Source organism: Oncorhynchus masou, chromosome 18, assembly GCF_036934945.1.
Source record: "Oncorhynchus masou masou isolate Uvic2021 chromosome 18, UVic_Omas_1.1, whole genome shotgun sequence".
NCBI classification, from domain to species: Eukaryota; Metazoa; Chordata; class Actinopteri; order Salmoniformes; family Salmonidae; genus Oncorhynchus; species Oncorhynchus masou.
Window position 1 is genome coordinate 14,088,616 of NC_088229.1, and position 121,896 is coordinate 14,210,511.

The window sequence follows — 121,896 nt, forward strand, 5'->3', positions numbered from 1 at the left end:
TGAGCATTCTCCTGACATCCACCAAAATCAGATTAGTCCTTCGGACTGCCAGATGTTGAAGCTCGATTCATCACTCCAGCGAAGGCATTTCCACTGCTCCAGAGTCCAATTGCGGCAAGCTTTACACCACTTCAGTCGACGCTTGGCATTGTGCATGGTGATGTTAGACTTGTGTGCGGCAGCTCGGCCATGGAAACAAATTTTATGAAGCTCCCGACGAACTGTTCTTGTGCTGACGAAGCTGACACTAACATCAAATTAGAGTGGGTCCAGGGTGTCTGGGATGATGGTGTTGATGTGAGCAATGATCAGCCTTTCAATTGCATTTCATGGCTATAGATGTGAGTTATATGGGTCGATATTCATTTAGACAGGTTACCTTGGCATTCTTGGGCACAGGGACTATAGTGGTCTGCTTTAAAGATGTACTGTAGTTATTCCATTCAGGGTCAGGGAGAGGTTGAAAATGTCAGTGAAGACACTTGCCAGCTGATCAGCGCATGTTTTAAGGACACGTCCTGGTAGACAATCTGATCCACGGCCTTGTGAATGTTAACCTGTTTAAAGGTCTTACTCACATGGAAAGCGAGATCACACAGTTGTCCGGAACAGCTGGTGCTCTCATGCATGGTTCAGTGTTGCTTGCCTCAAAGCGAGCATAGAAGTCACTTAGCTCTTCTGGTAGGCTCCTGTCACTGGACAGGTCCCGGCTGGGTTTCCCTTTTGTAATCTGTGATAGTTTGTATTTGGGGAGTTGCCCCACATACGAGCGTCAGAGCCGGCATAGTAGGATTCGATCTTAGTCCTGTATTTACGCTTTGTCTGTTTGATGCCTTGTCAGAGGTTTCTTATTTCTTATATGATTCCAGATTAGTGTTCCGCTCCTTGAAAGCGGCAGCTCTAGCCTTTAGTTCAGTGCGGATGTTGCCTGTAATCCATGGCTTCTTGTTGGGATGTGTACAGTATGCACGGTCAATGTGGGGACGATGTCGTCGATGCACGTATTAAGGAAGATTGTAACTGTTGTGGAAAACTCCTCAATGTTATCGAATGAATCCGGGGAAATCTTCCAGTCTGTGCTAGCAAAACAGTCCTGTAGCTTAGCATCCGCTTCATCGAACCACTTCCGTTTTGGGCACATCACTGGTACTTGTTTTTTCTTGTAAGCAGGAATCAGTAGGATAGTGTAATGGTCAGATTTGCCAAAGGGAGGGTGAGGAAGAGCCTTGTATGTGTTTCTGTGTGTGGAGTAAAGGTGATCAAGAGTTTTGTCGCCTCTAGTTGCGCAGGTGATTCGCTGGTAAAACGTTTTTTTTTTTTTTTAAATTGATTTAAGGTTTCCTGCATTAAAATCACTAGTCACGAGAAGCGTCGCCTCTGGATGTGCATTTTATTGTGTGAGTATGGCCCTATAGAGCTCCTTGAGTGTGGTCTTAGTGCCATCATCGGTTTGGGGTGGTAAATAGACAGCTATGAAAAATAAAGATGAAAACTCTCTTGGTAAATAGTATGGTCTGCAGCTTGAGGTATTCAAACTCAGGCGAGCAAAAACTCAAGACCTAGTTAACAGCAGCTGGTGCGCAGTCTCTAATGTTAACAAAGAGACATACTCCTCCCCCTTGAGTTTACCCGAGACTTCAGTCTGTTATAGACAAGAATGGAGAAACCCTCAAGATATATATTATCTATGTTCTTGTTCAGCCAAGACTCAGAGAAACATTGAATATTACAGTTCTTCAGGTCTGAGATCAGAGAGGAGTTGTAAATTGGTTTACCCATGGTAACCTACTTAGGAAGGAGGAAGTGTCATGGTTATGAGGCATGTTTGTTACCAGGCCATGTTGATTATTCTTTCATCAGATCTGTTCATCTTTTTTTTTGTTGGTTTGTTTTGCAAAGCACCAGCCTTCTGTTCATCTCAGTTCAGCTGTGGGAATGAGAGAACCAGGGAATGGAAGTTAGTTAATCGGATACACAGAGCAGTGTAACATTGACAGTGAAGAGAGAGACTGTCACTACCACTATCTATGAGTGACACTAAGGCTCAGGTTAGACCTCAGGGGGATGGAGTACATGATGCAACACAAGATAGGTGGGTATCTTACAGTTATTCCCCTCTCCTGTTTCATGAAATCGCAAGTGCAATATAGCAAAACACAGCTTAGTTTGTTGGTAATCCACCTGGTGTGTCAGATTTCAAAAAAGCTTTACAGTGAAAGCAAACCAAGTGTTTATGTGAGGACATCTCTCTCAGTAGACAAAACATTACAAACAGCTAGCAGCAAAGTAGATCACGAAAGTCAGAAAAGCAATAATATGAATCGCTTACCTTTGATGATCTTCGGATGTTTGCAGTCACGATACTCCCAGTTACACAATAAATGTTCCTTTTGTTCGATAAAATTATTTTTATATCCAAAAACTTCCATTTGGTTGGCGCGTTATGTTTAGTAATCCACAGGCTCATGCAGGTCACGACGGGCAGACGAAAAATTCCAAATAGTATCCGTAAAGTTCATAGAAACATGTAAAACGTTTTTATAATCAATCCTCAGGTTGTTTTTACAATAAATAATCGATAATATTTCAACCGGACTGCAGCTTTTTCAATAGGAGAGAGAGAGAAAATGTCTGCTCCAAGCTGTTGGCGCATGCAAACCTCTGAGGGCACCCAGTCATCCACTGACGCAAAGTGATCGTTCTCGCTAATTTTTCAGAATAAAAGGCTGAAACTATGTCTAACGACTGTTCACACCATGTGGAAGCCATAGGGAAAGTAGTCTGGTTGATATCTATTTAAATGGATTGAAGGCATGCAATGGAACAGGGATATTTCCAAAAAAGAGGCACTTCCTGGTTGGATTTTCCTCAGGTTTTCGCCTGCAATATCAGTTCTGTTATACTCACAGACACTATTTTGACAGTTTTGGAAACTTTGGAGTGTTTTCTATCCTAATCTGACAATTATATGCATATTCTAGATTCTGGGTCTGAGAAATAGGCCGTTTAATTTGGGTATGTTTTTCATCCAAACATCAAAATTCTGCCCCCTACACTCAACAGGTTAAAATTGAAAAAGTTGTTTTCACTCATTATTGTGACAGGACTATTAAATCCAATTTGGGATTTATTGAGGATTTATTCATCAGTTATAATCAGTTTTATCATAATAGACTTTGTCTACTACCACTCACATTGTCTACTATCACTCACATTGTCTAATATCACTCACATTGTCTAATATCACTCACATTGTCTAATATCACTCACATTGTCTAATCCCACTCACATTGTCTAATCCCACTCACATTGTCTAATACCACTCACATTGTCTAATATCACTTACAGGGGCGGCAGGGTAGCCTAGTGGTTAGAGCGTTGGACAAATAACCGAAAGGTTGTGAGTTCGAACCCCCGAGCTGACAAGGTACAAATCTGTCGTTCTGCCCTTGAACAGGCAGTTAACCCACTGTTCCCAGGCCATCATTGAAAATAAGAATTTGTTCTTAACTTACTTGCCTGGTTAAATAAAGGTAAAATTAAAAAAAATAATAATAATTGTCTAATACCACTCACATTGTCTAATATCACTCACATTTGGGTCATTTTCTGTTCTTGTCCTATTACTTGTAAGATCAAAACCCTCCCAAACGGATCCATCCTTATACTCAGACTCCACCATAGTCTTCAAACCCTCATCAGTAGCATTAATAATTCCTTTTACGGAAAGAGAAAAAAAAATCCTCCAAAAGATTTTTATTTTCAAAGGTGTGCATTTGATCAGTAGTCATCAGTTAAATTTACTGAGGTGCAAATTACGGCGCACAGATTAGATGAAAGAGTCTCTCTGTCATTTCTCAACCTGCCTCCTCAAGGCTGTGCTAGGTTCACCGTACACAAACACACCGCGGGTTGATCCCTGGCATGGCGGTGACAGGGGTGACACTTCTCTTTACATTACAGGGGCTGAGCTGTAGACTGTGTCTGAGGGGGCTAACAGACAGTGGCATCAGAGGTGTAGTGTGTGTAGGGCGTACGTTTACAAATACATCTACTGCTCTTCAAGGGAGATACCCTGCTGCAGGTGTAGGAGTTGGAGACTCTGTCTTTGTGTTTAGGATACGATTGTTCTTTGTGCAACTGATTTACATTGGACACATGCCACTGGCACCAATTCTCTACTCTTCAGTCCCCTGGCTGAACAATTTAACAAGATCCCAACACACAACCCAGTCATAGGCAGTCCTGTGTAGAGTATTCCTCCATTCTCCCATTTCATCTTACTGTTCTTACTGTTTCATCTTCATTCATGTGGCCTCGTTGTAGACATGAGTATGCAGCAAGGATACTATCTGTAGCTCAGATACAGTTTGGGGACAGCCTAATATGAGAGAACAGTCAATCCCATAAGAGTACATTAGCTAAGATCAGACACCATTGTCAATGCGACACATGCACACATCTTCTGCTGTCACTCTGACAACACTGTAAGATAAACTGCCAGGGGTCCAAGCTTCAGCACAATACAATGCCCACATTAGCTTGATGCCTGTGAAATCACATTGTCAAGTGTTTGAACTAATTATTTACGTGTGTGTGTGTGTGTGTGTGTGTGTGTGTGTGTGTGTGTGTGTGTGTGTGTGTGTGTGTGTGTGTGTGTGTGTGTGTGTGTGTGTGTGTGTGTGTGTGTGTGTGTGTGTGTGTGTGTGAAGAGCTGCTTCTTGATTGATCAGTTCCATTGTTCCCTAGATGTCTCTATTATTCATATTATTATATTATTCTGTGGTATAATGTGACAATAGACAGCTATTGCATTGTGGGGAATTAGTCATTTTAGGGAGTTTACACCGCAAATCCTATGAATAAAAAGTTGAGTTATTTCACAGTAAATGAGTTATCATACATTTTAAATGTTCTATTGTTGAGATGACTTAACATAAAAGTATGCCTACGGTTCACAGTAAGCCAATAATCCTAGGCCTTGTACAATAGCAGTAGGAATAATCAACATGTTCTTTGTAGCAATTTGAATTGTCACACATTTTTTTCTTCCATACAAAGAGATCATATCTTCTCCCTGAGTGAGCCTATGTATAATGAAATGATAGTGGCATGACAGTGATATTTAGGCAGCTTGGACCTTAGTCATATTTTCGATCGTTCCATGATGTTAATGTGAAGAGAAAATGTGGTCAAAAATCACTAAATAACAGCTATAAAGCAAATCATTTGACTTTGTGCAAAATGACTTTGAAAGGAAAAGACATGTTAACGATTCCTTCAATCCATCTCTCTTATAGTTTCTCCATGCAGCCCCCCATTCCACCTTTCCTAGATCTCTCTCTCTCTCTCTTTACTCCTTCTTTTTCGTATTTCGCTTCTGTGAGTACGGGTGCATGTCAAGCGATTGTTGAATTGAAATATTGATGTGGAGTATCAAAGCACTCCTGTGTTTCCAGAACTAACCGTGAGACGCTTTGATCACACACTCCTGTGTTCTGACTTCTGAAGTTGTTAAGAGTGACAGAAAAACAAAATGCAAACAAACTTCAAGTGCTCCTGATATTGATAAAAATGTTATTTGACAAGTGGAGATATGTGCTGTCTGTTTGCCCAGGTTGCTGGAGAAGCTGTAGTCTGTCTACATGCTAATAGACAGGTGTAGGGCCAAACTGCACATGTGTGGGAATTCAAGATTTCCAGAATATATTATTTCCTCTTTTCTACATCTGGATTCTGGATTTTTTTCCATTCCCCCCCCCCCCCCATATATATATATTTTTTTCTTCTTCTCCCAACTACCTCTACCATCTATCTCTGAAAATCATCCAGTTTTGATTTCTAATTGCCATATATTTTTTAACTGTACTGGGATGTTGGACAAAAGTTCTGAACCTTTCTTTTCTCATAGTTTATACAGACAGTAAATTTAAGATTATTATTATTATTGCTATACCTATTATATTATTGATCGATTGACAGTGACTTTTCAATACCTCTGTTTGTTCCATCAGTATTTGAAGACTTATATTTCACAGTATCTACCTGTACTATATTTATGAAGATCAGGATAACAATCATAACTTATTAAGCACTCGTTTGGACAGTGGTAGTTTAATTTTAATTTGGTACTTTAAGTTTAATTTCCCTACTAAATGTACTGAAATCCCCCCCTACTCTCCTCCTCAACACTCCGTGGAAGTCAGGAACGGATGGAGTTCTGATTGAACTTTAAAATACTCGTACTATAGCCTACTGTAAAGTCCAGATGTTGAGGTTAATCCTCATTTCACTAATGCGATACTGTCACAGTAATTACACACCATATTCTCTTCTTCTCCTTCTGAATGCTTCTAAAGTAAAGCTGCAGGCTTTAAACCTGCTTTCTATCTCCTGTCTTGTCCATTAGCTCACTGTTTATCACATGACTGGTATTTAGTGATTATTACTCAGCTTGGTGTTGTAAAACAGAAGCTGTCTGACATGGGTCTACGTACCAAGTGGCACCCCTATTCCCTATATAGTGCACTACTTTTGACAAGGGCCCATAGGGCTCTGATCAAAAGTAGTGCACTGTGTAGGGAATAGGGTGCCATTTGTGATGTAACCCTTGGCCACCAGTACAAATGCTGTTCCTCGCTCCTCTGCCCGGTGTCTGTGTGGCTGCATGGCCTTTTAGGGTACAGATGGTCATGACAGCTGGGACAATTTAGTGATCTGAGGGCTTTTAAACTGCACCCCCCCCCCAGGCATGATGATAAAATAGAAAAAACAGCTTGACTAGCTACTAGCATATTCTGCAAGCATTGTTTTGGTTGTCTTCAAAGAGGGAGTTAAGGGGGTTTATTGGTAACAAAAACCTGAAGTTTTCTTTAGCTGTAATGGGTGAAAAGTATGACAGTTTGATATACATTAATTCACATATTACATTATTACACTGCAGAAATTTACCCTGAGATAGTTTGTGTTCTGACCTATTTCATACATGTTATATCAATTACCAATCTATTCTCCCTTCAGTTTAAATTCTTTAAATGGCCTCAATGATATATTATGATAACTCTGAAGTCCTCGTGTTTTATATTCCGAAGGCCGGCTATCTGTCCTCAGCACCCATTAGTGTTTACAGTTGTAAGGCTATCACAACAGTTGAACACTGGGATTGCTCTCTCCCTGGAAATGAGGGAATTTTTTATAAGGAAGCCTGCTCGCTGTTTGTTCCAGGTCTATTTAAATGAGCTAACACGGGGAAGGGAAGGGAAGCTGTAAGCAGAGCACCACCACATAAGCATTGTTTTCACAGTTCAAAGTGAGGAGAGAGTACTTTGTACTTCAAAGCACCTCATCTGGGAAGGTGGGAGGGGAGGGAGGCAGTCCTACAGTGGGGGGAGGGGTAGGAGGGGAGATGGGGGGAGGAGGGGAAGAGAATGGACAGGAAATAGGAATCAGGTTAATTAACAAAGCCTAACGAGACACACAGCAGCAGCCTGGGTACCTCTGCCTCTCTCCGAGCCTTGAAGATGGGACAGCACTAATATTTGATGTCTTCCTTCTTGGAAGAGCTCTTGCTCTCTTTCATTTGTTTGCATTCTGTTCTTTTTTTATTTAAATCATTCCTTATACTATTAAATTTTTTTAATCTGCACTGGGAATCTGTATCCAAAGATAGTAGATCAAAGTGCATTCTGTGAAATGTTTTTTTTCTTAGAGAACATAGAGATATAACCGTTTTGAAAGGAATGCATTTCAAAGTGAAAATACTGTTTCAACATACCTATTACAGACGCATTTTAACAGGCTTATTTTTTGTGTGAAGAATTAGTGAGGATTTCCTCACCAAAAAGCCATGTTATCTTTTGTTTTTTGATGCCAAGCTAAGGTTACAGAAGATTGAATGGATATTTGTTCACAAAGGGTGGGTGTAACAACACATTTGTATAAGGAGCTGAATTCTACTGCATAGTAGACAGGATCCTTCAGAGCTGAGAGCCAACCACATACTTTTCTTTGTAGTATTAAGTTAAATGCATAATTTGGGTCATATTTATTGAGATGACATGATGTATGTTCATGCACCACGTAATAGATCCTCTCTCTTGAGCCAATATAAAATGGCCATGAAAGGCCTTTCACTCAAAGTGATTAACATCCTTCATTGCATTAGCATTACATCAAAGCACGAGCTATAAACCTATAATTTATCAATCATTTTAAATATAAAGTAATTATACATTCCCTGTCCCCTTCTGTCACTTTCTTCAGGATGTATGCTTTTTTATTTAAACCATTACCATGTTCTATTACACCAATTGTAACACACACACACACACACACACACACACACACACACACACACACACACACACACACACACACACACATATATATATACACACATATATATATTAGGGGCAACGCTGCCCCACACTTCTGGCTACAAGCCTTTTCTTTACAAATGGCAGAGGAAATCATCTCTGCCTCAAATGGTCATAGGGCAAACTCAATAATGTTATAGTGTTATAATAACGTATAGCAGCTGTTCAATAATGAAAATTCCTGTGGTCAGATTAGGTTGACAGTGACAACATTTGTAAATATTGCCTGGTGTCAATGTTTAATGCTTGCTCATTCTTGTCCACATTCAACTAAACTTTTACAAATAAGGTAGCTGGAAAGTAAAATATACTGGTAGCTTACAGTATGACTGATATACAGTTTGTCCTTAATAAGACTGGTGTTTTGTAAGAACACACAATGTCTGTGAATTATCTGCCAAGTTTTCTGCATTCTCTTGGAATGAAACCCCCAGACCTATGAGGGTAATGTGGTTCATTGTGAAGAGAAGAGGCTCAGGCTTTGTTCCTCCATTTACATGAGAAATGAGGTAAACTCCAGATTTAGATTTAAACTCAACATTGTAATGGTGAACAGGCCTACAGAATGAGATTAACTCTCCCAATCTCTATTCATTGTGCTAGATCTGAAACGACCTTTCTATGACCCTGAAGAGTGAAGGAGTCAAGCACTGGAAGGACCTATTTGATGTGTCACCTAGCAGTGAGAATTATGGAGTCTTTGATTCGATTTTTATCAATTATCTTTGTGAGGGAAAACATTCAATGTTACGGTCGTGAGGGCTATGTGTCCGACACTACAGTCAGATCCCAAGTGAAATGTCTGGGAAGGTGTAACCATGAGAAAGAAAGAATAAAAGAGAGAAATTCAGGGAAGATGATTATAAGCTTTTCAGTTATTTCTGTGATGAAACTTATTTGATTGTGACTTCGAAACGGATTTGATGATGTATTGCCCGCCCTGGTATGATACAGTGTATCGCCAATATACTTGACTCTAAATACTCTGTGATGGCTAATTCATCTCATCTAAAAAAAATAGCTTTACATTATGGTGCATTGAACACAATTTAAGACATGTTTTTGTGAGTTTAACTGCTCATGAACTGTTTATCATGGATATTTTATTGTATAAATGTAGCCTATATTTATTGAATTATCATGCTTATTTTTATTATGATTTGGCATATTAGTATTCATAATAATACCGGTTGCAGGTATACTAAAGCAGTTACGCAGTTTATATGCAAATAAAATCGGGAGCACATCCCTCCTTCAAATTGTAGGATATTGGAGAAGACCTTTATCACGCCTCAAAGTTATGCAGAACAATTGAGGAAGGAGTTGTTTCGCGAGGTCAGGATTTGGTTGAAATTGAGTGAAATTATAAGCAACCCACCCCCTAACCTAATTTATTATCAATGTAACCCCCTCCCCAAATAATAATCCTCACATCCCCCTCTCTCTCTTCGTTCACTGGTTCTCGTGGAGACCCCGTTGAGAGGACCCTCTCGCCCTATAAAGACGAGATGCAGCCCAACTGCCTTTGACATTATACACAGCATTCATATTGCAATAGTTAATTCCTCACTCGCACTTCAAAAGACACGCTCTGCTCTGTGGTTGAATGCGACTGCTTGTGACCGAAAAGGATTCAAATAAAGTGGAATGAGTTTGGGTTTTTCATTCATTCAGACCATTTTATGAGTTGTAACGAGACGGACTGAGGGCAGTACAATTGTCTTGAATGACATTGGATTACTTTGTTTCGGAATAGGACTGCTTTTATTTTCAGGGTCGCAACTGACCTGAGCGCTTGCTTTTGCGCTTCCCTACACAGCCATCGCCGCTGGTCTGCGCAGCTCGTGTTGCAGGAGCGAGACAGAGCCGGTGAACAGATGGCAGCTCTGGCGATACAACGGACTGACAACTTTCTGCACACCTTTTTACAGGTTTGTTAGTATCATTTTGATACAGATCAGTATAGGCAGTTCTACTTATATCGCGTATGGAGTCATAAATGTGTGGCAAGAAGAACTTGCGCAACAACTCATTAATAATTGCAGAGTTCTAAAACTGGATTTCCCAGGGATTTTCAGTAGTCTATTCACTGTCTGATGAGTTATAACTAAGAACACGTAAAGTATTGTAAAATCTTAAAGAATGAAAGAATGTTAGGAAGTTTTATGTTGAACAAATAACATGGGATCATGATCATTTAATTATTGTGATTGATTAGTGATTGATAACGATTTGCGAATATTGTAGTTGACATTAATCTGCAAACGTCTGGTATCTGATATTCAACAGTAAAAAAAGTATGACGTCAGAAATAACATAATTATTTACTCTATTAATTAATAGAATTGCTGAAATGTAAACATACTTATTGTGAAAGCACTTTGTACAACTTATGATGTAAAAAGTGAGTTCTGAATACATTTGATTGATTGACTTTGAAGTTTTAATGAGCTTGGCTCATTAGTGTGAGGTAGTGAACCATATTCTTTATCCATCTTCTACCAGGACCGGACCCCCAGCTCATCCCCAGAGGGAGCCCCCAACGCCCTGTCCTTCTTGGCCACCACCTGTAGCCAGGCCTGGCAGGTGGGGGCGGTTGTGGGAGGAACTGTAGGCTCCATGGTGGGCTCCGATGGTTCCCAGTTTCCCTATGAGGGGTCCATGAGGGTGGGCGCAGCCTCCGGGATGTTCCAATTATGGAGCAACGAGGTGGCGGTGGCCCCTAGTTCTAGTCTCAGTGCCTCCAGCTTCACTGCAGCCGCGGCCGCCCACCAGGCCATGACGTTAACGGTGCCCAAGGTCCAGTTCCCTGTTGGATGTGGACATAGTCTGCAGTCTGGCCTGGGCCCCCACCCCCACCCCCACGCGCTCCACCATCACCACCACCATCACCACCACCACCACGAGCTGCCCCTGACTCCGCCGGCCGAGCCTCCATCTGCCTACTCCTTCGAGCTCTCTCCAGTCAAGGTCCTATCGTCCCAGAGCCAGGGCCCCAATGGGCCGCCCTACTACCCTCAACACAACACAGTCTCTGTGGGACAGAACTTCCCCAGCTTCCTCCAGAACTCTGTCTCTTCTGCCAGGCACCATCTATCCGGAGGAAACCACCACGTGGGGGAGGAGGGTCAGCAGGGGTGGTGGAGCCTCCCCCAGACCACTGGCCACAGCAGCTCCTCCAACCACCCCCACGCCTTCTCCCTGGGCCGGCAGCTGGTCCTGGGTCAACAGCCCCAAATCACAGCCCTCCTCCAGGGCACCTCCAAGGGCCTGCTATCCTCCACACGCCGCTGCCGTCGCTGCAAGTGCCCCAACTGCCAGGCCAACGGCGGAGGACTGGAGTTTGGCAAGAAGAGACTGCACATCTGCCACATCCCAGAGTGTGGCAAGGTGTACAAGAAGACATCTCACCTGAAGGCCCACCTGCGCTGGCATGCCGGGGAGAGGCCGTTCATCTGCAACTGGCTGTTCTGCGGGAAGAGCTTCACGCGCTCCGACGAGCTACAGCGCCACCTCAGAACACACACCGGGGAGAAGAGGTTCGGATGCCAGCAGTGCGGGAAGAGGTTCATGAGGAGCGACCACCTCTCCAAACACGTCAAGACTCACCAGAGTAGGAAGAGCCTGTCTGGTGGGAACACGTCAGACTCTCTATTGGCCAATATCAAGAGAGAGTAAAGCAGACTATGAGGGCTGCATTATAGAGTCAAGAGGTTGCAATGTGTGACTGCACTGTAACTAACTGCCACAGACCCCCTGAGATAGAGTGGAGCGAACCACGAGGACAGACTATACACTCGAGCATATTCTGTTGTCGTGAGAGGTATTTCATAACAAGGGAAGCCAAGTGCGTGGCGAGGTTTAGGATTTATATATGGATACAGAGCATTCACTGTGATGGGCATTTCTAGTTATCATACAAAATGATTAGCAAGATCAAAGGAACTCTTTCCTCTTAATGATGACATGGTTCCAACAGTGATCCTCTATCTAAGTCCAAGGCATTCATTTGATTTAGATTGGATTTGTAATATTAAAATGTAAATAATTCAGCAAATGTGTGTAATATGCAAATAATCAACTTTCTGCATGTTTCACCTTTTAGAATCTGGAAATCTTTTTGTTAATGAACTGTTAATTACCTGAGGAGGAACATGTATCTGAAATAAGTACACCACACATTGGTTGATTTTAGAAATGTCCTGTTTGGCCAAATGTATACATTGATCTGACGGTTGATTGGTGGGATCAGTGTGATAATGTTTTATCAATTATTGTTGAAATTGATTAATGTTATTTCATTATAATGTGAATTGCCATTACTATACTGTAGATACAAACAAACATTCGTAAGACTTTGTAAATAATGTATATATTTATTTCACGCACAAGCTTATTCAAGTTAAGACCGCATGTACATTTTAATAAATGTAAATTCCTTGCTAAAGCAAATCCATGTCATCTGATGTTATTTTCTCATATTTTGTCAGAGTGATAATGTGAGACTCAAATGCTTGCTATGCCTACTTCCACCTAATAATAGTATTGTGTGAATTTCAGTATTCTATCATTGAAGTGTGAAGGAATGTTTGGGGGCAGTTTGGTGGAGGGGATGGGGGCTGTTTGGGTGCAGTTTGGTAGAGGGGACAAGGGGCTGTTTGAGGGCAGTTTAGTGTGTGGGTTGGGGGGGCTGTTCAGGGAGTAGTTTGGTGGGGGAGGTTTCAGGGGAAGTTGTTTCGCCTTCTGCAATCAAGTTCACAATCATGTGGCTTTAATGGCTGTTTACTTTCTCTGAATTGAGGAGATTGAGTCAACAGATGCCCTGGCCCTCCACTCGACAGGACTCCCCCTTTGAATGGGACCCCTTGTTGCTTAGATCACCCCAGTGGTGACAGTAAAGCCCTTTGATTTTTCCTCTTCATCCCCCCTCTCTAGCTCCCAGCTTCACCCTCTCCCCAAGCCTCACCCCCTCTCTCACCTCTCTCTATCTCCCAGCCTCCCCTCTCCCCCAGCCTTACCCTCTCAATTTTAAGGGGCTTTCTCTCCCATTAGCCTCCTCCCAATTGCCCCCAGCCCCTATATTCTACATCACAGCCGTGTTACTGTTACGTCCTGACCTTAGTTCCTTTTTTATGTCTCTATTTTAGTTTGGTCAGGGCGTGAGTTGGGGTGGGCATTCTATGTGTTGTTCTATGTTTTTGTATTTCTGTGTTTGGCCTGGTATGGTTCCCGATCAGAGGCAGCTGTTTATCGTTGTCTCTGATTGAGAACCATACTTAGGCAGCCTGTTTTCCCACTATGATTTGTGGGTAGTTGTTTTCTGTGTCTGTGTTTTGACATACAGGACTGTTTCGGTTTTCATTTTTTTCTCTTGTTCTTCTGGTTCGGTTTTCTTTAATTAAAATATGGAGACTTACCACGCTGTGCATTGGTCCGATCTTTCCTACTCCTCCTCAAAAGAGGAGGAAAACCGTTATAGAACCACCCACTAATAAAGGACCAAGCAGCGTGGTAACCTGGAGCAGAGGGTTCTGGACTTGGGAGGAGATACTGGAATGCAAGGGACCCTGGGCACAAGCTGGGGAATATCGCCGCCCCAAGGAAGAACTGGAGGCAGCGAGAGCTGAGTGGCGGCGATATGAGGTAAGGCAGCACAACAGGCACGAGAGGCAGCCCCAAAACATTGGGGGGAACACTGGGAGATTGGCGGAGTCAGGCGATAGACCTGAGCCAACTCCCCGTGCTTACCGGAAGAAGCGCAGTACTGGTCAGGCACCGTGTTATGCAGTCAAGCACACGGTGTTGCCAGTACGCTCATAGCCCGGTGCGCTATCGGCCAACCCCCGCAAGTGCCATGCGAGAGTGGGCATCCAGCCAGGGCGTATTGTGCCAGCACAGCCTGTTTGGTCTCCGGTACACCGTTTCGGCCCAGGGTATCCTGTGCCGGCACTGCGTGCTGTGTCTTCGCGGCGCTGGGAGGGTACAGTGTGTCCTATGCCTGTTTGCCCGCTTAAGTGGCGCCTTTGGAGCGGTGACCCTCGCCGCCGACTTCGGATTGGGGACCTTTGCAGCGGGCCCCGAATAGATGGGAGACTCCGGCAGTGCCGGACAGGCGGGAGACTCCGGCAGCGCCGTAGTGAAGGGCGACTCAGGCAGCGCCGTAGTGACGGGCGGCTCTGGCAGCTCAGGACAGACTGGTGGCTCTGGCAGCTAAGGACAGACGGGCGACTATGACAGCTCAGGACAGAAGGCGGCTCTGGCCTGGAGAGAGAACCTGGAGGGTGGAGACGAAGAGACAGCCTAGTGCGTGGGGCTGCCACAGGACCCACCAGGCTGGGGAGACCTACAGGAGGCCTGGTGCATGGAGGAGTCACCTGAAGGACCGGGCTGTGGGGGAGCACTGGAGCTCTGGTGCGCAGCCTTGGCACCACTCCCCCAGGCTGGATCACTACTCTAGCCCGGACCCTTCAGAGTGCAGGCACAGGTTGAACCGGGCTGTGGGTAAGCACTGGAGATCTAGTGCCTACTATGTGCACCCCTTCCTTAGGCTCCACTCCCACATTTGCCCGGCACGAGCGGAGCGAAGGCATAGGACGCACTGCACCCTCCCAGCACCCCGGGGACACAGTACGCAGAGCCGGCGCAGGATACCCTGGACCAAAACTGCGTACCGGCGACCAGACACGCTGAGCGGGCACCATACGCCCTGGCTCGATGCCCACACTCGCATGGCACTTTCGGGGGGGCTGCCCTATAGCCCACCGGGCTATGGGCACGTACTGGCGACACCGTGCGCTTAACCGCATAACACGGTGCCTGACCAGTAACGCAATGCTTATAATAAGCACGAGGAGTGAGCTCAGGTCTGCTACCTGGCTTAGCCCCACACCTCGTCTGCCCCCCCCCAAAAAAAAAAAATTGGGGGGGGCTGCCTCTCGTACCTGTCGCGCTGCCGTGCTGCCTCCTCATATCGCCGCCGCTCAGCTTTCGCTACCTCCAGCGCTGCTTTGGGGCGGCGATATTCACCAGAGGGTCCCTCTCCGTTCAATATCTCCTCCCATGTCCAGGAGTCCTGTGATGCTGGCCGCTGTTGTTGCTGCTGCCGCTGCTGTCGTCGCTGTCCTTTACCACGCCGCTTGGTTCCTTGGTTGGTGAGTGATTCTGTCATGGTCGTCCTCCTCTTCATCTGAAGAGGAGAGGCGAGAAGGATCGGAGGACCAAAATGCGGCGTGGTATGTGTTCATCATGAATTTTAATAAAGAAAACACTGAAACACTATACAAAAACAATAAACAAAATAACAACCGTGAAGCTAATGCGAACTCTGCTGAAACAAGCAATCAACATAGACCATCACCCACAAACAAACAGTGCAACCCAGGCTACCTAAGTATGATTCTCAATCAGAGACAACAAATGACACCTGCCTCTGATTGAGAACCATACTAGGCCGAAACATAGAAATCCCCAAATCATAGAAAATCAGACATAGACTGCCCACCCCAACTCACGCCCTGACCATACTAAATAATAAATACAAAATAAAGGAAATAAAGGTCAGAACGTGACAATATACCTTCAGAAAATACATAAAAATAGGCAATTCTTAATTAAAAAGTTCACTTTATTTAATATAATACAACAGATTCTATTCCGTCAAATATGTAATCTTTGTAACCCATATTTCCTCTCTTAAATCTATATTAATTTCAGGACTGGTGTTCCTTCATATTTAAGTCACATGCACAAAATGCTAGATCAAAAATTGCCATTGAAATATGACAGTCTTCACTGTTTAACTTTACAGACGCCACCCCGTAGTCATTGAGTACTCTGGGTTTGTATGAGATGGTGTTCTGAATTGAAACAATCACGGTAGGGCTCTCCTCTGTGCTGATATTTGAAATAGATTTAGCTAGAGGTGCCATTGCAACTTGAAGCCATTGATCTTTGGTGCAGAGGTCTTGTTAGGCTACTATCTGGATGTGGAAGCCTTACTGGTCATAGAGAGGAATTAACCAAAAGCGGACATGCTAGATGTCAGACTCTTCTCTTATCGTCTCTGTTTACAGTTATTTGTTTTGATTAATAGGAGGAAAGGTTGGGCGTTGAAATACACAACATCACAACTACATGTATTTGATGTGTTAAACACAACAGTTGGTAATAATATTGTAGTGGCAATACGAACTGACAACTGACACAATAACCCAAGTAGTTAGCGGTCTCTAAACTGTCCTCCTTTATCTAGAAGAAGAGATGTAAGCCCGAGCCAACAGTATGGTGTGTAGTACTGTACATTAGCAAAAGCCAGATGATTAAATACAGCAGAAAGCTGTGGCACATCAACATTGGACTTAACTGACAGACGACTGTGTGACATCTTATTTCATATTTCAACACAACCCATGAATGTCTCCTAGGACGTACCTAGAGGACGTCAAGAAAATATACATTTGAAAAATCAGTTGATCTCTATCCCCAAGCATTGGTATGGCCATTTCTCTGGCCACCTCTTCATAGTCCTGGCTCGATTCCTTCCTCTCCTCCCATCCTCTCCTCATCTCTTATAATCCTCCCCTTTCTCTCTGATGTTTAGCGAAAGGATGGGAGCAAAGGACACAAGGAGAAGACCTCAATTACATACTCCTTTCGTCCTCTCTCTTCTTCTCCTTCTCAAAACGAATTGGATTTGAAAGCCAGGGGTCCCTTCCCTCTGACCATTTCCTCCAATGGGGTTTGAGAAGGAGACGAGGAGAGAGGATGTGAGGAGTATGTAATTGAGAACTTACCTAGGAATCCATCTGTATCTGAATCTGAGGAAAGACTGAGTCTGGGTGATGCCACTCCTGCATAGTGCCTCCAGGGGGCTCCCTCGCCCCTTTATATTATGGAATATTCAGATCAAACAAGAGCCAGCTTCGGTCAAACAGAAAAAGAGAACATGGGAGTCCTCTCATTCTCGTCTTTTTTGAAACACTGCGGCAGGAGCAGAAAAGCTATTTTCTAAAGCAGATGAATCCAAACTTCTACATATGTACAGATCAAATGTATTAATCTAGCTGGCATCCCCTCTCTCCTCAAGGTCTACTACAGCAACATAGTGTACTGTAGGCCCCGTTGAGTGGAGGAATGATGACATGTTTCAACAATGGCCTGAAAATACAAATAGTTGTCTTTATAAATGAGGGATAGAAGAATCCAGCAGTGAGCTGGAGAAAGAGTCGTTCAGATGTACACTCCTTTTCTCTTCAGGGTGGAGTTCTTTAATCAGCATGTTGGCACAAGAAGAGCAACCGCCTATCCTGTACACACGCACAAACGCATTTTACAGACATGCAGTATGTACACACTTCTCCAGTAACCCCCCAATGGCATTTCCCTGTGAAGAAATCCCCTGGCCTGTAGAAAGACAGTACAATAGATACTGTATAGACATTCTCTAACAATAAAACAAGGAAAGTCATCAGTCCCCATAATACCTGATGTCCATAGAGTTTTCTTCATACAGTCAGCCATCGCATCATCTGTCTGGCTGCTACATGTCTTCAACCTGGCATCACATGATCAATGATCTAATGACTGTTTATCATTTCAGCCCATACTGTATATTCCATTAGAATCCTGGGATATTTTTCTCATGATGCCAGTGAACCATCCTGTAACAGTCTGAAAAAGCAGCCTCCATCTAGTCCTTGCTCCATAAAGAGAGTCATCCATCCATCTTCAAAAGTTCCCTAAAGTTACAATAGCATCAACAGATGTTAGGCCTAGATGAGGTCCCCCTGCTTCTCTCTGCACTAGCTGTGGAGGTCCATGACCTCTCAGTTTTCCTCCTATCGGTCACGGTTCATAGGTCATCTTCATTGAGCTGGGCCAGGTTGCTGGAGCGCCGGCCAGCTGAGGGACCAGGGATGGATACAGGAGGAGGTCCAGCCTCACCAGGCAGCGCTCTGCTACGGCAGCCCTCTCCTGCTCTCTGCTGGGGGAGAGGAGGACACTCAGATTTAAAATACGTTTTACATGAAATGCTGATAGACTGAATGAAGTGTAACCTAAATAACTAGTACGAGGTTAATGTTGTTGTTTTTCTCTTGAACAGATGCATATGCCGTACTATAGCCATTGTGGTAGAAATCTAGATGTCAGAAAATCTGTTCAGGGGAAATGTTAAAGAACTAAGATGCTTAGCAAATGAGTTACCATATCAGCTCCACAGTGGAGATTGGAGTATTTGTCCATAGGACCACTTTAAGCCATACACTCCACAAAGCTGGGCTTTACAGAAGAGTGGCCAGAAAAAAAGCTATTGCTTAAAGAAAAAAATAAGCAAATAAGTTTGGTTTGCCAAAAGGCTTGTGGGAGACTCCCCAAACATATGGAAGAAGGTAGTCTGGTCAGATGAGACTAAAATGTAGCTTTTTGGCCATCAATGAAAATGCTATGTCTGGCGTAAACCCAACACCTCTCATCACCCCGAGAACCCTCTCCCTACAGTGAAGCATGGTGGTGGCAGCATCATGCTGTGGGATGTTTTTCATCGGCAGGGACTGGGAAACTGGTCAGAATTGAAGGAATGATGGATGGCTCTAAATACAGGGAAATTCTTGAGGGAAACCTGTTTCATTCTTCCAGAGATTTGAGACTGGGACGGAGGTTCACCTTCCAGCAGGACAATAACCCTAAGCATACTGCTAAAGCAACACTCGAGTGGTTTAAGGGGAAACATTTAAATATATTGGAATGGCCTGGTCAAAGCCCAGACATCAATCCAATTGAAAAGCAGTGGTATGACTTAAATATTGCAGAACCCATCCAACTTGAAGGAGCTGGAGCAGTTTTGCCTTGAAGAATGGGCAAAGATCCCAGTGGCTAGATGTGCCAAGCTTATAGAGATATACTCCAAGAGGCTTGCAGCTGTAGCTGCTGCAAAAGGTGGCTCTTCAAAGTATTGACTCGCGTTTGGGGGGGGGTGAATAGTTATGATTTCTGTTTTTTTTGTCTTATTTCTTGTTTGTTTTACAAAGAAAAATATTTTGCATCTTCAAAGTGGTAGGCATGTTGTGAAATCTAGTGATAACCCCTCCCCCCAAAAATATATTTTAATTCCAATTTTAATTCGCAATAATAAGTCACTGTAATTTGCTAGTTCCGTTTCACGCCATGCTGGTCATACAAATATTGTTTTATAACTTACATGTTTCCCACAGTTATTTATCATGAGAAAAGGGAGTGATTTTGTCCGGTAAATCCCGGTAACCGGGTTGTACAAACCCTTGTCCGTGCATGTGCACATATATGTGTGTGTGCGAGTGCATCTGTGTGCTTGCATGTGTTTGTGTGTGTATGTACGTGCGTAGACCTGTGTGCTATACAGCCCGTTGGACACAGCTTGGCACTGCAGGGGGGTTTGGGTCCTGGAGTACTGAGACAGGCCAGACTGGTCGGTGAAGGCTAGCTGGATGTGAGACTGAGAGACTGTTGTCTGGGAGTTCCTACTGACCAGAGGAGACTGCAAACACACACACAAGACCACACACAACACAACTAAACATCAGGTACTGAGAGCTGAGAGCAAACAAATTATTGTTAATCTTTATTGTTACATGAAAAAAGTTTGTCATGAGATCTCAGATTATTTCAGATTTTCAGATGAGGTTATTAATTAAAGGATTCCCGATCTAGACATGTAGTGTGGATGCTGTGTAGTCTGTAGTGTGGATGTTGTGGTCTATGTAATGCAGTCTATAGTGTGGATGTTGTGGTCTATGTAATGTAGTCTGTAGTGTGGATGTTGTGTTCTATGTAATGTAGTCTGTAGTGTGGATGTTGTGGTCTATGTAATGTAGTCTGTAGTGTGGATGTTGTGGTCTATGTAATGTAGTCTGTAGTGTGGATGTTGTGGTCTATGTAATGTAGTCTGGAGCGTGGATGTTGTGGTCTATGTAATGTAGTCTGGAGCGTGGATGTTGTGGTTTATGTAATATAGTATGTAGTGTGGATGTTGTGGTCTATGTAATGTAGTCTGGAGCGTGGATGTTGTGGTCTATGTAATATAGTATGTAGTGTGGATGTTGTGGTCTATGTAATGTAGTCTGTAGTGTGGATGTTGTGGTCTATGTAATGTAGTCTGTAGTGTGGATGTTGTGGTCTATGTAATGTAGTCTGGAGCGTGGATGTTGTGGTCTATGTAATATAGTATGTAGTGTGGATGTTGTGGTCTATGTAATGTAGTCTATAGTGTGGATGTTGTGGTCTATGTAATGTAGTCTATAGTGTGGATGTTGTGGTCTATGTAATGTAGTCTATAGTGTGGATGTTGTGGTCTATGTAAAATAGTCTGTAGTGTGGATGTGGCCAGAGCCTATTCCAGTCCAGCGAGCTAAACAGGGACAGCAGCGTCTCTGTTTTTGGTCAAACAGAAGCAATGTGTCTGACAGCTGTAGGTCACTGATGTGTGTGTGTGTGTGTGTGTGTGTGTGTGTGTGTGTGTGTGTGTGTGTGTGTGTGTGTGTGTGTGTGTGTGTGTGTGTGTGACTGGACCCCTTACCGCTGGCAATGTGTGTGACCTTACCTCCCGGTGTGTTTGTCTGTGTGTACAGTTCTAATGTGTGACCTTACCTCCTGGGGTGTGTTTGTTTCGCCAGGTCCCTGGGGGCAGGTTCCCCCCTGGCTGGGCAGGTAGAGGGTGGGGAGGGAGGTGTTGTACGACAGGAGGCAGGGCAGGCACTGGCGGTCGATGGAGGCTGAAGAGTGGGGGCGCAGGGGGCCGCTGGCCGCAGACAGGGGGGCTCTCATGCTCCGGCCCAGGCTGTTGGACTTGCTGTTACTCTCCCTCCGCTGGTACTCAATGGGAGACTGGAGCGCTGGATGAATGAATGGTAGAAGACGGAGAGAGAGGACTTAGACTAGGCACCTTTTTTATTTTTAAAGTGTTTTTTCTATGGTCAAATTATTAGTATTGGAAATTGTAGTTTTATGGTTTGTGTAAGTCGACTTGATACTGAACTGCTTTTGGCTAACATTACTGCTCAGCAGAGGTGTGGACTCAAGTCACATGACTTGGACTCGAGTCAGACTCGAGTCACAAATATGGTGACTTGCAACTCGACTTTGACTTTAATACCAATGACTCGTGACTTAACTTGGACTTGAGCCTTTTGACTCGAACTGACTTGATACCCTCCCCAAGCCCAAAAATAATGTGCTATTAAATAATGGGTGCAGAGCATCAACTCTTCATTTAACGGATTACAGTTGGAATTGGACAGCAGCCAATCAAATTGTGCCAGCTGAGGAAAAGTTCGGCGTGGCAGTGCAGAGGAATGTCGGCGGGTGAATTCAGATGGAGCCCTTAGAAAGATGATACCCTAAATTCTACATTTCAGATTCAAAGATGATGCTGTATCAACAAAAAATGGATTGCATCTTGCAAAACATGCAGGGAGAAATTTACAGATGGAGGCGCAACAATTTCCAACTTTGTTTGACATTTGAAGCTGCACAAAGAACGGTACATTGTGGCTAATATATCCGACAGCTATATATAACTTTGCTAGTGTAGCATGTAGGCTAACGTAACGTTACATCAAGTCAGTCAGTGCGGGAACGTGATCATTGCACCCAAGATTGAGCTAGAACTGGCTAGGCAGTTGGTACACACAGAGAGGGTGTGTGTGCGTGTAAGGTTGGGCGATTCTGTACAAGCCAATTGCAATCACCCGATTGCACCACAATCCTCGATCGCAATGGGAGGGGCGGGTCTTTCTCATGGCTACCCATGTATTTCCATGGAAATATAACGTTTATTTGGAAAGTAATAAAAATATATTTGTAAAAGCATTCATGACTTGCGTAAATGTAATGTACTAACTTTTACTCTTGTTAAAAATATGAAATAGTATTACATTTGGTGAAGAGCACATTATGACTTGTTTAGGACTCAAAACTCAAAGTTTAGGACTTGAAACTTGACTTGAGACTTGTCGGTCTTGACTTGGGACTTGATGGCTAAGACTTGAGACTTGTGACTTGTAAAACAACGACTTGGTCCCACTGCTCAGTGCTCACATTGCATAAGTGGCAAGAAAGCTGAAAGGTCTAAACATCAGACGTGTGACTGGTAAAGGTTTGTTTTGCCATCAGTTTGTCTCCAATCGGACCATTTGAGGAAGTTGAGCTTAAGCCGAAGGGCCAGACGTGAGTAACTTGTACGTGGTTGTTTACTGTTTGGTTTTGTCTATCTGGGTCTGCAGCCCTACCATTGAGCATGTTGGCAGTCTAGATATGAATCCTGAAAGTAAAGCTGTTGTGTTTTTCCATCCCACCGTTGAGGAAGTTCCTCTGGGTCTCCAGGATCTGTCCCACATCATGGCCCCAGGCCCTGCAGACCTCTGGGGAGGCGGCCTGCAGCACATAGCGCACCACGCTCCCATCAGTTCCCCGTGACGTCAGCACCAGGCGGTCCACCTCCCCCTCCACTGGAGCCTCCACACCCAGACAGCTCACCTGGAACACATCGCAGGTGTATGCAGTAGAGTGGCACAATTCTGATTACTTAACCACAATTCCCAGGTTTTCCAGAAATCCTGGATGGAAGATTTTCTGGAATAAGGAAGGAATCCGTGAATCCTCAAACCCAAATTTCTGGAAAACCTGGAAACGTTACTGATGGGATTAATAGAGTTGGCACGATTACTTATTCCAATCATATTTGTTCTACGTGATGCATATCTATCTGAACATTCCTGTAATGTTCCATCCACCTGGAAAAGACCACATCTGACCTCCATCTGGTGGAGGAGAGCAAGTCATTAAATACCTCACCAACACTGAACAAAGACCAGACACAGATGCTTCAGAGACTTCCAAGAACACTCACAACCCTGTCCATGTGTCTCGGACTGCTGGTGGTTATGTAATTGGTACACAACGTTAGATTTGGACAAACATTTAGTTTGTTTACACTGACTGGCTATGCCAGTGTAGCTAATTACAGTCACATTTTATTGTTTTGTTTCTAACTTTAATTGAAGTTTCTGCATTCAAACTAATCTGAAATTAAATAAGAGAATAGAAGAAGAATTAGAAGAAGAGAAGAGACCCACCTTGATGCTGCACTTGAAGGTGTAACCAGGAAGTGAGAACCCTTTCTTCCTGTCGATTGGCTCGCTGAAGATGACCAGCTGTTCAAACAGGAAGACCCGCCTCTCCTTGGCTCGGGACAGAAAGCTGCTGTCCTGTTCCATCACTGTGAAGGTGTCCTGCTGGAGCAGCTTCCCCTGCGCCGTGATCTTACCCTGGGGACAAAAGGAAGGATGGAGGGAGAGATGGAGAGAGGAGACACAGGATGAATAGAGGATAGAGGTTTACTATATGGCTTGTAGCGGACCTCTGCTTGATCCCCCAGCCAGTGACTTGATGTTTTCCAGAACTAGCAGACCTGATTCAAATGATCACCTAATCACCTAACCCCTCATTACTTGAATCAACAGTTCTAGTTCTGGAATACATCAAATAAATTGACTGGCTGGGCCTGGAGTTACTTCAGAAGAGGTTTGGGAAACACTGGCTTACAGTGCAGTACATCAATTGTGAGAACTATTTTAAAGAGAGACCTAGGGCTTGATTCAATTTGTGCCGCGGAAGTTCATCGCTATAGAAATGTGAAGATCATTTCCAATTGAGCTGACATACTCAACGTTTAACGTGTCGGCAGTCTTGGCTAACACGGGAACATTGCCTTTACATTTCAATGGCGCTGAAGTTCCACGATACAGATTAAACTGAGCCCTAAATTCCAATGCCTTACCTCAAAGCCCTGCAGGCGTCCCACGTTCATCATGTCATTGCAGCGTTTGGGCACAAAGCACATCACCTCTACCGCTTTCTGTGTGTGTGTGTGTGTGTGTGTGTGTGTGTGTGAGAGAGAGAGAGAGAGAGAGATCCTTAAAACTAGCAAATCTTGAATACAGGTTGTTTGACTAGAGAGAACAAAATAACACAGAGCCTCACATGCTCTAGTAGTTGCCTGTTCCTAGAGAACTAGTAGATGTAGATGCATGGTAGAAACGGTGTAATAACAGCAGGATCTGCATCAGAACACCCACCTCCAGTTCTTCTGTGTCCATCCCAGCTTTGGTGTAATACTTGAGGAAGTCCTGTTCACATAAATGCAGCATGGAGTCAGGAGAGTTCCAGTCAATGTAATGTAAGGTGAGGACATCTGGAAGATGCTTTCTCAGTTTCTCAGATTCATTTGAATACCAGAGAGAGTACAAGCTTGGCACTAGGTGATAGTTGTATGACCATGTTCATTGCCCCAGTATCCGTGCTTTAGAGATGTTGACAATGAGTATGACGTGTCTCCTCTCTAACGCCCAGGAAGTTACAATTCAAACTCTCATTACTCAGCTCTGCAAGTGTTATAATGTCAAAATACTTTTGTTACGCATCAAATATGAGGTTTCGTTGAGCAACTATCTTCATATACTCCTGTTACCGGCCAGTATTTACTTACAGAAGAGGTCAAAATAAAAATGTACAAGCAAAAATAACTCGCTGTAATTGTGTGTTTGTCTGTGTGTCTTTGTCTGTGTGTCTGTGTGTCTGTGTGTCATTGTGTGTGTGTGTGTCTGTGTGTCTGTGTGTCTGTGTGTCATTGTGTGTGTGCGTCTGTGTCTGTGTGTGTGTGTCATTGTGTGTGTGTCATTGTGTCTGTGTGTCTGTGCATGCATGTACTGTATATCTGTCCGTGTGTGTGTGTGTGTGTCTACATGCGTATGTGTGCATATACTGTACGTGTGTGTGTGTGTCTACATGCGTGCGCGTGCCTGTGTGTGTGCGTATACTGCACGTGTGTGTGTGTGTCTACATGCGTGCGTGCGCGTGCCTGCGTGTGTGCGTGTACTGTACGTGTGTGTCACCTTGAGCAGCAGCTGGTACTTCATGATCCTCTGAACTGGTTTGATCAGCAGGTCATTGAGTTGTAGTCTGTGACCCAGATGTTGTCTCAGCTCCTGATAGGTCCAACACACAAAAGGGTTGATGGGGGTGTTGGGCGGATGGTGCAACTCAATATTAGGATGCTGTTCTTAACGTTTTGTTAATTCAGTGTTTATCAATATGATACACCTCAAAATGTCATTAATACGACCAACCACAACATTGCATTCCTACAAGATCCAATATGGCATAATTACATAGTGTATGATATGGCATCGGGACACACACACAGACATGTCCTCAAGCATGTATTATTAATTTGACCTGCCTTCACTACCACAACCACCCATCAATATGACATGTTATTACCTTCACATGACCACATCTACAAAGCATAGCATTATTCCCACGTGACATACTATGTTACTAAAACCAAACCTGCCATTACCACAAAAGGAAATAACATTCCAGCAAAAGCAGTCTAATAAAACTGAATTGTATTTTTGGAACGAGAGCTTCAGTAAGATAACAGTGATGTATGGTGGACTTAGCTCTATGTCTGCTAAGAGATACTAACCTGGAAGTAGGTCTCGATGTACTCAGAGACAATGTGTTCCGACTTGGGTTTATTCTGACAATAAACCACGTACATGTGGAGACGCCTCTCCTGTAATAAAAACATACGCACCGACAATCAACCGTATGGCAATTTAACATATCAGAAAATAAACAGTACAGCACACAGCACTATCTATAACTGCTTTGAACATATTGAACTAGATTCAAAATATTATCAAAACAGAAGTTTATTGTGTTGCAAGCCTGTGATTTTGACCTGGGTGGTTCAAGCCCTGATTTCTGAATTGCTGAAAGCCATGGTATATCACGGGTATGACAAAGCATGTATTTTTACTGCTCTAAATATGTTGGTAACCAGTTTATAATAGCAATAAGGCTCCTCCGGAGTTTGTGATTAATGGCTGCGTTGTGTCGTGCCTAAGAACAGCCCTTAGCCGTGGTATATTGGCCATATACCACACCCCCTCTGGCCTTATTGCTTCAATATACAACACAGTTAACAATAGCTTTAGATTCTAAATAGGCCCACACAGTAATGGAAAACACTGCTGTAAGAGCTTAAGGATTCATCCCACGAGGAGGTTACAAAACCAAGGGTTTACAAAATGAGGAAGTTACCAAACCAAGGGTTTGTAAAATGAGGAGGTTACAAAACCAAGGGTTTGTAAAATGAGGAGGTTACAAAACCAAGGGTTTGTAAAATGAGGAGGTTACAAAACCAAGGGTTTGTAAAATGAGGAGGTTACAAAACCATGGGTTTGTAAAATGAGGAGGTTACAAAACCAAGGGTTTGTAAAATGAGGAGGTTACAAAACCAAAGGTTTGTAAAATGAGGAGGTTACAAAACCAAGGGTTTACAAAATGAGGAGGTTACAAAACTAAGGGTTTGTAAAATGAGGAGGTTACAAAACCAAGGGTTTACAAAATGAGGAGGTTATAAAACCAAGTGTTTGTAAAATGAGGAGGTTACAAAACCAAGGGTTTGTAAAATGAGGAGGTTACAAAACCAAGGGTTTGTAAAATGAGGAGGTTACAAAACTAAGGGTTTACAAAATGAGGAGGTTATAAAACCAAGTGTTTGTAAAATGAGGTGGTTACAAAACCAAGGGTTTACAAAATGAGGAGGTTATAAAACCAAGTGTTTGTAAAATGAGGTGGTTACAAAACCAAGGGTTTACAAAATGAGGAGGTTATAAAACCAAGTGTTTGTAAAATGAGGAGGTTACAAAACCAAGGGTTTGTAAAATGAGGAGGTTACAAAACCAAGGGTTTGTAAAATGAGGAGGTTACAAAACTAAGGGTTTACAAAATGAGGAGGTTACAAAACCAAGGGTTTGAAAAATGAGGAGGTTACAAAACCAAGGGTTTGTAAAATGAGGAGGTTACAAAACCAAGGGTATGTAAAATGAGGAGGTTACAAAACCAAAGGTTTGTAAAATGAGGAGGTTACAAAACCAAGGGTTTACAAAATGAGGAGGTTACAAAACCAAGGGTTTGTAAAATGAAGAGGTTACAAAACCAAGTGTTTGTAAAATGAGGAGGTTATAAAACCAAGGGTTTGTAAAATGAGGAGGTTACAAAACCAAGGGTTTGTAAAATGAGGAGGTTACAAAACCAAGGGTTTGTAAAATGAGAAGGTTACAAAACCAACGGTTTACAAAATGAGGAGGTTACAAAACCAAGGCTTTGTAAAATGAGGAGGTTACAAAACCAAGGGTTTGTAAAATGAGGAGGTTACAAAACCAAGGGTTTACAAAATGAGGAGGTTACAAAACCAAGGGTTTGTAAAATGAGGAGGTTACAAAACCAAGTGTTTGTAAAATGAGGAGGTTACAAAACCAAGGGTTTGTAAAATGAGGAGGTTACAAAACCAAGGGTTTGTAAAATGAGGAGGTTACAAAACCAAGGGTTTACAAAATGAGGAGGTTACAAAACCAAGGGTTTGTAAAATAAAGAGGTTACAAAATCAAGGGTTTGTAAAATGAGGAGGTTATAAAACTAAGGGTTTGTAAAATGAGGAGGTTACAAAACCAAGGGTTTGTAAAATGAGGAGGTTACAAAACCAAGGGTTTACAAAATGAAGAGGTTACAAAACCAAGGGTTTGTAAAATGAGGAGGTTACAAAACCAAGGGTTTACAAAATGAGGAGGTTACAAAACCAAGGGTTTGTAAAATGAGGAGGTTACTAAAACCAAGGGTTTGTAAAATGAGGAGGTTACAAAACCAAGGGTTTGTAAAATGAGGAGGTTACAAAACCAAGGGTTTGTAAAATGAGGAGGTTACAAAACCAAGGGTTTGTAAAATGAGGAGGTTACAAAACCAAGGGTTTGTAAAATGAGGAGGTTACAAAACCAAGGGTTTACAAAATGAGGAGGTTACAAAACCAAGGGTTTGTAAAATGAGGAGGTTACAAAACCAAGGGTTTGTAAAATGAGGAGGTTACAAAACCAAGGGTTTGTAAAATGAGGAGGTTACAAAACCAAGGGTTTGTAAAATGAGGAGGTTACAAAACCAAAGGTTTGTAAAATGAGGAGGTTACAAAACCAAGGGTTTGTAAAATGAGGAGGTTACAAAACTAAGGGTTTGTAAAATGAGGAGGTTACAAAACCAAGGGTTTACAAAATGAGGAGGTTATAAAACCAAGTGTTTGTAAAATGAGGAGGTTACAAAACCAAGGGTTTGTAAAATGAGGAGGTTACAAAACCAAGGGTTTGTAAAATGAGGAGGTTTGTAAAATACAAAACCAAGGGTTTACAAAACCAAAATGAGGAGGTTATAAAACCAAGTGTTTGTAAAATGAGGTGGTTACAAAACCAAGGGTTTACAAAATGAGGAGGTTATAAAACCAAGTGTTTGTAAAATGAGGAGGTTACAAAACCAAGGGTTTACAAAATGAGGAGGTTACAAAACCAAGGGTTTGTAAAATGAGGAGGTTACAAAACCAAGGGTTTGTAAAATGAGGAGGTTACAAAACCAAGGGTTTGTAAAATGAGGAGGTTACAAAACCAAGGGTTTACAAAATGAGGAGGTTACAAAACCAAGGGTTTGTAAAATGAGGAGGTTACAAAACCAAGGGTTTGTAAAATGAGGAGGTTACAAAACCAAGGGTTTGTAAAATGAGGAGGTTACAAAACCAAGGGTTTGTAAAATGAGGAGGTTACAAAACCAAGGGTTTACAAAATGAGGAGGTTACAAAACCAAGGGTTTGTAAAATAAAGAGGTTACAAAACCAAGGGTTTGTAAAATGAGGAGGTTACAAAACCAAGGGTTTGTAAAATGAGGAGGTTACAAAACCAAGGGTTTGTAAAATGAGGAGGTTACAAAACCAAGGGTTTGGAGGTTACAAAACCAAGGGTTTGTAAAATTTACAAAAAAACCAACCAAGGGTTTGTTTAAAATGAGGAGGTTACAAAACCAAGGGTTTGTAAAATGAGGAGGTTACAAAACCAAGGGTTTGTAAAATGAGGAGGTTACAAAACCAAGGGTTTACAAAATGTTACAAAACCAAGGGTTTGGAGGTTACAAAACCAAGGGTTTGTAAAATGAGGAGGTTACAAAACCAAGGGTTTGTAAAATGAGGAGGTTACAAAACCAAGGGTTTGTAAAATGTTACAAAACCAAGGGTTTGTAAAATGAGAGGTTACAAAACCAAGGGTTTGTACAAAACCAAAAATGAGGAGGTTACAAAACCAAGGGTTTACAAAATGAGGAGTTACAAAACCAAGGGTTTGTAAAATGAGGAGGTTACAAAACCAAGGGTTTGTAAAATGAGGAGGTTACAAAACCAAGGGTTTGTAAAATGAGGAGGTTACAAAACCAAGGGTTTGTAAAATGAGGAGGTTACAAAACCAAGGGTTTGTAAAATGAGGAGGTTACAAAACCAAGGGTTTGTACAAAAAATGAGGTTACAAAACCAAGGGGTAAAATTTACAAAAAAGGGTTTGTAAAATGAGGAGGTTACAAAACCAAGGGTTTTAAAATGAGGTTACAAAACCAAGGGTTTTACAAAAAAGGGTTTACAAAAAATGAGGAGGTTACAAAACCAAGGGTTTGTAAAATGAGGAGGTTACAAAACCAAGGGTTTGTAAAACCAAGTGTTTGTAAAATGAGGTTACAAAACCAAGGGTTTTGTTACAAAACCAAGGGTTTGTAAAATGGAGGTTACAAAACCAAGGGTTTGTAAAATGAGGGGAGGTTACAAAACCAAGGGTTTGTAAAATGATGAGGAGGTTACAAAACCAAGGGTTTGTAAAATGAGGAGGTTACAAAACCAAGGGTTTGTAAAATGAGGAGGTTACAAAACCAAGGGTTTACAAAATGAGGAGATTACAAAAACAAGGGTTTGTAAAATGAGGAGGTTACAAAACTAAGGGTTTGTAAAATGAGGAGGTTACAAAATGGAAGGTAACAAAACTTCAGAAATCGACCTTATTTGACAAAACGTATCTCTCTCTTTTAGCACAAATTAATATGTCTGTTTGACTGGCAAAAATGTATCTGGAATCTATCTCTGAGGCATTACCAATTAAAAGGGAGGAACAGAACAAAGAAACAATTATTTGTCTTTAAGCGAAACTCTTTCTCTCTTCCTCTATTTCTCTCACATACTCTCTCTCCCTTCTCTCTCTTCTCTCTCTACCTCTCTACCTCCAGTGTGACTAATTGTCAGATGAAAGAAGAACAGCTGTGGAAAACCTGGGCGTGTGTGTGTGTGTGTGTGTGTGTGTGTGTGTGTGTGTGTGTGTGTGTGTGTGTGTGTGTGTGTGTGTGTGTGTGTGTGTGTGTGTGTGTGTGTGTGTGTAAGCAGTACTGGAGTTACCTGTGAATGAAGATATGTATAATGTACCCACAATGCTGTCCTGCTATCCTCCACATAACCAGAGCCTTTGACAGCAGAGCAACCTAACTCTACCTTCGACCTAGCAATTCTTCTGAAGCTCATTATCTCTGCATCCTGGAGACCAGGCAGGTGGGGGATTTACAGGATGTCTATGGGCCAGGGGGCTAGGAGGCTGTGAGGATGAAACACTGCAGTCAATGTGTTGTTGAGAGTTGTAACAATTTCTTAAAAATCATGTGATTTTATGGATTTTTGTTTTAGATTCTGTCTCTCACAGTTGAAGTGTACCTATGATAAAAATTACAGACCTCTACATACATTTGTAAGTAGGAAAACCTGCAAAATCGGCAGTGTATCAAATACTTGTTCTCCCCACTGTATGTGGTTGCTTCAAGATGTGTATTTACGGTCTTGTTGGTATGCTGAACAAAATTATGAATGCAATCATTTTACTGAGTTACAGTTTATACAGACAAATCAGTAAATTTAAATAAATTAATTAGGCCCTAATCTATGGATTTCACATGACTGGGAATACAGATATGCATCTGTTACTGTAGTCCCAGATACATTAAATAAAGGGGCGTGGATCAGAAAACCAGTCAGTGTCTGGTGTGACCACCATTTGCCTCATGCAGCGCGACACATCTCCTTCACATAGAGTTGATCAGGCTGTTGATTGTGGCCTGTGAATTTTTTTCCCACTCCTCTTCAAATGGCTTTGCAAAGTTGCTGGATATTGGTGGCAACGGTACACTTCGATTCAGAGCATCCCGAACATGCTCAATGGGTGACATGTCTGGTGAGTATGCAGGTCATGAAAGAACTGGGGCATTTTCAGCTTCCAGCAATTGTATACAGATCCTTGCTAAATGGGGCTGTGCATGATCATGCTGAAACATGAGGTGATGGCAGCGGATGAATGGCCTGACAATGGGCCTCAGGATCTCCTCACGGTATCTCTGTGCATTCGAATAGTCAACAGTTCACATGCAATTGTGTTTGTTGTCCGTAGCTTATGCCTGCTCTGCTCATACCATAACTCCACTGCCACCATGGGACACTCGATTCACAACATTGACATCAGCAACCGCTCGCCTACACAACCCAAACGTGTGGTGTGCGGTTGTGATGCCAGTCGGACGTGCTGCCAAATTCTCTAAAACGACGTTGGAGGTGGTTTATGGTAGATAAATTAACATTCAATTCTCTGGCAACAGCTCTGGTGGACATTCCAGTCAGCATACCAATTGCACAAACTTGAGACGTCTCTGGCATTGTGTTGTGAGACAAAACTGCACATTTTAGAGTGGCCTTTTATTGTCCCCAGCACAAGGTGCACCTGTGTAATGATAATGCTGTTGAATCAGCTTCTTGATATGCCACACCTGTCAGGTGGATGGATTATCTTGGCAAAGGAGAAATGCTCGCCTTCAGGGATGTAAACAAATTTGCATACAAGACTTCACAGAAATATGCTTTTTGTGTGTGAATGGAACATTACTGGGATCTTAAATTTCAGCTCATGAAACTTGGGACCAATACTTTACCTGTTGCGTTTATATTTTTGACCAGTATATTTGGGACCGCTCAGTAAAAAAATCTCTCTTGATCAGCAGTTTATCGACCAGATACAGTACAGATATAGTCATCTTGTAACGGTTCTCGTCTGTCGAAGGAAGCGGACCAAAATGCAGCGTGGTGGTTATTCATGTTCTTTAATAAAAATGAACTAGACATGAAATAACGAACAAAACAAAGAACGAACATGAAAACCTATACAGCCTATCTGGTAAACACAGAGACAGGAACAATCACCCACAAAATACTCAAAGAATATGGCTGCCTAAATATGGTTCCCAATCAGAGACAACGATAAACAACTGCCTCTGATTGAGAACCACTCCAGACAGCCATAGTGTTACGGATACAGTTATCCTGTGTGTGTGTGTATCCTGTGTGTGTGTTTCTTTTCTCTCCTTCTCCCCTCACAGGTGAAAATCATCACTCCCCAATCAATCATCAATCAGAAGACACACCTCCTCATATTTCCTAAACCTATCACAGTTCTTTCCCCATGGTTTAAAAACCCCATTTGTTTGTTCTAGAGCCCAGCTCAGCTCAGCTCAATCTCTCTGTAAATGCCATGTCTGTAGGTCTCTGTGGTTCACTCTCGCTTTGTGTCGTAACCTCTCTTTTGTTTAAGCACCCATAGCACTTTGTCATCACCTGTGAGTATTGTTTTTGGTTATGGTGTTTGTGTTTGATTGCTGGTGGAAAAGGGGAAACCAAGACAAGTCGCCCATGGGCATACACTACCCGTAGGTGAACTTTGTTAAATACACTAGTTAGAACTGGGCGGACCACCCACTGTATTTTTGGTTAGTTAGTTAGCTGTTGTTAAAGTAGGCTAGTCTAGCTTAGGGGTGTTTTTGAATACTTATTGTTTCTTTCCTTGGGTCCAGCTCAGCCCCTTTTCCTGCTCCCCCCATTACCGTGTGTTTATAAATAAACCTAGAGTTTGACGGTAGATTTCAGTTGTCGTGCTTATTTCGTTCACACTTTTCCTTTGTCACAATAATAATTTGCATGAGTTATGTTACGAGTCTCATTACCATCCCCCCTAGACTGTCGGGCCAAAAGGGATTTGTAACACATAGACTATGCTAGATACCCCCACTAAACCACACACCCAATACCTAACAAAACCCCAAGACAAAACACACCACAATAAACCCATGTCACACCCTGGCCTGACCAAATAAAGACAAACACAATATATTTCGACCAGGGCGTGACACATCTTTAGGGCCGGAGGAAAATAGCCACCATATCAAAGAGTCTAGTCAAGTGTTTATTATTACGGATTCTTATTCATGTGGCTTTTTTCTGTTTGCTTCTTCAAACTGCAGCTGTTTTTCTCCACATGCTTCCTGACCGCTCGGTCCAGCCACACACACGTTTCCTGACTGACCGGTTCTGTCTGGGCTGGTCAAGATGCTAGCCAGCCTGTCTGTGGCTAGGAAAACACAGGCAGGTCTGAAATCCTTGGTATCAACAACAAGGAAGTGGAGGGGGAAACGTGTGTGTGTGTGAGGGTGCGAGTGCAAGAGAGGGGTCGAATTCTAGCAGCTGAAATACAGAGATGTGTTGGTGGATAAACAGGAGCTTTTCATGTGTTTCCTTACAGCGTTATACCTCAACAGACTCCAAATGGACACAGGACACACCTGTATCTGTGTGTGTCCATGTGCTTGTGTGTGTGTCCATGTGTGTCCGTGTGTGTGTCTGTGTGTGTCCGTGTGTGTAGACTCACATGCTTTATGAAAAGTTGGGCCAGTCTCTCTGGTTCTGCTATACATTTCTCCAGCTCGCCCATGAAGTAGCTAGAGAGAGAGAGACAGGTTACAAACACCACTCACACACACACACACACACACACACACACACACACACTGTACAGTATCTCCGATACTCACTCTTTATGCCAGTCGAAAATTTGATGAATGTTTCCGAACACGATCTTGTCTTTTCCCTTCATGTCGGCTGGTATACCTTTACTAGTCATAGTGACCATGTAGCCCTGTACAGGAAACATACACCCAACCTCAGATCTCATATCCTGTACTTACTGACTGGGATTCAAGCCCAGGTCTCCTGCACACAACAAGACTGTGTTAACCTTTTGAGCTAAAGTCTATGCAGTTCCGCCACATATACTGTACATACCTAATTACCTGGAAAACAACTATTTCTGACTTGGAAAAGCTTTCCAAACATAGGCAGGTCGGTATTATGTTGCCATAACATCACTGGGCCAAAAATAACTGTCTGAAGACTTCAATTTCTTCACCTAGAATATATCAAACTCTGTCAGATTAATAGTTTTGTAACACGATACTAATATATATATTAATAAAATCAAACCCAATAAAATAAATGTCTGTTTTTGGAGCCAGACAAAGCTGTGTTGAAAGAAATTGAAGGTGTTGCGTTGACAATGATTTCCAGGCCAAATCATTGAATAAATGGGTGCCGGTTCTTCTTCTGCCTTGGTTGATACAAATGTTGACAGATTTCAAACTCCAGCAGTGAAACGGTGGTTTCTGCTGCCGCTGTCGATATCACTGTCCCTGGAAATGGTTCTAATACTGTATTCTCACCTCTACTATGCACCCCAGGTCTTCCACATACACTTTCTCTGTCTCTAGGAGTTCCTTCAGTACGTACCTGGACAGAGAGACAATACTAACTGTTGGTCATCCCCATCAATGAAAAGTCTTTCCAAACAGTCCTGTCTGTTTAAAGGGGCAATCTGCAGATGTTACATACATTTTTCGACTTTTAAAATAAGTCAGAAGTTTACATACACTTATGTTGGAGTCATTAAAACTAGTTTTTTAACCACTCCACAGATTTCTGGTTAACAAACTATAGTTTTGACAAGTTGGTTAGGACATCTACTTTGTGCATGACACAATAAATGTTTACAACAATTGTTTATAGATAGATTTCACTTATAATTCACCGTACCACCAATCCAGTGGGTCAGAAGTTTACATACACTAAGTTGACTGTGCCTTTAAACAGCTTGGAAAATTGCAGAAAATGATGTCACGGCTTTAGAAGCTTCTGATAGGCTAATTGACATCATTAGAGTCAATTGGAGGTGTCCCTGTGGATGTATTTCAAGGCCTACCTTCAAACTCAGTGCCTCTTTGCTTGGCATCATGGGAAAATCAAAAGAAATCAGCCAAGATCTCAGAAAAAATATTGTAGACCTGTCAGGACCCGGTTACGAACCTGGGTCTCCGGAGTGAGAAACAGTCACTTAACCAACTGAGCCACGAATAGTCAGCAGAACCCAGAAGATGAGGCAGACACAGCAGTACTTAAGACGGTGTATTTAATAAAGTAAAAAGGAGAAGTCCTTCAATACAAAAATGGCAAATCCAAAAGGTGGTAGGAATAGCACAAAAAAGCCTCAAGAGATACTCAAAAACAAAAACAGAATTCCACAAGAGCATCCACCGGAATCGACAAGAATACACAGAACACTAGGGCTGGGTGCTAACATACAAACACAGAGCACAGAACTGAGGGAAACTAAGGGTTTAAATACAATCAGGGGAAACGAGGCACAGGTGCAAATAATAATGGGGAACAAGGGAAAAAAACATAAGGTCAAAAAGCACAATGGGGGCATCTAGTGACCAAAACCCTGAACAACCCTGGCCAAATCCTGACAGAATCCCCACCCTAGGAACGGCTCCTGACGTTCCTACCAGCTCTCTCAGGGTGGAGAGCCCTGAACTGACGAATGAGGTCAGGGTCCAGGATGTCTTTGGCAGGAACCCAGGAGCGCTCCTCGGGACCGTAGCCTTCCCAGTCCACCAGATACCGCCAGGACCGCTGCACCCGGCGGGAATCCAGTATCCGATGGACGGTATAAGCCGGCTGGCCTCCAATGACACGAGGCGGAGGGGGAGGTCTGTCTGCCGGGACAAGGGGAGAAAAAACAACAGGTTTTAACAATGAAATGTGAAATGTGGGATTAATCTTAAGGGATCTGGGTAAGTGTAGGCGATAAGACACTGGGTTAACTCTCCTGGCAACCTTGAAGGGACCGATGTATTTTTGGGACAGCTTGCGAGACTCCACCCGTAGAGGTAAGTCTCTTGTGGAGAGCCAGACTCTCTGGCCGGGGCGCAGGGTAGGCCCGGGACGGCGACGTCTGTTGGCTTGTTGTTGGTACCTCTGTGAGGAACGCATAAGATTAAGACGGGTCTTCCTCCACATAAGCCGACAGCGTCTGACGAACTTCAAGGCTGAAGGCACTCTGACTTCTGCCTCCTGGTCCGGGAACAATGGAGGAGCATAGCCAAACTGACACTCGTGCGGGGACATACCAGTGGAGGAGGAGCGCAAGGTGTTGTGCGCGTATTCGGCCCAAACAATAAAGGATGACCATGTGGACGGGTTGTCACGAGTCATACATCGGAGGGTGGTTTCCAGCTCTTGATTCATCCTCTCTGTTTGGCCGTTGGACTCCGGATGGTACCCTGAAGATAGACTGGCAGAAGCCCCCATGAGTTGGCAGAAGGCCTTCCAAAACCTTGAGGCGAACTGGGGACCTCTGTCAGAAACCATATCTTGAGGAATGCCGAAGACTCGGAACACATGATTAATTACCAACTCAGCCGTTTCCTTGGCAGAAGGTAACTTAGTCAGAGGGACGAACCTGGCCGCCTTTGAAAACCTGTCGATTTTGACTAGGATAGTAGTATTGCCATGGGATGGAGGAAGTCCAGTAATAAAGTCCAATGAGATATGGGACCAGGGTCTGTGGGGAACAGGTAAAGGGTGAAGGAGTCCTTGAGGGCGGAGGTGGGAAGATTTGCCCTGGCAGCACACGGGACAGGCATTGACGAAAGTGGCAACGTCTTCTCTTATGGTAGGCCACCAGAACTTACGCTGGATGAACTCCAAGGTGCGACCTACGCCCGGATGACAGGTGAGGCGAGAGGAGTGCCCCCACAGAAGGACCTGAGTCCTCACTGCCTTGGGGACAAACAACCGATTGGCAGGACCTCCTTTCGGGTCCGGTTCGCTAGCTTGAGCACGTCTCACGGTATCCTCAACTTGCCACGAGATCGGAGCCACAATCTTAGCAGCAGGAAGGACAGGCATGTCCATGTCATCTCGAATGGCAGGAGCGTAGACTCGGGACAGGGCATCCGGTTTGAGATTCTTCGACCCGGGCCGATAGGTGAGGATAAACTGGAATCGATTGAAGAAAAGAGACCATCTAGCTTGTCTAGAGTTCAACCGCTTCGCCTGCTGGATATACTCCAGATTTTTGTGGTCCGTAAGCACTTGAAACGGGTGAGAAGCCCCCTCGAGCCAGTGTCTCCATTCCTTCAATGCCATCTTAACCGCTAGGAGTTCACGATCCCCCACATCGTAGTTCCTCTCAGTCGGGGTAAGCCGGTGTGAGAAGAAAGCGCACGGATGAAGATTCTTGTCTTCACCCCTCTGAGACAGGACAGCTCCAACACCAACCTCTGATGCGTCTACCTCCACCACAAATGGTTCATCCGTAGTCGGTAGTATCAGGATGGGAGCAGAGAGAACGCGCTGCTTGAGTCCTTGGAAGGCCGTCTCAGCTTCTCTTCCCCACAAAAACCTTGCATTGCCACCCTTGGTTAAAGCTGAGAGAGGGGCTGCCACCAAGCTGAAGTTCTTGATGAACTTGCGGTAAAAGTTTGTGAAGCCCAGGAAACGCTGAACTTCCTTAACGGATTTGGGGTGGGCCAATCCGCTACCGCCCCTACCTTCCTGGGGTCCATTTGGACTCGACCGGGTTCCACTACAAATCCCAGGAATTGTACTCGGGATGAATGGAATTCACATTTTTCCGGCTTAACGTACAGATGGCTGTCCAGGAGGCGTTTGAGTACTTGTCTGACATGCTTAGTGTGTTCTTGAAGGGAGCTTGAAAAGATGAGGATGTCATACAAGTAAACGAACACAAATATGTTAAGCATATCCCTAAGCACATCGTTTATGAGCGCTTGGAACACCGCTGGGGCGTTGGTCAGGCCGAAGGGCATCACCAAGTATTCATAGTGACCAGTAGGCGTGTTGAAAGCGGTCTTCCACTCGTCACCAGGTCTGATCCGCACAAGATGGTATGCGTTCCGCAGGTCAAGCTTAGTGAAAACAACTGCTTCCTGGAGCAGCTCGAAGGCTGTGGCCATAAGGGGTAGCGGGTAACGGTTACGGACGGTTATGGCATTGAGTCCCCGGTAGTCGACGCAAGGACGTAATCCACCGTCTTTCTTGGCCACAAAGAAAAACCCTGCTCCCGCCGGGGAGGTGGATGGACGCATGAGGCCTGCTTCCAGAGCGTCCTTGATGTAGGTATCCATAGCAGCTCGTTCGGGTGGAGATAGGGAAAAGATCCGACCCCTGGGGGCAAGTGCCCGGAAACAGGTCGATGGGGCAATCGTAAGATCTATGGGGTGGTAGCATGGTGGCCCTCTGTTTGCTAAACACCAGTTTGAGGTCATGGTAACACTCGGGAACTCGGGTCAGGTCGATGGATTCTAAAGACTTGGGAGTAGAACTCGGGGAATTCTGGAAAATACAAGTAGCTTGGCACGTAGGACCCCACTGCTTGATAGTGCCCACAGACCAGTCGATGTGAGGGTTATGGCTGTGAAGCCAGGGGTATCCAAGGACGAGAGGGAACTCGGAACAGGAGATCAAAGGAAAGTTCATCAATTCCTGATGTTGTGAAACTGAAAGTCGCAAGGAGGTAGTGACATGAGTGACAAGTCCAGATCCCAAAGGGCTTCCATCCAATGTAGTGACCCTCATGGGTTCACTTAGAGGTTCAGAGGGAATGCCATTCTCCTTCACCCAGACACCATCCATGAAGTTACCTGCGGCTCCAGAGTCTACCAAGGCTTGAAGGTGAAGCTTGTGGTTGTCCCAGGAGAGGGTGACTGGAATGAGCAGACGGGAGTTGGACGGATGGGAGGAGGTTATGTTTCCCGTTACAGTTCCCCCCGGTCTGTACGGGACAGAGCGTTTCCCTGGAGCCCGGGACACGTGGAACGGAAATGGCCCGGTTTGCCGCAATATAGACAGCGTCGCTCCCTCATCCGGCGGTCTCTCTCAGTCTGGGAGATGCGTCCAATCTGCATGGGTTCCGATGGAGCCAGCGAGGATAAAGGTGGGGACTCGGAGCTGGGACTGATAGGGGCTAGAGGTCTACGGTTGAGTTCTCTCTCTCTCAGACGCTGGTCAATGCGTGAGGCCAACTTGATCAGGGACTCGAGATTGTCCGGTGGTTCCCGAGTGGCCAGTTCATCTTGGATAGTGTCGGAAAAGCCTTTCAGAAAGCACACCGTGAGCGCCTCGTTGTTCCAGCCACTTGCTGCTGCCACCGTGCGGAACTGGATGGCATAGTCCGTCACGCTGCGCCAACCTTGGTGGAGAGTCAGGAGCTGTTTTGCTGAGTCAGAACCACTGCTTGGGCCTTGAAACACTCGTTTGAATTCCTCAGCAAAGGCAGAGTAGCTGGCACAGCAGGAACTATGGGCATCCCACACAGCAGTAGCCCAGGCCAGGGCTTTTTCCGACAGCAGGGTGATGATATAAGCGATCTTAGACCGGTCGGTGGGAAACGACGAGGGTTGTAGCTCAAAGGAGAGAGAACATTGGGTGAGAAACCCTTTACAAGCACTTGGATCACCTGAGAACCGTTGGGGAGGTGGAAGACGAGGTTCAGCCAGGGGGTTAACTGCCATGGGTACGTGAATCTGAGGTACTGGGACGGGAACTGTTGCCGGGGTAAGACGATCAGATATTTGCTTAATGGAAGTCAGCATCTCCGACAGAAGATGAGAATGTCTAGCCATTAAGGCCTCTTGCTGAACCAGGGCGGCTTCGTGGCGTTGGACAGTCTCCTGGTGGTGGGACAGCATGGCAAAAAGGTCCTGGGAACTGGCTGCCTCTGGGTTCATTTTTGGCTCTGTGTTTCTGTCAGGACCCGGTTACGAAACCGGGTCTCCGGTGAGAGAAACAGTCACTTAACCAACTGAGCCACGAATAGTCAGCAGAACCCAGAAGATGAGGCAGACACAGCAGTACTTAAGACGGTGTATTTAATAAAGTAAAAAGGAGAAGTCCTTCAATACAAAAATGGCAAATCCAAAAGGTGGTAGGAATAGCACAAAAAAGCCTCAAGAGATACTCAAAAACAAAAACAGAATTCCACAAGAGCATCCACCGGAATCGACAAGAATACACAGAACACTAGGGCTGGGTGCTAACATACAAACACAGAGCACAGAACTGAGGGAAACTAAGGGTTTAAATACAATCAGGGAAAACGAGGCACAGGTGCAAATAATAATGGGGAACAAGGGAAAAAACATAAGGTCAAAAAGCACAATGGGGGCATCTAGTGACCAAAACCCGGAACAACCCTGGCCAAATCCTGACAAGACCTCCACAAGTCTGGTTCATCCTTAGGAGCAATTTCCAAACGCCTGAAGGTACCGCGTTCATCTGTACAAACAATAGTACGCTAGTATAAACACCATGGGACCACGCAGCCGTCATACCGCTCAGGAAGGAGGCGCGTTCTGTCTCCTAGAGATGAACGTACTTTGGTGCGAAAAGTGCAAATCAATCCCAGAACAACAGCAAAGGACCTTGTGAAGATGCTGTAGGAAACAAGTACAAAGTATCTATATCCACAGTAAAACAAGTCCTATATAAACATAACCTGAGAGTCTGCTCAGCAAGATAGAAGCCACTGCTCCAAAACCGCCATAAAAAAAGCCAGACTACGGTTGGCAACTGCACATGGGGATAAAGATTGTACTTTCTGGAGAAATGTCCTCTGGTCTGATGAAACAAAAATAGAACTGCTTGGCCATAATGACCATCGTTATGTTTGGATGAAAAAGGGGGAGGCTTGCAAGCCAAAGAACACCATCCCAATCGTGAAGCACGGGGGTGGCAGCATCATGTTGTGGAGGTGCTTTAATGCAGGAGGGACTGGTGCACTTCACAAAATAGATTACATCATGAGGAAGGAAAATAATGTGGATATATTGAAGCAACATCTCAAGACATCAGTCAGGAATTTAAAGCTTGGTCGCAAATGGGTCTTCCAAATGGACAATCCTTCACCAAAACAGTGGTGGGGTGAACCCATTTGTAATTGTTTCAACTGCAGATTGCCCCTTTAAGATAATTGTTTGCAGCCATACATGATGCTCATGGAAATGCTGTGTTGTACATCAAACTTTGGTCAGTTTTAGAGTAAGGGGTAGTAAGGGCAGTGTTGTGTAATTACAGTTGAGTCACTTACATGCTCTTCTCTAAGGCACTCCTCCTCTCCTCCTCACTGTCAGCCGCTGATGATTGGCTGGGGGTGTTGTCCATCAATACCGAGACGTTGTCATCTGGATAGACATTGGTGGACTGAGTATCCTGGTCAAACAGATGGGACAGGGAATAGGGTTATGATATAAGCTGTGGTCCGTTGACAATCTGAAGATAGATAGAGAGAGAGAGAGAGAGAGAGAGAGAGAGAGAGAGAGAGAGAGAGAGAGAGAGAAGGGTAAAGTGGAGGGACAGAGGGAGAGAGAAAGATGGAGGCAATGTGTTAGATAGATCAAATAAGGAAGAGGGAGGCAGGGTGAGGTAAAGAGAGAAGGAGAGGCAAAGTGAGAGAGAGAATGGGAGGATAATGATGCAGGTCGCCAAGGTGACCAGGGAGGGAGGGGGAGCAGCCAGACACTATGGACCAGAATGAAGGGGATCTCACTGTCACTAATAATGGTGTAAGGCAGGGTTTCCCAAACGAGTTGGTTATTTTTATAAGCCAAGACAAAGTTTAGGAACTCTGGTGTTGGATGTGGTGAAGTCACCATGAAAAAGAAGAAAGGGAGAGAAAGAAAGAAGGGGAAAGGGGGAGGTAGAGAGGGCTACAGACCAGCTCAAAAAGAACATCCAATAGTCAAAGGTTAATGAAATACAAATGGTATAGAGTGAAATAGTCCTATAATTCCTATAATAACTACAACCTAAAACTTCTTACCTGGGAATATTGAAGACTCATGTTAAAAGGAACCACCAGCTTTCATATGTTCTCATGTTCTGAGCAAGGAACTGAAATGTTAGCTTTCTTACATGGCACATATTTTACATGGAACATATTGCACTTTTACTTTCTTCTCCAACACTTTCTTTTTGCATTATTTAAACCAAATTGAATATGTTTCATTATTTACTTGAGGCTAAATTGATTTTATTGATGTATTATATTAAGTTAAAATAAGTGTTCATTCAGTATTGTTGTAATTGTCTTATTACAAATAAATAAATAAAAAATCGTCCGATTTAATCGGTATCGGCTTTTATGGTCTCGATATCGGCATTGAAAAAAATCATAATCGGTTGAGCTCTACTCTCTAACCTACTGATGTTACATTTGCAAAAACCTTGGTTAACATAGAGATTCTGGGAACATCAGAAGGTGGGGGGAAATTAACTACATTCTGGTAATCCGAACAATTGAACATATGTCAATTTGGTTGTCATCTGAGACATTCTAATCAATGATAAGATGACATAAACTCTACAGTGGAAAGTCTACACATCAGAGTTATCAGATTCACATTGAATTGTTGTTCAATTTAAATGTTTGAATATGAAATTATTCGTGATGGGATGAAATGTGATTTTAGCTTCTAAAATGTAAGACAGGGCTCTGCTCAATCAGTGGCCCGCCCCTGTGAAGGGACATGGGCTATTAAACTTTTCAAACACGCCCTCCTCTCCCTTCCTATATAAGCCCTTGACGACCATATAACCTTCTGTTCCGAGGATGTAGGACGACGGTCCTATGTCAGAATGGTTCAGATAATAACTACAGAACAAAGCCAACATCAGCGTGAGCTTTGGTTGCGAATGTTATGAACTTTGAACTCTTATTCACTACAGAAGTGATACCTCCTAGCCGTTGAGTTAGCAACAGCAGATGCAGCGAGGGTTAGGAAGGAACAGACAGAGTATACCATCTATCACCCAACAATGTTACTACAACGTATCCAATTGACAACCAGAGACATTCTTCAAAGGACTCGGTTTGGCAACACGGCCTTCCATCTACCACCAACCTACCAAAGCGCAGCTCAGAGTAAATATTTATTGTATTTTCCTTTTCCAAATGGGCGGTAATTTAGAATGCATAAGTGTATTTACGTTAGCTCAGCTTCTCCCTTTGTTCCTCAGTCTTCCCGCTCTTTCACTCAAACCCAGCCCTTTTCTTTTGTGTAACAAGCTGTCATATCTGTTCCGCCCGCTAGGGACGTTTTCCTTTATGATGTAATTTGCAATCAAGGTATAATTCATTCTTTGTATATGTAATTCTGTGTGATTAGTTATGTATTTAGTAAATAAATAATTAAACCCAATTTTGTATTGCTGATTCAATTTGTTAGCCAGGGTTCGTGAAGATAACCAAGAATTTACAACTTTCAGATGAGACTGAATTAAGGTGACGACTAATATTGACTGCTATTGATGTAAAATATTACTAGGTCTTTAAGAGTTTATTCTGAAGATAACAGCTCTATAAATATTATTTTGTGGTGCCTGACTCTCTAGTTAATTACATTTACATGATTAGCTCAATGCTTGTGTCAGCAGTAACATACACTCGTATGCTTGTCTGAACACACAATGTCTTGTTCTTGTTCAGTGTCATGTTCATTGGCTACAGTCTTCCGATCGGCATGTACATCATTTTAGAATAGTGGATGTCAACCTATTTACGCCTGGCCAAGCATAGACACCAGAGGAGGCTGAGAAGTTTGGTGGGAGGGGCTATAGTAGGATGGGCTCATTGTAATGGCTGGCGTTCCATTTATTCCATTCCAGCCATTACAATGAGCCCATCCTCTTATAGCTCCTACCAGGAGAATGCTTCCTGCCCCAACTCATAGTGCCAACTGTAAAGTTTGGTGGAGGGTGAATAATGGTCAGGGGCTGTTGCTCATGGTTCGGGCTAGGCCCCTTAGTTCCAGTGAAGGTCAACAATGACTTTCCAGACAATTCTGTGCTTCCAACTTTGTGGCAACAATTTGAAAAAGGCCCTTTCCTGTTTCAGTATGACAATGCCGGCAGGTAGCCTAGTGTTTAGAGCGTTGGACTAGTAACCGAAAGGTTGCAAGATTGAATCCCCGAGCTGACAAGGTAAAAATCTGTCATTCTGTCCCTGAACAAGGCAGTTAACCCACTGTTCCTAGGCCGTCATTGAAAATAAGAGTTTGTTCTTAACTGACGTGCAAAGTGAAAAGTGTCCTTACAGATATGGTTTGCCGGGGTCATTGTGGAAGAACTTGACTGAACAGAGCCCTGACCTCAACCCCATTGAACACCTTTGGGATAAATTGGAATGCTGACTACGAGACAGGCCTAAACCCTCAACATCAGTGCCCGACCTCACTAATGCTCTTGTGGCTGAATGGAAGCAAATCCCCTCAGCAAAGTTTCGACATCTAGTTGAAAGCCTTCCTGAAAGAGTGGAGGCTGTTGTAGCAGCAATGTTCCAACATCTTGTGCAAAGCCTTTCACAGAAGAGTAGAGGCTGTTATAGCAGCAAGGGGGAGACCAACTCCATATTAATGCCCATAATTTTGGAATGAGATGTTCGACGAGCAGGTGTCCACATACTTTTGGTCATGTAGTGTATATGGGCTTTTATTTCCCATCAACTTCTGCAAATGTGTCCTTTCACTAAAGCTGCAGAGCACACAGTGTGTGTGCGTGTGGTTGTGTTGATGTGTATACTTCTCTGTGTGTGGTGTAGGGGGCGTGCTACGCCACTGCTTATAACTATCAGTTAAGTAGAACTATAAGACATTTAAGATGTGTCAAATAAATGTTATCCAGCTCAGGGCTCCAGCTGCGCATTTGGTTTGCTAGCGTGCTAGCTAGGTGTCGAGATGTCAAGATCAGTTTTCTTTGGTACAGCAGATACATTCAGTTCCCTCCTGGATCAAGATCCCTGTTGCCTAAAATAGGTTTGTGTGCTGTATAATAACAGAGTATACCCCGGTATGGTACAGAAACGGTATGATGGTATTAACATCTGCAGCAGAGCTCTACCCTGGCTGACAGGTCTCCAGGCCTCCAGCAGAGCTCTACCTTGGCTGACAGGTCTCCAGGCCTCCAGCAGAGCTCTACCTTGGCTGACAGGTCTCCAGGCCTCCAGCAGAGCTCTACCTTGTCTGACAGGTCTCCAGGCCTCCAGCAGAGCTCTACCTTGGCTGACAGGTCTCCAGGCCTCCAGCAGAGCTCTACCTTGGCTGACAGGTCTCCAGGCCTCCAGCCCTCCAGGCCTCCAGCAGAGCTCTACCCTGGCTGACAGGTCTCCAGGCCTCCAGCCTTCCAGCAGAGCTCTACCTTGGCTGACAGGTCTCCAGGCTTCCAGCACTCCAGGCCTTCAGCAGAGCTCTACCCTGGCTGACAGGTCTCCAGGCCTCCAGCAGAGCTCTACCCTGGCTGACAGGTCTCCAGGCCTCCAGCAGAGCTCTACCCTGGCTGACAGGTCTCCAGGCCTCCAGCAGAGCTCTACCTTGGCTGACAGGTCTCCAGGCCTCCAGCAGAGCTCTACCTTGACTGACAGGTCTCCAGGCCTCCAGCAGAGCTCTACCTTGGCTGACAGGTCTCCAGGCCTCCAGCCCTCCAGCAGAGCTCTACCCTGGCTGACAGGTCTCCAGGCCTCCAGCCCTCCAGGCCTCCAGCAGAGCTCTACCCTGGCTGACAGGTCTCCCTGCCTGCTTGACATGAATCACTACCAGATGTTCTCTGTATCTGGTAGAACCCCACAGGAAAGATACACACACAGCTCTCTTTCTACGCGCCCCCTTCACTCCTCTATTGTGCTTGTTTCGTTTATCTACACAGAAGCCAACTTTAAATCTGTAAGAGTTTTAATAAAAGCTGAGAGCATGGTGTTCCTGTTGTTTATGCCTTATTGAGGTGTAGGTAGGGTTTGTGTGTGTGTGTCTCTCACTCTGTCTGTCTGTCTGTCTGTCTGTCTGTCTGTCTGTCTGTCTGTCTGTCTGTCTGTCTGTCTGTCTGTCTGTGTGTGTGTGTTGTCTGTCTGTCTGTCTGTCTGTCTGTCTGTCTGTCTGTCTGTCTGTCTGTCTGTCTGTCTGTCTGTCTGTCTGTCTGTCTGTCTGTCTGTGTGTGTGTGTGTGTGTGTGTGTGTGTGTGTGTGTGTGTGTGTGTGTGTGTGTGTGTGTGTGTGTGTGTGTGTGTGTGTGTGTGTGTGTGTGTGAGAGAGAAGTGGAGGGGGTGTTCTAAGAAGTCGTAACTTTTTCTCTTCCTTTCCTGAAAGAGAAACAGTAAATCTGTCAAAGGAGGGGAGGAAGGAGAGAGAGAAAGAGAGAGATGGAGAATGACAGTGATAGAGGGAGAAGAATAGGAGAGAGGGAGAGAGAGACCCTGAGATGACTGACCTACATACTTTAATACCTATTTTTCTCTCTCCCTCTCTCCCTCTCTTTCCTCTCTTCCCTCTTCTGGCAGTACAGACTGAACCAGTGATCTCCTTCCCTTCTCTCCCATCTGTCTCTGACTGTGTAATCCTGCCATCAGAGCCTTATGACTGGCTGCTATAATGAACTGCAGGGGAATGACCCCCTCCCTGGGTCATGTTCAGTAGGGCACACTGTAACAAAACATTTGGAAATCTGTGTTGTTATTGGAAAAGTTCAGATATAGCTCCCTTGTTCCACTCGATTTCAAACCCTTTTATCAACACTGACCCTGGTAAGAGTCCAGTAGGAATGAGCGCTGGCTCTCTGATGTGTTTTGTCATAGTGTTCACTATCCAGGCCCCCTTACAACCCTGTTCTCTGTTCCAAATGCCATCTATACCATTTGCTGTTGCCGTTCACACAATTCCAATTGTTTGATGTGTAAATGAAAGAGCAAAGCCATTGTTTGGACTCATTTCCTGGAACAGTAGTCATCTTCCATTACAGTTCTCCTCTCAGTGCCATTTTCTTTTTATCTGTAGGGATTTTCTTTGTAGTATGTTAATGCATCTATCACACAGAACCCTGACTACTCTGTGTCCCAAAAGGCACCCTATTCCCTGTATTCCCTGTTGATTGCCCCCCATCTAGCTTCAGAGTTTGTTCTGTTAGGTGACCTAAACTGGGATATGCTTAACAACCCGGCAGTCCTACAATCTAAGCTAGATGCCCTCAATCTCACACAAATCATCAAGGAACCCACCAGGTACAACCCTAACTCTGTAAGCAAGGGCACCCTCATAGACGTCATCCTGACCAACTGGCCCTCCAAATACACCTCCGCTGTCTTCAATCAGGATCTCAGCGACCACTGCCTCATTGCCTGTATCCGCTACGGTGCCGCAGTCAAACGACCACCCCTCATCACTGTCGAACGCTGCCTAAAACACTTCTGTGAGCAGGCCTTTCTAATCGACCTGGCCCGGGTACCCTGGAAGGACATTGACCTCATCCCGTCAGTTGAGGAAGCCTGGTCATTCTTTAAGAGTAACTTCCTCACCATTTTAGATAAGCATGCTCCGTTCAAAAAATGCAGAACTAAGAACAGATACAGCCCTTGGTTCACTCCAGACCTGACTGCCCTCGACCAGCACAAAAACATCCTGTGGCGGACTGCAATAGCATCGAACAGTCCCCGCGATATGCAACTGTTCAGGGAAGTCAGGAACCAATACACGCAGTCAGTCAGGAAAGCTAAGGCCAGCTTCTTCAGGCAGAAGTTTGCATCCTGTAGCTCCAACTCCAAAAAGTTCTGGGACACTGTGAAGTCCATGGAGAACAAGAGCACCTCCTCCCAGCTGCCCACTGCACTGAGGCTAGGGAACACGGTCACCACCGACAAATCCATGATTATTGAAAACTTCAACAAGCATTTCTCAACGGCTGGCCATGCCTTCCGCCTGGCTACTCCAACCTCAAATCAAATCAAATCAAATTTATTTGTCACATACACATGGTTAGCAGATGTTAATGCGAGTGTAGCGAAATGCTTGTGCTTCTAGTTCCGACAATGCAGTAAGTAATCTAACTAACAATTCCTAAACTACTGTCTTATACACAGTGTAAGGGGATAAAGAATATGTACATAAGGATATATGAATGAGTGATGGTACAGAGCAGCATAGGCAAGATACAGTAGATGGTATCGAGTACAGTATATACATATGAGATGAGTATGTAAACAAAGTGGCATAGTTAAAGTGGCTAGTGATACATGTATTACATAAGGATGCAGTCGATGATATAGAGTACAGTATATACGTATGCATATGAGATGAATAATGTAGGGTAAGTAATATTATATAAGGTAGCATTGTTTAAAGTGGCTAGGGATATATTTACATAATTTCCCATTCAATTCCCATTATTAACGTGGCTGGAGTTGAGTCAGTGTCAGTGTGTTGGCAGCAGCCACTCAATGTTAGTGGTGGCTGTTTAACAGTCTGATGGCCTTGAGATAGAAGCTGTTTTTCAGTCTCTCGGTCCCAGCTTTGATGCACCTGTACTGACCTCGCCTTCTGGATGATAGCGGGGTGAACAGGCAGTGGCTCGGGTGGTTGATGTCCTTGATGATCTTTATGGCCTTCCTGTAACATCGGGTGGTGTAGGTGTCCTGGAGGGCAGGTAGTTTGCCCCCGGTGATGCGTTGTGCAGACCTCACTACCCTCTGGAGAGCATTACGGTTGAGGGCGGAGCAGTTGCCGTACCAGGCGGTGATACAGCCCGCCAGGATGCTCTCGATTGTGCATCTGTAGAAGTTTGTGAGTGCTTTTGGTGACAAGCCAAATTTCTTCAGCCTCCTGAGGTTGAAGAGGCGCTGCTGCGCCTTCTTCACGATGCTGTCTGTGTGAGTGGACCAATTCAGTTTGTCTGTGATGTGTATGCCGAGGAACTTAAAACTTGCTACTCTCTCCACTACTGTTCCATCGATGTGGATAGGGGGGTGTTCCCTCTGCTGTTTCCTGAAGTCCACAATCATCTCCTTAGTTTTGTTGACGTTGAGTGTGAGGTTATTTTCCTGACACCACACTCCGAGGGCCCTCACCTCCTCCCTGTAGGCCGTCTCGTCGTTGTTGGTAATCAAGCCTACCAACCTCGGCCAACAGCTCCGGCCCCCCCGCAGCTCCTCGCCCAAGCCTCTCCAGGTTCTCCTTTACCCAAATCCAGATAGCAGATGTTCTGAAAGAGCTGCAAAACCTGGACCCGTACAAATCAGCTGGGCTTGACAATCTGGACCCTCTATTTCTGAAACTATCCGCCGCCATTGTCGCAACCCCTATTACCAGCCTGTTCAACCTCTCTTTCATATCGTCTGAGATCCCCAAGGATTGGAAAGCTGCCGCAGTCATCCCCCTCTTCAAAGGGGGAGACACCCTGGTACCAAACTGTTACAGACCTATATCCATTCTGCCTTGCCTATCTAAGGTCTTCGAAAGCCAAGTCAACAAACAGGTCACTGACCATCTCGAATCCCACCGTACCTTCTCCGCTATGCAATCTGGTTTCCGAGCCGGTCACGGGTGCACCTCAGCTACACTCAAGGTACTAAACGACATCATAACCGCCATCGATAAAAGACAGTACTGTGCAGCCGTCTTCATCGACCTTGCCAAGGCTTTCGACTCTGTCAATCACCATATTCTTATCGGCAGACTCAGTAGCCTCGGTTTTTCGGATGACTGCCTTGCCTGGTTCACCAATTACTTTGCAGACAGAGTTCAGTGTGTCAAATCGGAGGGCATGCTGTCCGGTCCTCTGGGAGTCTCTATGGGGGTGCCACAGGGTTCAATTCTCGGGCCGACTCTTTTCTCTGTATATATCAATGATGTTGCTCTTGCTGCGGGCGATTCCCTGATCCACCTCTACGCAGACGACGCCATTCTATATACTTTCGGCCCGTCATTGGACACTGTGCTATCTAACCTCCAAATGAGCTTCAATGCCATACAACACTCCTTCCGTGGCCTCCAACTGCTCTTAAACGCTAGTAAAACCAAATGCATGCTTTTCAACCGATCGCTGCCTGCACCCGCATGCCCGACTAGCATCACCACACTGGATGGTTCCGACCTTGAATATGTGGACACCTATAAGTACCTAGGTGTCTGGCTAGACTGCAAACTCTCCTTCCAGACCCATATCAAACATCTCCAATCGAAAATCAATTCAAGAGTCGGCTTTCTATTCCGTAACAAAGCCTCCTTCACTCACGCTGCCAAGCTTACCCTAGTAAAACTGACTATCCTACCGATCCTCGACTTCGGCGATGTCATCTACAAAATTGCTTCCAACACTCTTCTCAGCAAACTGGATGCAGTTTATCACAGTGCCATCCGTTTTGTCACTAAAGCACCTTATACTACCCACCACTGCGACTTGTATGCGCTAGTCGGCTGGCCCTCGCTACATATTCGTCGCAAGACCCACTGGCTCCAGGTCATCTACAAGGCCATGCTAGGTAAAGCTCCGCTTTATCTCAGTTCACTGGTCACGATGGCAACATCCATCCGTAGCACGCGCTCCAGCAGGTGTATCTCACTGATCATCCCTAAAGCCAACACCTCATTCGGCCGCCTTTCGTTCCATTACTCTGCTGCCTGTGACTGGAACGAATTGCAAAAATCGCTGAAGTTGGAGACCTTTATCTCCCTCACCAACTTCAAACATCAGCTATCTGAGCAGCTAACCGATCGCTGCAGCTGTACATAATCTATTGGTAAATAGCCCACCCATTTTCACCTACCTCATCCCCACAGTTTTTATTTATTTACTTTTCTGCTCTTTTGCACACCAATATCTCTACCTGTACATGATCATCTGATCATTTATCACTCCAGTGTTAATCTGCAATATTGTAATTATTCGCCTACCTCCTCATGCCTTTTGCACACATTGTATATAGACTCCCCTTTTTTTGGCTACTGTGTTATTGACTTGTTAATTGTTTACTCCATGTGTAACTCTGTGTTGTCTGTTCACACTGCTATGCTTTATCTTGGCCAGGTCGCAGTTGTAAATGAGAACTTGTTCTCAACTAGCCTACCTGGTTAAATAAAGGTGAACTAAAAAAAATAAAAAAAATAAAAGTAGTGCACTATGTAGGAGATAGTTTCCGTTTGGGAAGAAGTCTTGACAAACCTTCCTCACTGGACTGCCTCCTATTGATGAACTCTGAGAGGACCTTGAGTTCATCTAGGTGTGTGTGTCTGCGTGTGTATCTGAGACCGAGAAACTATGTTTGATCAGCCAAGCCCAGCAGCGGTGGTGGTGATCTAGGATCCTTCGGACGTCCATACTCTAAACCCTAACATTAACCCCTACCCTTAACTTAACCATAACAACAACCCTTACCTAAAGGTGAATCACTTTTAGCCTACCTTTACTTTTTAAAAAGTAAACTTCAATGGGGGGTAGGGACGTCCCAAGGAGTCCGGATAGAATGGACCCTGAGATGTTTCATACCCAGGTTTGTCTCAGGCGCCATGGAAACGAAGCCTTGTGTTGTACCCATGTCACCTACCGGTCTGTTTTTCCTCAGAGGAAATCATTAGACTCTCCCCTGTCCCCATATACACTGAGCAGCAACAGCTAAAGCCTTCTATAGATTATCAATAGAGTGTTTCATCAGTTCATCAGTCCGATTGATTGTGTTTTTTTATGGTTGGATAACTTGACTGTGTAATCTGTGACCATGTCAATAAGATTGTATGTCTGTATCTACCGAGTTTAGCCTCTGAGACCTAGGCATTTGCTCAGGGGCCTAACACCAGTTGTCAGGTTTCAGGCAAGGTTTGTCAACATGCAAACATGGTTTACTGAACCACTTCTGTTACACAGGGCTGTGTGTTGGGACAGACTCGTGTGTGTGTGTGTGTTTGTTTGTTCGTTTGAGTGTGTGTGTGTGCGAGGGCTGTATGTGTGTCTGTGGTTTGACTCACCTGTGTGTAGGCAAGTGCAATACAGCCCTGTAGTGAGTCAGACAAGTAGCTGGGAGAGTTTAGGGTTGCTGAGGAAAGCTCCTCAGGACTGGCCCACCTATACCTGCACTCCTACAACACACACACACACACACACACACACACACACACACACACACACACACACACACACACACACACACACACACACACACACACACACACACACACACACACACACACACACACACACACACACACACAGAGGGAGAACATCATTACTCAACATAACACAACAACATAAACATCAACATCACATTAAATCCTTGCAACACTGTGAGAAACATCCCCAGGAGTAAGATAGCGGAATCACCATCTCCAGGGCTGTTATCATTATAACTAACTAGCATCGCGACTGTAATCACACTGTGCCTGTCCACCACGTGCACACCATGTGTGTAAACTATGGGTAAATCATGTAGCAGTCAACTGTGTTGGTATTCATTGGTGAGGTACTGTACTGTCAATGGGATGCGGTTGGGCAAGCTGTTGGTAGATACAGTGCCTTCCGAAAGTACTCGGCCCCCTTGAACTTTGCGACCTTTTGCCACATTTCAGGCTTCAAACATAAAGATATAAAACTGTATTTTTTTGTGAAGAATCAACAACAAGTGGGACACAATCATGAAGTGGAACAACATTTATTGGATATTTCAAACTTTTTTAACAAATCAAAAACTGAAAAATTGGGCGTGCAAAATTATTCAGCCCCCTTAAGTTAATACTTTGTAGCGCCACCTTTTGCTGCGATTACAGCTGTAAGTTGCTTGGGGTATGTCTCTATCAGTTTTGCACATCGAGAGACTGAAATCTTTTCCCATTCCTCCTTGCAAAACAGCTCGAGCTCAGTGAGGTTGGATGGAGAGCATTTGTGAACAGCAGTTTTCAGTTCTTTCCACAGATTCTCGATTGGATTCAGGTCTGGACTTTGACTTGGCCATTCTAACACCTGGATATGTTTATTTTTGAACCATTCCATTGTAGATTTTGCTTTATGTTTTGGATCATTGTCTTGTTGGAAGACAAATCTCCGTCCCAGTCTCATGGCTTTTGCAGACTCCATCAGGTTTTCTTCCAGAATGGTCCTGTATTTGGCTCCATCCATCTTCCCATCAATTTTAACCATCTTCCCTGTGTCTGCTGAAGAAAAGCAGGCCCAAACCATGATGCTGCCACCACCATGTTTGACAGTGGGGATGGTGTGTTCAGGGTGATGAGCTGTGTTGCTTTTACGCCAAACATAACGTTTTGCATTGTTGCCAAAAAGTTCAATTTTGGTTTCATCTGACCAGAGCACCTTCTTCCACATGTTTGGTGTGTCTCCCAGGTGGCTTGTGGCAAACATTAAACAACACTTTTTATGGATATCTTTAAGAAATGGCTTTCTTCTTGCCACTCTTCCATAAAGGCCAGATTTGTGCAATACACGACTGATTGTTGTCCTATGGACAGAGTCTCCCACCTCAGCTGTAGATCTCTGCAGTTCATCCAGAGTGATCATGGGCTTCTTGGCTGCATCTCTGATCAGTCTTCTCCTTGTATGAGCTGAAAGTTTAGAGGGAAGGCCAGGTCTTGGTAGATTTGCAGTGGTCTGATACTCCTTCCATTTCAATATTATCGCTTGCACAGTGCTCCTTGGGATGTTTAAAGCTTGGGAAATCTTTTTGTATCCAAATCTGTCTTTAAACTTCTTCACAACAGTATCTGGGACCTGCCTGGTGTGTTCCTTGTTCTTCATGATGCTCTCTGCGCTTTTAACGGACCTCGTGAGACTATCACAGTGCAGGTGCATTTATACGGAGACTTGATTACACACAGGTGGATTGTATTTATCATCATTAGTCATTTAGGTCAACATTGGATCATTCAGAGATCCTCACTGAACTTCTGGAGAGAGTTTGCTGTACTGAAAGTAAAGGGGCTGAATAATTTAGCACGCCCAATTTTTCAGTTTTTGATTTGTTAAGAAAGTTTGAAATATCCAATAAATGTCGTTCCACTTCATGATTGTGTCCCACTTGTTGTTGATTCTTCACAAAAAATACAGTTTTATATCTTTATGTTTGAAGCCTGAAATGTGGCAAAAGGTCGCAAAGTTCAAGGGGCCCGAATACTTTCGCAAGGCACTGTATTTACACAGAAAAGGTAGTTGATCTCAATCTTATATGTAGATATTTGCTTAGGAATAGTAATCTCTTTAACTAAGACCATCGCCAAAACTAAGACAGTTCTGCAGAGTTGTTCTGCCAAGAAACAGAGGAAGGCTCCACACCACTCTCTCACTTGAATATATTGCTTAGTTAATTTCAGATGATCTCATTTTGCTCTTTTGTAGCTTTGGCAACTATGTGTGTGTTTTCCATACCTGTTTGCTCCTCTCAGCTTTGCACACTCTTGACATTATCTTAAACAGCTTCACCTGGAATGCTTTTCCAACAGTCTTGAAGGAGTTCCCACATTAGCTGAGCACTTGTTGGCTGCTTTTCCTTCACTCTGTGTTTTTTTGGTTACTCCATATGTGTTATTTCATAGTTTTGATGTCTTCACTATTATTCTAAAGAAAAACCCTTTAATGAGTAGGTGTGTCCAAACTTTTGACTGGTGCTGTACATACTTGTATGTAATGTAGGTGTTTGTATCCCGAGTGTTCTCTACCTTTACAAAGGTAAAACTAGTGCTTAGCAATGCCTCTCCACTCACCATCTCTTTGTGTGTGATGGGTAGCATATTGGTGAGGTGGTCCTCTGATCCTAGGGGTCTGCCAAGCCCCAGACCTCCCAGGCCCAGGTCATGACTGTGCCTAGAAGGGGGAATAGGAGGAGGGGATTTGCTTCCCCCATCCAACTTCCTGACCTGCCGCTCCCCCTTGGAGCTGGCTGAGATGTTGACGGCCCCAGCGCTGAACTTGCGGACTGGATTGGTCAGCCACTTCTTCAAGGTGCTTACGGAACGTCGCGAGCCTGGGGAGCTGTGGGCGGAGCTACAGGAAGCCGTCAGGGTCGGAGGCAGGGACGCCACGGAGGTGGAGATGCTACCCTCGCTGCCTGCAGCCGAGTATGAGTCTGGAGGGAGGGAGAGGAGGGAGAGAGAAAACGGGAGATGGAGGGAGGGGGCAAAGGTCACATAACAGGTCAAGAGAAGAGGAATGATAAACTCTCTATGTCAACGACTGGGATTTTTCATCTCTCCAGATAGACAAATGGAAGTTTAACTAAGGCAAAGGGCAGCAGCAGACACACAGCAGCAGACACATATTTTTGGTGCAGAACTAGAGCGGGATAAATACGCTAGCAAAACAATGGATGACCATAGAGCTGGATGAACACAGAGCTGGTTGAACACAGAGCTGAGTGATCATAGAGCTGGATGACCATAGAGCTGGTTGAACACAGAGCTGAGTGATCATAGAGCTGGATGACCATAGAGCTGGTTGAACACAGAGATGAGTGATCATAGAGCTGAGTGATCATATAGCTGGTTGAACACAGAGCTGGATGACCATAGAGCTGAGTGATCATAGAGCTGAGTGATCATAGAGCTGAGTGATCATATAGCTGGTTGAACACAGAGCTGGATGACCATAGAGCTGAGTGATCATAGAGCTGAGTGATCATAGAGCTGAGTGATCATAGAGCTGAGTGATCAAAGAGCTGAGTGATAATAGAGCTGGATGACCATAGAGCTGAATGACCATAGAGCTGGATGACCATAGAGCTGGACTAGAGGAAATATGAGGAGAAAGGAACAGTAACTCTCCCCTCTCTCACCCTCCCTCATCAGTAACTCTCCCCCCTCCCACTCACTCAACAGTTACTTTCCCCCTCCCTCAACAGTAACTCTACCCCTCCCCCTCCCCCTCCCCCTCCCCCCCCCCTCCCCCTCCCTCAACAGTAACTCTCCCATCTCCCCCTCCCTCAACAGTTAATTTCCCCCCTCCCTCAACAGTAGCTCTCCCCTCCATCAACAGTAACTCTCCCCTCTCTCACTCTCCCTCAACAGTAACTCTCCCCTCTCTCACCCTCCCTCAACAGTAACTTTCCCCTCTCTCACCCTCCCTCATCAGTAACTCTCCACCCTCCCACTCCCTCATCAGTAACTCTCCCCCCTCCCCCTCCCTCATCAGTAACTCTCCCCTCCATCAACAGTAACTCTCCCCCTCCCTCATCAGTAACTCTCCCCCCTCCCCCTCCCTCATCAGTAACTCTCCCCCTCCCTCATCAGTAACTCTCCCCCTCCCAAATCAGTAACCCTCGCCCTCCCTCAACAGAAACTCTCCACTCTCTCCCCTCCCTCAACAGTAACTCTCCTCCCTCAACAGTAACTCTCCCCTCTCCCCCTCCCTCAACAGTAACTCTCTCCTCTCTCCCCCTCCCTAAACAGTAACCCTCTCCTCTCTCCCGCTCCCTCAACAGTAACTCTCTCCTCTCTCCCCCTCCCTAAACAGTAACCCTCTCCTCTCTCCCGCTCCCTCAACAGTAACTCTCCCCCTCCCTCAACAGTAACTCTCCCCCTCCCCCTCCCCCTCCCTCAACAGTAACTCTCCTCCTCCCTCAACAGTAACTCTCCCCCCTCCCCCTCCATCAACAGTAACTCTCCCCTCTCTCACCCTCCCTCAACAGTAACTCTCCTCTCTCTCACCCTCCCTCATCAGTAACTCTCCAACTCCCTCAACAGTAACTCTCCCCTCTCTCACTCTCCCTCAACAGTTACTTTCCTCCCCCTCCCTCATCAGTAACTCTCCCCCTCCCTCAACAGTAACTCTCCCCTCTCTCACCCTCCCTCAACAGTTACTTTCCCCCTCCCCCTCCCTCATCAGTAACTCTCCCCCCTCCCCCTCCCTCATCAGTAACTCTCCCCCTCCGCCGACCTCATCAGTAACTCTCCCCCTCCCCCTCCCTCATCAGTAACTCTCCCCCTCCCCCTCCCTCATCAGTAACTCTCTCCCTCCCTAATCAGTAACTCTCCCCCTCCCTCAACAGAAACTCTCCACTCTCTCCCCTCCCTCAACAGTAACTCTCCTCCCTCAACAGTAACTCTCCTCTCTCCCCCTCCCTCAACAGTAACTCTCTCCTCTCTCCCCCTCCGGCAACAGTAACTCTACCCTTCCCTCATCAGTAACTCTTCCTCAACAGTAACTCTCCCCTCTCCCCCTCCCTCAACAGTAACTCTCCCCCTCCCTCAACAGTAACTCTCCACTCTTTCTCCCCTCCCTCAACAGTAACTCTCCACTCTCTCCCCTCCCTCAACAGTAACTCTCCACTCTCCCCCTCCCTCAACAGAAACTCTCCACTCTCTCCCCTCCCTCAACAGTAACTCTCCTCCCTCAACAGTAACTCTCCTCTCTCCCCCTCCATCAACAGTAACTCTCCTCCCTCAACAGTAACTCTCCCTCTCCCCCTCCCTCAACAGTAACTCTCCCCCTCCCTCAACAGTAACTCTCCACTCTTTCTCCCCTCCCTCAACAGTAACTCTCCACTCTCTCCCCTCCCTCAACAGTAACTCTCCACTCTCCCCCTCCCTCAACAGTAACTCTCCACTCTATCGCTCCCTCAACAGTAACTCTCCCCTCTCTCACCCTCCCTCATCAGTAACTCTCCTCCCTCCCCCTCCCTCAACAGTAACTCTCCACTCTCCCCCCTCCCTCAACAGTAACTCTCCACTCTATCGCTCCCTCAACAGTAACTCTCCCATCTCTCACCCTCCCTCATCAGAAACTCTCCCCCTCCCTCAACTGTAACTCACCCCTCTCTCACCCTTCCTCAACAGTAACTCTCCCCTCTCTCACCCTCCCTCATCAGTAACTCTCCTCCCTCCCTCAACAGTAACTCTCCCCTGTCTCACTCTCCCTCAACAGTAACTCTCCCCTATCTCACCCTCCCTCATCAGTAACTCTCCCCCTCCCTCAACAGTAACTCTCCCTCTCTCACCCTCCCTCAACAGTAACTCTCCCCTCTCTAACCCTCCCTCAACAGTAACTCTCCCCTCTCTCACACTACCTCAACAGTTACTTTCCCCCCTCCCCCTCCCTCATCAGCAAATCTCCCCCTCCCTCAACAGTAACTCTCCCCTCTCTCACCCTCCCTCAACAGTAACTCTCCCCTCTCTCACCCTCCCTCATCAGTAACTCTCCCCTCCCTCAACAGTAACTCTCCCCTCTCTCACCCTCCCTCATCAGTAACTCTCCCCTCCCTCAACAGTAACTCTCCCCCTCCCCCTCCCTCATCAGCAACTCTCCCCCTCCCTCAACAGTAACTCTCCCCTCTCTCACCCTCCCTCATCAGTAACTCTCCCCTCCCTCAACAGTAACTCCCCCTCCCCCTCCCTCATCAGCAACTCTCCCCCTCCCTCAACAGTAACTCTCCACTCTCTCACCCTCCCTCATCAGTAACTCTCCCCTTCCCTCATCAGTAAATCTCCCTCCTTCCCTCCCTCAACATTAACTCTCCCCTCTCTCACCCTCCCTCATCAGTAACTCTCCCCCTCCCTCATCAGTAACTCTCCCCCTCCCTCAACAGTAACTCTCCCCTCTCTCACCCTCCCTCAACAGTAACTCTCCCCTCTCTCACCCTCCCTCAACAGTAACTCTCCCCTCTCTCACCCTCCCTCATCAGTAAATCTCCCCCTCCCTCAACAGTAACTCTCCCCTCTCTCACCCTCCCCCATCAGTAAATCTCCCCCTCCCCCTCCCTCATCAGTAACTCTCCTCCTCCCTCAACAGTAACTCTCCCCTCTCTCACCCTCCCTCAACAGTAACTCTCCCCTCTCTCACCCTCCCTCAACAGTAACTCTCCCCTCTCTCACCCTCCCTCATCAGTAACTCTCCCCTCCCTCAACAGTAACTCTCCCCTCTCTCACCCTCCCTCAACAGTTACTTTCCCCCTCGCCTCCCTCATCAGTAAATCTCCCCCCTCCCCCTCCCTCATCAGTAATTCTCCCCCTCCCCCTCCCTCAACAGTAACTCTCCCCCTCCCTCAACAGTAACTCTCCCCTCTCTCACCCTCCCTCATCAGTAACTCTCCCCTCATCAACAGTTACTTTCCCCCCTCCCCCTCCCTCATCAGTAATTCTCCTCCTCCCTCATCAGTAACTCTCCCCTCCCTCATCAGTAAATCTCCCTCCTCCCCCTCCCACAACAGTAACTCTCCCCTCTCTCACACTCCCTAAACAGTTACTTTCCCCCTCCACCTCCCTCATCATGAACTCTCCCCTCCCTCATCAGTAACTCTCCTCCTCCCACAACAGTAACTCTCCCCTCTCTCACCCTCCCTCAACAGTAACTCTCCCCTCTCTCACCCTCCCTCAACAGTAACTCTCCCCTCACTCACGCTCCCTCATCATTAACTCTCCCCTCCCTCAACAGTAACTCTCACCTCTCTCACCCTCCCTCAACAGTAAATCTCCCTCCTCACCCTCCCTCAACAGTTACTTTCCCCCTCCCCCTCCCTCATCAGTAACTCTCCCCCTCCCCCTCCCTCATCAGTAATTCTCACCTCGCTCATCAGTAACTCTCCCCCTCCCAAATCAGTAACTCTCCCCCTCCCTCAACAGAAACTCTCCACTCTCTTCCCTCCCTCAACAGTAACTCTCCTCCCTCAACAGTAACTCTCCTCTCTCCCCCTCCCTCATCAGTAACTCTCCCCCTCCCAAATCAGTAACTCTCCCCCTCCCTCAACAGAAACTCTCCACTCTCTTCCCTCCCTCAACAGTAACTCTCCTCCCTCAACAGTAACTCTCTCCTCTCTCCCCCTCCCTCATCAGTAACTCTCCACTCTCCCCCTCCCTCAACAGTAACTCTCCACTCTCCCCCCTCCCTCAACAGTAACTCTCCACTCTTTCGCTCCCTCAACAGTAACTCTCCCCTCTCTCACCTTCCCTCATCAGTAACTCTCCCCCTCCCCCTCCCTCAACAGTAACTCTCCCATCTCCCCCTCCCTCAACAGTTACTTTCCCACTCCCTCAACAGTAACTCTCCCCTCTCTCACCCTCCCTCATCAGTAACTCTCCCCTCTCTCACTCTCCCTCAACAGTAACTCTCCCCTCTCTCACCCTGCCTCATCAGTAACTCTCCCCCTCCCTCAACAGTAACTCTCCCCTCTCTCACCCTCCCTCAACAGTAACTCTCCCCTCTCTCACCCTCCCTCAACAGTAACTCTCCCCTCTCACCCTCCCTCAACAGTTACTTTCCCCCTCCCCCTCCCTCATCAGTAAATCTCCCCCTCCCCCTCCCCCTCCCTCATCAGTAACTCTCCCCCCTCAACAGTAACTCTCCCCTCTCTCACCCTCCCTCAACAGTAACTCTCGCCTCTCTCACCCTCCCTCAACAGTAACTCTCCCTCTCTCACCCTCACTCATCAGTAACTCTCCCCCTCCGCCTCCCTCAACAGTAACTCTCCTATCTCCCCCTCCCTCAACATTTACTTTACCCCCTCCCTCAACAGTAACTCTCCCCCTCCCCCTCCCCCTCCCTCAACAGTAACTCTCCCCCTCCCTCAACAGTAACTCTCCCCCTCCCCCTCCCCCTCCCTCAACAGTAACTCTCCCCTCCATCAACAGTAACTCTCCCCTCTCTCACCCTCCCTCAACAGTAACTCTCCCCTCTCTCACCCTGCCTCATCAGTAACTCTCCCCCTCCCTCAACAGTAACTCTCCCCTCTCTCACTGTCCCTCAGCAGTTACTTTCCCCCTCCCCCTCCGTCAACAGTAACTCTCCCCTCTCTCACTGTCCCTCAGCAGTTACTTTCCCCCTCCCCCTCACTCATCAGTAACTCACCCCCTCCCCCCTCAACAGTAACTCTCCCCTCTCTCACCCTCCCTCAACGGTAAATCTCGCCCTACCTCATCAGTAACTCTCCCCCTCCCCCTCCCTCATCAGTAACTCTCTCCCCTCCCCCTCCCTCATCAGTAACTCTCCCCCTCCCTCAACAGTAACTCTCCCCCTCCCTCATCAGTAACTCTCCCCCTCCATCAACAGTAACTCTCCCCCTCCCTCAACAGTAACTCTCCCCTCTCTCACCCTCCCTCAACAGTAACTCTCCCCTCTCTCACCCTCCCTCAACAGTAACTCTCCCCTCTCACTCTCCCTCTCACCCTCCAGTTACCTTCCCCCCTCCCCCTCCCTCACCATTAACTCTCCCCCTCCCTCATCAGTAACTCTCCCCCTCCCTCATCAGTAAATCTCCCCCCTCCCCCTCCCTCATCAGTAACTCTCCCCTCCCTCAACAGTAACTCTCCCCTCTCTCACACTCCCTCATCAGTAACTCTCCCCTCCCTCAACAGTAACTCTCCCCTCTCTCACCCTCCCTCATCAGTAAACTCTCCCCCTCCCTCAACAGTAACTCTCCCCTCTCTCACCCTCCCTCATCAGTAACTCTCCCCCTCCCTAACAGTAACTCTCCCCTCTCTCACCCTCCCTCAACAGTAACTCTCCCCTCTCTCACCCTCCCTCAACAGTAACTCTCCCCTCTCTCACCCTCCCTCAACAGTAACTCTCCCCTCTCACCCTCCCTCAACAGTTACTTTCCCCCCTCCCCCCCCTCATCAGTAACTCTCCCGCTCCCTCGTCAGTAACTCTCCCCTCCCTCAACAGTAACTCTCCCCTCTCTCACCCTCCCTCAACAGTAACTCTCCCCTCTCTCACCCTCCCTCATCAGTAAATCTCCCCCCTCCATCAACAGTAACTCTCCCCTCTCTCACCCTCCCTCAACAGTTACTTTCCCCCCTCCCCCTCCCTCATCAGTAACTCTCCCCCTCCCTCATCAGTAACTCTCCCCCTCCCTCAACAGTAACTCTCCCCTCTCTCACCCTCCCTCAACAGTAACTCTCCCCTCTCTCACCCTCCCTCATCAGTAAATCTCCCCCCTCCCCCTCCCTCATCAGTAACTCTCCTCCTCCCTCAACAGTAACTCTCCCTCTCTCACCCTCCCTCAACAGTAACTCTCCCCTCTCTCACCCTCCCTCAACAGTAACTCTCCCTCTCTCACCCTCCCTCATCAGTAACTCTCCCCTCCCTCAACAGTAACTCTCCCCTCTCTCACCCTCCCTCAACAGTTACTTTCCCCCTCCCCTCCCTCATCAGTAAATCTCCCCCCTCCCCCTCCCTCATCAGTAACTCTCCCACTCCCCCTCCCTCAACAGTAACTCTCCCCCTCCCTCAACAGTTACTTTCCCTCTCTCCCCCTCCCTCATCAGTAACTCTCCCCCTCCCCCTCCCTCGTCAGTAACTCTCCCCCTCCCAAATCAGTAACTCTCCCCCTCCCTCAACAGAAACTCTCCACTCTCTCCCCTCCCTCAACAGTAACTCTCCCCTCTCCCCCTCCCTTAACACTAACTATCTCCTCTCTCCCCCTCCCTCAACAGTAACTCTCTCCTCTCTCCCCCTCCCACAACAGTAACTCTCCCCCTCCCTCATCAGTATCTCTCCCTCAACAGTAACTCTCCCCTCTCCCCCTCCCTCAACAGTAACTCTCCCCCTCCCTCAACAGTAACTCTCCACTCTTTCTCCTCTCTCAACAGTAACTCTCCACTCTCTCCCCTCCCTCAACAGTAACCCTCCCTCAACAGTAACTCTCCACTCTCCCCCTCCCTCAACAGTAACTCTCCACTCTCTCCCCTCCCTCAACAGTAACTCTCCACTCTCTCCCCTCCCTCAACAGTAACTCTCCACTCTATCCCTCCCTCATCAGTAACTCTCCCCCTCCCTCAACAGAAACTCTCCCCTTTCTCAACAGTAACTCTCCACTCTCTCCCCCCTCCCTCAACAGTAACTTTCCACTCTCTCCCCTCCCTCAACAGTAACTCTCCCCTCCCTCAACAGTAACTCTCCCCTCCTTCATCAGTAACTCTCCAATCTCTCCCCTCCCTCAACAGTAACTCTCCACTCTCTCCCCTCCCTCAACAGTAACTATCCACTCTCTCCCCTCCCTCAACAGTAACTTCCCCTCTCTCCCCCTCCCTCAACAGTAACTTCCCCTCTCTCCCCCTCCCTCGTCAATAACTCTCCCCTCTCCCCCTCCCTCATCAGTAACTCTCCCCCCTCCCCCTCCCTCATCAGTGACTCTCCCCCTCCCTCAACAGAAACGCTCCCCTCTCTAAACAGTACCTCTCCCTCAACAGTAACTCTCCCCTCTCTCACCCTCCCTCATCAGTAACTCTCCCCTCCCTCAACAGTAACTCCCCTCCCCCTCCCTCATCAGCAACTCTCCCCCTCCCTCAACAGTAACTCTCCCCTCTCTCACCCTCCCTCATCAGTAACTCTCCCCTTCCCTCATCAGTAAATCTCCCTCCTTCCCTCCCTCAACATTAACTCTCCCCTCTCTCACCCTCCCTCATCAGTAAATCTCCCCCTCCCCCCTCCCTCATCAGTAACTCTCCCCCTCCCTCATCAGTAACTCTCCCCCTCCCTCAACAGTAACTCTCCCCTCTCTCACCCTCCCTCAACAGTAACTCTCCCCTCTCTCACCCTCCCTCAACAGTAACTCTCCCCTCTCTCACCCTCCCTCATCAGTAAATCTCCCCCCTCCCTCAACAGTAACTCTCCCCTCTCTCACCCTCCCCCATCAGTAACTCTCCTCCTCCCTCAACATTAACTCTCCCCTCTCTCACCCTCCCTCAACAGTAACTCTCCCCTCTCTCACCCTCCCTCAACAGTAACTCTCCCCTCTCTCACCCTCCCTCATCAGTAACTCTCCCCTCCCTCAACAGTAACTCTCCCCTCTCTCACCCTCCCTCAACAGTTACTTTCCCCCTCGCCTCCCTCATCAGTAAATCTCCCCCCTCCCCCTCCCTCATCAGTAACTCTCCCCCTCCCCCTCCCTCAACAGTAACTCTCCCCCTCCCTCATCAGTAACTCTCCCCTCATCAACAGTTACTTTCCCCCCTGCCCCTCCCTCATCAGTAATTCTCCTCCTCCCTCATCAGTAACTCTCCCTCCTCCCCTCCCACAACAGTAACTCTCCCCTCTCTCACCCTCCCTCATCAGTAAATCTCCCCCTCCCCCTCCCTCATCAGTAACTCTCCCCCTCCCTCAACAGTAACTCTCCCCTCTCTCACCCTCCCTCAACAGTTACTTTCCCCCCTCCCCCTCCCTCATCAGTAACTCTCCCCCTCCCTCATCAGTAACTCTCCCCCTCCCTCATCAGTAACTCTCCCCCTCCCTCAACAGTAACTCTCCCCTCTCTCACCCTCCCTCAACAGTTACTTTCCCCCTCCACCTCCCTCATCAGTAAATCTCCCCCTCCCTCATCCGTAACTCTCCCCCCTCCCCCTCACTCAACAGTAAATCTCCCCTCTCTCACCCTCCCTCAACAGTAACTCTCCCCTCTCTCACCCTCCCTCAACAGTAACTCTCCCCTCTCTCACGCTCCCTCATCAGTAAATCTCCCTCCTCCCCCTCCCACAACAGTAACTCTCCCCTCTCTCACCCTCCCTCAACAGTAACTCTCCCCTCTCTCACCCTCCCTCAACAGTAACTCTCCCCTCACTCACGCTCCCTCATCATTAACTCTCCCCTCCCTCAACAGTAACTCTCACCTCTCTCACCCTCCCTCAACAGTAAATCTCCCTCCTCCCCCTCCCTCAACAGTGACTCTCCCCTCTCTCACCCTCCCTCAACAGTTACTTTCCCCCTCCCCCTCCCTCATCAGTAACTCTCCCCCTCCCCCTCCCTCATCAGTAATTCTCACCTCGCTCATCAGTAACTCTCCCCCTCCCAAATCAGTAACTCTCCCCTCCCTCAACAGAAACTCTCCACTCTCTTCCCTCCCTCAACAGTAACTCTCCTCCCTCAACAGTAACTCTCTCCTCTCTCCCCCTCCCTCAACAGTAACTCTCCCCCTCCCTCAACAGTAACTCTCCACTCTCCCCCTCCCTCATCAGTAACTCTCCACTCTCCCCCTCCCTCAACAGTAACTCTCCACTCTCCCCCTCCCTCAACAGTAACTCTCCACTCTTTCGCTCCCTCAACAGTAACTCTCCCCTCTCTCACCTTCCCTCATCAGTAACTCTCCCCCCTCCCCCTCCCTCAACAGTAACTCTCCCCTCTCTCACACTCCCTCAACAGTTACTTTCCCCTCTCTCACCCTCCCTCAACAGTAACTCTCCCCTCTCTCACCCTCCCTCAACAGTAACTCTCCCCTCTCTCACCCTCCCTCAACAGTAACTCTCCCCTCTCACCCTCCCTCAACAGTTACTTTCCCCCTCCCCCTCCCTCATCAGTAAATCTCCCCCTCCCCCTCCCCCTCCCTCATCAGTAACTCTCCCCCCTCTCCCTCCCTCAACAGTAACTCTCCCCTCTCTCACCCTCCCTCAACAGTAACTCTCCCCTCTCTCACCCTCACTCATCAGTAACTCTCCCCCCTCCGCCTCCCTCAACAGTAACTCTCCCATCTCCCCCTCCCTCAACATTTACTTTACCCCCTCCCTCAACAGTAACTCTCCCCCTCCCCCTCCCCCTCCCTCAACAGTAACTCTCCCATCTCCCCCTCCCTCAACATTTACTTTACCCCCTCCATCAACAGTAACTCTCCCCTCTCTCACCCTCCCTCAGCAGTTACTTTCCCCCTCCCCCTCCCTCATCAGTAACTCACCCCCTCCCCCTCAACAGTAACTCTCCCCTCTCTCACCCTCCCTCAACGGTAAATCTCGCCCTACCTCATCAGTAACTCTCCCCCTCCCCCTCCCTCATCAGTAACTCTCTCCCCTCCCCCTCCCTCATCAGTAACTCTCCCACTCCCTCATCAGTAACTCTCCCCCTCCATCAACAGTAACTCTCCCCCTCCCTCAACAGTAACTCTCCCCTCTCTCACCCTCCCTCAACAGTAACTCTCCCCTCTCTCACCCTCCCTCAACAGTAACTCTCCCCTCTCACCCTCCCTCAACAGTTACCTTCCCCCTCCCCTCCCTCATCAGTAACTCTCCCCCTCCCTCATCAGTAACTCTCCCCCTCCCTCATCAGTAAATCTCCCCCCTCCCCCTCCCTCAACAGTAACTCTCCCCTCTCTCACACTCCCTCATCAGTAACTCTCCCTCCCTCATCAGTAACTCTCCCCCTCCCTCATCAGTAACTCTCCCCTCCCTCAACAGTAACTCTCCCACTCTCTCCCCTCCCTCAACAGTAACTCTCCCCTCTCTCACCCTCCCTCATCAGTAAACTCTCCCCCTCCCTCAACAGTAACTCTCCCCTCTCTCACCCTCCCTCATCAGTAACTCTCCCCCTCCCTAACAGTAACTCTCCCCTCTCTCACCCTCCCTCAACAGTAACTCTCCCCTCTCTCACCCTCCCTCAACAGTAACTCTCCCCTCTCTCACCCTCCCTCAACAGTAACTCTCCCCTCTCACCCTCCCTCAACAGTTACTTCCCCCCCCCCTCATCAGTAACTCTCCCGCTCCCTCGTCAGTAACTCTCCCTCCCTCAACAGTAACTCTCCCCTCTCTCACCCTCCCTCAACAGTAACTCTCCCCTCTCTCACCCTCCCTCAACAGTAACTCTCCCCTCTCTCACCCTCCCTCATCAGTAAATCTCCCCCCTCCATCAACAGTAACTCTCCCCTCTCTCACCCTCCATCAACAGTTACTTTCCCCCTCCCCCTCCCTCATCAGCAACTCTCCCCCTCCCTCATCAGTAACTCTCCCCCTCCCTCAACAGAAACTCTCCACTCTCTCCCCTCCCTCAACAGTAACTCTCGCCTCTCTCACCCTCCCTCAACAGTAACTCTCCCCTCTCTCACCCTCCCTCAACAGTAAATCTCCCCCCTCCCCCTCCCTCATCAGTAACTCTCCTCCTCCCTCAACAGTAACTCTCCCCTCTCTCACCCTCCCTCAACAGTAACTCTCCCCTCTCTCACCCTCCCTCAACAGTAACTTTCCCCTCTCTCCCCCTCCCTCATCAGTAACTCTCCCCCTCCCCCTCCCTCGTCAGTAACTCTCCCCCCGCCCAAATCAGTAACTCTCCCCCTCCCTCAACAGAAACTCTCCACTCTCTCCCCTCCCTCAACAGTAACTCTCCTCCCTCAACAGTAACTCTCCCTCTCCCCCTCCCTTAACACTAACTCTCTCCTCTCTCCCCCTCCCACAACAGTAACTCTCCCCCTCCCTCAACAGTAACTCTCTTCTCTCTCCCCCTCCCTCAACAGTAACTCTCCCCTCCCTCAACAGTAACTCTCCCCTCTCTCCCCTCCCACAACAGTAACTCTCCCCTCCCTCATCAGTATCTCCCTCAACAGTAACTTTCTCCCCTCCCTCAACAGTAACTCTCCCTCTTTCCCCTCCCTCGTCAGTAACTCTCCCACCAAATCTAACCCCTCAACCCCTCCCTCAACAGTAACTCTCCACTCTCTCCCCTCCCTCAACAGTAACTCTCCTCCCTCAACAGTAACTCTCCTCTCTCCCCCCCCTCAACAGTAACTCTCCCTCTCTCCCCCTCCTCAACAGTAACTCCCCTCCCTCCAGTAACTCTCTCCCTCCCCTCAACAGTAACTCTCCCTCCCTCATCAGTATCTCTCCCTCATCAGTAACTCTCCCCCTCCCTCAACAGTAAAACTCTCCCCTTCTCAACAGTAACTCTCCACTCTCTCCCCTCCCTCAACAGTAACTCTCCCCTCTCTCCTCCCTCAACAGTAACTTTCCCCTCTCTCCCCCTCCCTCATCAGTAACTCTCCCCCCTCCCCTCCTCAACAGTAACTCTCCATCAGTAACTCTCCCCTCCCTCAACAGTAACTCTCCACTCTCTCCCCTCCCTCAACAGTAACTCTCCTCCCTCAACAGTAACTCTCCCTCTCCCCCTCCCTTAACAGTAACTCTCTCCTCTCTCCCCCTCCCACAACAGTAACTCTCCCCCTCCCTCAACAGTAACTCTCTTCTCTCTCCCCCTCCCTCATCAGTAACTCTCCTCCTCCCTCAACAGTAACTCTCCCCTCTCTCACCCTCCCTCAACAGTAACTCTCCCCTCTCTCACCCTCCCTCAACAGTAACTTTCCCCCTCTCCCCCTCCCTCATCAGTAACTCTCCCCCTCCCCCTCCCTAATCAGTAACACAAATTGTTTTGCTCAACAGAAACTCTCCACTCTCTCCCCTCCCTCAACAGTAACTCTCCTTCAACAGTAACTCACTTCTGCCCCTCCCTTAACACTAACTCTTCCTCAGTCTTACCAGTAATCCCCTCCCTCAACAGTAAGTTAGCATTCTCCCCCTCCCACAACAGTTCTTTATAAAGCTTATGCTGACTCAACAGTAACAGTTGCCCAAATAAGGTACTCTTTCTCCTTCCACAGTAATGTAAGTGTTTCCAACAGTAACCCTCCCTCAACAGTAACTCTTCTCCACCCTGTTTCAACAGTAACTTTCCCCTCTCTCCCCCTCCCTCATCAGTAACTCTCCCCCTCCCCCTCCCTGTGTCAGTAACTCTTTTAGGCTCAATCAATATCTCTCCCTCAAAACACAAACCACTGTCCCCTCCTCAACAGTAATCAAGCCTCCCTGAAACAACTTCTCTTTTCTCTGTCTTAACAGTGTTCAACCACTCCCCCTCCCTCAACAGAACTCTCCCCTGAAAATAACTTCTTTCCCACATAGTAATCACAATCATCAGGTTCAGTAACTCTCCCCTCCCTCAACAGTAAAATCAGGGAAGAATCATCCCCCTCCCTCAACAGTAACTCCACTCCTCTCCTCCCTCAACAGTAACTCTCTCCTCTCCCCTCCCTCAACAGTAACTCTCCACTCTATCCCTCCCTCATCAGTAACTCTCCTCCTCTCTCCCCTTTCTCAACAGTAACTTTCCACTCTCTCCCCTCCCTCAACAGTAACTCTCCCCTCCCCTCAGTAACTCTTCCTCCCTCATCAGTAACTCTACTGCCTCCCTCAACAGTAACTCTCCATATCCTCCCTCAAAGTAACTATCCACTCTCTCCCCTCCCTCAACAGTAACTTCCCTTCTCCCCCTCCCTCAACAGTCCCTGCTGTCCCCCTTGTCAATAACAGTCTGTCTCTCCCCCTCCCTCATCAGTAACTCTCCCCCTCCCCCTCCCTCATCAGTGACTTCCCCTCCCTCAACAGTTTCCCCTCTCTAAACAGTATTCTCCCCTCTCTCATCAGTAACTCTTCCCCATCCCCTCCCTCATCAGTAAAGTATCCCCTCCCTAATCAGTAACACACTTGTTTTGCTTTCTGTTGCAGACGATTTGAAAGTAGTTTCAATGCACTCACTTCTGCCAACAGGTTATCTCTTGTACAGTCTTACCAGTGAATGACAAAGAGAGAGAGAGAGAGAGAGAGTTAGCATTCATTAGTTCTTTATAAAGCTTATGCTGACACAAGTCAGTTGCCCAAATAGGTAAGTGTTTCCAATATGTAAGTGTTTCCAATATGTAAGTGTTTCCAATATGTAAGTGTTTCCAAAGTGTTTCCAAAAGTGTTTCAAAGGGGCTCTAAATTCACAATCCTCTAAGTATGTGTGTGAAGTGATAATGTTTTTTAGGCTCAATAAAATATCTCTGTCAAAACACAAACAACTGTCAGTCTCAGTAGATCAAGCCATGTGAAACATGGTCTTTCTCTGTCTTAATGGGTGTTCAACCACATAGAGATCAAAATGAATGAAAATAACATTGTTTATAAATCACAATCTCTAGGTTCAATTTCTGTATTAGAAAATCAGGGAAGAATCATGTACCTTATGCAATGGATCCCCTCCTCTTCTCTTCCCCCTCCTATCCTCCCCCTCCTCCTCTTCCCCCTCATCACCCTCCTCTTCTCCTCCTCTTCCCCCTTCTCATCCTCTTCCCCCTCCTCCTCCCCCCCCTCCTCCTCTTCCTCCCTATAGAGCTACTGCCTTGCTGACAGTTACCATATCCATTGAAAACTAAATATATACTGAATCCAGTAGACAAGACATACTTCAACACATTCAATGGTCCACTGCTGTGTGGCTGTTTGTCTACAGTCTGTCTCTTCCATCTAACACTCTCTCTTGTCTTCCTCACAGTTTGACTGAGGGGAAAGATTTGGTCCTCTGTCTCTTTAACATGTCTAGCCAAAGTATAGCCTGTTTTATATATGGCGTGTGTCTGAGCTTCTGGTGGGTTGACGACACACACACACACACATGAAAGTGTGTAAATGGGGGATCTGAGGCTGGTAGGGATGAGGGATAAATGGAGGTCTGAGGCTGGTAGGGATGAGGGATAAATGGAGGTCTGAGGCTGGTAGGGATGAGGGATAAATGGAGGTCTGAGGCTGGTAGGGATGAGGGATAAATGGAGGTCTGAGGCTGGCAGGGATGAGGGATAAATGGAGGTCTGAGGCTGGTAGGGATGGGGATAAATGGAGGTCTGAGGCTGGTAGGGATGGGGGATAAATGGAGGTCTGAGGCTGGTAGGGATGGGGATAAATGGAGGTCTGAGGCTGGTAGGGATGGGGATAAATGGAGGTCTGAGGCTGGTAGGGATGGGGGATAAATGGAGGTCTGAGGCTGGTAGGGATGGGGATAAATGGAGGTCTGAGGCTGGTAGGGATGGGGATAAATGGAGGTCTGAGGCTGGTAGGGATGAGGGATAAATGGAGGTCTGAGGCTGGTAGGGATGAGGGATAAATGGAGGTCTGAGGCTGGTAGGGATGAGGGATAAATGGAGGTCTGAGGCTGGCAGGGATGGGGGATAAATGGAGGTCTGAGCTGGTAGGGATGAGGGATAAATGGAGGTCTGAGGCTGGTAGGGATGGGGGATAAATGGAGGTCTGAGGCTGGTAGGGATGAGGGATAAATGGAGGCCTGAGGCTGGTAGGGATGGGGATAAATGGAGGCCTGAGGCTGGTAGGGATGAGGGATAAATGGAGGTCTGAGGCTGGCAGGGATGGGGGATAAATGGAGGAGAGAGGAAGAGAGGAACGGAGGAGGTACAATCTCCAATGGACAATGACAATGATTGAGTCTGATAAGTCTGCTCTCAGCTGTGTGATGCTCTAATGACCCGAGCTTTGGTAGTAGCAGGGCCTGTAGTGTGTGTATGTGTGATTTGGGATGGAGTAATTACCAGAGGGTTTAGTACTACGGGGTCTGCAGCGTCATCATCATCTGCCGCATATGTCACTATGACAACCAGCTGCTCTCTCTCTCCCTCTCTCTCTGTCCATCTTTCATTACACACATACCCGTGGTGCTGGATAGTAAAGGCAGCTGATAGCAGTGTGTTACACTTTGGAAATAGAAAAACATGTCCCCTGCTGCAACTCCTCACACTGCATCCATCTCACTGCATCCATCTACCACACTGCACCATCACTGCATCCATCTACCACACTGCATCCATCTACCTCACTGCATCCATCTTCCTCACTGCATCCATCTACCACACTGCATCCATCATCCATTCCTCACTGCATCCATCTACCACACTGCATCCATCTACCACACTGCATCCATCCATCCATCCTCACTGCATCCATCTACCTCACTGCATCCATCTACTTCACTGCATCCATCTACCACACTGCATCCATCTTCCTCACTGCATCCATCTACCACACTGCATCCATATACCTCACTGCATCCATCTACTTCACTGCATCCATCTACCACACTGCATCCATCTTCCTCACTGCATCCATCTACCTCACTGCATCCATCTACTTCACTGCATCCATCTACCACACTGCATCCATCTTCCACACTGCATCCATCTACCACACTGCATCCATCTACCTCACTGCAGCCCACTGCTTCTGATCGTATTGGAACTCCCTGATGTTTTATTTACTTAACCTTTATTTAACTAGGCAAGTCATTTAAAAACAAATTCTTATTTACCTTATTTATAACGACGGCCTACTCCAGCCAAACCCGAACGATGCTGGGCCAAATGTGCACCGCCCTACGGGACTCCCAATCACGGCCGGTTGTGATACAGTCTGGAATCCAACCAGGATCTGTAGTGACGCCTCAAGTACTGAGATGCAGTGCCTTAGGGCGCTGCACCAATCGGGAGCCCGATATATTTTGTCTGATAACATCTATAAATATTTTAAATAGATGCTCAATAACCTATAGAATAATATTTACTGTTGAAGTCAGAAGTTTACATACATCTTAGCCAAATACATTTAAACTCAGTTTTTCACAATTCCTGACATTTAATCCGAGTAAATATTCCCTGTTTTAGGTCAGTTAGGATCACCACTTTATTTTTAGAATGTGAAATGTCAGAATAATAGTAGAGAGAATGATTTATTTCAGCTTTAATTTCTTCCACATTCCCAGTGGGTCAGAAGTTTACAAACCGTAATTTCCAGACTATAAGCCGCTACTTTATTCCCACACTTTGAACCTCGTGGTTTATACAATGACGCTGCTAATTTATGGATTTTTCCCACTTTCACAAGATTCATGCCGCCACAAAACTGAGCATAATGTGACGTAAATCGAGCACGCTCAAACTTCCCATCATTCTGATTATGGTAGTAATTTTGTCACCCTCATCATGGCAAAGACACAGTGAAATGCATATGATGCAGCTTTCAAGTTGAGGGCGATCGATCTGGCTGTTGGAAAAGGAAATAGAGCTGCTGCATGGGAGCTTGGCCTTAATGAGTCGATGATAAGACGTTGGAAACAGCAGCGTGAGGAACTGACTCAGTGCAAAAGGACAACAAAAGCTTTCAGAGGGAAGAAAAGCAGATGGCCCAAAGTATTTGCAGCCACTCGACATCAGTGTAAATCGTGCATTTAAGGTGGCGCTCCTTGTTCAGTGGGAGGCTTGGATGACAAGTGGGGAGAAATCCTTCACTAAAACGGGCCGCAGGCGAATAGCATCTTATGGTCAAGTCTGCCAGTGGGTCCTGACAGCGTGGAGCATTGTCAAAAAATCCACTATCATCAACGGGTTTCGAAAGGCTGGGCTGCTGCGTGTTGAAGGGGCAGCATGAGCTCAGCGGGGTATTTGCCTCCGGATGAAAGTGACAAGAGCGACAATGAAAACGATCCAACATCGGATGAAGCAATTCTGAGGCTATTCAACTCTGACACCGAAGGAGATGACTTCAGTGGTTTCAGTGCACAGGAGGAGGAAGATAGTGACCAATGACTTTCTTGGTGGGCTACTGTTTTAATTTTTGTTATAAGCCGTGTTTCGTTAAAGCCTATTTATTTTTGTTACAAGCCGTGTTTCGTTTAAAGACTGTGTAAAGTTCATTTGTTTCAATGTACCGGTAGGCACCTGCGGCTTATAGACATGTGCCGCTTATTTATGTACAAAATACATATTTTTTAATAATTCAGTGGGTGTGGTTTATATTCAGGTGCGCTTAATAGTCCAGCAATTACGGTACACTCAATTAGTATTTGGTAGCATTGCCTTCAAATTGTTTAACTTGGGTCAAACGTTTCGGGTCGCCTTCCATAAGCTTCCCACAATATATTGGGTGAATTTTGGCCCATTCCTCCTGACAGAGCTGGTGTAACTGAATCAGGTTTGCTCCTTGCTCACACACGCTTTGTCAGTTCTGACCGCAAATCTTCTATAGGACTGAGGTCAGGGCTTTGTGATGGCCACTCCAATACCTTGACTTTGTTGTCCTTAAGCCATTTTGCCACAACTTTGGAAGTACGCTTGGCGCCATTGTCCATTTGGAAGACCCATTTGCGATTTCCTGACATGTCTTGAGACGTTGCTTCAATATATCCGCAGGATTTTCCTACCTCGTGATTCCATCTATTTTGTGAAGTGCACCAGTCCCTCCTGCAGCAAAGCACCCCCACAACATGATGCTGCCACCACCGTGCTTCACGGTTGGGATGGTGACTTCAGCTTGCAAGCCACCCCCTTTTTCCTCCAAACATAACGATGGTCATTATGGTCAAACAGTTCAATTTTTGTTTCATCAGACCACAGGACAATTCTCCAAAAAGTACAATCTTTGTTCCCATGGGCAGTTGCAAACCGTAGTCTGTCCGTTTTTGGCGGTTTTGGAGCAGTGGCTTCTTCTTCCTTGCTGAGCAGCCTTTCAGGTTATGTCGAAATAGGACTCGTTTTACTGTGGATATAGATATTTTTGTACCTGTTTCCTCCAGAATTGTCACAAGGTCCTTTATTGTTGTTGTGGGATTGATTTGCACTTTTCGCACCAAAATACGTTCATCTCTAGGAGATAAAATGCGTCTCCTTCCTGAGCAGTGTGATGGCTACGTGGTCCCATGGTGTTTATACTTGCGTACTTTGTTTGTACAGATGAACGTGGTACCTTCAGGCATTTGGAAATTGCTTCCAAGTCTCAACGACTCAACGATTTGAACGACCAGACCTTCAATTGACTCAAATGATGTCAATTAGCCTATCAGAAGCTTCTAAAGCCATGACATCATTTTCTGGAATTTTCCATGCTGTTTAAAGGCACAGTCAACTTAGTGTATGTAAACTTCTGACTCACTGGAATTGTGATAAGGTGAAATAAACTGTCTGTAAACAATTGTTGGAAGAATGACTTGTGTCATGCACAAAGTAGATGTCCTAACCAATTTGCCAAAACTATAGTTTGATAACAAGACATTTGTGGAGTGGTGAAAAATGAATTTGAATGACTCCAGTCTAAGTGTATGTAAACTTCCGACTTCCACTGTACAGTCGGCTTACTCCAATATTTTTCTGTTGTTCTAGGCTCAAACCATGAATCCATTCAGCAAAACCCCTCCCACGATCACCAATGAAGTTGCAGCTCTGGCTGCCGTTGTGCCCTTTCCAAATATATTTTTAAAGTGACTTGTAAATATTAGACTTTTTATTAGTTCCAATAGGCGTAATGTGTTGTTGGATGGTTGCTTGTACAGTTGCTCAGGTTTGTTAGCTTTGATTGTTAATTTTTTTTCTTCTCCAGATGCAGCAGGGTTAGCTACTTAGCTAGCTAGCATTGCTAACATTAGCGCCAAAGATACAGGCTTCAATCATGAGAGACCTCGATTCTGTAGTGATTTGCCTGTGTTACGTTCCCCAGTTTCTGTGTTGTGGTTTGTTAGGTGTGTATTTCAGGATGGCTTCCTGAAATCCCCCCAAGCAGCTTATTGGTCGATTCTATGGCTAATTGGAGAGCTGACCCCGCCCCTCGTCAGGACCAGCTGTCTCCAATTACCAATGCCTTCTGAAGCTATATAAAAACCAGTATTCTGTTGCTCAGAAAGAAAAAAACACTGCTGAGGCTGATGGCTGAGAGAGAAGGCTGATGGCTGAGAGGGAGGCTGATGGCTGAGAGAGGAGGCTGATGGCTGAGAGAGGAGGCTGATGGCTGAGAGAGGAGGCTGATGGCTGAGAGAGGAGGCTGATGGCTGAGAGAGGTGGCTGATGGCTGAGAGAGGAGGCTGATGGTTGAGAGAGGAAGCTGATGGCTGAGAGAGGAGGCTGATGGCTGAGAGAGGAGGCTGATGGCTGAGAGAGGGGGCTGATGGCTGAGAGAAGAGGCTGATGGCTGAGAGAGGAGGCTGATGGCTGAGAGAGGTGGCTGATGGCTGAGAGAGGAGGCTGATGGCTGAGAGAGGAGGCTGATGGTTGAGAGAGGAGGCTGATGGCTGAGAGAGGAGGCTGATGGTTGAGAGAGGAGGCTGATGGCTGAGAGAGGAGGCTGATGGCTGAGAGAGGAGGCTGATGGCTGAGAGAGGAGGCTGATGGCTGAGAGAGGAGGCTGATGGCTGAGAGAGGAGGCTGATGGCTGAGAGAGGAGGCTGATGGCTGAGAGAGGAGGCTGATGGCTGAGAGGGGAGGCTGATGGCTGAGAGGGGAGGCTGATGGCTGAGAGAGGAGGCTGTTGGTTGAGAGAGGAGGCTGATGGCTGAGGGTTATAGCATATGTTGGTTGTTTCTCAGAAAGAGATTTGGTATGTACTATGTTAGTTGTTGCTGAGGGAGCTGATTAGTTATGTCTTTGTGTGAATAGGATGCAGTGTTTTGATTATTGAAATTGTTTGTTATTCTTGTCACAGGCCGGCTCATAGCCTGTGGCAAAAGTGAGGGGACACGAACAACGGGTATAGGCCAATCAAAAATGTTCTTTATTGTAAACCAAAACTTAACTTTAAACAAAGAAAAAGGAATGAGGTGTGAAAGTATCATAATGTGAGGTGTATGTAAAGTGCAGACATGCGTGAATCTGTGTGTGTGAATGACTGAGTGAAAACTATGCAAAACTACAAAGGAACAAACAAAACAGGATCATACCTGTCAGGATTTGGCCAGGGTTGTTCCGGGTTTTGGTCAGTAGATGTCCCCATTGTGCTTTTTGTCCCTATGCCTTGATCCCCATTATTATTTGCACCTGTGTCTCGTTTCCCCTGATTGTATTTAAACCCTTTGTTTCCCTCAGTTCTGTGCTCTGTGTTTGTAACAGTGTTCTGTGTTTCCGGGATGAAGTTCTGTGTGTATGTTTATTGTTTTTGTTTATAGTTTCATATGACATTTGGGTTCTGTCTATTCGTGGCTCAGTTGGTTTTACTCCGGAGACCCAGGTTCGAAACCGGGTCCTTATATATAATATGACATTTTAATGACTTTATTGAAACTTCTGCATGTGTGATGTCTACTGTTAATTTTTATTGTTTATTTCACTTTATATATTATCTACCTTACTTGCTTTGGCAATGTTAACACATGTTTCCCATGCCAATAAAGCCCTTGAATTGAATTGAATTGAGTGATTAGTGAAGCCGTTTAAATACCCTGAGCCCAGGTGACTCCAATCACTAACGACCCTCCTCTGCCTGCAGGAGGAACCGCCCCTGCACTGCAGAGGATGGGCCGTGACATTCTGTTTCATTTGTTCCCAGGGGGGAAGGGGACGGCACCTAGGGAGTGCTTAGGCAAGAGATCCGCGGGCATACATATACCCGTAGTATATTCACTGTCTCGGCACACTAGGTAAGACCTGGGCGGACCACCCCCTGTATTCTGGTTAGGGCACCAGGTGGTGCTAAATTAGGTAAGTAGTGGGCAGGCAGGTAAGGTAGGAGAGATTAGGTAAGTCGTGGGCAGGCAGGTAAGGTAGGAGAGGTTAGTTAAGTAGTGGGCAGGCAGGTAAGGTAGGAGAGGTTAGGTTAGTAGTGGGTAGGCAGGTAAGGTAGGAGAGGTTAGGGTAAGTCGTGGTAAGGTAGGAGAGGTTAGGTTAGTAGTGGGTAGTGGGCAGGCAGGTAAGGTAGGAGGTTAGGTTAGGTTAGGTAAGTTAGTGGGCAGGCAGGTAAGGTAGGAGAGGTTAGGTAAGTAGTGGGCAGGCAGGTAAGGTAGGAGAGGTTAGGTTAGTAGTGGGCAGGCAGGTTAGGTAGGAGGAGGTTAGGTTAGTAGTGGGTAGGCAGGTAAGGTAGGGAGGTTAGGGTTGGGCAGGCAGGTTAGGAGAGGTTAGTAGTGGGCAGGTAAGGTAGGAGAGGTTAGGTAAGTCGTGGGCAGGCAGGTAAGGTAGGAGAGGTTAGGTAAGTAGTGGGCAGGCAGGTAAGGTAGGAGAGGTTAGGTTAGTAGTGGGTAGGCAGGTAAGGTAGGAGAGGGGGCTTTGATATTTACTTTCTTTGCTTTGGTTCCGTCCAGCCCCTTTTCCCCATATTACCGTGTGAAGTGATAAATTCCTTGTAAACGGTTCCACTCTCTGCCTTTGTCATCCTTACTCACACCTACAGTTCCATACCTCTTTCACTTCGCGGGGAGTTGAGTTGTAGCAGGGTGTTGCGTTCCCTCTTCACAGAGGTGTGCGTAACAGCCTGCAAATGTCATTCTAAATGTTGTAACAGACCTACATGCTGATTGGACTGTTTAAGACAGTAACTTTTGGTTAGCATCTATATCAATTTTTTTGTTGAGTAATCGAGTTGATTGGTGACAATGACATGAACATATAGTCATTGTGATATTCATGCAAGCATTCTAATATATATGGTGAACAAAAAGATAAATGCAACATGTAAAGTGTTGGTCTTAGGTTTCATGAGCTGAAATAACATTTTCCTACAAGCTTATTTCTCTCAAATGTTGTGTACAAATGTGTTTACGTCCCTGTGGTGAGTATTTCTCCTTTGCCAAGATAATCCATCCACCTGACAGGTGTGGCATATCAAGAAGCTGATTAAACAGCATGAACCTTACAGAGGAGCACCTTGCGCTGGGGACAATAAAAGGCCACTCTAAAATGTGCAGTTGTGTCACACAACAAGCATGCTGACTGCAGGAATGTCGACCAGACCTGTTGCCAGAGAATTGAATGTTCTCTACCATAAACCGCATCCAACGTCATTTTAGAGAAAATGGCAGACGTCCAACCAGCCTCACAACTGCAGACCATGTGTAACCATGGCAGCCCAGGACCTCCACATCTGGCTTTAAAAAAAATATTTAAAAAATGTCATCTTTATTTAACTAGGCAAGTCAGTCAAGAACAAATTCTTATTTACAATGACAGCCTAAAGGGGAACAGTGTGTTAAAAACTCATTTTGATTGGGTGTGCCTATGCCCTCCCAGGCCGACCCATGGCTGCACACTTGACTAGTCATGTGAAATCCATAGATTATTTAGATTTACGGATTTACTTATATGAACTGTAACTCAGTAAAATCGTTGAAATTGTTGCATTTACATTTATGTTCAGTATAATTACAACCCAAAAGTAATCTGAAATGCACTCATAATTTATGTCTTAAGCTTCGTCTGCAGACTGGGCGGAGCAATGCATCCTGTGAGGTGAAATGCACTCTAGGAATTGTAGTATACTGTAGACGAGGGCGATGCAGAAGCTTAAAAACAAACAAAATGTGTATCGTATCTTACAGTAGTGCATGTATACTAACAACATATGGTTATAAAGCAGTGGAATTGTACTTTAAGCATGCATGCACACACACACACACACACACACACACACACACACACACACACACACACACACACACACACACACACACACACACACACACACACACACACACACACACACACACACACACACACACATTTTCTCCAATCTCTAATGGTCTCTTTCTAGGAACAGATTGCACACTGAGCGGGTTCATTTAGTTAATGCAGGTTCACCATTGTTTACAGTAAAAGGCATTGGCACATGAAGACTGAGATCAGACACACACACAGAGAGAGATCAAGCATGCTCAGTTAATGTTGCTGGGCTTTCAATAAGACACCCACACACTGTTCCTGCTGTCTGTGTCTAGCTGTCTGTCTGACTGACTGATGAGCTGTCTGTCTGTCTGTGATGGAGCTTACTGTCTGATTCATGGAGCTAACTGTCTATCTCTGTCTATTGATCTCTCTGTTCTTCCTTTCTAATGGGTCGGAGTGTTGGTCTTTGTGTCTGTTGGAAGGAGATTCTACCCCAAACATTGCACAGTGTACAGCACGTCTGGGTTATACTTCAGAAAGACAGCCATAATAGACTATATCTAACCTCTGACCATCCATGTATTGTAGCCAACTGCTCAGTTTTGTAAAGTTCAGTATCTGTATTCAGAAGTCGTTACTGAAGGTTGTGTCACGGTGCAAATTAGAATCCGAATCAATGGGCCGCTTCCCAAAACCATGATTACGTCACTTTAGCCCATTGTGAAACAGTTGCTCAGAGTACATTATACTGGGTACTGGGACTGGCATACAGCAAATGGCTGTCCTTGGACCGGACACACACACACACACACACACACACACACACACACACACACACACACAGTAATATTGTTGTATTGTACAATTTCTATTATAAATGTTTAAAAAAGTAGTAATAATAATGTATTGGTGAAGGCTGCTCTTACGGTTTGTCATTTTTTAAAATCCCGTTTCGAACCCCAGGAAGTGAAGCTGCTGCCATGCAACAGCTAATGGGGATACATACACACAGAAATACACAAAAATAAGGGCAAACCTCTACAGAACTGTGTGTGTGTGTGTGTGTGTGTGTGTGTGTGTGTGTGTGTGTGTGTGTGTGTGTGTGTGTGTGTGTGTGTGTGTGTGTGTGTGTGTGTGTGTGTGTGTGTGTGTGTGTGTGTGTGTGTGTGTGTGTGTGTGTGTGACTCCTCTCCTGAAGAGAATAGAAAGTGATCAGGCTAAGAGCCTTGGCTGCTGACTGGAATGGGGCACACTTGTTCACAGGACCACTGACATCCAGAACTCTCTGCAGTCTCACAGGACCACTGACATACAGAACTCTCTGCAGTCTCACAGGACCACTGACATCCAGAACTCTCTGCAGTCTCACAGGACCACTGACATCCAGAACTCTCTGCAGTCTCACAGGACCACTGACATCCAGAACTCTCTGCAGTCTCACAGGACCACTGGCTCTTTAGGCTTCACTGGTACCAACACACATACACAGGCGTCTGCATACATTGTCATGGGCATGCACGCACGCACACTCACACATTTTCAGTCACACACACTCTGTCATAAACAGTACAGTAATCACCTACAGAGATCACAACAGTACAGTAATCACCTTGCAGAGATCACAACAGTACAGTAATCACCTACAGAGATCACAACAGTACAGTAATCGCTGATATAGATCCCAACAGTACAGTAATCACCTACAGAGATCACAACAGTACAGTAATCGCTGATATAGATCCCAACAGTACAGTAATCACCTTGCAGAGATCACAACAGTAAAGTAATTGCCTACAGAGATCACAACAGTACAGAAATCACCTACAGAGATCACAACAGTACAGTAATCACCTACAGAGATCACAACAGTACAGTAATCACCTACAGAGATCACAACAGTACTGTAATCACCTTCAGATATCACAACAGTACAGTAATAACCTACAGAGATCACAACAGTACAGTAATCACCTACAGTGATCACTACAGTACATTAATAACCTTCTGAGATCACAACAGTACAGTAATCACCTACAGAGATCACAACAGTACAGTAATCGCCTACACAGATCACAACAGTAAAGTAATCGCCTACAGAGATCACAACAGTACAGTAATCACAGTACTCAAAGATTAGTGACCTGAGAGAAGACAATAAATAATCACTTTGGAAGGAGGAAACAGTGAGTGGACATTCTCTTTTCCTATGCTTTGGATCTTGCTTTAGTCCAACTCCTTTTAATATTGTTGATATGTGTAAAATCCCCTCCATTCACTGAGGTGAACCATCACCTCAGAGCTCAAAGTAGACAATAGGGATGAGATTGGTAATCAGCTCTTTTCTCTGTATATATTTCTATGATGTCGATCTTGCTGCTGGTAATTCTCTGATCCACCTCTACACAAACGACACCATTCTGTTACATCTGGCCCTTCTTTGGACACTGTGTTAACCAGACCTCCAAACAAGCTTCAATGCCATACAATACTACTTCAGTGGCCTCCAACTGCTCTTAAATGTTAATAAAAACTAAATGCATGCTCTTCAACTGATCGCTGCCCGCACCTGCCCGCCCGTCCAGCATCACTACTCTGGACGGTTCTGACTTAGAATATGTGGACAACTACAAATACCTAGGTGTCTGGTTAGACTGTAAACTCTCCTTCCAGACTCACATCAAACATCTCCAATCCAAAATTAAATCTAGAATCGTCTTATTTCGTAACAAAACCTCCTTCACTCATGCTGCCAAACATACCCTCTTAAAACTGACTTTCCTACCGATCCTTGACTTCGGCGATGTCATTTGCAAAATAGCGTCCGACACTCTACTCAGCAAACTGGATGTAGTCTATCCCCGTTTTGTCACCAAAGCCCTATATACTACCCACCACTGCGACCTGTGTGCTCTCGTTGGCTGGTCCTCGCTACATATTCGTCGCCAAACCCACTGGCTCCAGGTCATCTATAAGTCTTTGCTAGGTAAAGCTCCGCCTTATCTTAGCTCACTGGTCACCATAGCAATGCCCACCCGTAGCACGCGCTTTCAGCAGGTATATTTCAGCAAGTATACTTCACTCCAGCAGAGAATTTTCTATCCCCAAAGCAGACATCTCCTTTGGCCGCCTTTCCTTCCAATTCTCTGCTGCCAGTGACTGGAACGAATTGCAAAAATCACTGAAGTTGGAGACTTATATCTCCCTCACTAACTTTAAGCATCAGCTGTCAGAGCAGCTTACAGATCGCTGCAGCTGTACACAGCCCATCTGTAAACAGCCCATCCAACCAACTACCTACCTCATCCCTCATATTTGTTTTTGTTTTTCTGCTCTTTTGCACACAGTATTTCTATTTGCACATCCTCATCTGTACATATATCACTCCAGTGTAAATTGCTATATTATAATTACTTTGCCACTGTTGGCCTATTTATTGCCTTACATCCTTACTTTCATTTGCACACACTGTATATGGATTTTTCTATTGTGTTATTGACTGTACGTTTGTTTATCCCATGTGTAACTCTCTGTTGTTGTTTTTGTCACACTGCTTTGCTTTATTTTGGCCAGTTCGCAGTTGTAAATGAGAACTTGCTCTCAATTGGCCTACCTGGTTAAATAAAGGTGAAATAAAATACATTTAAAAATCATCAGGGCTGCGTCTACCTGGCAGTCATCACAACCAGTCAGCTCTCTCTTTCTCTGCTCTCTCTCTCTTTCTGCTCTCTCTCTGCTCTCTCTCTCTGCTCTCTCTCTCTGTCTGCTCTCTCTCTGTCTGCTCTCTCTCTGTCTGCTCTCTCTGTCTGCTCTCTCTCTGTCTGCTCTCTCTCTGTCTGCTCTCTCTCTGTCTGTTCTATCTGTCTGCTCTCTCTCTGTCTGCTCTCTCTCTGTCTGCTCTCTCTGTCTGTTCTCCCTGTCTGCTCTCTCTCTCTGTCTGCTCTCCCTGTCTGCTCTCTCTCTGTCTGCTCTCTCTCTCTGTCTGTTCTCTCTCTCTGTCTGTTCTCTCTCTCTGTCTGCTCTCTCTGTCTGCTCTCTCTGTCTGCTCTCTCTGCGCTCTCTGTCTGCTCTCTCTCTGTCTGCTCTCTCTGTCTGCTCTCTCTTTCTTTCTCTCTCTCTCTCTCTCTCTCTCTCTCTCTCTCTCTCTCTCTCTGTCTGCTCTCTCTCTTTCTGCTCTCTCTCTCTGCTCTCTCTCTGTCTGCTCTCTCTCTGTCTGCTCTCTCTGTCTGCTCTCTCTCTGTATGCTCTCTCTTTCTGTCTGCTCTCTCTCTGTCTGCTTTTTCTGTCTGCACTCTCTGTCTGCTCTCTCTGTCGGCTCTCTCTGTCTGCTCTCTCTTTCTGCTCTCTCTCTGTCTGCTCTCTCTCTGTCTGCTCTCTCTGTCTGCTCTCTCTCTGTCTGCTCTCTCTGTCTGCTCTCTCTCTCTGCTCCCTCTCTGTCTGCTCTATCTCTCTGCTCTCTCTCTGTCTGCTCTCTCTCTGTCTGCTCTCTCTCTGTCTGCTCTCTCTCTGTCTGCACTCTTTCTCTCTGTCTGTCTGCTCTCACTCTCTCAGTCTGCTCTCTCTCTCTCTCTCTCTCTGTCTGCTCTCACTCTGTCTGCTCTCTATGTCTGCTCTCTCTCTGTCTGCTCTCTCTCTCTCTGCTCTCTCTCTCTGTCTGTTCTCTCTCTCTGTCTGCTCTCTCTGTCTGCTCTCTCTGTCTGCTCTCTCTGTCTGTTTGAATATAAAATTATTGGTGAAGAGATTAAATGTAATTTTAGCTTCCAAATGAGAGATTTGGGTTTTCATAAGGTTAGGGCTCTGCTCAATCAGTGGCCCGCCCTGTGAAGGGACATGGGTTATAAAACTTTTCAAACACGCCCTCCTCTCCCTTCCTATATAAAGCCTTGACGACAATATAACCTCCTGTTCCGAGGATGTGAGGAAGACGGTCCGATGTCAGATTGGTTCAGATAATAACTACAGAACTAAGCCAACCTCAGCGTGAGCTTTGGTTGCGAATGGTATGAACTTTGAACTCTTATTCACTACCAAAGTGATACCTCCTAGCTGTTGAGTTAGCAACAGCAGCTGCAAACGATGGTTAGGAAGGAACAGACAGAGTATCCCGTCTATCACACAATGACGTTACTACAACGTATCCAATTGACCACCAGAGACATTCTACAAAGGACAAAGGACTCCGTTTGGCAACACGGCCTTCCATCTACCACCAACCTACCGAAGCACAGCTCAGAGTAAATATTTATTGCATTTTCCTTTTCCAAATGGGTGGTAATTTAGAATGCATAAGATACTGTATTTACGATAGCTCAGCTTCTCCCTTTGTTCCTCAGTCTTCCCGCTCTTTCACTCAAACCCAGCCATTTTCCTTTGTGTAACAAGCTGTCATATCTGTTCCGCCCGCTGGGGACGTTTTCCTTTATGACGTAATTTGCAATCAAGGTATAATTCATTCTTTGTATATGTAATTCTGTGTGATTAGTTAGGTATTTAGTAAATAAATAATGAACCCCAATTTTGTATTGCTGATTCAACTTGTTAGCCAGGGTTCGTGAAGATAACCAAGAATTTACAACTTTCAGATGAGACTGAATTAAGGTGACGACTAATATTGACTGCTATTGATGTAAAATATTACTAGGTCTTTAAGAGTTTATTCGGAAGATAACAGCTCTATAAATGTTATTTTGTGGTGGCCCGACTCTCTAGTTAATTACATTTACATGATTAGCTCAATCAATCAATATTAATTACGGAGAAATCATTTTATAGAATAGCATGTCATATCACTTAATCCGGCATAGCCAAAGACACGACACTCTCCAGCTCTGGCCCCTCGATTACAGATTACATTTTACACACTCGGCGGAAATGGACACTCTTCCCATCAGCCAGTGGGTCTGGGCAGGGGTCACTCTCAGATAGATGGACGGACAGACAGACATAGGGAGACATCCTGAAAGCACTGGCCTGAGTCACAAAGTCGACACCTCTGAAAGACTGGAGACTTAACAGGCAGGCTGAACTGTAATGTATGCTACTGTACACTTACCGAATGGTACAATACATTGTATCACCAAATACACTGTGCTTTAGTTGGATGTATCTTTTGTGTAAAAGCTCATTGGTAAGCTACCTGTCCTCAGAGAACCTAAGACCTAAGCCCTCTTAGTACCCTGGTTTATGACCACACACACACACACGCACACACACACGCACACGCACACGCACACGCACACACACACACACGCACGCGCGCACACACACACACACACACACACACACACACACAGGGCCTGATTGCAGCCATTTGTTAATTGCTCAGGTTTATTTTGGTGGCTGCCCTCCTGCTAGTTATTTAGTATTTTGGTGCTCCTTTGTTAATGAGGACTGGCACTTGGCTGTTCTCCCTCTCTCAATTCCTCCATCCACCCAGTCTCCCTCTCCCCTCTCCCTCCATCCCCTCTCCCTCCATCCCCTCTCCCTCCATCCTCTCGCCTCAACCTCCATCCACTCTCCCTCCATCCCCTCTCCCTCCATCCTCTCGCCTCTACCTCCATCCCCTCTCCCTCCATCCCCTCTCCCTCCATCCTCTCGCCTCTATCTCCATCCCCTCTCCCTCCATCCTCTCGCCTCTACCTCTATCCCCTCTCCCCCATCCCCTCTCCCTCCCTCCCCTCTCCCTCCATCCCCTCTACCTCCATCCCCTCTCCCTCCATCCCCTCTCCCCTCTTCTCCCTTATCCCGCCATCCTCTCCCCTCTCCTCTCCCTTTCCTTCCATCCCCTCTCCCTCTCCCTCTCCATCTATCCCCTCTCCCTCTCCCTCCATCCTCTCCTCTCCCTCCATCCCCTCTCCCTCCATCCTCTCCTCTCCCCCTCCCTCCATCCCCTCTCCCTCTCCCTCTCCCTCCTCTCCTCTCTCCTCTCCTCTGCTCTGCTCTGCTCTGCTCTGCCTCCTCTCCCTCTCCCCCTCCCTCCATCCCCTCTGCTCTCCCTCTCCCTCTCCCTCCTCTCTCTCCTCTCCTCTCCTCTCCTCTCCCCTCCTCTCCTCCCTCTCCTCTCCTCTCCTCTCCTCTGCTCCCTCTCCTCTGCTCTGCTCTGCTCTGCTCTGCTCTCCTCTCCCTCTCCCTCTCCTCTCCCTCCTCTCCTCTCCTCTCCTCTCCTCTGCTCTGCTCTGCTCTCCTCTCCTCTCCTCCCCTTCCTCTCTCTCCTCTCCTCTCCCTCCCTCCCTCCATCCATCCATCCCCTCTCCCTTCATCCCATCCCCTCTCCTCTCCCTCCAACCTCTCCCCTCTCCCTCCATCCCTTCAGGGAGGTAGTGAGAAGGGGTTGGGGTGGATACAGTATGCATGTGTTGAGGTTATAATGCTGGTCTCAAGCATCTTTAGGCCTGGCAGAGCAAGGCCAAGCTACAGAGGTGGTTCAGTAGTCTCTCAGAGCACGTCCAGCCAGCTTGACTATGCTGCAGTGCAATGGTTATGCGGCCAGGGGAGAGAGTAGAGGATGAAGGGAGAGGGGAGAGGATAGAGGATGGAGGTAGAGGGAAACTGGGTGGATAGAGGAGGGGAGAGAGGGAGAGAAGGGAGATTGTGGGCAGCTGTGCTGTTATTAATGCTGAGGAGGAGGTAAAGGAGGGAGAAAGAGAGAAGTGGCGCAGGGTGAAGAAGGGAGGAGGGAGAAGAGAGAGAGAGAGAGAGGGAGAACAGCCAAGTGCCAGTCCTCATTAAGCAAAGGAGCACCAAAATACTAAATAACTGGCAGGAGGGCAGCCACCAAAATAAACCTGAGCAATTAACAAACGGCTGCAATCAGGCCCTGTGTGTGTGTGTGTGTGTGTGTGTGTGTGTGTGTGTGTGTGTGTGTGTGTGTGTGTGTGTGTGTGTGTGTGTGTGTGTGTGTGTGTGTGTGTGTGTGTGTGTGTGTGTGTGTGTGTGTGTGTGTGTGCAATGCGTGCATGCAATGGGTGCGTGTGTCGGCATGCATTCTGTGAGGCGCTGAGACGCTGCCTCAACCAGCCAGCCGGCCAGCCAACCATGGGGGTGACCCGTGATTTCCCGTCCCCAGCCTAGACAGATATGCATCTTATTGAGTCGACTTCTCTCCTCCTCTCGGCCCTAGTGGGCTACGCTCTCTCATCATCCCACTGTAATGTCTCTGCCACTGTCTGTATGATGATGGTACTGTAGGGGACATGAACCATAACTAGTCTCTCCACTATGAGAGTGATGACAGACTGTCTGTATGATGGTGGTACTGTAGGGGACATGAACCATAACTAGTCTCTCCACTATGAGAGTGATGACAGACTGTCTGTATGATGATGGTACTGTAGGGGACATGAACCATAACTAGTCTCTCCACTATGAGAGTGATGACAGACTGTCTGTATGATGATGGTACTGTAGGGGACATGAACCATAACTAGTCTCTCCACTATGAGAGATGGATGACAGACTGTCCACTATGAGAGTGTATGATGATGGTACTGTAGGGGACATGAACCATAACTAGTCTCTAAACTCCGCACACACAGAAACACGTGCACACACCCATGAGTCACACAGACAAAACCACTTGTCCTGATTAGGAACTCTCATTTTACTGGTATACTGGGACAGGTTGTCTCTGTTTACTTTTATACTAGGACTTGTTTTTTTCTTTTACTGGTATACTGGGACAGGTTGCCCCCTTTTACTGGTATACTGGGACAGGTTGCTCCCTTTTACTGGTATACTGGGACAGGTTTCCCCCTTTTACTGGTATACTGGGACAGGTTGTCTCCTTTTACTGGTATACTGGGACAGGTTGCTCCCTTTTACTGGTATACTGGGACAGGTTGTCTCCTTTTACTGGTATACTGGGACAGGTTCTCTGCTTTTGCTGGTATACTGGGACAGGTTGTCTCCTTTTACTGGTATACTGGGACAGGTTGCCCCCTTTTACTGGTATACTGGGACAGGTTGTCTCCTTTTACTGGTATACTGGGACAGCTTGTTTCCTTTTACTGGTATACTGGGACATGTTGTCTCCTGTTACTGGGACAGGTTGTCTCCTATTCCTGGTATACTGGGACACGTTTACTCTTTTTACTGGTACACTGGGACAGGTTGACTCCTTTTACTGATACACTGGGAAAGGTTGTCTCCTTTTACTGGGACAGGTTGTCTCCTTTTACTTGGACAAGCTGTCTCTCTCTTACTGGTATACTGGGACAGGTTGTCTCCATTTACTGGTATACTGGGACAGGTTGTCTCCTTTTACTGGTATACTGGGACAGGTTGCTCCCTTTTACTGGTATACTGGGACAGGTTGCTCCCTTTTACTGGTATACTGGGACAGGTTTCCCCCTTTTACTGGTATACTGGGACAGGTTGTCTCCTTTTACTGGTATACTGGGACAGGTTGCTCCCTTTTACAGGTATACTGGGACAGGTTGTCTCCTGTTACTGGTATACTGGGACAAGTTGTCTCCTTTTACTGGTATACTGGGACAGGTTGCTCCCTTTTACTGGTATACTGGGACAGGTTGTCTCCTTTTACTGGTATACTGGGACAGGTTGCTCCCTTTTACTGGTATACTGGGACAGGTTGTCTCCTTTTACTGGTATACTGGGACAGGTTGCTCCCTTTTACTGGTATACTGGGACAGGTTGTCTCCTTTTACTGGTATACTGGGACAGGTTGTCTCCTTTTACTGGTATACTGGGACAGGTTGCTCCCTTTTACTGGTATACTGGGACAGGTTGTCTCCTTTTACTGGTATACTGGGACAGGTTGCTCCCTTTTACTGGTATACTGGGACAGGTTGTCTCCTGTTACTGGTATACTGGGACAGGTTGCTCCCTTTTACTGGTATACTGGGACAGGTTGCTCCCTTTTACTGGTATACTGGGACAGGTTGTCTCCTTTTACTGGTATACTGGGACAGGTTGCTCCCTTTTACTGGTATACTGGGACAGGTTGTCTCCTGTTACTGGTATTCTGGGAAAAGTTGTCTCCTTTATCTGGTGTACTGGGACAGGTTTCCCCCTTTTACTGGTATACTGGGACAGGTTGTCTCCTTTTACTGGTATACTGGGACAGGTTGCTCCCTTTTACAGGTATACTGGGACAGGTTGTCTCCTGTTACTGGTATACTGGGACAAGTTGTCTCCTTTTACTGGTATACTGGGACAGGTTGCTCCCTTTTACTGGTATACTGGGACAGGTTGTCTCCTGTTACTGGTATACTAGGACAGGTTGCTCCCTTTTACTGGTATACTGGGACAGGTTTCCCCCTTTTACTGGTATACTGGGACAGGTTGCTCCCTTTTACTGGTATACTGGGACAGGTTGTCTCCTTTTACTGGTATACTGGGACAGGTTGCTCCCTTTTACTGGTATACTGGGACAGGTTGTCTCCTGTTACTGGTATACTGGGACAAGTTGTCTCCTTTATCTGGTGTACTGGGACAGGTACCCTATGATTTTCACTTCAACTGCCATCCATCAAGATTTTCAAAAACAGGTTTTGCTAAATGGATGCAGCAAGGGTAGGCCTATGAGTCAAATAGATATACTGTATCTTGTCATGATTTCTCTTAGGTGCTACTGCTGTGGATGTCTGGCAATGTGATGATGTACTGTTGCCACTGTACAGAACAGTAGCTAGATGTTGGTTTGTGTAGAAACCACAGCATTCCATTTAAGGAGAGCTGTAGCAAAGACTAGCTGCCCTCTCTTAGCTAGGTCACGTTGTTGTGTTAGAGTAGACAGGCTGTATACAGGATGATGTTCATCATCATCATAGCCATGCTATCTTCATCCTCACCTTAATCTTAATGTGTGTGCAGTGGAGAGATGACTGGAGCCCAGATACTCAGATGGTAGTGGAGAAATGACTGGAGCCCAGATACTCAGATGGTAGTGGAGAAATGACTGGAGCCCAGATACTCAGATGGTAGTGGAGAAATGACTGGAGCCCAGATACTCAGATGGTAGTGGAGAAATGACTGGAGCCCAGATACTCAGATGGTAGTGGAGAAATGACTGGAGCCCAGATACTCAGATGGTAGTGGAGAAATGACTGGAGCCCAGATACTCAGATGGTAGTGGAGAAATGACTGGAGCCCAGATACTCAGATGGTAGTGGAGAAATGACTGGAGCCCAGATACTCAGATGGTAGTGGAGAAATGACTGGAGCCCAGATACTCAGATGGTAGTGGAGAAATGACTGGAGCCCAGATACTCAGATGGTAGTGGAGAAATGACTGGAGCCCAGATACTCAGATGGTAGTGGAGAAATGACTGGAGCCCAGATACTCAGATGGTAGTGGAGAAATGACTGGAGCCCAGATACTCAGATGGTAGTGGAGAAATGACTGGAGCCCAGATACTCAGATGGTAGTGGAGAAATGACTGGAGCCCAGATACTCAGATGGTAGTGGAGAAATGACTGGAGCCCAGATACTCAGATGGTAGTGGAGAAATGACTGGAGCCCAGATACTCAGATGGTAATGGAGAAATGACTGGAGCCCAGATACTCAGATGGTAGTGGAGAAATGACTGGAGCCCAGATACTCAGATGGTAGTGGAGAAATGACTGGATCTCCTGCTGGGAAGATAATACTGGAGTACGCAGGCTCTGCTCTACTCTGCCTGCAGTCCTACCCTACACGCAGCCCATTCATGGAGTGTGAGTGAGATGATTTGTGGCCCTCAAGCCTCTAGCAGCAGCTGCTGACCACACTCTAGCACAGAGCAAAACCAGACAGCCGGCCTGGTATACACACACACACACACACACACACACACACACACACACACACACACACACACACACACACACACACACACACACACACACACACACACAAAACACACACACACACACACACACGAATTAATAGCATGGATTGTGATTCCATATGACAGCTGGCTATGGCCCCAGGACCAGGACCAGGACCAGACCTGGTAGGAAGGAGACTGGGCCCTGATGCCTGCTCAATGATGCCTGCTTAAGGCCTTGAACTCATTGTATAATACTCATTGTATTCTCCAGATCCTCTTAAACCCCTATCATACAAGATGAGATTATTTCTGAATAAAAATATATATGCAAGCACAGTAGCGTGCCGTGGTTCTGGGGCCTGGGCCTTCAGTGAAGTCCTACACAGTCCCACCCGAATTAATCCACCTCTTATTACTATCATTATGATGCCATGGCTCTAGACACTATACATTTAGACAGAAACGCAGTATAACCAGGCGTTGCATTACCTTGAAATTGACAATTTTATTCAGAGAATTGCAGGGGAAGAGTACAATACCTTTTCATTGTGCAGCTTCGTTGCCCTGCGCGCTTGTTCGTTGAGCTGTAGATCCACTCGGGTGTCCCCAAAAGTTTTCAAAAGCACCATTGTTTGTAAGTGCCCAGCCGTACTTTGGTGTCTCGTTGCTGCCTTGGTTAGACAACTCAGGTTTGCAAAACCAGTGTGGCTCCAAACACCAAATCGATCACTTGCAAATAATAGGCATTCCCAGCAGTACAGTTTGCAGTGCTTCTCGGAGCCTGTCTTTGTAGCGTCGGCTTTGTAGCGACGGCGTCTACCTCTCCTGACAATGTCTAACTTTTCTTGAAAAGTTTGTCTTGAGAATGGCGTTATAATTATATCCTCGACCAAATCGATATCTTCTCCTTCCGCCATTGTGGGTTGAAAAAACAGCTTAGTAGTACGTGAATTAATTTGTTTATCAATTTCAGTTTCCTAGTTCTGAGACATGCCCATATAGGACCTGTTCTTAGTATCTCTGTTCTTAGTATCTCTGTTCTTAGTATCTCGGTTCTCATTATCTCTCTCCTGGTATCTCTGTTCACAGTATCTCTGTTATCAGTATATCTGTCCGAGTATCCCTGTCCTAGATTCTCTGTCCCAGTGTCTCTGTCTTGTCCTATCTGTGATTCTCTGTCCTAGTGTCTCTGTCCTTATCTCTGTCCTAGTGTCTCTGTCCTAGTATCTGTGTCCTAGTATCTCTGTCTTAGTATCTGTGTCTTAGTGTCTCTGTCCTAGTGTCTCTGTCCTAGTATCTCTGTCTTAGTATCTCTGTCCTAGTATCCCTGTCCTAGTGTCTCTGTCCTAGTATCTCTGTCTTAGTATCTCTGTCCTAGTATCCCTGTCCTAGTGTCTCTGTCCTAGTATCTCTGTCTTAGTATCTCTGTTCTTAGTATCTCTGTTCTCATTATCTCTCCCCTGGTATCTCCGTTCCCAGTATCTCTGTTATCAGTATATCTGTCCTAGTATCTCTGTTCTCAGTATCTCTGTCCTGAGTATCTCTGTCTTAGTATCTGTGTCTTAGTGTCTCTGTCTTAGTTTCTGTGTCCTAGTATCTGTGTCTTAGTATCTGTGTCTTAGTATCTCTGTCCTAGTATCTCTGTCCTAGTTTCTCTGTTTCCAGTATCTCTGTCCTAGTATATATGTTCTTAGTATCTCTGTTCTTAGTATATCTGTCCTGAGTATCTCTGTCCTAGTATCTGTGTCTTAGTGTCTCTGTCCTAGTATCTGTGTCCTAGTATCTCTGTCCTAGTATCTCTGTCCTAGTATCTCTGTCCTAGTATCTGTGTCTAGTATCTCTGTCCTAGTATCTCTGTCCTAGTATCTGTGTCTTAGTATCTCTGTCCTAGTATCTCTGTCTTAGTATCTGTGTCTAGTATCTCTGTCCTAGTATCTCTGTCCTACTATCTGTGTCTTAGTATCTCTGTCTTAGTATCTGTGTCTTAGTATCTGTGTCTTAGTATCTGTGTCTTAGTATCTGTGTCTTAGTATCTGTATCTTAGTATCTGTGTCTTAGTATCTCTGTTCTCATTATCTCTCTCCTGGTATCTCCGTTCCCAGTATCTCTATTATCAGTATATCTGTCCTAGTATCTCTGTTCTCAGTATCTCTGTCCTGAGTATCTCTGTCCTAGTATCTGTGTCTTAGTGTATCTGTCCTAGTATCTGTGTCCTAGTATCTCTGTCCTAGTATCTATGTCCTAGTATCTGTGTCTTAGTGTCTCTGTCTTAGTATCTGTGTCTTAGTGTCTCTGTACTAGTATCTCTGTCCTAGTATCTCTGTCCTAGTGTCTCTGTCTTAGTATCTGTGTCTTAGTATTTCTGTCCTAGTATCTCTGTCCTAGTATCTCTGTCTTAGTATCTCTGTCCTAGTATCCCTGTCCTAGTGTCTCTGTCCTAGTATCTCTGTCTTAGTATCTCTGTTCTTAGTATCTCTGTTCTCATTATCTCTCTCCTGGTATCTCTGTTCCCCGTATCTCTGTTATCAGTATATCTGTCCTAGTATCTCTGTTCTCAGTATCTCTGTCCTGAGTATCTCTGTCTTAGTATCTGTGTCTTAGTGTCTCTGTCTTAGTATCTGTGTCCTAGTATCTGTGTCTCAGTATCTCTGTACTAGTATCTCTGTCCTAGTATCTCTGTCCTAGTGTCTCTGTCTTAGTATCTGTGTCTTAGTATTTCTGTCCTAGTATCTCTGTCCTAGTATCTCTGTCTTAGTATCTCTGTCCTAGTATCTCTGCCCTAGTATCCCTGTCCTAGTGTCTCTGTCCTAGTATCTCTGTCTTAGTATCTCTGTTCTTAGTATCTCTGTTCTCATTATCTCTCTCCTGGTATCTCTGTTCCCTGTATCTCTGTTATCAGTATATCTGTCCTGGTATCTCTGTTCTCAGTATCTCTGTCCTGAGTATCTCTGTCTTAGTATCTGTGTCTTAGTGTCTGTGTCTTAGTATCTGTGTCCTACTATCTGTGTCTTAGTGTCTCTGTCCTAGTATCTGTGTCTTAGTGTCTCTGTCCTAGTATCTGTGTCTTAGTATCTCTGTCCTAGTGTCTCTGTCCTTGTAATGGTTTTCATGCGGTGAAGGAGAGTCAGACCAAAATGCAGCGTGTAGATTGCGATCCATGTTTAATGAAAAAACGTAAAACACGAATCAATACAAATACTACAAAAACAAAAAGAAAGTAACGAAAACCGAAACAGCCTATACTAGTGTAAACTAACATAGAGACAGGAACAAGGACACTAAGGACAATCACCCACGAAACACACAAAGAATATGGCTGCCTAAATATGGCTCCCAATCAGAGACAACGATAATCACCTGACTCTGATTAAGAACCGCCTCAGGCAGCCATAGACTAACTCTAGACATCCCACAAAACCCCAAGACAAAAACACACCACAATAACCCATGTCACACCCTGGCCTGACCGAATAAATGAAGAATAAACATAATATATTTCGACCAGGGCGTAACAGAACCCCCCTAAGGTGCGGACTCCCGGACGCACATCAAAACAATAGGGAGGGTCCGGGTGGGCGTCTGTCCATGGTGGCGGCTCCGGCTCCGGCGCGGGACGTGGAACCCACTCTATAAATGTCTTAGTCCCCCCTCCTCGCATCCTAGGATAGTCCACCTTCGCCGCCGACCATGGCCTAGTAGTCCTCACCCAGAACCCCACTGGACTGAGGGTCAGCTCGGGACTGAGGGTCAGCTCGGGACTGAGGGGCATCTCGGGACAGAGGGGCAGCTCGGGACAGAGGGGCAGCTCGGGACAGAGGGGCAGCTCGGGACAGGGGCAGCTCAGCACTGAGGGGAAGCTCGGGACTGAGTAGAAGCCCAGCACTGAGAGGAAGCCCAGCACTGAGAGGAAGCCCAGCACTGAGAGGAAGCTCAGCCAGGTAGTTGGATCCGGCAGATCCTGGTTGGTTGACGGTTCTGGCAGATCCTGGCTGACTGGCAGATCTGGAAGAGTCTGGTTGACTGTCAGATCTGGAAGAATCTGGTTGACTGGCGGATCTGGAAGAGTCTGGCTGACTGGCGGATCTGGAAGAGTCTGGCTGACTGGCAGATCTGGAAGAGTCTGGCTGACTGGCAGATCTGGAAGAGTCTGGCTGACTGGCAGATCTGGAAGAGTCTGGATGACTGGCAGATCTGGAAGAGTCTGGCTGACTGGCAGATCTGGAAGAGTCTGGCTGACTGGCAGATCTGGAAGATTCTGCTGACTGGCAGATCTGGAAGAGTCTGGCTGCTCGGATCTGGAAGAGTCTGGCTGACAGATCTGGCGGCTCCATGCTGACTGGCGGCTCTGGCTGCTCCATGTAGACTGACAGCTCTGGCGGCTCCATGCAGACTGACAGCTCTGGCTGCTCCATGCAGACTGGCAGCTCCATGCAGACTGACAGCTCAGACTGACAGCCCTTGCAGACTGACAGCTCCTTGTAGACTGACAGGATGCAGACTGACAGCTCCGGCAGCGCTGAACAGGCGGGAGGCTCCAGCAGCGCAGGATAGGAGAAAGGCTCTGGCTGTGCTAAACAGGCGGGAGGCTCCGGCAGCGCAGGAGAGGAGGAAGGCTCTGGCTGCGCTAAACAGGCGGGAGACTCCGGCAGCGCTGGAGAGGAGAAAGGCTCCGGTAGCGCTGAACAGGCGGGTGGCTCCGGCAGCGCAGGAGAGGAGGAAGGCTCTGGCTGCGCTAAACAGACGGGAGACTCCAGCAGCGCAGGAGAGGCGAGGCGCACAGTAGGTCTGATGCGTGGTGCTGGCACTGGTGGTACTGGGCCGAGGACACGCACAGGAAGCCTGGTGCGGGGAGCTGCCACCGGAGGGCTGGGGTGTGGAGGTGGTACTGGGTAGACCGGACCGTGCAGGCGCACTGGAGCTCTTGAGCACCGAGCCTGCCCAACTTTACCTGGCTCGATGCCCACTCAACCCGGCCAATACGAGGAGCTGGTATATACCGCACCGGGCTATGCACCCGCACTGGAGACACCGTGCACTCCACAGCATAACACGGTGCCTGCCTGGTCTCTTTAGCCCCCCGGTAAGCACAGGATGTTTGCGCAGGTCTCCTACCTGGCGTAGCCATACTCCCTGTGAGCCCCCTCCCAAGAAATTTTTGGGGCTGACTCTCGGGCTTCCTTCCGCGCCGCCGTGCTTGCTTCGCCATCTCCATTCTCCTATAACCTTCTTCGCACTGCTCCAGTGAATCCCAGGCGGGCTCCGGCACTCTCCCTGGGTCGACCGCCCACATGTTTATTTCCTCCCAAGTAGTGTAGTCCCGATATTGTTGATCCTGCTGCTGCTGTTGCTTCTCCTCATACCAAAGCCTCTCAGCTCTTGCCGCCTCCAGTTCTTCTTTGGGGCGGCGATATTCTCCAGGCTGATCCCAGGGTCCTTCTCCAAACAATTCGTCCTCCCATGTCGATACCTCCTTTTGTTGCTCCTTGGGGCGGCTACACTCCCCTGGTTTAGCCCAGGGTCCTCTCCCATCGAGGATTTCCTCCCAAGTCCAAAAGTCCTTTTTACGCTGTTTCTCCTGTGGCTCCTGCCTGTTGACACGTTGCTTGGTCTGTTTGTGGTGGGTGATTCTGTAACGGTTTTCATGCGGTGAAGGAGAGTCGGACCAAAATGCAGCGTGTAGATTGCAATCCATGTTTAATGAAAAAACGTAAAACACGAATCAATACAAATACTACAAAAACAAAAAGAACGTAACGAAAACCGAAACAGCCTATACTAGTGTAAACTAACATAGAGACAGGAACAAGGACACTAAGGACAATCACCCACGAAACACACAAAGAATATGGCTGCCTAAATATGGTTCCCAATCAGAGACAACGATAATCACCTGACTCTGATTAAGAACCGCCTCAGGCAGCCATAGACTAACGCTAGACATCCCACAAAACCCCAAGACAAAAACACACCACAATAACCCATGTCACACCCTGGCCTGACCGAATAAATGAAGAATAAACATAATATATTTTGACCAGGGCGTGACAGTCCTAGTATATGTGTCTAGTATCTCTGTCCTAGTATCTCTGTCCTAGTATCTCTGTCCTAGTGTCTCTGTCCTAGTGTCTCTGTCCTAGTATCTCTGTCCTTGTATCTCTGTCCTAGTATATCTGTCCTAGTGTCTCGGTCCTAGTATCTCTGTCCTAGTATCTCTGTCCTTGTATCTCTGTCATTGTATCTCTGTCCTAGTATCTCTGTCCTTGTATATCTGTCCTAGTATCTCTGTCCCAGTATCTCTGTCCTAGCATCTCTGTCCTTGTGTATCTGTCCCAGTATCTCTGTCCTGTATCTGTGTCCTAGTGTCTCTGAGGAAGTGTCTCTGTCCCAGTATCTCTGTCCTAGTATTTGTTTATCTCTGTCCTAGTATTCTGTCCTAGTATCTCTGTATTGTTTTGAAACCTAGTGTCTCTGTCAGAGTGATCTCAGGTCGAGTATCTCTGTCCTTATATCTTCCAGTATCTCTGTCCTTGTATCTGTGTCCATGGTCAGACAGAGAGTGCTGTAGTCTTTATTTGTTTATCAAGACTGAATAACCACACATTGTTTTGAAACAATACTTTACACACGAGGTGAGTGACACACACACACACACGCACGCACGCACCAGACACAACAACACACACACACATGGTCAGACAGAGAGTGTTACTTTATCTCGGATACAAGACTGAACACACACACACACACACACACACACACACACACACACACACACACACACACACACACACACACACACACACACACACACACACACACACACACACACACACACACAAACTGAAAACAGTATATGCTCAGCTCAGCTTCACAGATCTGTTGGGTGAGTACCTTCTGTGATCTCTGCTGTGTTGTTATGGGAAGATTATTTTCCAGTCCTCTATCAAGTGGTTCTCCAGGGAAAACTAACTAGCGAGAACATCTAATCAGGCAGAGTGTTACACTGCACTGTCTGAATAACTCAAGCCAAATGTGTTTTCCCGTGATTCACTTAGATCAGTGGTTCACAAACTTTTATAGTCCCATACCACTTCAAACATTCAAACTCCAGCTGCGTACCCCCTCTAGCACCAGGGTCGGCTGTACCCCCTCTAGCACCAGGGTCATCTGTACCCCATCTAGCACCAGGGTCAGCTGTACCCTCTAGCACCAGGGTCAGCTAGCACCAGGGTCAGCTGTACCCCTCTAGCACCAGGGTCAACTGTACCCCCTCTAGCACCAGGGTCAGCTCACTCTCAAATGTTGCTTTTTGCCATCATTGTAAGCCTGCCACACACACTATACAATACATTTATTAAACATAAAAATGAGTTTGAGTTTTTGTCACAACCCGGCTCATGGGAAGTGACATAGAGCTCTTATAGGACCAGGGCACAAATAATGATATAATAATAATCAATAATTTTACTCTTCATTTAGCTATCTTTCAAATAAAACCTTATTTGTTCATCAAAAATTGTGAATAACTAACCACAGGTTAAGGAGAAGTGTGTGTTTGAAAGGATGCACATAACTCTGCAATGTTGGGTTGTATCAGAGAGTCTCAGTCTTAAATCATTTTCCACACACAGTCTGTGCCTGTATTTAGTTTTCATACTAGTGAGGGCAGAAAATCCACTTTCACATTGGTACGTGGTTGCAAATGGCATCAGTGTCTTAACAGCACAATTTGTAGACGCAAGAAACTCTGAGCGCAGCCCTATCCAGAAATCTGGCAGTGGCTTCTGATTAAATAACATTTTCACAGAACCGCTTGTTGCAATTTTGATGAGGCTCTCTTGTTCAGATATCGGTAAGTGGACTGGAGGCAGGGCATGAAAGGGATAACAAATCTAGTTGTTTGTGTCATCCGTTTAGGGAAAGTACCTGCGGAATTGTGCACCCAACTCACTCAAGTGCATGTGCTTGATAACCAGCACACTTCTGTATGTTATAAAAGCATTACATGATCGCTGCCAGTATCATTGCATAGTGCAGAAAATACAGGAGAGTTCAGGGGCCTTGCTTTAATTAACAAAGTTAACCATTTTCGCTGTAGTGGCCAAAACGTCCTTCAAGCTGTCAGGCATTCCCTTGGCAGCAAGAGCCTCTCGGTGGATGCTGCAGTGTACCCAAGTGGGGTCGGGAGCAACTGCTTGCAGGCACGTTACAACTCCACTATGTCTCCCTGACATGGCTTTTGCGCCATCAGTACAGATACCAACACATCTTAACCACCAAAGTCCATTTGATGTCACAAAGCTGTCCAGTACTTTAAAAAATCATCTCATGTTGTCCAGGTTTCCATTGGTTTGCAGAAGAGGATGTCTTCCTTAATTGACCTCAATAACATAACGGACATATACCAGGAGCTGTGCCAGGCCCGCCACGTCTGTTGACTCATCGAGCTGTAACACATAGAATTCAATGGCATGTATGCAAAACAGTCATTGTTTTAAAACATCTCCTGCCATGACACTGATGCGTCGTGAAACAGTGTTGTTTGATGAAGATATTGTCTGTATAGTTTTTTTGACCTTTTCCCCCAGCATTGTCCCAGCCATATCCGCGGCAGCAGGAAGAATGAAGTCCTCCACAATAGTATGGGGGTTGCCTGTCCCAGCCACTCAGTAACTCACCATATAAGACGCTCCTAGCCACTTCTTATTAATGGTATCTGTTGCTTTTATACATGTCTTACTACTCGAAAGTCGTCCTATATAAATATATATATAAATAAATATAGGACAAAACAAACATCAAAACAAGAGAGACAACACTACATAAAGAGAGACCTAAGACAACAACATAGCAAGTTGTTGATGAAAACACAGCATGGTAGCAAAACAACATCACAACAACATGGTAGCAACACAACATGGTAGCAGCACTAAACAGGGAACACACATTATTGCTAAAGTCAACAGCACAATGTGCAAGAAGGTAGAGACAACAATGCATCACAGAAAGCAGCCACAACTGTCAGCAAGAGTGACCATGATTTAGGCTTTGAATGAAGAGATTGAGATAAAACATTTTGAGTGTTTATTGCAGCTCGTTCCAGTCGCTAGCTGGAATTGAGGCCTAAGAGGGTTTTATAAATAAGCATTAATTAGTGGGTCTTGCGACAGGTATACAGAGATGACCAGTTTACAGAGGAGTATAGAGTGCAGTGATGTGTCCTATAAGGAGCGTTGGTGGCAAATCTGATGGCTGAATGGTAAATAATATCTAGCCTCTCGAGACCCTTACCTGCCGATCTATAAATGATGTCTCCGTAATCTAGCATGGGTAGGATGGTCATCTGAATCAGGGTTAGTTTGGCAGTTGGCGTGAAAGAGGAGCGATTACGATAGAGGAAACCAAGTCTAGATTTAACTTTAGGCTGCAGCTTTGATATGTGCTGAGAGAAGGACACTGCACCATCTAGCCATACTCCCAAGTACATGTATGAGGTGACTGCCTCAAGCTCTAAACCCTCAGAGGTAGTAATCACACCTGTGGTAAGAGGGGGAATTCTTCTTACCAAACCACATGACCTTTGTTTTGGAGGTGTTCAGAACAAGGTTAAGGGTAGAGAAAGCTTGTTGGAAACAAAGAAAGCTTTGTTGTATAGCATTTAACACAACATCTGGGGAGGGGCCAACTGAGTATAAGACTGTATCATCTGCAAAGACAGTGCCTTGCAAAAGTATTCCTTTAGTGTTTTTCCTATTTTGTGGCATTACAACCGGAAATTTAAATGGATTTTTATTTGGATTTCATGTAATGTACATAAACAAAATAGTCCAAATTGGTGAAGTGAAATGAAAAAAACGACTTGTTTCAAAACATTCTAAAAAAAAAGGAAAAACTGGTGCTGCATATATATTCACCCCCTTTGCTATGAAGCCCCTAAATACGATCTGGTGCAACCAATTACCTTCAGAAGTCACATAATTAGTGAAATAAAGTCCACCTGTGTGCAATCTAAGTGTCACATGATCTGTCACATGATCTCAGTATATATACACACACCTGTTCTGAAAGGCCCCAGAGTCTACAACACCACTAAGCAAGTGGCACCATGAAGACCAATGAGCTCTCCAAACAGGTCAAGGACAAAGTTGTGGAGAAGTACAGATCAGGGTTGGGTTATAAAAAAATATCAGAAATTTTGAACAACCCAAGGAGCACCATTAAATCCATTATTAAAAAATGAAAAGAATATGGCACCACAACAAACCTGCCAAGAGTGGGCCGCCCACCAAAACTAACGGACCAGGCATGGAGGGCATTAATCAGAGAGGCAACAAAGAGACCGAAGATAACATTGAAGGAGCTGCTAAGCTCCACAGCGGAGATTGGAGGATCTGTCCATATGACCAGTTTAAGCCGTACACTCAACAGAGCTGGGCTTTACTGAAGAGTGCTCAGAAAAAGACATTGTTAAATAAAAAAATAAGTAAACACATTTGGTGTTTGCCAAAAGGCATATGGGAGTCTCCCCAAACATATGGAAGAAGGTAGTCTGGTCAGAGTAGACTAAAATTGAGCTTTTGGGCCATCAAGGAAAACGCTATGTCTGGCGCAAACCCAACACCTCTCATCACCCAGAGAACACATCCACACAGTGACGCATGGTGGTGGCAGCAGGTTCACCCTCCAGCAGGACAATGGCCCTTAGCATACTGCTAAAGCAACACTCGAGTGGTTTAAGGGAAACATTTAAATGTCTTGGAATGGCCTACACAAATTCCAGACCTAAATCCAATTGAGAATATGTGGTATGACTTAAATATTGCTGTACACCAGCGAAACCCATCCAACTTGAAGTAGCTGGAGCAGTTTTGCCTTGAAGAATGGGCAAAGATCCCAGTGGCTAGCTGTGCCAAGCTTATAGACATACCCCAAGAGACTTGCAGTTGTAATTGCTGCGAAAGGTGGCTCTACAAAGTATTGACTTTTTGTCATATCTTGTTTGTTTCACACACAAAAAAATATTTTGCATCTTAAAAGTGGTAGCCATGTTGTGCATATCAAATGATACACACCCCCCAAAAAATATATTTTAATTCCAGGTTGTAAGGCAACAAAATAGGAAAAATAGGGGGTGAATAATTTTGCAAGCCACTGTAAATGCATGAAAGAGCTTCCTGCTGCCTGAGCTATGTTGTTGATGTAAATTGATAAGAGTGTGGGGCCTAGGATTGAGCCTTGGGGTACACCCTTGGTGACAGGCAGTGAATGAGACAGCAGATTTTCTGACTTTATGCACCACACTCTTTGAGAGAGGTAGTTATCAAACCAGGCCAAAGACAATTCAGAGACACCAATACTCCTTAGCTGGCCCACAAGAAAGGATTGGTATCAAAAGCTTTGGCTAAGTCAATAAAAATAGCAACACAACCTTGCTTTAAATCAAGGACAATGGTGACATCATTGAGGAGCTTTAAGGTTGCAGTGACACGTCCATAATATAAATGTACATTTTTTTATGTGAATTTTTATTTGGCATACCCTCGACGTATTGCGCTCTAGTTTGGGAATACCTGACTTAGACAATTATAGAAAACATTACACGATTATCTGGAACTAACACTTGTTTATGGGTTGTGTTCCTACTCTGTAGCAAAACAAAAACAACTGTTTTTCTTTATCTGTTTTTTTCAAATGTTCAAATTTGGACTCATCAGACCAAAGGTCAGATTTCCACGGGTCTAATGTCCATTGCTCGTATTTCTTGGCCCAAGCAAGTCTCTTCTTCTTATTGGTGTCCTTCAGTAGTGGTTTCTTTTCATTAATTCAACCATGAAGGCCTGATTCACACAGTCTCCTCTGAACAGTTGATGTTGAGATGTGTCTGTTACTTGAAGTCCGTGAAGCATTTATTTGGACTGCAACTCTAATGAACTTATCCTCTACAGCAGAGGTAACTCTGGGTCTTCCTTTCCTGTGGTGGTCCTCATGAGAGCCAGTTTTATCATAGCGCTTGATGGTTTTTGCAACTGCACTTGAAGACATTTTCCGGGATTGACGTTCCAGATTGACTGACCTTCATGTCTTAAAGTTATGATGGACTGTCGTTTCTCTTTCCTTATTTGAGCTGTTCTTGCCATAATATGGACTTGGTCTTTTACCAAATAGGGCTATCTTTTGTATACCACCTCTACCTTGTCACAACACAACTGATTGGCTCAAACGCACTAAGAAGGAAATAAATTCCACAAATTAACTTTTAACAAGGTACAACTAACCTGTTAATTGAAATGCATTCCAGGTCACTACATTATGAAGCTGGTTGAGAGAATGCCAAGAGTGTGCAAAGCTGTCATCAAGGCAAATTGTGTCTACTTTGAAGAATCTCAAATATAAAATATATTTAAACTTTTTTTGGTTACTACATGATTCCATATGTGTTGTTTCACCATTTTCATTTCTGAACTATTAGTCTACAACTTAGAAAATAGTATAAATAAAGAAAAACCCTGGAATGAGTAGGTGTGTCCAGATGTTTGACTGGTACTCTATATAATAATCACATTGGACAAATGAGACCATGAGCTTCAATATAGAACAAGTCATGAAGATGATGATGTCATGATGATACACCATTTCAGTACTCTTAGAGAGAAGAACTTACCAGGATGTAGTTGTGAAGTAAACACATAGTGTGCCAGTCAGGTATGTACTGTACGTGCTAATCTCATTATTGCTGGCAGCATGATGCTGAAGGATGAAGACAGATGAGCTCAATGTGGAGGTGCATGGAATTTCTAGAATTCTTTTTCCTCAGATCTCTATTGGTCTCTCATACTTTCTCTGTCTCCCTGCTCTCTAACTTTCTCTCCATCTCTCCCTCTCCTGGAGATTCTTTCTAAACAAGGTATGGAATGAACTTTTGTGTTTACTAATTAGTTCCCTCTATCTTCTGTTCACGACGTTTCCAAACACAGCTGGGAGTAAGAGAGAGAGAGAAGGCATGATAGCAGAGGGGTTCTGTGTTAGGAGAAAGGAGCATCAGGTCTTGTAGAGCAAACAATGACGTGGGAGTGAACTTTGAAAAAGGAGATGCGAAAAACTGTGAGAAGGGGAAACAAGTTGTTCATTTACTGACTGTGTGAGAGAGAGAGGGAGAGGAAGAGAGAGAGAGGGAGAGAGACAGAGAGAGAGAGAGAGAGAGAGAGAGGGAGAGAGACAGAGAGAGAGAGCGAGAGAGAGGGAGAGAGAGAGAGAGAAAGACCCAATAAGTATCTTAATTCTCCATTTGATGTTCACATTCATCATACTAATCATACAACTTTCTGCCCAAAACTTAGACCAAGCTATTTCTTAGGGGAGTGTGTGTGCGTGTATGCATGTGTGTGTGTGTTAGAGAGAGAAACATATGAGGGAGAAGTGGAAGAGAGAGAGGGCCAGGGGCAGAGAGAGGGGACCAGGGGAAGAGAGAGAGAGGGCCAGGGGCAGAGAGAGAAGGCCAGGGGGAAGAGAGAGAGAGGGCCAGGGGCAGAGAGAGAGGGCCAATGGGAAGGGAGTGAGGGCCAGGGGGAGAGAGAGAGGGCCAGGGGCAGAGAGAGAGGGCCAGGGGGAAGAGAGAGAGAGGGCCAGGGGCAGAGAGAGAGGGCCAGGGGGAAGAGTGAGGGCCAGGGGAGAGAGAGAGGGCCAGGGGCTGACAGAACAGGCAGGGGAAGAGAGAGAGGGCCAGGGGAAGAGAGTGAGGGCCAGGGGCTGAGAGAGAGGGCCAGGGGCAGTGAGAGAGGGCCAGGGCAGAGAGAGAGGACCAGGGGCAGTGAGAGAGGGCCAGGGGCAGTGAGAGAGGGCCAGGGCAGAGAGAGAGGGCCAGGGGCAGTGAGAGAGGGCCAGGGCAGAGAGAGAGGACCAGGGGCAGTGAGAGAGGGCCAGGGGCAGTGAGAGAGGGCCAGGGCAGAGAGAGAGGGCCAGGGGCAGTGAGAGAGGGCCAGGGGCAGTGAGAGAGGGCCAGGGGCAGAGAGAGAGGGCCAGGGGAAGAGAGTGAGGGCCAGGGTCTGAGAGAGAGGGCCATGGGCAGAGAGAGAGGAGGTTGTGGGCAGGGGGAGAGAGGGCCAGGGGAAGAGAGAGAGGGCCAGGGGGAGAGAGAGGGGGCCAGGGGGAGAGAGAGTGGGCCAGGGAGAGAGAGAGAGAGGGCCAGGGGCAGTGAGAGAGGGCCAGGGGGAGAGAGAGAGGGCCAGGGGCAGTGAGAGAGGGCCAGGGGCAGTGAGAGAGGGCCAGGGGCAGTGAGAGAGGGCCAGGGGCAGAGATGGAGGAACAGGGAAGAGTGAGGCCCGGGGCAGAGGGGGGCAGTGAGAGAGGGCCAGGGGCAGTGAGAGAGGGCCAGGGGCAGAGAGAGAGGGCCAGGGGAAGAGAGTGAGGGCCAGGGTCTGAGAGAGAGGGCCATGGGCAGAGAGAGAGGAGGTTGTGGGCAGGGGGAGAGAGGGCCAGGGGAAGAGAGAGAGGGCCAGGGGGAGAGAGAGGGGGCCAGCGGGAGAGAGAGTGGGCCAGGGAGAGAGAGAGAGAGGGCCAGGGGCAGTGAGAGAGGGCCAGGGGGAGAGAGAGAGGGCCAGGGGCAGTGAGAGAGGGCCAGGGGCAGTGAGAGAGGGCCAGGGGCAGTGAGAGAGGGCCAGGGGCAGAGATGGAGGAACAGGGGAAGAGTGAGGCCCGGGGCAGAGAGGGGGGGGGCAGAGAGAGAGAGGGAGGAAAGGGGGATGGAGTGCAGGAAAGGAAGAAAACAAATATTTCACTTCTGAATGAAGTAGCTCTTGCATACTTTCAATTTCTGCTATTTTGGACGTTTCTTTCCGTAATGTCCTGTGGAATGAGACCTTATAAGCCGATGACAAAGGAAGCAAAAGGCCTCCAGACTAAGATGACATCAGGAATATACTGAGTAGTTTTCATCATCATACAGTAGTTATATCTAGGAATTTCCCAGACTAAGGCTAAGGCTGCTATGGCTGCTGGCTACCTGCTCTCCTCTCCTTAAACTGTGGCTATCACAGGAGGTTGGTGGCACCTTAATTGGGGAGGACGGGCTTGTGGTAATGGCTGGAGTGGAATTGGTGGATTGGTAGCAAATATATGAAACACAATGGTTTTCAATGTGTCTGATGACAATCCATTTGCTCTGTTCCACCCATTACTAGGAGCCGTCCCTCCCTCAGCAGTCTCCACTGCTGTCTACACAGACTTTGATCTACTGTACTACACATCTGGTCTCTCGCTCAGTGTATTCCTAGAATGTCTGCAGTCTAGGTTAATGCACAGCTGCATGTCTCCCAGGTGGTTCTGTAGTGTAAGTAGAATGATGCTTCGTTGTGTCAATGAATAAATGGCCATTTAGCAGCCATATCTCTTATCAAAAGCTACTTATCGAATGGTCAACATTGACAGTGACACATGGTATATATCCCATGCAATCAAACCGACAACCCCAGTGTAACAGGAAACAGCTTTAATCCTACTGAGACATTAGAACCAATGCAAACAGTAGTATCATAAAGCCAGTATCTATGCTGAACAAAAAACATAAACGGAACCTGTAAGGTGTTTGTCTCATGTTGCCATCTGCCCGGTACAGTTGAAACCGGGATTCATCCGTGAAGAGCACCCTTCTCCAGCGTGCCAGTGGCCGTCGAAGGTGAACATTTGCCCACAGAATTCGGTTACGATGCCAAACTGCAATCAGGTCAAGATCCTGGTGAGGACGACGAGCCTGAGACGGTTTCCTACAGTTTGTGCAGAAGTTCCTCGGTTATGCAAACCCACAGTTTCACCAGCTGTCCGGGTTGCTGGTCTAAGACGATCCCGCAGGTGAAGAAACCGGATGTTGAGGTCCTGGGCTGTAGTGGTTACAAGCTGTCTTTGGTTGTGAGGTTGGCTGGTAACAGCTCCGGGGGACATTCCTGCAGTCAGCATGCTTGTTGCACGCTCCCTCAAAACTTGAGAGGTCTGTGGCATTGTGTTGAGTGACACAACTGCACATTTTAGAGTGGCCTTTTATTGTCTTGATATGCCACCCCTGTCAGGTGGATGGATTATGGCAAATGAGAAATCACAAACTTGGCACAAAATTTAAGAGAAATATGCTTTTTGTGTGAATAGAACATTTCTGGGATCTTTTATTTCAGCTCATAAAACCTGGGACCTACACTTTACATGTTGTACGTATATTTTGGTTCAGTATATTTCAATTGACTGAATTCCTTATATGAACTGCACCTTAGTTAAATCTTAGACATGTTTTCATGTTGCGTTAATATTTCTGTTCAGTGTAGTAGTGTAGAAAGCCAGTATATAGTAGTGTAGAGAGCCAGTATATAGTTGTGTAGAGAGACAGTATATAGTAGTGTAGAGAGCCAGTATATAGTAGTGTAGAGAGCCAGTATATAGTTGTGTAGAGAGCCAGTAAATAGTAGTGTAGAGAGACAGTATATAGTTGTGTAGAGGGCCAGTATATAGTAGTGTAGAGAGCCAGTATATTGTTGTGTAGAGAGCAAGTACATGTATGTAGTTGTGAAGAAGGCCAGTATATAGCAGAGTAGAGAGCCAATATACATGTGTTTGGAGAGCCAGTATGTAACAGTGGCTGGATCAGTGTATTAATGTGTACACAGAGCAGATGGATGGGCTGTTGAGGGTGACACCCTGGTGATTATTTTTACTCTAGTTATTGTTCCTAGGCAGTCTCCGTCCGTCCGTCCGCCTCCTGCCTCCCTCTCTTTCTCTCTGTCTCTCTCTCTCTCTCTCTGTGTGTGTGTAGGGCAATGCTGCAGGGGACTCGTATACCCCTCTGAGGGAGCGCTGTGCTGATTCCCTCTGATAGTCCTTCATTATGCCTCCCAGGCATCATCTCAGCTCACTCTGTTCCTCCCTCACTCTTTCCCTGTCGCTGGGGAGAAGCTCAGAGAAAACGGATGCAGGTGAAAGCTTGGGGGCCGATGAGGGAGCGGGCGAGGTGGGACGTTGTGGTAAACACATCAACCAAAGCAGCCGCTCGGATGAAGAGGAGCCACTCAGATGAAGAGGAAGGAGACGATAGAAAATGATTGCCAGAAAATTGAAAGGAGAAGCATAGTTCTCTAAAAAATTTACCCCTCACTATCTTTTTCTATTCTGCTGCTGACAGCAGTGCCTGCCTCTCTAGACTGGTTGCTCCCACACTCCATATACCTCTCCTCCTCCACCCCATATACTTCTCCTCCCCTACTCCATATACCTCTCCTCCCCTACTCCATATACCTCTCCTCCCCTACTCCATATACCTCTCCTCCCCTACTCCATATACCTCTCCTCCCCTACTCCATATACCTCTCCTCTCCTCCCCTACTCCATATACCTCTCCTCCCCTACTCCATATACCTCTCCTCCCCTACTCCATATACCTCTCCTCCCCTACTCCATATACCTCTCCTCCCCTACTCCATATACCTCTCCTCCCCCTACTCCATATACCTCTCCTCCCCTACTCCATATACCTCTCCTCCCCTACTCCATATACCTCTCCTCCCATACTCCATATACCTCTCCTCCCCTACTCCATATACCTCTCCTCCCCTACTCCATATACCTCTCCTCCCCTACTCCATATACCTCTCCTCCCCTACTCCATATACCTCTCCTCCCCTACTCCATATACCTCTCCTCCCGACTCCATATACCTATCCTCCTCCCCTACTCCATATACCTCTCCTCCCCTACTCCATATACCTCTCCTCCCTCACTCCATATACCTCTCCTCCCCTACTCCATATACCTCTCCTCCCCTACTCCATATACCTTTCTTCCCCCACTCCATATACCTCTCCTCTCCTCCCCTACTCCATATACCTCTCCTCCCCAACTCCATATACCTCTCCTTCCCTACTCCATATACCTCTCCTCCCCTACTCCATATACCTCTCCTCCCCTACTCCATATACCTCTCCTCCCCCACTCCATATACCTCTCCTCCACTACTCCATATACCTCTCCTCCCCTACTCCATATACCTCTCCTCCCCTACTCCATATACCTCTCCTCCCCTACTCCATATACTTCTCCTCCCACACTCCATATACCTCTCCTCCCCTACTCCATATACCTGTCCTCCCCTACTCCATATACCTCTCCTCCCCTACTCCATATACCACTCCTCCCCTACTCCATATACCTCTCCTCCACTACTCCATATACCTTTCTTCCCCCACTCCATATACCTCTCCTCCACTACTCCATATACCTCTCCTCCCCCACCCCATATACCTCTCCTCCCCTACTCCATATATCTTTCCTCCCCTACTCCATATACCTCTCCTCCCCTACTCCATATATCTTTCCTCCCCTACTCCATATACCTCTCCTCCCCTACTCCATATACCTCTCCTCCCCTACTCCATCCTCCCCCCTACTCCATATACCTCTCCTCCCCTACTCCATATACCTCTCCTCCCCTACTCCATATACCTCTCCTCCCCTACTCCATATACCTCTCCTCCCCACTCCATATACCTCTCCTCCCCTACTCCATATACCTCTCCTCCCCTACTCCATATACCTCTCCTCCCCTACTCCATTTTACCTCTCCCCCCCACCCCATATACCTCTCCTCCCCTACTCCATATACCTCTCCTCCCCTACTCCATATACCTCTCCTCCCCTACTCCATATACTTCTCCTCCCACACTCCATATACCTCTCCTCCCCTACTCCATATACCTCTCCTCCCCTACTCCATATACCTCTCCTCCCCTACTCCATTTTTCCTCTCCTCCCCCACCCCATATACCTCTCCTCCCCTACTCCATATACCTCTCCTCCCCTACTCCATATACCTATCCTCCCCTACTCCATATACCTCTCCTCCCCTACTCCATATACTTCTCCTCCCACACTCCATATACCTCTCCTCCCCTACTCCATATACCTCTCCTCCCCTACTCCATATACCTCTCCTCCCCTACTCCATATACCACTCCTCCCCTACTCCATATACCTCTCCTCCACTACTCCATATACCTCTCCTCCCCCACCCCATATACCTCTCCTCCCCTACTCCATATATCTTTCCTCCCCTACTCCATATACCTCTCCTCCCCTACTCCATATACTCTCCTCCCCTACTCCATATACCTCCTCCTCCCCTACTCCATATACCTCTCCTCCCCTACTCCATATACCTCTCCTCCCCCTACTCCATATACCTCTCCTCCTCCCCTACTCCATATACCTCTCCTCCCCTACTCCATATACCTCTCCTCCCCTACTCCATATACCTCCTCCCCTACTCCATATACCTCTCCTCCCCTACTCCATATCTCCTCCCCTACTCCATCCTCCCCTACTCCATATACCTCTCCTCCCCTACTCCATATACGTCTCCTCCCCTACTCCATATACCTCTCCTCCCCTACTCCATATACCTCTCCTCCCCTACTCCATATACCTCTCCTCCCCTACTCCATATACCTCCCTCCCCTACCCCATATACCTCTCCTCCCCTACTCCATATACCTCTCCTCCCCTACTCCATATACCTCCTCCCCCTCCATATCCTCTCCTCCCCTACTCCATATACCTCTCCCCTACTCCATATACCTCTCCTCCCCTACTCCATATACTCCTCCCACACTCCATATCCCTCCTCCCCTACTCCATATACCTGTCCTCCTCCCCTACTCCATATACCTCTCCTCCCCTACTCCATATACCTCTCCTCCCCTACTCCATATATACCTGTCCTCCCCTACTCCATATACCTCTCCTCCCCTACTCCATATACCTCTCCTCCCTACTCCATATACCCTCCTCTCCTACTCCCCTCTACTCCCCTACTCCATATACCTCTCCTCCCCTACTCCATATACCTCTCCTCCCCTTCTCCATATACCTCTCCTCTCCTACTCCATATACCTCTCCTCCTCTACTCCATATACCTCTCACACACACACACACACACACACACACACACACACACACAGACACACAGACACACACAGACACACAGACACACAGACAGACACATACATACACACAGTTGTGCATGGTAGTCCTTTTATTTCTTGGGTGAAAGTAAAGTAGGGCAGGAGGTTTTAGGGGTTGGGGTTGGGGTAGGGTAGCAGGTTTTGGGGGTTGGGGTAGGGTAGGGTAGGAGGTTTTGGGGGTTGGGGTAGGGTAGGAGGTTTTGGGGGTTGGGGTGGGGTGGGATGGGGTAGGAAGTTTTAGGGGTTGGGATAGGGTAGAAGGCTTTTAGGGGTTGGGGTAGGGTAGGAGGATTTTAGGGGTTGGGTTAGGTAGGAGGTTTTTAGGGGTTGGGGTAGGGTAGGGTATGAGGTTTTTAGAGGATGGACTGGGTAGGAGGTTTTAGGGGTTGGGGTAGGGTATGGTAGGGTAGAGTAGGAGGCTTTTAGGGGTTTGGGTAGGGTAGGAGGATTTAGGGGTTGGGGTAGGGTAGGGTAGCAGGCTTTTAGGGGTTGGGGTAGGTAGGAGGTTTTTAAGGGTTGGGGTAGGAGGTTTTAGGGGTTGGGGTAGGGTAGGAGGCTTTTAGAGGTTGGACTGGTTAGGAGGTTTTAGGGGTTGGGGTAGGGTAGGAGGCTTTTAGGGTTTGGGGTAGGTAGGAGGTTTCTAGGGGTTGGGGTAGGGTATGAGGTTTTTAGAGGTTGGACTGAGTAGGAGGTTTTAGGGGTTCGGGGGTAGGGTAGGGTATGAGGCTTTGGGGGGGTTGAGGTAGGGTAGAAGGCTTTTAGGGGTTGGGGTAGGTTGGAGGTTTTTAGAGGTTGGACTGGGTAGGAGGTTTTAGGGTTGGGGTAGGGTAGGGGTAGGGTAGAGTAGGGGTAGGAGGTTTTAGGGGTTTGGGTAGGGTAGGAGGTTTTAGGGGTGTTGGGGTAGGGGTGGGGTAGGAGGCTTTTAGGGGTTGGGGTAGTGTGAGGTTTTAGGAGGTTGGAGTAGGGTAGGAGGTTTTGGGGGTTGGGGTAGGGGGTAGGGGTAGGGTGGGAGGTTTTAGGGGTTGGGGTAGGGTAGGTGGGTTTTGGGGGTTGGGGTAGGGCAGGGGATTTTTTTAGGGTAGGGTTGAGGTAGGGTAGGAGGCTTTTAGGGTTGGGGTAGGGCAGGGGTTTTTAGGGGTTGAGGTAGGGTAGGAGGATTTTAGGGGTTGGGGTAGGGTAGGTGGCTTTTAGGGGTTGGGGGGGTTGGGGTAGGGCAGGGGTTTTTAGGGGTTGAGGTAGGGTAGGAGGCTTTTAGGGGTTGGGGTAGGGCAGGGGTTTTTAGGGGTTGAGGTAGGGTATGATGTTTTAGGGGTTGGGGTAGTGTAGGTTTTTTTTTTAGGTTTTATTTTACTAGGCAAGGAACAGTGGGTTAACTGCCTGTTCAGGGGCAGAAGGTTTTAGGGGTTTGGGGGTTTGAACTTGCAACCTTTCGGTTACTAGTCCAACGTTTTAGGGGTTGGGGTAGGGTGCCGCCCGGGTTGGAGTAGGGTAGGAGGTTTTAGGAGTTGGGGTAGGGTAGGTAGGAGGCTTTTAGGGGTTGGGGTAGGGCAGGGGTTTTTTAGGGGTTGAGGTAGGGTAGGAGGCTTTTAGGGGTTGGGGTAGGGTATGATGTTTTAGGGGTTGGGGTAGGGTATGATGTTTTAGGGGTTGGGGTAGGGGGGTAGGAGTTTTTTGGGGGGGTTGGGGTAGGGTAGGAGGCTTTTAGGGGTTGGGGTAGGGTAGGGGGGTTGGGGTAGGGGAGGTTTTTAGGGGTTGGTTTTAGGGGTTGGGGTAGGGTAGGTAGGATGTTTTAGGGGTTGGGGTAGGGTAGGGTTTTAGGGGTTGGGGTAGGTATGATGTTTTTTGGGGGGGTTGGGGTAGGGGTTGGGGTAGGAGATGTTTTAGGGGTTGGGGTAGGGGGTAGGGTAGGGTATGATGTTTTAGGGGTTGGGGTAGGTATGATGTTTTAGGGGTTGGGGTAGGGTATGATGTTTTAGGGGTTGGGGTAGGGTATGATGTTTTAGGGGTTGGGGTAGGGTATGATGTTTTAGGGGTTGGGGTAGGGTTTAGGGGTTTTAGGGGTTGGGGTAGGGTAGGGATGTTTTAGGGGTTGGGGTAGGGTAGGGTATGGGTAGGAGGCTTTTAAGGGTTGGGGTAGGGTAGGAGGTTTTAGGGGTTGGGGTAGGGTAGGGTAGGGTAGGGTAGGGTAGGAGGCTTTTAAGGGTTGGGATAGGGAGGAGGAGGCTATCGTTGGTACAGGGAGAGGCTAGGAGAAGCAGGGAGCAGAGCTACAGCTGCTCAATAACTCTATGACTTACGACCCCTGTCTTCTCAGAGGCCAAGATGAGCTAGCCTGGCCCCAAAAAACAAAACACTTCAACAATGCTACAGGCCTGCGCAGTTTTGACCAAATACTAAAAACATCACCAGGTTGGATGCTTCCTATCAGATTATGAAATATGACTCAAACTAACAGCCAAACACTTTCATGATTTGTCATGCCTTTAATAATTTTCAATTAAAATTAACTCATTCTGCAGGGTTAAAGGTAACTCCTGCAGCCCAGTAGCCAGCAGCCCAGTAGCCAACCAATGTTGCTGACCAGCTATGACAGATCAACCAGAACAACACAGATATCAACCAGAACAACACATATTTCATCCAGAACAACACAGATATCAACCAGAACAACACAGATATCAACCAGAACAACACAGATATCAACCAGAACAACACAGATATCATCCAGAACAACACAGATATCAACCAGAACAACACAGATATCATCCAGAACAACACAGATATCAACCAGAACAACACAGATATCAACCAGAACAACACAGATATCAACCAGAACAACACAGATGCATCATCCAGAACAACACATTTTCCACCAGAACACACAGATATCAACCAGAACAACACTGTCCATCCAGAACAACACAGATATCAACCAGAACAACACAGATATCATCCAGAACAACACAGATACCACACAGATATCTGTCCTCAGAACAACACCATCTCTTTCAGAACCACACAGATATCAACCAGAACAACACAGTTTCTCCAGAACAACACAGATATCAACCAGAACAACACAGATATCAACCAGAACAACTCTGTCCATCAACCAGAACACCACAGATGGGCATCCAGAACAACTCTCTGTCCATCAACCAGAACCCCACAGATATCTCCAGAACAACACAGATATCTCTCTGAACACACATATTTCATCCAGAACAACATCAGATATTTTACCCCCACAGATCTCTCATCTGTCCACAGATTTCAACCAGAACCACAGATGGGCTCCTCAACCAGAACAACACAGATATCAACCAGAACAACACAGATGTCCATCCTTTCACCACCACAGTTTCATCCAGAACAACACAGATATCAACCAGAACAACACAGCTCTCTCTGTCCATCACAGATTTCACCAGAACCACAGTGGGATATCTCTGTCCATCCAGAACAACACAGATTTCATCTCAGAACAACACCCCCACAGATATCTCTCTGTCCAACACAGATATCAACCAGAACCCACAGTGCATTCCTTTTCCTCATTTTGCCCTCCTCTCTCTGTCCATCTATTTTACCCCCACAGTGGGCTCCTCTCTGTCCATCTTTTACCCCCACAGTGGGCTCCTCCCCCCCACAGTGGGCTCCTCCTCTCTCTCTGTCCATCTCTTTCACCCCACAGTGGGCTCCTCCTCTCTCTCTGTCCATCTCTTTCACCCCACAGTGGGCTCCTCCTCTCTCTCTGTCCATCTCTTTTACCCCCACAGTGGGCTCCTCTCTCTGTCCATCTCTGTCCATCTCCTTTTACCCCCACACAGTGGGCTCCTCCTCTCTCTGTCCATCTCTTTCACCACCACAGTGGGCTCCTCCTGTCCTCTCTCTGTCCATCTTCTTTACCCCCACAGTGGGCTCCCTCTCTCTGTCCATCTCTGTCCATCTCTCTGTCCACCCCCACAGTGGGCTCCTCCTCTCTCTCTGTCCATCTCTTTCCCCCCACAGTGGGCTCCTCCTCTCTCTCTGTCCATCTCTTTTACCCCCACAGTGGGCTCCTCCCTCTCTCTGTCCATCTCTTTCACCCCACAGTGGGCTCCTCCTCCTCTCTGTCCATCTCCCCCACAGTCTGTCCATCTCTTTGTCCACTTTACCCCCACAGTGGGCTCCTCCTCTCTCTCTCTCTCTGTCCATCTCTTTCACCACCACAGTGGGCTCCTCCTCTCTCTCTGTCCATCTCTTTCACCACCACAGTGGGCTCCTCCTCTCTCTCTGTCCATCTCTTCTGTCCATCTCTTTCCTCTCTCCCCCCACCACAGTGGGCTCCTCCTCTCTCTCTGTCCATCTATTTTACCCCCCATCTCTTGTCCACCCCCACAGTGGGCTCCTCCTCTCTCTCTGTCCATCTCTTTTACCCCCACAGTGGGGCTCCTCCATCTCTCTCTCTGTCCATCTCTTTCACCCCCACAGTGGGCTCCTCCTCTCCCTCTCTATTTTACCTCTCTGCTACCCCCACAGTGGGCTCCTCTCTCTCTCTGTCCATCTCTTTTACCCCCACAGTGGGCTCCTCCTCTCTCTCTCTGTCCATCTCTTTCACCCCCACAGTGGGCTCCTCCTCTCTCTCTGTCCATCTCTTTCCCCCACAGTGGGCTCCTCCTCTCTCTCTGTCCATCTCTTTTACCCCCACAGTGGGCTCCTCCTCTCTCTCTGTCCATCTCTTTCCCCCCACAGTGGGCTCCTCCTCTCTCTCTGTCCATCTCTTTTACCACCACAGTGGGCTCCTCCTCTCTCTCTGTCCATCTATTTTACCCCCACAGTGGGCTCCTCCTCTCTCTCTGTCCATCTCTTTCCCCCACAGTGGGCTCCTCCTCTCTCTCTGTCCATCTCTTTTACCCCCACAGTGGGCTCCTCCTCCCTCTGTCCATCTCTCTGTCCATCTCTGTTCTTTTACCCCCACAGTGGGCTTTACCCCCACTCCTCCTCTCTCTGTCCATCTCTTTTACCCCCACAGTGGGCTCCTCCTCTCTCTGTCCATCTCTTTTACCCCCACAGTGGGCTCCTCCTCTCTCTCTGTCCATCTCTTTTACCCCCACAGTGGGCTCCTCCTCCTCTCTCTGTCCATCTCTTTCACCCCCACAGTGGGCTCCTCCTCTCTCTCTGTCCATCTCTTTTACCCCCACAGTGGGCTCCTCCTCTCTGTCCATCTCTGTCCATCTCTTTCACCACCACAGTGGGCTCCTCCTCTCTGTCTCTCTGTCCATCTCTCTTCCCCCACAGTGGGCTCCTCCTCTCTCTCTGTCCTGTCCAGTGGGCTCCTCCTCTCTCTCTGTCCATCTCTTTCACCCCACAGTGGGCTCCTCCTCTGTCTCTCTGTCCATCTCTTTCCACCCCCACAGTGGGCTCCTCCTCTCTCTCTCTGTCCATCTCCTTTCCCCCACAGTGGGCTCCTCCCCTCTCTCTCTGTCCATCTCTTTTACCCCCACAGTGGGCTCCTCCTCTCTCTCTGTCCATCTCTTTCACCCCCCACAGTGGGCTCCTCCTGTCATGCTGAGTAGTATCCACCACCAGCTCCTGGTCACTGCCAAAGTTCAATAGTAAAAGCTCATGTTTATGCATGTCATTAGCCTCCCGGGTGTCTCACACACATTCACATATCATCAAGTTGTACTATGGAACCCATTGATTTTGTTCATCCATCTCTAAGCATTGATTAGAAAGATTGGAGTTGTTTGTCTTGACTTGGTGGCTGCTTGGAGGTTTATTGAGGTCCAGATTGCTCCATTGATTTGACTGTTTGTATTCTGCAACGACAGCATTGCAGTCACCACCCTTGATGGAGGGGATGGAGTGGAGCAAGAGAGGGGGGAGGGAGGGGGGACAGGAAGCTTAGGTTCTATTGGCATACATTACTGACGAATATCTCAGCCAGTCTCCTTAGCCTACTCCTCTAGGTCATGAATATCTCAGCCAGTCTCCTTAGCCTACTCCTCTAGGTCATGAATATCTCAGCCAGTCTCCTTAGCCTACTCCATCTCTCCCCCACAGGTCATGAATATCTCAGCCAGTCTCCTTAGCCTACTCCTCTAGGTCATGAATATCTCAGCCAGTCTCCTTAGCCTACTCCTCTAGGTCATGAATATCTCAGCCAGTCTCCTTAGCCTACTCCTCTAGGTCATGAATATCTCAGCCAGTCTCCTTAGCCTACTCCTCTAGGTCATGAATATCTCAGCCAGTCTCCTTAGCCTACTCCTCTAGGTCATGAATATCTCAGCCAGTCTCCTTAGCCTACTCCTCTAGGTCATGAATATCTCAGCCAGTCTCCTTAGCCTACTCCTCTAGGGCATGTGTGACATTAAGGTGACATTTAATCACAAATAGTAGCCTTTTCCCTGTAAAGTGCACTACTATTGACCAGAGCCCTATGGGAATAAGGTGCCATTTGGGACGCAGACCCTTATGATGATGTGAGACGGATCTCTGTGACCATCTCCTCTACCATCCTCTCGTTTATCTGGCAAGTCTGCCAGGGTTACTCACCCCTACAGAATGTGTGAGACCAGCATGGGATTCTAGACAGGATTCTAGAACAGCATGTGGCTCTAGACAGGATTCTAGAATAGAAGGGGATTCTAGACAGGATTCAAGAATAGCAGGGGATTCTAGACAGGATTCTAGAATAGCAGGGGATTCTAGACAGGATTCTAGAATAGTAGGGGATTCTAGACAGGATTCTGATTAGCAGGGGATTCTAGACAGGATTCTAGAATAGTAGGGGATTCTAGACAGGATTCTAGAATAGCAAGGGATTCTAGACAATATTGTAGAATAGTAGGGGATTCTAGACAGGATTCTAGAATAGCAAGGGGGTCTAGACAAGATTCTAGAATAGTAGGGGATTCTAAGCAAGCGAATAATAACATTGTTGAGAACTGGGACCACATGGCACATCCAGAACCACATTTTCTACTGTTTTACCTACAAACGTCACAACACAGACGGAAGCAACCCTGGCCATGTGTAGTCAGCTTTCAGTCAGCCGTCTGAAAGAGCTTACCCTAACAGAACAAGGAACCTTATCCAGGTTACACTGAGCTATCGAGTATGGAAGCAGCACACTTCTATAGTAGCCTTGTGCTCAACTACTCACGGGACGCTAAGCCAGTGCTAACCACATGGACTTAATCTGTAAAGTAAGTCTAGATCTGGACTCATATTGATATTCCAAATGTAATTTTGTTAGTTTCCCAAAAGCACCAGTCATTAAAGTAGATCAAGGTATTTCCTAGTTATTACTGCCAAATATAAATCATCTGGTTTTATTGGATTAACACACAGTAACTTCATGTTGGATCAAAACAAGTCTTATAGTAACTTCATGTTGGAATATAACAAGTCTTATAGTAACTCATGTTGGATCAAAACAAGTCTTATAGTAACTTCATGTTGGATCAAAACAAGTCTTATAGTAACTTCATGTTGGATCAAAACAGTAAAAAGGCTGCCCAGAAATGCTCTGCTCTCTGTTCTCAGAAAGGAAGCTTTTTCCACCAGCAATAGATTACGTTCATTCTCATTTATCGACTTAAAAACTCACAACTTACAAGAGAGAGAGAGAGAGAATGAGAGCAAGAGAGGGAAAGGGGTAGGGAGAGAGAGAGAATAACTGTTTTGACTAAAATAGCTTGCTGTTTGAGGTGGTGGAATTCTTCAGAGTAGCCAAGTCTGAAGAATCAGCTCCGTCCCCTGGTGTTTTAATCCATCCATGTGCTGCACGTATTTAGCCAACACAGACACCCAGATGGGTGATATCTCTCTCAAGGACCTAAACACACACAAACTGACACGCAATATTTTTCTTCTCTCCATATTACTGGTAGATTCTGTGACTTCTCCATGCCCTGTCCATGCCTCTCTCTACAGTACACAAGCAAACACACACATATAAATCACTATTCTAGTCCCTGTCCCTGCCTCTCTCTACAGTACACAAGCAAACACACACAAAACACTATTCTAGTCCCTTTCCCTGCATCTTTCTACAGTACACAAGTAAAAACACACACACACTATTCTAGTCCCTGTCCCTTCTCTCGACTTAAAAACTCTACAGTACACAAGTAGGGAGAGAGAGAGAAAACACACACACACTATTCTAGTCCCTGTCCCTAATCCATCCTCTCTCCAACACAGTACACACGCAAACACACACACACTATTCTAGTCCCTTTCCCTGCATCTTTCTACAGTACACAAGTAAACACACACACACTATTCTAGTCCCTGTCCCTGCCTCTCTCTACAGTACACAAGCAAACACACACACACTATTCTAGTCCCTGTCCCTGCCTCTCTCTACAGTACACAAGTAAACACACACACACTATTCTAGTCCCTGTCCCTGCCTCTCTCTACAGTACACACGCAAACACACACACACTATTCTAGTCCCTGTCCCTGCATCTTTCTACAGTACACAAGTAAACACACACACACTATTCTAGTCCCTGTCCCTGCCTCTCTCTACAGTACACACGCAAACACACACACACTATTCTAGTCCCTGTCCCTGCCTCTCTCTACAGTACACAAGTAAACACACACACGCTATTCTAGTCCCTGTCCCTGCCTCTCTCTACAGTACACAAGCAAACACACACACACACTATTCTAGTCCCTGTCCCTGCATCTTTCTACAGTACACAAGTAAACACACACACACTATTCTAGTCCCTGTCCCTGCCTCTCTCTACAGTACACACGCAAACACACACACACTATTCTAGTCCCTGTCCCTGCATCTTTCTACAGTACACAAGTAAACACACACACACTATTCTAGTCCCTGTCCCTGCCTCTCTCTACAGTACACACGCAAACACACACACAATATTCTAGTCCCTGTCCCTGCCTCTCTCTACAGTACACAAGTAAACACACACACACTATTCTAGTCCCTGTCCCTGCCTCTCTCTACAGTACACAAGCAAATACACACACACTATTCCAGTCCCTGTCCCTGCCTCTCTCTACAGTACACACGCAAACACACACACACACTATTCTAGTCCCTGTCCCTGCATCTCTCTACAGTACACAAGCAAACACACACACACACTATTCTAGTCCCTGTCCCTGCCTCTCTCTACAGTACACATGCAAACACACACACACTATTCTAGTCCCTGTCCCTGCCTCTCTCTACAGTACACACGCAAACACACACACACTATTCTAGTCCCTGTCCCTGCCTCTCTCTACAGTACACACGCAAACACACACACACTATTCTAGTCCCTGTCCCTGCCTCTCTCTACAGTACACAAGTAAAACACACACACACACTATTCTAGTCCCTGTCCCTGCCTCTCTCTACAGTACACAAGCAAATACACACACTATTATAGTCCCTGTCCCTGCCTCTCTCTACAGTACACAAGCAAATACACACACACTATTCTAGTCCCTGTCCCTCGTCCCTGTCTCTCTACAGTACACAAGCAAACACATACACTATTCTCGTCCCTGTCCCTCGTCCCTGTCCCTGTCTCTCTACAGTACACAAGCACACATCTGTTGCTCCAGCTGGGGGCAGTGTGGAGGAGAGGAGCAATAGGCACACTTAAACTATTAGTACACACTACACAGTACACTCTCCCTGCAGAACAGAGAGCAAGATAAGGAGGCGGTGGCTGGACATCTGAGCAAATATGGCAGAGAGGGAAGAAAATTAATGTTGAACTGACAGTGGTATTACAGGGAAGAAGAGCTGACAAGGTACAAATCTGTCGTCCTGCCCCTGAACAGGCAGTTAACCCACTGTTCCTCGGCCATCATTGAAAATAAGAATTTGTTATTAACTGACTTGCCTAGTTAAATAAAGGTAAAATAAAAAATGAGGAGGGTAGTAGTTGGGTTGTTGAATCACACAGACACATGCATACACTCACAATATATAAACACACACAAACACACACACAATATAAAACACACACACACAACAGCAGACGTGTGTGTATTGTACTACTAACCTCTGACCCGGGCATAGCAGCAGCCACACTTGATCAGGACTTTACGGAATAAGTGCTGGCAGGCACAGCCCCTGTGGAGGTGGCCCCCTTTTAATGATGTACCCCTGGCACTGGATGACCGGCCATCAGTGGCGGGCATGGCCCAGCGAACACACAAACACACTAGATCCTCGCGGTGCGGTCCGAGTAAATCCCAAAGGAATGTCCAGAGAGTGTCCACAGATAACAACACAGAGGAAGCAAAAAGTCCAGTTAAAACTCAGAATCAGAGGAACCTCTCTTAGAGAAACAAACTTTCATACTGAAATACAGAAAGTCATGAGAATAATTCTCTCTTTCTCTTTCTCCTTCTCCTTTTCTTTCCAGTTGCTGAGCTCTCTCCTCTGTTAACTGCCTGGTCAGACGACAGAGTAGCAGACTGCCTCAGCGACAGAGAGAGCGAGATGGGGAAAGAGAAGGAGATGAAGCGAGAGGGGAGGGATTGAGGGGGAGGAGTCTGTTACAGCTCTAGTTGCTCCCTGGCTATTCCAGGGTACTGTTCTCACTCCCCTTCTTTCCTTCTCTCCTCTCTTCCTGTCAAGTTTGTCTTCTGTTTCTCTTGGCAACCCTTCTCTCCTCTCTCTTTTTCTCTTCTTTCTGCTATCCCCTCCTGCTCCTCCTCTCATGCTCCCTCTCTCCTTCCCTCACCTCCTCCACCAGTCTCTCTCTCTCTCTCTCTCTCTGTCTGGCTGTCTGCATTATTTGCTATGCTCTTTCTACATGGCTGGATGCTGTATGTGACTTTGGCAGACTGACTTAACACCTCTAACCTAACACCCTGAAGGACTCCTAGTAGAAACCCAACACTTCCCACAGGCTAGCTGAAATGCCTCTCTCTTTTTCTCATTCAGATTGCTTTATTGGCATGAAATACAATTAGT

At 46.7% G+C, this 121,896-nt stretch overlaps 2 protein-coding genes across 3 annotated transcripts; one reads left to right on the top strand and one right to left on the bottom strand.

Moving 5' to 3' along the window:
* The first annotated feature begins 10,139 nt into the window (after positions 1-10,139).
* LOC135503636 (transcription factor Sp5-like) lies at positions 10,140-12,819 on the top strand. The gene is made up of 2 exons (XM_064921790.1): positions 10,140-10,306; positions 10,881-12,819. Exons 1-2 carry the CDS (start codon positions 10,253-10,255, stop codon positions 12,051-12,053), a joined length of 1,227 nt encoding a protein of 408 aa, XP_064777862.1. The 5' UTR covers positions 10,140-10,252; the 3' UTR covers positions 12,054-12,819.
* A 3,159-nt stretch (positions 12,820-15,978) lies between these two features.
* LOC135504018 (rho guanine nucleotide exchange factor 25-like) lies at positions 15,979-121,430 on the bottom strand. 2 transcript variants are annotated; one of them, XM_064922263.1, is made up of 16 exons: positions 120,977-121,430; positions 55,052-55,413; positions 52,313-52,423; positions 41,630-41,751; positions 34,902-34,968; positions 34,218-34,321; positions 34,055-34,124; positions 25,897-25,986; positions 25,301-25,393; positions 24,485-24,535; positions 24,187-24,264; positions 23,483-23,674; positions 22,703-22,883; positions 20,997-21,241; positions 19,738-19,887; positions 15,979-18,357 (listed from the first exon to the last, which is right to left on the bottom strand). In XM_064922263.1, the coding sequence occupies exons 1-16, from the start codon at positions 121,113-121,115 to the stop codon at positions 18,226-18,228; spliced, it is 2,187 nt and encodes a 728-aa protein (XP_064778335.1). In that variant the 5' UTR covers positions 121,116-121,430; the 3' UTR covers positions 15,979-18,225. The 2 variants fall into 2 exon arrangements, with proteins under 2 accessions (XP_064778335.1, XP_064778336.1); XM_064922264.1 differs by having other exon boundaries at positions 15,979-18,354; positions 120,977-121,429.
* Positions 121,431-121,896: the final 466 nt, after the last annotated feature.

Bases quoted from the DNA above. Each gene is read 5' to 3' on its own strand.
- LOC135503636 (XM_064921790.1), top strand. From the start codon at position 10,253: ATGGCAGCTCTGGCGATACAACGGACTGACAACTTTCTGCACACCTTT. The intron at 10,307-10,880 runs GTTTGTTAGTAT...ATCTTCTACCAG, and splicing joins TTCTGCACACCTTTTTACAG to GACCGGACCCCCAGCTCATC.
- LOC135504018 (XM_064922263.1), bottom strand. From the start codon at position 121,115: ATGCCCGCCACTGATGGCCGGTCATCCAGTGCCAGGGGTACATCATTA. The intron at 41,752-52,312 runs GTGAGTCAAACC...CTGTTTGACCAG, and splicing joins TTGCACTTGCCTACACACAG to GATACTCAGTCCACCAATGT. The intron at 21,242-22,702 runs GTGGGATGGAAA...TCATTCATCCAG, and splicing joins CCAGAGGAACTTCCTCAACG to CGCTCCAGTCTCCCATTGAG.